The sequence below is a fragment of the Embiotoca jacksoni genome, unplaced genomic scaffold (assembly GCF_022577435.1).
Source record: "Embiotoca jacksoni isolate LCO1_2020_lvr unplaced genomic scaffold, fEmbJac1.0.p SCAF_97, whole genome shotgun sequence".
Lineage (NCBI taxonomy): Eukaryota > Metazoa > Chordata > Actinopteri > Embiotocidae > Embiotoca > Embiotoca jacksoni.
Genome location: NW_027185455.1, coordinates 192464 through 323428, shown reverse-complemented (window position 1 = coordinate 323428; position 130965 = coordinate 192464). Strand labels below are relative to the sequence as shown.

Sequence of the window (130965 nt, the reverse complement as noted above, 5' to 3'; positions counted from 1 at the left end):
TGAGAAACTATTGAATTGAATGAAGCTCATGTGTTATGGCTGGAGTTCAGTGTGACGTAGTTCAGAGGTGTTCTCAGCTCCTCTGCTGCTCTCGCTGCATTTATCAGACTCTGTTTGTTCAGAGTTTACAGGGTTCAGACGGCTGCGCTCTTTTAAGATGTGTCCATCAGGTCCACTCTGATTTCTCTTTGAGCATGGTACAAATATTTGATTGATTCTTCACCTGTGGAAAGACAATAATAAGGCATGTTACCAAAGTCAATCAATCAGCATGTTCATCATTTACATTACATCTGTATTTTCTCTTTGATGAGTGCTGAGACCTTTCATCCAAAGTCTGACAGCTCCCCTGATATCTGAGGATTCTCACAATCAACTTTGTCAGGAGTCTGGTTTTCCTCCGTTTTGCCCCCGATCACCTCTCCTCCTGTGTCCCCTCAGTCCCCTGTCTGCTTGTTCTGTGTCCTCCTCTCCTCACCTCCCGTGGCCACGCCCCTCACCTCCCGTGGCCACACCCCTCACCAGTCCCAGCAGCTGCAGCCACTCACCCCTGATCAACACCTGCAGGTGTGCTGCATCTCCATGATCACCTCCCTGTACTATATGTACCCTGCCCCTGCACTCCTCTGGTTGTCGGATCATTAGTTAGTCACCCGTCCGTCCTCTGTCCGTCCTCCGTCCCGTTCCCGTTGCCCTGGTTCCAGTTCCACCTGCGGAGCTACCTGTCGGAGTCACCAGCCGGTGGAGTTGCCCTCCCGACTCGGAGGATTATAGACTCCGCTTTTTCCAGCGGTCCTGTCCGCTGGTCTGCCGGCTGCCCTGCCAGCTGCATCTCCCTGGATCAGTCGGTTGAGTTGCCCTCCCGACTTGGAAGCAAGTGGACACTATAGGTGCCACCTTTTGGTTTGTTTGTTTGTTTGTTTTTATTTATGGAAATAAAGACTGTATTTTGGAACCAATACCCGAGTCTGTGAGCCTGCATTTGGGTCCTGGTAAAATACCCACCTCATAACAAACTTCAAAATGTCTAGTTCCCCTTTTGTAATTGGACAACGTCCTTTGAAATGAAGGAAGCCCTGTGATCGGGACGATGAGTCAGAATTCCGACTAAGGCTGCAGACTAAGGATTATGATAAAAAGTATACCAAGCTTTTATTAAAATCCCTCTGATCCCTCTTAGCTATGCCAATCCTCAAGGAGTTTCTGTGCTTGCAAAGATGCTGCATCAAATCCAATCAAAGAAGATTTGACAATGCTTTGTAACTTTTTATTTTACTATTGAAGTATGGGAATCATTTTATTGGACTGACTTTTCAATTAAAGCAAGACAAAAGATCAACACAGCACCTTTCCCCAACAAATATCTGTGAAAGAGCACCGATGTTAGTGCTTACACACAAAAAGGACTGCTTTCCATCTGGGTGAGCTGCGTTCAGGGTCCTCGTATGTTTCATGTTTGGCTCACGGAGAACCTTGAAGGAACTTTACTCAAAAGGAAGACTTCCTTAAAAAGTTTAATTGGGATGCGATCTAACAGACAGCTAGAGGATCCAGATGAAGAAATAATTCCAGTTAACTCAGAGAGCTCAACAGGAGAGAAATGTTCCAAGTTTACATCTGGTCCTACAGTTGCTTCCAGGGCTGCTGTGCTTAACATCACATCAGTGATGGTGTCAGGAAGGGTCGGCCCGATTCTCTCCCTGATAGTAAGAATTTTATTAGTAAAGAAGTTAATGAAGTCATTACTGCTGAGAGCTGAAGGAATAGAGGACTCAACAGAACTGGGACTCTTTGTCAGCCTGCTACAGTGCTGAAAAGAAACCTGGGGTTGTTCTTGTTGTCCTCTATTAATGATGAATAATATAAAGTCCTGGCCTTACGAAGAGCTTTCTTACATAATATTAGACTATCCTTCCAGGCAGGTGAAATTCTTCTAAATTAGTGGAACTCCATTTCCTTTCCATCTTTCTAGTCGCTGCCTAGCAGAGCGTAGTTCTGAGTTGTACCATGGAGACAACTTCCTCTGGTTCATGACTCTCTTCTTCAGAGGGGCGACATCATCTAGAGTTGTAGCAGAGATACTGCAGTGTTTTCTACCAGATGTGTGGGACTAAGATCACGGCATCATCTGACAGACATCGACTGTAGTGGGATTTATTCCAGTTTGTCCGTGTCAACAATGAGTCTTCCAGACAAACAAGAGTTAGTTATGGAGTTCCACAAGGCTCAGTGTTAGGCCCAATACTTTTTACTTTGTACATGCTTCCATGAGGAGATGTCATCAGGAAGCACTGCATCAACTTCCATTGTTATTCAGATGACACTCAGCTATATCTTTCTATAAAACCAGATGAAACTAATCAGTTCGTAAAACTTGAAGCCTGTCTAAAAGACATAAAGGCTTGGATGACCAAAAACGTCCTGCTTCTAAATTCAGACAAAACAGAAGTTCTTGTACTTGGTCCTAAACACCTCAGAAACTCTTTCTGTAATCACTTAGTTACTCTAGATGACGTTGTCTTGGCCTCCAGCAAAACTGTGAGGAACCTTGGAGTCATCTTTGATGAGGATTTGTCCTTTAGACACCATATAAAGCAAATATCCAGAACTGCCTTCTTTCATCTCCATAATATTAATAAAATCAGGAAAATCCTTCCTCAGCGTGATGCAGAAAAACTCATTCATGCATTTGTTACTTCTAGACTAGATTATTGTAATTTCTTGTTGTTAGGATGTCCAAATTACTCATTAAAAACCTGCAGCTGATCCAAAATGCTGCAGCAAGAGTACTGATGGGATTTAGCAAGAGAGATCATATTTCTCCAGTTTTAGCTTCTCTTCACTGGCTTCCTGTGAAATCAAGAATAGAATTTAAAATTCTCTTGATGACTTACAAAGCTCTACATGACCAGGCTCCATCATATCTTAGAGATCTTATAGAACCATATAATCCTAGCAGAGCACTTCTCTCTCAGTACGCTGGTCTACTTGTGGTTCCTAGAGTTTCCAGAAGTAGAATGGGAGGCGGAGCTTCAGTTTTCAGGCTCCTCCCCTGTGGAACCAGCTCCCAGTTTGTGTTGGAGGGGCAGAAACCCTCTCTAGCTTTAAGATTAGACTCAAAACGTTCCTTCTTGATAAAGCCTATAGTTAGGGCTGGCTCAGGTAGACCTGAACCAACCCTTAGTTATGCTGTTATAGGCCAAGGCTGCTGGGGGACCTCGTTACATGCTGAGCTTCTTTTCTTTCCTCCTACTCTTTAACTGACTCATACCTCACCATCTTCTTCTCTCCCATAGTTTCTTCTTATTATCTGTTGTCTCCATTCAGTTCCTTCGCTCGTGTAGTTTCTGTTCTTTCTTTTCCAGATGTCCCGTCATGGAGCTGCATGTCTCTGCTCTGCGCTTGTCGTCTCCACCAACAGTTCTTCTCTTCTATCTCTATGCTGTCCTTTTCTCTCTCTGCTCTCCTCTCACCCCAACCGGTCGAGACAGATGGCCGCCCACCTCTGATCCTGGTTCTGTTAACAGATGCTCCGCCCACCTCTGGGTCTGGTTCTGTTAACAGATGCTCCGCCCACCTCTGAGCCTGGTTCTGATAACAGATGCTCCGCTCACCTCTGAGCCTGGTTCTGTTAACAGATGCTCCGCCCACCTCTGAGCCTGGTTCTGTTGGAGATTTCTTCCTGTTAAATGGAGTTTTTCTTCCCTCTGTTGGAGGTTTTTCTCCCTTAAAGAGGAATTTTTTTCCTCCTAGTTTATGTGGGAATTGTTGAATTGTTGAATTATTGAATTGTTGAATTGTTGGTTTCTCTGTATGATATTGTAAAGTCTTACTGTAACGACTTTAATGCGTTAAGTGCCATGAAATAATCTGTGTTGTGATTTGGTGCTATGTAAATAAAATTGAATTGAATTGAATTCTAGTTCATGTTCTAGTTTGTGTTCTAATTCGCGTTCTAGTTCATGTTCTAGTTCATGTTCTCGTTCATGTTCTAGTTCATATTCTAGTTTATGTTCTTGTTTGTGTTCTAGTTCATTGTGGTAGTGGGGCGTGGTTTGGCTCAGCTGCAGGAGGGACTGATTGGGGGAGTGGTTCAGGGAATGGTGCCTTGAAGAGGCTTAATTGGCACAGTTGCAGGGAATCACTGATTGTCTCTCTCCAGATAAAAGCCCTAGCAGGTCACCAGATGGCTAGCACTCCTGACAGACTGAGCAGCAGGCTGGCTGGCTGCACACTGGACGTGGGAGGTGTGCTCAGAGGCTCTGCAGGAGAGCACACGGTCATTGCTATTGTTTGTGTTTGAATAAACATGTCGGAAACTGTATTTTGGCTGAGTGTTGTTCGTTCACGCTGGAAGAACCCACGGTGACAGCAAGATGTTTGTCACATTCATGTTCTAGTTTATGTTGTAGTTGATGTTCTCGTTTGTGTTCTGGTTGATGTTGTAGTTTGTGTTCTAGTTCATGTTGTAGTTTGTGTTCTAGTTCATGTTCATGTTCTAGTTTAAGAGAAAAGGAGAAAGGTTCTAACATTGTTTTGGAAAAGTTAGACATTTTTAAGGAAGACAGAAAATTGGGTTTGCTTTGATAAAATACGTCATTTATAAATACGATAGATTTATGTTAATTGTACTCAGTAATGAGTCTTAGTGGTATTTAAAGTGTTGAGGGGTGTAATGGCTGTTATTTACGAGGGAGTTGTAAAAGGGGCTGAATGTTAGCAGTCTTTAAAGTTAATGAAAGTTGTTACTAAACTCATTCCTGAACTAATGAAAACTGTTTTTTACATTTGGGAGGATTGGAGTTAGTCTGTTCACAGGACAGCTGTAGTAGGCTGTTGTGTGACAACCTGAAAGATAAATTCAAAAACTGCCTTCTTTTCACACCAGGGGCTGTAAACATGGCTTACACCAAGAGTTAGTCTTCGTCACGAAAATCTAATAAAAGTCTGAAATTAAAGTTAACAGTAGATCCTTGTAAAGATAAAAGTTATTCACAAAGCATGTCAGCCCTTAAGGTGAAGAAGTGTACGGAGCAGAGAGGAGAAAGATACTTCCAACGCTGAATGACATTGAGTCCATGAAACGCTGATGATGAACGTCCAGGGAAGATGTTGGTGGTCAGCTCAGCTTTCACAACACAATCACATCATTTCTCCAGAGAGAAAAGTGATCGCTGCCCGGGGAGCTGAGCTGAGTCGGCACAGTGGACATGTTCATTTCAGACGCTGTTTGACAGTCTGACGAGCACTTTGTTTGAACCACACGTCTTCAGCAAAAGATGCACTGATGTTAACTTTCCACCCACATGGACACCAGCCTTTGGTCACGTGAACTAACTACTCGAGGCATTTACATGACATGAAATCAAGTCAAACAGGCCTTCAAAGGTACTTTTGGAAACATGTTCTTGGTCTCCAGCTTGTTCTTCCTCAGCTCGTTCTTACACATCTTATTTGCATTTCCTCCCCATCATTAGTAATTATTATTATTGTTATTATTACGATTATTATTATTATTATTATTACCGCCCCACTTTCTCCTTTTGCATCTTTTTTCATGTGCCAAAGATCAAACAACTCTTTACAGAGACTGACATGATGTTATGCTATTGGATGTCCTTCATGTCACATGATGGATCCTCCCCCACGAACAACAAACGTGTTTAGTATGCGCAGCAGCAGCACTTCAATCATCCAGTTCTCATGAGGTAGGCGTGTGTGTATATACACTGATACCAGGAGGTCGGGTCGTAAACATTGTACAGCTTTCAGATTGATCAGGCTTCATATTAGAGCACTTGATCAAGTGAATAAACATCTGAGCAGAGTTCCCATTGAAGGCTGAATGAGAGGCAGCAGCGTGGTGATGGACGCAGCTTCAGCCCTCTGCTGCCCATCGGTTCTCCACAGCAGCACATCTTCGCTGTTTGTCTGCTTCAGTGTACATTTTTCTCTGTAAGTTGTTTAGTTTGTTCTTCTCTGTAAGGAACACTGATCTAAACACTGTCATGGAGGTCCTAAAAAAACTCCTATATTCTGTATCCATAGAGAAGAGACAAACATTTTATCCTTCATAAGACATTGTAAGTGTGAAAACCTGAATAAAAATGGTTTAAAAGTCTTACTTGTTTCTCAATCTGCTGCCAGCTGCTGAAACAATCTCCTTGTTTCGCCTTTTAGAAAAGGATTTGTCATTTCTTGCCATATTTTTTGAAGAGGATCTCCATAAAAGGCACCGAATGGACGGATGTTCCAGAGGGATTTATGCCGTGGACGTGGTTTCCCAGGAAGGACAGCGAACATTGTTATTGCAGCCTTGAACGGTGCCTCACAAGGCTGCTCTGTATTTTTATTTTTCATCCGTGTGTGTTTGTAATTTCAGGATGGTCAGTACAACGTTAGAGCCTCGGCCCGCCCTTTTAGTTATGAACGGTAATACCATCTGCTAACATTACATATATTTTAGTCCAAATATGGAAGCTAATTGTACGAACTCTGTTTGCCAAAAGACTATTATACAACCAGTAGTTACGACACAGCGATGTGATTGGTCAACAGAACATTTGGATCATCATGACATCACACCCTGCTCATCACCAGAAATATTGCTCCGCCTCCTCAATGGGAATATAGGATATTAAACAGGAAGTTGTTTGAAGTCATGGGATGCTTGAAACCTCACGTAACGTGGCACATGCATCTGGCGTGGTGAGACGGTGTGCCCGTGGCGTGGCGATCTGTCATCAAACACTGATCTCTCCCCCAACCCCCACACCCCTGTAAGTCTCTGATAGATGATTACTGAGTTTCTGATAAAAGCCCTGCTCTGTGATGCTGTGCTGAAAGAATGGCATTTGACAAATTGCATTGAGCAGAGTCCATCCTTATTTGGGAGACTGGATAGAGTGGCTGAAAGACAGGTAGTGAGGAACAAACACAGCATGAAGGTGGAGAAAAACATCAGATATAAAGAGAGTGTCATCATGGAGGCCTGTGAGAGAAGCTAGATGGCAGACAGTGAGACAAAGGATCAGAGAGTGGCTGAGTTGGAGCTCTGGTGAGTCACCAGCAGACCGTCTTCATGTGTTCAGTGGACATCAGTCACCGCACTCCCACGCCTCCCTCCTATTCCTGCAGGGACACAATTCACACAGCTCTAATCATCACTTGTGGAATTCAGCATACATATATTTGTTCTGTTACAGTTAAGTTGGTGCATTGGAAGTCTTGTGGTTGTTTTTCTAAAGGAGTTCTGTAGTTCTGCTCACTTTAGGACTCACAGGAAGTCAGTAATAAGGAAGTAGGGAAGCATGGCACTGACAGCAGTCATAATTGTTTGCGTCCGAGCTAAACCAGTGGCATCTGCATGCATCATACATCTTATGGTGGCATCGTCGCTATGTATTGACTTGTTTGTCCTTATCTACAGCTAAAGAGCATTATTTTGGACTGTATTGGGTTTGTGGTGGAGGTTTGGTGAATTTCTGTTGCTGATGACCACACTGGTTTGAATATATATTAAAAGTTTAACATAATGAATTATGTTTAAAGTAAAACATCACAAGGATAGTTAAAACCTGTAAAACTTTAATTTATGTTAGAGATCGAGTTGATGTGTTGACATTGTGTATCTGTACGTGTGAAAGCAAGCAGAATTTTGATTATGTTTTTTTGTATGTTTTAGTTTCACCCTTCTTTAATTTCATTAAACCAGTGGACAAGAAACTACGGTCTTCTGAGTATGGATTTTTGGAAGGCGTTTATCTGGCTGTCAAGTCATATTCAGGATATATGACGAGGACAGCACAATGTTATATGACAGGTAAATGCTTAAAACCCAGTGCTATATGAATATCTGGGCACACTGCTTGTCTGAGTGGATGCAGTGGGAACTGAATTTGCCCCACGTAGAGTGGCGGTTTGGCTCAGCAGCGGCAGTTGTGTTTTCATGTTTTTTTCTTCTTGACAGGGATGAAAACAAAATTATCCTCAGATATTATCTTTGGATTTATTTCCAGAGCAAAGATGTCTGGTGCACATCAGCCATAAAGTGCTGTGACAGGAAGTAATATACATATTAATACATTAAATAACACTTAAGCTGGAGAATGTTATAAAGGGAAATCAATTTGTTCCTCTATTATTTGGAATCTAGAACAGCATAGTTCATAATCATAAGTTACTTGTAAAAAGACTAAGGATGGCAATACTCTATATTTTCATTACCAAATAAATACACAAAAAGCCGAAAACCAGCGGTGCATTAGTCCGTCTCAGTATTTCTGACATTCACTGCCAAGCCTGTTGATTACTAATGAAAAATAAATATCCCAAAAATGGTTCATAAAATACTTTCAATTTTAATAAAGGCTCTGCATCATAATCATCTGAAAGTGGGACACTGTCGTTTTTATGAACCATCACTCAATCGGGGGTATTTAGTGCGCCTGTTCGGAACTATTGTCTGCTGCAGATAAATATCAGTGACTCCTCATGACGTGGAAACTAATTTAAGTAATCATATTTACAATATTACCAGACTTGTTTTTTAGTAACTGATTTGTAATTACTTTTACTGTTAATTTTAATACACAAAACATTAATCTCTGTTTCCGTACTCTTTAAAGTGGAGTGGTACATAATACTTACATGTAGTATTATTCATAGAAATGTCAACTCAATGTATCTCCAAGTCAATCTCACTTCTGTGAAATCAAGCTGTCCAGTTTGGATCAACACTGATTGTGAATCAGTTTCACCTGCTGTTGTACAAATGGAACAGACAACAGGTGGAAATGAGGCAATTATCAAGACAACCCTATAAAGGAACGGTTCTGCAGGTGGTGACCACAGACCGTTTCTCTGTCCTCGTCCTTTCTGGATGATTGTTGGTCCCTTTTGCATTTTGCCAGTGTCCTCACCACTAGAGGTAGCATGAGGTGTCTCCAACCCACAGAAGTTGTTCAGGTAGTGCAGCTCATCCAGGATGGCACATCAATGCACGTTGTGGCAAGAAGGTTTGCTGCGTCTGTCAGCACAGTGTCAAGAGGACGGAGGACATACCGGGAGACGGGCCGGTCCACCAGGAGACGTGGAGGGGGCCGTAGGAGGACAACAACCCGGCAGCGGGACCGCTATCTGCTCCTTTGTGCAAGGAGGAGCAGGAGGAGCGCTGCCAGAGCCCTACAAAATGACCTCCAGCAGGCCACTAATGTGCATGTTTCTGCTCAAACTGTCAGAAACAGACTCCATGAGGGCGGTACGAGGGCCCGACGTCCACAAGTGGGGTCTGTGCTTACAGCCCAACACCGTGCGGGGCGACCGGACTTTACCGGAGAACACCGAGATCGGCAGCTTCTCCGTCAGCGCCCTGTGGTCTTCACGGACGAGAGCAGGTTCACACTGAGCACATGTGACAGACGTGACGGAGTCTGGAGACGCCGTGGAGAACGTTCTGCTGCCTGCAACATCCTCCAGCGGGACCGGTTCGGCGGCGGGTCAGCGACGGTCTGGGGAGGCGTTTCTTCGGAGGGCAGCGCAGCCCTCCGTGTGCTAGCCAGAGGTACCCTGACTGCCATCAGGTCCCGGGATGAGATCCTCAGACCCATTGAAGACCATCTGCTGGTGCAGTGGGCCCTGGGTTCTTCTGATGCAGGACAATGCTCGGCCTCATGTGGCTGGAGTGTGTCAGCAGTTCCTGCACGATGAAGGCATCGATGCTCCGGACCGGCCCGCCCGTTCCCCAGACCTGAATCCAATCCAGCACATCCGGGACATCGTGTCTCGTTCTGTCCGCCAACGCCACGTCCACCGCAGACTGTCCAGGAGTGGACCGATGCTTTGATCCAGGTCTGGGAGGAGATCCCTCAGGAGAACATCCGTGGTCTCATCAGGAGCATGCCCAGGCATTGTAGGGAGTGATACAGGCAGGTGGAGGACACACACACTACTGAGACTCATTTGGACTTGTCTTCAGGAATCTCCACAGAAGTTGGATCAGCCTGTGATCTGATTTTTCCACTTTTATTTTGAGTATGATTCTTGTTGCTCCCTCGCTGCGAGCTAAACACTCTACAAAATCACGACTGTTTGCTGTCCTGGCTCCTAAATGGTAGAATGAGCTCCCCACCGACATCAGGACAGCAGAAACTCTGAACATCTTCCACCACAAACTAAAAACATACCTCTTCCGACTTTACCTTGAACAGTAGAACTTTAGTATCCTAACATGGAACTTACTGATAGAACTTTGTAGTTTGGCTTTCTTGAAGAAATTGTATTTTCTTGATTCCTGTTGTTCTGGTTTTGTACCCTCATGTTGAAATTAACCTATTGTAAGTCGCTTTGGATAAAAGCATCAGCTACATGAAATGTAATGTATATATCTATCTATGTGTATATATATATATATATATATATATATATATATATATATATATATATATATATATATATATGTTTCTATGTATATATCTATCTATGTATATATGTATATACATGTATCTATGTATAGATAGATAGATAGATAGTTACTTTATTAATCCCACAAGGGGAATTTTTTTCACTACAGCAGCGTTATAGTTCCTGGAAAGCAATAAAACAACAGTAAAAAATATTCAACATAAAAATGCACAGAATATACAATAAAATAGAATAAAATAAAAAAAGAATAATTAAATTAAAACTAACTAAACAATAGTGCAAAGATTTAAACAAACAAGAAAACAGACAACCAACGGTGTTATTGTTGTGTGATGGATTTTGCCAGAGGTGAGTTATTGTACAGTCTTATTGCAGTGGACAGGAATGATCGCCTGTATCAGGAATGATCTCCTGTATCAGGAATGATCTCCTGTATCTGTCCTTGTGACAGCGGAGCTGGATGAGTCTTTTGGAGAACGTCCTCCTCTGTCCCTGCAGCAGGTGGAGAGGGTGGACAGGATTATCCAACATGGATAATAGTTTGTTCAGCGTCCTCCTCTCCACCACCTTTTCCAGGCTGTCCAGTTTGCAGCCGATGATGGAGCCAGCTTTCTTAACCAGTTTGTTAAGTCTGTTGGTGTCTCCGGCTCCAATGCTGTTCCCCCCACCACCTCTCCCCCCCAGCAGACTACTAGAAGTACAATGCACTGGCCACAACAGATGGTAGAACATTTCCAACATCTCGCTGCACACATTGAGGGATCGAAGTTTCCTCAAGAAAAAGAGTCGACTCATCCCCTTCTTGTAGACAGCGTTGATGTTGGTCTTCCAGTTCAGTCTGTTGTCATGGAGACACCAGGTACTTGTACTCCTCCACCATGTCCACCTCCTCTCCCAGAACTCTCAGCGGTTGTGGAACCGTCGTCTTCCTCCTGAAGTCGACCACCATCTCTCTGGTCTTGGCCACGTTCAGGAGCAGGTGATTTCTTCTCGCCCACTCCACAAAGTCCTCCACTACTGCCCTGTACTCCTCCTCCCGTCCATCCCTTATACACCGACCACTGACTCCTCCCGTCCATTCCTTATACACTGTCCACTGACTCGTCCTCGCGTCCAGCCCTTATACACCGACCACTGACTCCTCCTCCCGTCCATCCCTTATACACTGACCACTGACTCCTCCTCCCGTCCATCCCTTATACACCGACCACTGACTCCTCCTCCCGTCCATCCCTTATACACCGTCCACTGACTCCTCCTCCCGTCCATTCCTTATACACCCGACCACTGACTCCTCTTCCCGTCCATCCCTTATACACCAACCACTGACTCCTCCTCCCGTCCATCCCTTATACACCATCCACTGACTCCTCCTCCCGTCCATTCCTTATACACCGTCCACTGCAGAGTCATCAGAGAACTTCTGCAGATGTCTTGACTATGAGTTGTTCTGGAAGTCAGTGGTGTATAAGGTGAACAGGAAGGAGACAGAACAGTTCCCTGAGGAGCTCCAGTACCGCTGACCACCGTATCAGACAGCACACTGCCCAGACGGACAAACTGTGGTCTGCCTGTCAGGTAGTCAGTGATCTAGGAGACGGTGAACGTATCCACCCCCCACCCACTCCCCCCCACCACCCGCAGCTTCTCACTCAGCAGCAGTGGTTGGATGGTGTTGAATGCACTGGAGAAATCAAAGAAAGTGATTCTCACAGAGTCACCGGTTCCATCCAGGTGAGACTGAGCTCGTTGCAGCAGGTAGATGATGGCATCGTCCACTCCCACATGAGGCTGGTACGCAAATTGTAGAAGGTCCAGTGAAGATTTCACCAGCAGCCTGAGGTGGGCCAAGACCAGCCTCTCCAGCACCTTCATCACATGAGATGTGAGGGCAACCAGTCGGTAGTCGTTGAGGCCAGATGGCCTATGTCTTCTTAGGGACTGGAACCAGGCAGGACGTCTTCCACAGCACCGGGACTTCCTCCTGCTTCAGGCTCAGGTTGAAGAGGTGTTGTAGGACCTCAGCCAGCTGGACGGTGCAGGTCTTCAGGACCCCGGGGCTGATGCCATCAGGTCTTCAGGACCCCGGGGCTGATGCCATCAGGTCCTGCAGCCTTGCTGTATGTATCTATGTATATATGTATCTATGTATCTATGTATATAGTTATATTTGTATATATGTGCCTATGTATCTATGTATATATCTATCTATGCATATATGTATCTGTATATATGTATCCATGTATACATGTACCTATGGTGTGAGGACATCCACTGAGAGATGTCAGTCAGACAGGCAGAGATTCATGCTGCTACCTGTGTTTCAGATCGGGAAAAGAGAGGATCAGTTGGGTGTCATCAGCATAGCTGTGGTAGGAAAAGACATGCGAGTGAACGACAGAGCCGAGAGAGTCGGTGTAGAAAGAGAAGAGGAGAGGACCCGGGACGGAGCCTTGAGGGACACCAGTAGTGAGAGGACAAGGTTCAGACACAGATCCTCTCCAAGTTACCCGGTAGGTGAGGTCGTTGAGGTAGGATGAGAACAGGGAGAGAGCAGAGCCTGAGACACCGAGGTCCTGAAGGAGGAAAGAAGGATCTGGTGGTTCACTGTGTCAAATGCAGCAGAAGGTCTAGAAGGATCAGGACAGAGGACAGAGAGGCTGCTCTAGCAGTGTGAAGCTGCTCAGAGACAGAAGGAGGACCGTCTCTGTTGAGTGGTCTGTTGAAACCAGACTGGTGGTCTAGAAGGTTATTATGGTGGAGATAGGAGGAGAGTTGGTTAAAGATAGCTCGCTCCAGAGTTTTAGAAAGAAAGGAAAGAAGAGGGACGGTCTGTAGTTGTTTACTTCAGACGGGTTGAGGGGGGGTTTCTTCAGGAGAGGGTTCACTCTCTCCTTCAGAGAGTTCAGGAAACAGACCGTTGACAGAGAAGTGTTGATGAGATGGAGAGAAAAGGAAGAAGGTCTGGAGCAATAGACTGGATAATGTGAGATGGGATGGGGAGGGGGGCCAGGTGGTTGGGGGGGGGGGGTGGAGGTTACCAAGGTAACAACTTGATTGGAGACGGGGGGTGAAAGAGGAAAGTGAAGGGGATGAAGATGATGGACATGTAGTTATAGAAGATGGATTATAAAATGAGGAGCGTATGTCATCTATCTTTTTAGTAAAGTAGTTGACAAAGTGGCTTGATGGAAGGATGGAGGGAGGAGGGGGAGGAGGGTCAAGGAGGTTGGAGAAGATGGAGAAGAGCTTTTTGGGATTAGAAAATGAGGATGTAGTTCTGGTTTGGTAGAAAGAGCTTTTGGCTGCAGAAATAGAGGCAGAGAAAGAGGAGAGAGGAGGAGGACAGAGAGGAGGAGGCCAGAGAGGAGGAGGACAGAGAGGAGGACAGAGACAATCAAGAGAGGAAGACAGAGTAGAAAGGAGAGTGTCTGTGGCTGAGTTAGGATGCATGAGGGAGAAAGAGTCAGTTGAAGGGAGGGCAGATAAAACAGAGGAGGGAGAGAGGAGGGAGAGAGGAGGGAGAGAGGAGGGAGAGAGGGAGTGAATGTTGTGACGGACAGGTCCAGAGTCTGTTGATGTGGTCAGGTTGTCAGTTTGAGAGAGTCAGAGATAAAGAAGTGGTCGGAGACATGAAGTGGAGTTACAGTGAGGTTAGATGTGGAGCAGTTTTCTGGTGGTCCAGGTGGTTCCAACCTTTGTGAGGAGGAGGGGAAGGACTGAGGGAGACAGCAAAGGAAGACAGGAAGAGCACAAGGTCAGATGACTTCTCAGTCTGGATGTTAAAGTCACCCAGAAGGACAAGTGGAGGACCATTTTCTGGGAAGTTTGACAGGAGGACGTCTAATTCGTCTAAGAAATCTCCCAAAGGACCTGGAGGACGGTAGAGGACAACAATGTTTAATTGGACCGGATGAGTAACTGTCACAGCATGAAACTCAAGAGACAGTGAGGTAGGAAGTGGAAGTGGGTAAAGAGAAAACCTCCATTTAGGGAGATGAGTAGACCTGTACCCCCACCTCCTCCCCCTACCAGTGGGTCTGGGGGTGTGGCTGAAGGAGAAGACAGAGGAGAGAGCAGCAGGGTGGATGTTGTCCGGTGTGATCCAGGTCTCAGTGAGACCAAGGAAGTCCAGAGATGAAGTCTGTCCTGCAGCTGACTGACAGTTCCAGAGTCCTCCTGTGACGAGGTGTTGGGTATGAGTGGAACGGGTGGGACAGATAACAGAGGAAAGGTTACGGTGTTGGTGTGAACGAGTGAGAGGTCTGTAGTATCTACGATGGGAGGCTGTGGCTCAGACGGTAGAGTGGGTTGAACACTAATCAGAAGGTTGGTGGTTTGATCGCCAGCTCCTCCTGTCCACATGCCTAAGTGTCCTTGAGCAAGACACTGAACCCTAAGTTGCTCCCAATGGTGTACCATCGGTGTGTGAATGTTCTCCTGATGGCAGCACCTTGCATGGTGATCTGTCTCATTAGTGTGTGAATGGGAAAACATGTTAAAGCGCTTTGAGACCGAAAGGTGATAAAGCGCTATACAAGTACAGACCATTTACCATTTACGAGTAGATATATGCACAGGGACGGAAAATACACACATGCTCAGATAGTAGTAGTTATACTCAGCGTCCCCCGAAGACTCCAACGAAAGACTCTTCAGTCTTTATCCTCCGAATCTTCGGCGACTCCAACGAAAGACTTGTCTGTCTTGATCCTCCGAGTCTTCATACTACGAATCTTAGACGCTGAAGCTGACGCTTCAAACACTTCCTGGTTATACAGCAGGGTTGACGATGGTTGGCTACAGCTGGTCTGACCATAGCCCCCTGCTCATTAGACCTACAGGCACAAGGTGGTTCAAATGGGGGAGCAATAGAAACTCAGCTGATTTCTAAACAAAAGAAACTTTTCACAAAATCTCCAAATATTGCCACGAACTGGTTCTGGCCACAACCTATTTACCTCAAACGACCCCCCTCCTCATGACACCTCCTCCTCATGACACCCCTCCTCTCCCACTGAGACAGGTTATCGATAAGGTTAAATTCGACACCCTGACCCTTGCCCATCCTCTTCAGCTTAAAAGAGGGAGACTCCAGATTCATTTAGATTCACTCAGAAGATTTGCTTTAGTTTTCTTGTAAATTAATTTTAACTCTCTTTCCTTTGTTTCAAGACTCCTTCAAGTTCATTTCATTCTTCTTAGAGTTTCAGTTAGTTTTGAGTTTCATTAAGTTTTGACTTAGTCATTTTTATATCTGCCTTTTTGTTAAGCTTCTACCGCACAGTAATCAAAGCCCGGGAGTACGTCAGCACCTTTGCTGATTACGTACTCAATTCAACCCATTTTGATGAGCCTGTATCACTATCAGTAATTTTGTTAACGCCGTGAGCAAAGCCAGCTCTAAACATTCATCAGTTATAAGTAGTGACTATTATTAAATCGCCGACCCAAGCCTCCACCTGCCGACGTCCAGCCTGACCGAGACGTCTTCCACCTCCACCTGGCAACGTCCAGCTAACCGAGACGTCTCTGCCTGACGGACACCATGGGACTTCAGGGCCAGCATCGTAGCCAGATGAATGGATTGGAAGCTGAGAATGGGAGGAAACCCCCGTTATTCAACTTCTATCTACCGGACCTCTGAGCGACACCATCTGGACCCGTCTCCGGCCCGTGGTCACATCACAAAGTAGGCTGGCTCATTTCTTCAGGGTGGCAAATTGTCATTCATATAAACATATCAATCATTTAATCATTTACTGTGAGAAGTTATACAATAAATGCTTTTTAATTACACCCAACTGTGTCATGGTGGTATCTTTCTGAGTATATCAAAGAATTTCGACAGTCACCGAATTAGAATCACTGCTGTGGACCATGCTAAACAACCAGGAGGAGCTTCTCAGGGACGGGGTGTACAGCTGCCCAGGGCTGCAGGTTTAGTGAGCCGGTCCCCTGCAGCACCCGAACAGCCAGGTGGCTGGGTGGCAGTACGAAGGAGGCATAGTCCCAAGAAGAAGCCCACGGTTCACCACCGACCCCTTCACGTCTCCAACAGATTTTCCCCACTCAGCGAAACACCCGCTGAGAAACCAACTCTGGTTATTGGAGACTCTATTTAACATGAAGTTAGTGAAACCAGGGGACAGAGTCAGATGTCTTCCCGGGGCCAGAGTCAGATGTCTTCCCGGGGCCAGAGTCAGATGTCTTCCAGGGGCCAGAGTCAGATGTCTTCCCGGGGCCAGAGTCAGATGTCTTCCCGGGAACAGAGCGGGCGACATTGAATCAAACCTGAAACTGCTGACTAAGGCTCATCATAAATCCAGACAGATTGTTATTAACGTCGGCAGTAACGACACCCGGTTACACCAATCGGAGGTCACTAAAGTTAACGTGCAACTTTTCAAAAACAATGTCGGACTCCGTAGTTTTCTCTGGACTCCTTCCTAACCGGACCAGTGATGATATGTTTAGCTGTACGTCTTCACTTCACCGCTGGTTGTCGAGGTGATGTCCCGCTAACAATGTGGGCTTCATTGACAACTGGAATACTTTCTGGGGGAAACCTGGTCTGATCTGGAGAGACGGCATCCATCCTACTTTGGATGGTGCAGCTCTTCTTTCTAGAAACATGGCCATGTCTCTTAACAGCCCTAAAACCTGACATCCAGGGTTGAGGCCAGGACGCAGAGCTGCAGTCTTACAGCTCCTCTGCGGCTTCTTTAGAGCTGTCACTCACCCAAAACCTTTAACATCCTATAGAGCAGGGGTGTCAAACTCACTTTAATTAAGGGGCCACATACTGCCCACTTTCATCTCAAGTGGGCCAGACCAGTAAAATCATAGCATAATAACGCATACATAACGACAATATTTCTCGATGTTTAAATCATTGGTGAAGGTTTTTGGATGATAAACCCTATTTTAAAGGTCTTTCTACAATAAACTAGAAACATAAAGAGCAAAAACTCAGACATCAGCCCACTGTTTATCTGCCTGGGCTCTCCTCTGCAGATTTAACAGGTCACAAAGCGAGCAGCAGCTTCTCCCTCCGGAGCAGACGTCGCATTTACGCTGTTTCTGAAGCAATTACTGGATCGATTAAAAAAAAAACAATTACAAAACGTTTGTACTCATAAACCTCCATATTCTCATAGAAATGCAATGTATGTCTTTCTGTAATTTTCACACTTAGCAAAGTCATCCAGCGGGCCGAGCCGGACCCCCTGGCGAGCCGGATCCGGCCCGCGGGCCGTATGTTTGACACCCCTGCTATAGAGGTTGTGTCTGTACCCAGACCACCTATATTTAAAAAACTCAACAAAAGATGTATCAATAAAAATGGATCCTACCAAATTAATGGATCAAAAAAATCTTGACAATTAAAAGCAGACTATTAAATATGAGATCTCTCTGGTCTAAATCTCTGTTAGTAAATGACTTGATAACTGATCATCAGATTGATTTACTCTGTCTCACAGAGACCTGGCTGCAACAGGAAGAATATGTTAGTATTAATGAAGCAACTCCTCCCAGTCATATTCATTATCATATTCCTAGAGATTCAGGCTGAGGAGGAAGAGGAGGAGGAGGAGGGGCAGAAATCTTCCACTCAAGTTTATCAATTAATCCAAAGCCGAAACTTAGTTATAAATCATTTGAGAGTCTGACTCTTAGTCTCTCACCCAAACTGGAAAGCAGAGAAACGGATTGTATTGTTGTTGTTTATCTCCCACCTGGTCCTTATTCAGAGTTTCTAACTGAATTCTGACTTTTTATCAGATTTAGTGCTGAGTTCAGATAAAGTGATGATAGTGGGAGACTTTAACATTCATGTTGACGTGGACAACGACAGCCTCAGTTCTACTTTCAGCTCATTATTAGATTCTATAGGCTTTTATCAGAATGTAAATAAACCCCGTCACCGTGGTAACCACACACTCCATCTGGTTGTGTCGTATGGGATGGAAACTGAAAATGTAATAGTATTTCCTCCAAACCCTGTTTTGTCAGACCACTTCTTATTAACATCTGAAGTTCCAATAATGGACTACACAGCATGTGGGAATAAATCCTACTACAGTAGATGTCTGTCAGATGATGTCGTGGCCAAGTTTAAGGAAGCAGTTACATGTTTATCCTCTTCGATGCCGTGTGTTAAAGCAGTGGAAGACATCTACGTTGATCTTAGTCCCACACAAGTGGATCATCTGGTAGAAAACACTGCAGTATCTCTGCTACAACTCTAGATGATGTCGCCCCTCTGAAGAAGAGAGTCATGAACCAGAGGAAGTTGTCTCCATGGTACAACTCAGAACTACGCTCTGCTAGGCAGCGACTAGAAAGATGGAAAGGAAATGGAGTTCCACTAATTTAGAAGAATTTCACCTGCCTGGAAGGATAGTCTAATATTATATAAGAAAGCTCTTCGTAAGGCCAGAACTTTATATTATTCATCATTAATAGAGGACAACAAGAACAACCCCAGGTTTCTTTTCATCACTGTAGCAGGCTAACAAAGAGTCCCAGTTCTGTTGAGTCCTCTATTCCTTCAGCTCTCAGCAATAATGACTTCAATAACTTCTTTACTAATAAAATTCTTGCTATCAGGGAGAGAATCGGGCCGACCCTTCCTGACACCATCACTGATGTGATGTTAAGCACAGCAGCCCTGAAAGCAACTGTAGGACCAGATGTAAACTTGGAACATTTCTCTCCTGTTGAGCTCTCTGAGTTAACTAGAATTATTTCTTCATCTGGATCCTCTAGCTGTCTGTTAGATCTCATCCCAACTAAACTTTTTAAGGAAGTCTTCCCTTTAATTAATACTTCCATATTAGATCAGATCAACCTATCTATTGTAACCAGCTATGTACCGCAGGCTTTTAAAGTGGCTGTAATTAAACCTTTACTTAAAAAGCCGACTCTTGATCAGCTGTTTTAGGAAACTACAGACCAATTTACAACCTGACGTGTATTTCTAAAATCCTTGAAAAAGTTGTTGCAAATCAACTTTTTGATCATTTACAAAGGAATGATCTGTTTGAAGATGTTCAGTCTTTAGAGTTCATCATAGCACAGAAACAGCTCTGGTGAAAGTTACTAACGACCTTTTATTAGCCTCAGATAATGGACTCGTCTCTGTACTTGTTCTTCTGGACCTCAGTGCTGCTTTTGATATGATTGATCATACGATCTTATTACAGAGATTAGAAGACGTCACGAGGATTAAAGGAACTGCATTAGACTGGTTCAAATCCTACTTATCAGATAGATTCCAGTTTGTCCATGTCAACAATGAATCTTCCAGACAAACAAGAGTTAGTTATGGAGTTCCACAAGGCTCAGTGTTAGGCCCAATACTTTTTACTTTGTACATGCTTCCATGAGGAGATGTCATCAGGAAGCACTGCATCAACTTCCATTGTTATGCAGATGACACTCAGCTATATCTTTCTATAAAACCAGATGAAACAAATCAGTTAGTAAAACTTGAAGCCTGTCTAAAAGACATAAAGGCCTGGATGACCAAAAACTTCCTGCTTCTAAATTCAGACAAAACAGAAGTTCTTGTACTTGGTCCTAAACACCTCAGAAACTCTTTCTGTAATCACTTAGTTACTCTAGATGACGTTGTCTTGGCCTCCAGCAAAACTGTGAGGAACCTTTGATGAGGATTTGTCTTTTAGACACCATATAAAGCAAATATCCAGAACTGCCTTCTTTCATCCACATAATATTAATAAAATCAGGAAAATCCTTCCTCAGTGTGACGCAGAAAAACTCATTCATGCATTTGTTATTTCTAGACTAGATTATTGTAATTCCTTGTTGTTAGGATGTCCAAATTACTCATTAAAAACCTGCAGCTGATCCAAAATGCTGCAGCAAGAGTACTGACGGGATTTAGCAAGAGAGATCATATTTCTCCAGTTTTAGCTTCTCTTCACTGGCTTCCTGTGAAATCAAGAATATAATTTAAAATTCTCTTGATGACTTACAAAGCTCTACATGACCAGGCTCCATCATATCTTAGAGATCTTATAGAACCATATAATCCTAGCAGAGCACTTCTCTCTCAGTACGCTGGTCTGCTTGTGGTTCCTAGAGTTTCCAGAAGTAGAATGGGAGGCGGAGCTTCAGTGTTCAGGCTCCTCCCCTGTGGAACCAGCTCCCAGTTTGTGTTGGAGGGGCAGAAACCCTCTCTAGCTTTAAGATTAGACTCAAAACGTTCCTTCTTGATAAAGCCTATAGTTAGGGCTGGCTCAGGTAGACCTGAACCAACCCTTAGTTATGCTGTTATAGGCCGAGGCTGCTGGAGGACCTCGTTACATGCTGAGCTTCTTTTCTTTCCTCCTACTCTTTAACTGACTCATACCTCACCATCTTCTTCTCTCCCATAGTTTCTTCTTATTATCTGTTGTCTCCATTCAGTTCCTTCACTCGTGTAGTTTCTGTTCTTTCTTTTCCAGATGTCCCGTCATGGAGCTGCATGTCTCTGCTCTGTGATTGTCGTCTCCACCAACAGTTCTTCTCTTCTATCTCTATGCTGTCCTTTTCTCTCTCTGCTCTCCTCTCACCCCAACCGGTCGAGACAGATGGCCGCCCACCTCTGATCCTGGTTCTGTTAACAGATGCTCCGCCCACCTCTGAGTCTGGTTCTGTTAACAGATACTCTGCCCACCTCTGATCCTGGTTCTGTTAACAGATACTCTGCCCACCTCTGAGTCTGGTTCTGTTGGAGGTTTCTTCCTGTCAAGAGGGAGTTTTTCCTACCCTCTGTTGGAGGTTTTTCTCCCTTAAAGAGGAGTTTAATGTGTTAAGTGCCATAAAATAACCTCTGTTGTGATTTGGCGGTATATAAATAAAATTGAATTGAATTGAATTTAAATACAGATATTTGCACCTGATTTCAATGACGTAATTACTCAGTAAATCACCTGCAAAACGGGTGCAAAAAAAAAAGAGCAAACTTTTGGAAGGAACACGTAATTTAGTACCTTTATTTGAGATCTTAGTAAATCAGACGCTGTGCGTTCAGGAAGAGCTGCAGCTTCCTCACACGCTTTTAATTTGAAAATCGTTTGTGACTAATCCCACAGACAGACAGACACACACACACACACACACACGAGTTTATAATACAATTGTTTTAATGTTTCATATGTCAAATGTCACAGCAGTAATAACTATTCTCTAAAAATGGACACAATAAAACAAATTCACATTTTAAAGTAATAATCGAATTGCATTGATAAGAATGCATCTTTACAACACCAACTGTTACAGCTCCGCTGTCGAAGCTTGAATATATTCATACATTCAGTTCATGAATGTATTGGAAATTCTACAATGAGCACGTTCACACTGCTGGCAGACGCCGTCACAGTCCATCGAAGACACAAACAAACAGGAGTCGAGGATTCAGAGAAGCAACAGAGGATCTTTACAGTGTCACCATGACAACAGGGGCTCAATGACCTAACAGCTGTTACATGGTAAATTACATCTTTGAAAAGTTTGTCAGTATTTGGATTCACGATGCACTTTTTTGTCAAATGTCAAGAATTAAGAAAAAAACCCTCTTTTTTTCATTGAATTTAAAGCAGTTGAACTAATTTCAAACACAACTTAGGCCACACCCACCTCACCAACCCCTTCACTTCCAATAAACAACAGTAATGATTCCCATTTGTCAGCTGCCACATGCATCCAAAGAACAAAAGGACACATAAAACGAATCAAAGCACACGGCTGCATACTCAGATCACATGTTTTACATTCCTGTCGTTTCCCAACATATAACATGAACAACACTTGGACCTGAAAGAAAAGAAACCTCAGATGAGTCCACTGTTGGTACCTCAGTGTTTGAATTGGAAGGATATCTTCTTTATACTCATTGGGATTTGATTTGCAGACTCACAGCTCATCAGTGCACCGCTGCTGAAATAATCGACTTTTAAAATGAAAATCCAGAAACTGTAAATTGGATTAGAATTATGACGACATGATAAACAAAAGCTGCATCAAATGAAAATCAGCTGCAGATAATTGATGCTGAGTCAATGCACAATTTAACTAACCAGGAGATGGTTCTGCTGGTAGCTACAACATGAATCAACAAAAATCACTTCACAGCTGATTTCCCACCAACTATTTAATCCAAAAAACAAGATGGCGATTCACAGCTGATCTTAATGAGCTGCAGATATTAATTTGATCTGCTTGGAAGTTAAACAAGGAAAATCTCCTTTATAGGATATTTTTCCAACAGACATTTTGTCTGGTCGTAGTAGAAGTGCAGGTGAAATGATAACAGTGCATGTGACTCATTTTCATATCCAACGAGCTCAAAACACTTGCTGTGAAAACACAAGTGTTGTCTGGAAGATAAACCGAGTTTTACAGTCATAACAAATTCTGAATGAAATAAAATCAAACACACATCTGGCTTTAACAGCGAGTGAAAACGGGTCTGCTGGAACGGAGGCGGCAGATTTCTCATTTTGTTTGATGTGGTTTGTGGATGTTTCTGAGCAGCAGAATATTGGTGGATGTGTGAGTGTCCTGGAGCTGCAGATCATCTCTGTAGTTCTACCTGATTCTCTGAAGGGAAGTTTTTACACTAAAATGAACAAATGTCTGCGTGATGTCTGTGAACTTTGACCCCATCAGATGATGTAAAAGGATGTTCCCTCTAATATTCAGACGTTTCTTTCCTTTCTGTCTCGGGGGTTCGTGACCAGTCTCACATTTCAACAGGAACATTTAGTCCTCCTCTTCCTCCTCATCACCTCCAAATGACAACAGGCTGTTATTTTTGACTTTCTTTCCAGACTTCGCCTCCTTCCTCTCGTCCTCCTTCTCGCCTTCATCGCTCTTCTTCTTGCCTTCATCGCTCTTCTTCTTGCCTTCATCGCTCTTCTTTTTTTTGCTGGAGCTGGCCGTGATGCCCTGGAACTTCTCAGAGGAGGAGCGCTTGGCTGGCTTCTTGAACAGGATTTTACCGTCAGGAGTTCCTTCATCATCTGTGGACAAGATGGAAGTGTGTGTGTGTGTGTGTGTGTGTGTGTGTGTGTGTGTGTGTGTGTGTGTGTGTGTGTGTGTGTGTGTGTGTGTTAGTTTCGACAAAGGCTTTCATGTTAAATATAACAGAATCCTTCCATTATGTGGCGTCCTTCATGTCAGGTGACCATCTCACCTTTCTCTGCACCTCCTCCACACAACTCCTCCTTGATTTTCTTCACCTCCTCTGCTGTCAGGTCTCCACCTTTCATGACCACAACTTGAGGTAACTCATCCTCTCGATCGCTGTCGCTGTCGTCATCCAGCGTCGGCATCTCCTGCTGAGATGGAGGACAGGATTTTTATTTATCATTTATTTCACTTTGAAAGAAAGAAGTGTTTATTGGTTTCAATGAGACTTTTTCAACTGTCACTAAATTCCATTACAGCGTCACATGCACCTGAGACTTTTCATCACTCATCATTGTTGGAGAATAAACATTATTATGTGCCCAGAGAGCCACTATGAGAGCGGCAGAAAGGAAATGGAGAAAATCTAACCACCCTGACGACCTGCTCACCTATCAATCTCTCCTCTCTCCTCTTTCTCTGCCTCTGCAGCCAAAAGCTCCTTCTACCAAACCAGAATTCAATCCCCATTTTCCAACCCCAAAAAGCTATTCTCCATCTTCTCCAACTTCCTTGACCCCGCCTCCTCCCTCCATCCTTCCACCAAGCCACTTTGTCAATTACTTTACTACTTTACTAAAAAGATAGATGACATACGCTCCTCATTTTATAATCCATCTTCTATAACTACATGTCCATCATCTTCATCCCCTTCACTTTCCTCTTTCACCCCCCCGTCTCCAATCAAGTTGTTACCTTGGTAACCTCCACCCCCCCCCCCAACCACCTGGCCCCCCTCCCCATCCCATCTCACATTATCCAGTCTATTGCTCCAGACCTTCTTCCTTTTCTCTCCATCTCATCACCACTTCTCTGTCAACGGCCTGTTTCCTGAACTCTCTGAAGGAGAGAGTGAACCCTCTCCTGAAGAAACCCCCCCTCAACCCGTCTGAAGTAAACAACTACAGACCCGTCCCTCTTCTTTCCTTTCTTTCTAAAACTCTGGAGCGAGCTATCTTTAACCAACTCTCCTCCTATCTCCACCATAATAACCTTCTTGACCACCAGTCTGGTTTCAACAGACCACTCAACAGAGACAGTCCTCCTTCTGTCTCTGAGCAGCTTCACACTGCTAGAGCAGCCTCTCTCTCCTCTGTCCTGATCCTTCTAGACCTTCTGCTGCATTTGACACAGTGAACCACCAGATCCTTCTTTCCTCCTTCAGGACCTCGGTGTCTCAGGCTCTGCTCTCTCCCTGTTCTCATCCTACCTCAACGACCTCACCTACCGGGTAACTTGGAGAGGATCTGTGTCTGAACCTTGTCCTCTCACTACTGGTGTCCCTCAAGGCTCCGTCCCGGGTCCCCTCCTCTTCTCTTTCTACACCGACTCTCTTGGCTCTGTCCTTCACTCGCATGTCTTTTCCTACCACAGCTATGCTGATGACACCCAACTGATCCTCTCTTTTCCAGATCTGAAACACAGGTAGCAGCATGAATCTCTGCCTGTCTGACTGACATCTCTCAGTGGATGTCCTCACACCACCTGGAAATCAACCTCCACAAGACCGACCTGCTCTTCCTTCCAGAGAAAGACTGTCCCACCCTCGACCTGACTACTACCTTCAACAACTCTGTTATCCCGACCCTGACTGATAAGAACCTCGGAGACACTCGACAGTCAACTCTCTCTTACTGCCAACATCACTGCAACAACACGTTCCTGTAGATACATGCTGACCAACATCAGGAGAATACGTCCTCTTCTCACTCAGAAGGAGGTGCAGGTTCTGGTCCAGGTTCTGGTCCAGGTTCTGGTCCAGGTTCTGGTCATCTCACGTCTGGACTACTGTAATTCCCTCCTGGCAGGTCTACCTGTTAGTACCATCCGACCTCTGTAGCTCATCCAGAATGCAGCAGCTCGACTGATCTTTAACCTCCTAAATTCACTCACACTACTCCGCTCCTCCTCCTCCTCTACATCCAGGACATGGTCCAACCTTACATCCCAGCCCGTTCACTCCGCTCTGCTTCTACCAATCAGGTTGATGCTCCTCACTGAGCTAAACACTCTGCAAAATCACGACTGTTTGCTGTCCTGGCTCCTAAGTGGTAGAATGAGCTCCCCAACGACATCAGGACAGCAGAAACTCTGAACATCTTCCACCACAAACTAAAAACACACCTCTTCAGACTTTACCTTGAACAGTAGAACTTTAGTATCTTAAAATAGAACTTACTGATAGAACTTTGTGGTTTGGCTTTTTTGAAGAAATTGTATTTTCTTGATTCTTGTTGTTCTGGTTTTGTACCCTCATGGTTGAAATTAACTTATTGTAAGTCGCTTTGGTTAAAAGCGTCAGCTAAATGAAATGTAATGTAATTATATTTTATAATATTATAAGCTTCTTTAAGTGATGGTATTCATACTCTTATTGTTCAGTCTATCTTCACTATCTATGTAATAATATATTTGTTTACGTTTCCATTCAAGTGTTTTATTAAAAAAAATATATTCAAAAAAAATTTACGTTACAAATCAAAGGTTCACTAACAGATGAACAAACAGGAAGTATTATGCTGCCATGGAGTTTCTCTACGTCTAACATGTTTATCATAAACCAGGTGTATTACATGTGTTTATCACAAACAATGTGTATTACATATGTTTATCATAAATGAGGTGTATTACATGTTTATCATAAAAAAGGTGTATTACATGTTTATCATAAACAAGGTGTATTACATGTTTATCATAAACAAGGTGTATTACATGTTTATCATAAAAAAGGTGTATTACATGTTTATCATAAACAAGGTGTATTACATATGTTTATCATAAACAAGGTGTATTACATGTTTATCATAAACCAGGTGTACTACATGTTTATCATAAACCAGGTGTATTACATGTTTATCATAAACCAGGTGTATTTCATATGTCTATCATAAACGAGGTGTATTACATATGTTTATCATAAACAAGGTGTATTACATATGTTTATCATAAACGAGGTGTATTACATGTTTATCATAAACCAGGTGTATTTCATATGTCTATCATAAACGAGGTGTATTACATATGTTTATCATAAACGAGGTGTATTACGTGTTTATCATAAACGAGGTTTATTACATATGTTTATCATAAACCAGGTGTACTACATATGTTTATCATAAACAAGGTGTATTGCATATGTTTATCATAAACGAGGTGTATTACATGTTTATCATAAACCAGGTGTACTACATGTTTATCATAAACCAGGTGTATTACATATGTTTATCATAAACAAGGTGTATTACATGTTTATCATAAAAAAGGTGTATTACATGTTTATCACAAACAAGGTGTATTACATATGTTTATCATAAACAAGGTGTATTACATGTTTATCATAAACCAGGTGTACTACATGTTTATCATAAACCAGGTGTATTACATGTTTATCATAAATGAGGTGTATTACATGTTTATCATAAATGAGGTGTATTACATGTTTATCATAAACCAGGTGTATTACATATGTTTATCATAAACCAGGTGTATTACATGTTTATCATAAATGAGGTGTATTACATGTTTATCATAAATGAGGTGTATTACATGTTTATCATAAACCAGGTGTATTACATATGTTTATCATAAACGAGGTGTATTACATATGTTTATCATAAACGAGGTGTATTACATGTTTATCATAAACGAGGTGTATTTCATATGTCTATCATAAACGAGGTGTATTACATATGTTTATCATAAACGAGGTGTATTACGTGTTTATCATAAACGAGGTTTATTACATATGTTTATCATAAACAAGGTGTATAACATATGTTTATCATAAACCAGGTGTATTACATGTTTATCATAAACCAGGTGTACTACATGTTTATCATAAACCAGGTGTACTACATGTTTATCATAAACCAGGTGTATTACATGTTTATCATAAACCAGGTGTACTACATGTTTATCATAAACCAGGTGTATTACATGTTTATCATAAACGAGGTGTATTACATATGTTTATCATAAACCAGGTGTATTACATTTGTTTATCATAAACCAGGTGTATTACATGTTTATCATAAACGAGGTGTATTACATGTTTATCATAAACCAGGTGTATTTCATATGTCTATCATAAACAAGGTGTATTACATGTTTATCATAAACCAGGTGTATTTCATATGTCTATCATAAACGAGGTGTATTACATATGTTTATCATAAACGAGGTGTATTACGTGTTTATCATAAACGAGGTTTATTACATATGTTTATCATAAACCAGGTGTACTACATATGTTTATCATAAACAAGGTGTATTGCATATGTTTATCATAAACGAGGTGTATTACATGTTTATCATAAACCAGGTGTACTACATGTTTATCATAAACCAGGTGTATTACATGTTTATCATAAACCAGGTGTGTTACATGTTTATCATAAACCAGGTGTACTACATGTTTATCATAAACCAGGTGTATTACATGTTGATCATAAACCAGGTGTACTACATGTTTATCATAAACCAGGTGTATTACATATGTTTATCATAAACCAGGTGTATTACATGTTTATCATAAACCAGGTGTACTACATGTTTATCATAAACCAGGTGTATTACATGTTTATCATAAACCAGGTGTATTACATGTTTATCATAAACCAGGTGTACTACATATGTTTATCATAAACCAGGTGTATTACATGTTTATCATAAACTAGGTGTATTACATATGTTTATCATAAACCAGGTGTACTACATGTTTATCATAAACTAGGTGTATTACATATGATTATCATAAACAAGGTGTATTACATGTTTATCATAAAAAAGGTGTATTACATGTTTATCTTAAACAAGGTGTATTACATATGTTTATCATAAATGAGGTGTATTACGTGTTTATCATAAACAAGGTGTATTACATGTTTATCATAAACGAGGTGTATTACGTGTTTATCACAAACAATGTGTATTACATATGTTTATCATAAATGCGGTGTATTACATGTTTATCATAAACCAGGTGTATTACATGTTTATCATAAACCAGGTGTATTACATATGTTTATCATAAACAAGGTGTATTACATGTTTATCATAAACCAGGTGTATTACATGTTTATCATAAACCAGGTGTATTACATGTTTATCATAAACCAGGTGTACTACATGTTTATCATAAACCAGGTGTACTACATGTTTATCATAAACCAGGTGTATTACATATGTTTATCATAAACCAGGTGTATTACATGTTTATCATAAACCAGGTGTATTACATGTTTATCATAAACCAGGTGTACTACATGTTTATCATAAACCAGGTGTATTACATATGTTTATCATAAACCAGGTGTACTACATGTTTATCATAAACCAGGTGTACTACATGTTTATCATAAACCAGGTGTACTACATGTTTATCATAAACCAGGTGTATTACATGTCTATCATAAACCAGGTGTACTACATGTTTATCATAAACCAGGTGTATTACATGTTTATCATAAACCAGGTGTACTACATGTTTATCATAAACCAGGTGTATTACATGTTTATCGTAAACCAGGTGTATTTCATATGTCTATCATAAACGAGGTGTATTACATGTTTATCATAAACCAGGTGTATTTCATATGTCTATCATAAACGAGGTGTATTACATATGTTTATCATAAACCAGGTGTATTACATATGTTTATCATAAACCAGGTGTATTACATGTTTATCATAAACCAGGTGTATTACATGTTTATCATAAACCAGTTGTACTACATAAGTTTATCATAAACCAGGTGTATTACATGTTTATCATAAACTAGGTGTATTACATATGTTTATCATAAACCAGGTGTATTACATGTTTATCATAAACCAGGTGTACTACATATGTTTATCATAAACCAGGTGTATTACATGTTTATCATAAACTAGGTGTATTACATATGTTTATCATAAACAAGGTGTATTACATGTTTATCATAAACTAGGTGTATTACATATGTTTATCATAAACCAGGTGTATTACATATGTTTATCATAAACAAGGTGTATTACGTGTTTATCATAAAAAAGGTGTATTACGTGTTTATCATAAACAAGGTGTATTACATGTTTATCATAAACGAGGTGTATTACGTGTTTATCACAAACAATGTGTATTACATATGTTTATCATAAATGAGGTGTATTACATATGTTTATCACAAACAATGTGTATTACATATGTTTATCATAAATGAGGTGTATTACATGTTTATCATAAACAAGGTGTATTACATATGTTTATCATAAACAAGGTGTATTACATGTTTATCATAAACCAGGTGTACTACATGTTTATCATAAACTAGGTGTATTACATATGTTTATCATAAACCAGGTGTATTACATGTTTATCATAAACTAGGTGTATTACATATGTTTATCATAAACCAGGTGTATTACATATGTTTATCATAAACAAGGTGTATTACATGTTTATCATAAACCAGGTGTACTACATGTTTATCATAAACCAGGTGTATTACATGTTTATCATAAACCAGGTGTATTACATGTTTATCATAAACCAGGTGTACTACATGTTTATCATAAACTAGGTGTATTACATATGTTTATCATAAACCAGGTGTATTACATATGTTTATCATAAACAAGGTGTATTACATGTTTATCATAAACTAGGTGTATTACATATGTTTATCATAAACCAGGTGTATTACATATGTTTATCATAAACCAGGTGTACTACATGTTTATCATAAACCAGGTGTACTACATGTTTATCATAAACCAGGTGTATTACATGTTTATCATAAACCAGGTGTATTACATTTGTTTATCATAAACCAGGTGTATTACATGTTTATCATAAACGAGGTGTATTACATGTTTATCATAAACCAGGTGTATTTCATATGTCTATCATAAACAAGGTGTATTACATGTTTATCATAAACCAGGTGTATTTCATATGTCTATCATAAACGAGGTGTATTACATATGTTTATCATAAACGAGGTGTATTACGTGTTTATCATAAACGAGGTTTATTACATATGTTTATCATAAACCAGGTGTACTACATATGTTTATCATAAACAAGGTGTATTGCATATGTTTATCATAAACGAGGTGTATTACATGTTTATCATAAACCAGGTGTACTACATGTTTATCATAAACCAGGTGTATTACATGTTTATCATAAACCAGGTGTGTTACATGTTTATCATAAACCAGGTGTACTACATGTTTATCATAAACCAGGTGTATTACATGTTGATCATAAACCAGGTGTACTACATGTTTATCATAAACCAGGTGTATTACATATGTTTATCATAAACCAGGTGTATTACATGTTTATCATAAACCAGGTGTACTACATGTTTATCATAAACCAGGTGTATTACATGTTTATCATAAACCAGGTGTATTACATGTTTATCATAAACCAGGTGTACTACATATGTTTATCATAAACCAGGTGTATTACATGTTTATCATAAACTAGGTGTATTACATATGTTTATCATAAACCAGGTGTACTACATGTTTATCATAAACTAGGTGTATTACATATGATTATCATAAACAAGGTGTATTACATGTTTATCATAAAAAAGGTGTATTACATGTTTATCTTAAACAAGGTGTATTACATATGTTTATCATAAATGAGGTGTATTACGTGTTTATCATAAACAAGGTGTATTACATGTTTATCATAAACGAGGTGTATTACGTGTTTATCACAAACAATGTGTATTACATATGTTTATCATAAATGCGGTGTATTACATGTTTATCATAAACCAGGTGTATTACATGTTTATCATAAACCAGGTGTATTACATATGTTTATCATAAACAAGGTGTATTACATGTTTATCATAAACCAGGTGTATTACATGTTTATCATAAACCAGGTGTATTACATGTTTATCATAAACCAGGTGTACTACATGTTTATCATAAACCAGGTGTACTACATGTTTATCATAAACCAGGTGTATTACATATGTTTATCATAAACCAGGTGTATTACATGTTTATCATAAACCAGGTGTATTACATGGTTATCATAAACCAGGTGTACTACATGTTTATCATAAACCAGGTGTATTACATATGTTTATCATAAACCAGGTGTACTACATGTTTATCATAAACCAGGTGTACTACATGTTTATCATAAACCAGGTGTACTACATGTTTATCATAAACCAGGTGTATTACATGTCTATCATAAACCAGGTGTACTACATGTTTATCATAAACCAGGTGTATTACATGTTTATCATAAACCAGGTGTACTACATGTTTATCATAAACCAGGTGTATTACATGTTTATCGTAAACCAGGTGTATTTCATATGTCTATCATAAACGAGGTGTATTACATGTTTATCATAAACCAGGTGTATTTCATATGTCTATCATAAACGAGGTGTATTACATATGTTTATCATAAACCAGGTGTATTACATATGTTTATCATAAACCAGGTGTATTACATGTTTATCATAAACCAGGTGTATTACATGTTTATCATAAACCAGGTGTACTACATAAGTTTATCATAAACCAGGTGTATTACATGTTTATCATAAACTAGGTGTATTACATATGTTTATCATAAACCAGGTGTATTACATGTTTATCATAAACCAGGTGTACTACATATGTTTATCATAAACCAGGTGTATTACATGTTTATCATAAACTAGGTGTATTACATATGTTTATCATAAACAAGGTGTATTACATGTTTATCATAAACTAGGTGTATTACATATGTTTATCATAAACCAGGTGTATTACATATGTTTATCATAAACAAGGTGTATTACGTGTTTATCATAAAAAAGGTGTATTACGTGTTTATCATAAACAAGGTGTATTACATGTTTATCATAAACGAGGTGTATTACGTGTTTATCACAAACAATGTGTATTACATATGTTTATCATAAATGAGGTGTATTACATATGTTTATCACAAACAATGTGTATTACATATGTTTATCATAAATGAGGTGTATTACATGTTTATCATAAACAAGGTGTATTACATATGTTTATCATAAACAAGGTGTATTACATGTTTATCATAAACCAGGTGTACTACATGTTTATCATAAACTAGGTGTATTACATATGTTTATCATAAACCAGGTGTATTACATGTTTATCATAAACTAGGTGTATTACATATGTTTATCATAAACCAGGTGTATTACATATGTTTATCATAAACAAGGTGTATTACATGTTTATCATAAACCAGGTGTACTACATGTTTATCATAAACCAGGTGTATTACATGTTTATCATAAACCAGGTGTATTACATGTTTATCATAAACCAGGTGTACTACATGTTTATCATAAACTAGGTGTATTACATATGTTTATCATAAACCAGGTGTATTACATATGTTTATCATAAACAAGGTGTATTACATGTTTATCATAAACTAGGTGTATTACATATGTTTATCATAAACCAGGTGTATTACATATGTTTATCATAAACCAGGTGTACTACATGTTTATCATAAACCAGGTGTACTACATGTTTATCATAAACCAGGTGTATTACATGTTTATCATAAACCAGGTGTATTACATATGTTTATCATAAACAAGGTGTATTACATGTTTATCATAAACCAGGTGTACTACATGTTTATCATAAACCAGGTGTACTACATGTTTATCATAAACCAGGTGTACTACATGTTTATCATAAACCAGGTGTACTACATGTTTATCATAAACCAGGTGTATTACATGTCTATCATAAACCAGGTGTACTACATGTTTATCATAAACCAGGTGTATTACATGTTTATCATAAACCAGGTGTACTACATGTTTATCATAAACCAGGTGTATTACATGTTTATCATAAACCAGGTGTACTACATGTTTATCATAAACCAGGTGTATTACATGTTTATCATAAACCAGGTGTACTACATGTTTATCATAAACAAGGTGTATTACATGTTTATCATAAACCAGGTGTATTACATATGTTTATCATAAACCAGGTGTATTACATGTTTATCATAAACCAGGTGTACTACATGTTTATCATAACCCAGGTGTACTACATGTTTATCATAAACCAGGTGTATTACATGTTTATCATAAACCAGGTGTACTACATGTTTATCATAAACAAGGTGTATTACATGTTTATCATAAACCAGGTGTACTACATGTTTATCATAAACCAGGTGTACTACATGTTTATCATAAACCAGGTGTACTACATGTTTATCATAAACCAGGTGTACTACATGTTTATCATAAACCAGGTGTATTACATGTCTATCATAAACCAGGTGTACTACATGTTTATCATAAACCAGGTGTATTACATGTTTATCATAAACCAGGTGTACTACATGTTTATCATAAACCAGGTGTATTACATGTTTATCATAAACCAGGTGTTCTACATGTTTATCATAAACCAGGTGTACTACATGTTTATCATAAACCAGGTGTATTACATGTTTATCATAAACCAGGTGTACTACATGTTTATCATAAACAAGGTGTATTACATGTTTATCATAAACCAGGTGTATTACATATGTTTATCATAAACCAGGTGTATTACATGTTTATCATAAACCAGGTGTACTACATGTTTATCATAACCCAGGTGTACTACATGTTTATCATAAACCAGGTGTATTACATGTTTATCATAAACCAGGTGTACTACATGTTTATCATAAACCAGGTGTACTACATGTTTATCATAAACCAGGTGTATTACATGTTTATCATAAACCAGGTGTATTACATGTTTATCATAAACCAGGTGTACTACATGTTTATCATAAACCAGGTGTACTACATGTTTATCATAAACCAGGTGTACTACATGTTTATCATAAACCAGGTGTATTACATGTTTATCATAAACCAGGTGTACTACATGTTTATCATAAACCAGGTGTACTACATGTTTATCATAAACCAGGTGTATTACATGTTTATCATAAACCAGGTGTATTACATATGTTTATCATAAACAAGGTGTATTACATGTTTATCATAAACCAGGTGTATTACATGTTTATCATAAACCAGGTGTACTACATGTTTATCATAAACCAGGTGTACTACATGTTTATCATAAACCAGGTGTATTACATGTTTATCATAAACCAGGTGTACTACATGTTTATCATAAACCAGGTGTACTACATGTTTATCATAAACCAGGTGTATTACATGTTTATCACAAACCAGGTGTACTACATGTTTATCACAAACCAGGTGTATTACATGTTTATCATAAACCAGGTGTACTACATGTTTATCATAAACCAGGTGTACTACATGTTTATCATAAACCAGGTGTATTACATGTTTATCATAAACCAGGTGTATTACATGTTTATCATAAACCAGGTGTATTACATATGTTTATCATAAACCAGGTGTATTACATGTTTATCATAAACCAGGTGTATTACATGTTTATCATAAACCAGGTGTATTACATGTTTATCATAAACCAGGTGTACTACATGTTTATCATAAACCAGGTGTACTACATGTTTATCATAAACCAGGTGTACTACATGTTTATCATAAACCAGGTGTACTACATGTTTATCATAAACCAGGTGTACTACATGTTTATCATAAACCAGGTGTACTACATGTTTATCACAAACCAGGTGTATTACATGTTTATCATAAACCAGGTGTACTACATGTTTATCATAAACCAGGTGTACTACATGTTTATCATAAACCAGGTGTATTACATGTTTATCATAAACCAGGTGTATTACATGTTTATCATAAACCAGGTGTATTACATATGTTTATCATAAACCAGGTGTATTACATGTTTATCATAAACCAGGTGTATTACATGTTTATCATAAACCAGGTGTACTACATGTTTATCATAAACCAGGTGTACTACATGTTTATCATAAACCAGGTGTACTACATGTTTATCATAAACCAGGTGTATTACATGTTTATCATAAACCAGGTGTACTACATGTTTATCATAAACCAGGTGTACTACATGTTTATCATAAACCAGGTGTATTACATGTTTATCATAAACCAGGTGTATTACATATGTTTATCATAAACAAGGTGTATTACATGTTTATCATAAACCAGGTGTATTACATGTTTATCATAAACCAGGTGTACTACATGTTTATCATAAACCAGGTGTACTACATGTTTATCATAAACCAGGTGTATTACATGTTTATCATAAACCAGGTGTACTACATGTTTATCATAAACCAGGTGTACTACATGTTTATCATAAACCAGGTGTATTACATGTTTATCACAAACCAGGTGTACTACATGTTTATCACAAACCAGGTGTATTACATGTTTATCATAAACCAGGTGTACTACATGTTTATCATAAACCAGGTGTACTACATGTTTATCATAAACCAGGTGTATTACATGTTTATCATAAACCAGGTGTATTACATGTTTATCATAAACCAGGTGTATTACATATGTTTATCATAAACCAGGTGTATTACATGTTTATCATAAACCAGGTGTACTACATGTTTATCATAAACCAGGTGTACTACATGTTTATCATAAACCAGGTGTATTACATGTTTATCATAAACCAGGTGTACTACATGTTTATCATAAACCAGGTGTACTACATGTTTATCATAAACCAGGTGTACTACATGTTTATCATAAACCAGGTGTACTACATGTTTATCAGGGGGACGCCACAGATCATTGTTTCCTGTGTACGTCTCTCAGACCCTGTGTTGTGTCTTTGTGTCCAAATGTGACACTAAAACTAAAACTACCTTCTTTTCGTTTCTTTAAACTCATAAAAGTTAAATCTCTAAAACCGTTTATGAACGCGAAAACTGCACGAGTTGTACCAAACATGTAGAAAAGTGGAGCCAGTGAAGTGAAACTGGTCGTTGCCATAGTTACACATCATGTTGTAATCATTTATTTAATTGATTTATTTTATATTAATTTATATTGACGACACATCGTTCCTTTGTTTTTCTTTTTCGACTAAAGACGTGAGGGTGTCATGCAGAGGAACCGTTCTTCCGGGTCGGTTACCTTCTTCGTGTCAACATTTGGTCCTTCTTTGTATCCAACATCCTTTTTGAACTTCTTCAGAAAAGACGGTTCGGCCGGTTTCACCCACGCCACGCCGCTGGCTTTGTTCTTATTCATCTTCTTCTTCTCACAACCGGACGATCAGGCAGCAAAACACAGGCCCAAAATCTGGATCTACGTCATTAAGATGTGCCGCGGCATGTCAGGTGACTTCAGGAGCTGTTGTGATTGGTTGAATTGTGACCCCACAAGCAATTTGCCAAAATGGGATCTGCAAACTGTCGTCTTCAAAATAAAAGCAGGAAATTAGTCGGCATGAGCGTCTGCTGAGCCTCGAGTGGCAATAATTTGTCAACTATTTTGTCAATCACTTAAACACCAACACTATTGTCAAGGTAATAAGTAATTTACAGAAAAGTTATTCGGCTACATGGATCTTCATGGACAATAAAGCAACAACTAGCTACAACAATGGCTTCATATTCAAACACACCGATTGGAACACAATGTATTTTACTTCATAAACATATTCGTTAAAGACTTGGGTTTTGAATTGTACAGCTATTAGAGCTGTCTTAAAATAGATGTAGAGCCTAACGCCTGCTTTTATTCTGAAATTCTACTCCACCGGTCCATATCCGTGAAGTCCAACTCAACAGGTTGTCAGCGAGGACTGCAGGCTCCACCGGACTCTCCCTATCTACCCTAATGTCGTCGGGGTCTTTCTATGCCTTGTTAGCGGGTTTGTTGGCGGCCGCTGGCTCTCTGTCCGCCAAGCTGTCGTTGGGTTCCGACCACCTGAGACAGGTGTGTGAGTCTCTGAGCAGCTGGACCGAAACACACAGTGGAGCTTCAGCCTGCGACCAGGTGACTCTAACCTCGCCATTCACGTCTCTCTCTGGGTTTCCAGGTGAACCAGGTGACTCTGACGTCATCATTCACGTCTCTCTAGGTTTCCAGGTGAACCAGGTGACTCTGACGTCATCGTTCACGTCTCTCTAGGTTTCCAGGTGAACCAGGTGACTCTGACGTCATCATTCACGTCTCTCTAGGTTTCCAGGTGAACCAGGTGTCCCTCGGACTAGTCTGACCTCGTCTGTTAGCATTCATGCGGCTCACACAGCTAACAGCTGCTTCTAACAGGAAGGGATGTTAAAACCCACGATGTTGTTTACAAACATTTATGTTGTTTTGAAAACAAGATTCCTGTAACACGTGGATGAAAAATGTCCAATCCAATGAACAGGTTTAATCGTTTACAAATAAAACCCAGATGACCCTCAACACTGGAAACAGTTCAAAACGTTTAGCATCATAATTCAGCAGATGAAATATTATTGGAAGGAAAGATTTAGAAAATACCTTAACAACAACCTTAAGTATTTCAAACTTAGCTGGGTAATTTACTTTTAGATAAAGAAGGTGAGTTCTGACTGTTTGCAAATATATGAAGAGTACAATCTGGAACATGTGCAATACATGTCACGTCATACCATGTTAGCAGCAAACATTTACATGTGACATCTTTTCTGTTGAGAAACTAATGTAGACATTTAGTTGTGTCATAGTAAAGTAGTTCTGTAATTGTGAAGAAGCGAATGCTCCTGCTGAGATGTGTCCTGACACCTCTGGTTTCAGCTCAGCGTTCCCCTGCGGCTGCTGTGTGGAGGTCTGCTTCTCACCTGTAACGCCGTCATGTGGAACTTCTTCTCCAAGGCTCTCCGACACTCCTCCTCTTCAGCCAAGGCCACCGTCACTACTACTGCATCCAACTTCATCTGCTCTGTAAGCTCTTGGTTTGCTTCTGATGCTCTGATGTTAATCTTTCATTGTTATATTTTGAGCAACACATTGGTTAGGTTAGGTTAGGTAGTTACTTTATTAATCCCAGAGGGGAAATTTTTTCGCTACAGCAACATACAGAAGCAATAAGATAATAATAGAATAATAGAAAAGCAATAAAATAGCAGTAAAAATATATAAAATGCACAGTATATACAGTATATACAGTACAGTATATATCTATATATATTATATACAAACAACCAAGAAACACAGTCAACAGTGTTATTGTTATGTGATGGATTTTGCCAGAGGTGAGTTATTGTACAGTCGTATTGCTGTCAGCAGGAATGATCTCCTGTATCTGGAATGATCTCCTGTATCAGGAATGATCTCCTGTATCTGGAATGATCTCCTGTATGTGGAATGATCTCCTGTATCTGGAATGATCTCCTGTATCTGGAATGATCTCCTGTATCTGGAATGATCTCCTGTATCTGGAATGATCTCCTGTATCAGGAATGATCTCCTGTATCTGGAATGATCTCCTGTATGTGGAATGATCTCCTGTATCAGGAATGATCTCCTGTATCTGGAATGATCTCCTGTATCAGGAATGATCTCCTGTATCAGTAATGATCTCCTGTATCAGGAATGATCTCCTGTATCTGGAATGATCTCCTGTATCAGGAATGATCTCCTGTATCTGGAATGATCTCCTGGATCAGGAATGATCTCCTGGATCAGGAATGATCTCCTGTATCAGGAATGATCTCCTGGATCAGGAATGATCTCCTGTATCTGGAATGATCTCCTGTATCTGGAATGATCTCCTGTATGTGGAATGATCTCCTGTATCTGGAATGATCTCCTGTATCTGTCCTTGTGACAGCAGCTGGAGGAATCTTTTGGAGAACGTCCTCCTCTGTCCCTGCAGCAGGTGGAGAGGGTGGTCAGGATTATCCAATATGGATAATAGTTTGTTCAGCGTCCTCCTCTCCACCACCTTTTCCAGGCTGTCCAGTTTGTAGCCGATGATGGAGCCGGCCTTCTTCACCAGTTTGTTAAGTCTGTTGGTGTCACCGGCTCCAATGCTGCTCCCCCAGCAGACCACAGCGAAGTACAGTTCACTGGCCACAACAGATGGTAGAACATCTCCAACATCTCGCTGCACACATTGAAGGATCGAAGTTTCCTCAAGAAAAAGAGTCGACTCATCACCTTCTTGTAGACAGCGTTGATGTTGGTCTTCCAGTTCAGTCTGTTGTCATGGAGACACCAGGTACTTGTACTCCTCCACCATGTCCACCTCCTCTCCCAGAACTCTCAGCGGTTGAAGTTGCAGTGGAAAGAAGAAGTTTACTTGGCAGCAAAAAGTTTGAAGTAAACATGAGTGTTTTGGAGCATTGTGAATGAGTGTGCCTCTGTCGGTGTGTGCAGGGCGTCCTGGGGAGGCTCTTCTTCGGGGAGAGCCATGCAGCTCTGTGGTGGGCGGGCATCTCCCTCACGCTGTGTGGCCTGGTGCTGCTTCGTGGTTCCACTCCACAGACGCTCCCACAGGACCAGAAGCACAAGTGATGCGTTGTTTGGCTCGTTACAAGTGTGTAACCTCTGCAGCCACAGCAATCAAGGAAAGACTTCCTCAGAGACACATACTGGACTTTCTAAGGCAAGGAAATATGGCATACAAAATGATTGAAGTCAGTCTTTCAATATTGCGTACAATTGAAATAGTGGACCATGTTGCACAGGGCTGATTTTAAGCCTGTACAACTGACTGGATGATTGATATTAGGATGTTTGTGGGCTAATTCAGAATTCACGTTTCCTTTAATGATTTCCCGGCCCAGATTCAGCAAACAGGCCCAAACCATGATACTACCACCACCATGTTTCATAGACAGGTTCATTTGCTGGAAATACATCCTTTCTCCAAACATAACACTTCTTATTGAAACCAAAACGTTCTGCTTTGGTCTGATCTGTCTGGAAAACTGCAGCAAAGGTCACCTTACATTGACCCCTGCTAATGAGCACGATATCTGGGCAACGCCGAAGGGGAGTGTCTTTAAATTTGGTACAAATATTCACCTGTGCTCAAGGTCAAAGGTCAAAATGATATACAAAAAAACATATTTCCTTAGTGGAAACAACATTTGTTCCTCTGTGACGGATGATTGGATGTGTTTTGATGTGATTGGAGTGCCAACGAAAAAACCGTTATTTCACTGTCAGGTTGTGGTCGTTTCTATCTGCTGGGCCCAAACCTCTAAACACCTCTAGGACTGGATGAAGTCATGATGAATGACCATCTCATTTATCTTTGCTGTGTGTCAACATGTTGTTCATGCAGCATCATAATGACATCATCAGACCATTAACCACAGAAAAAGACAACTGAAGAAGAAACCATTATCTTCTAATGTGTTCAACTATCTCATTTTTCTATGGATTAGAAGATGTGTGATAAAAAGACAATCTTTATTTCAATAAACTGCTGTTTTTAATTATTGCTGTTTTTAAACATTGAGAACAGAGATTGATTTTAACATGTTCATGCAGGTTTTGATATACAAAGTTAAAATGAATTATTTTGTACAGTTAAAGTTGAAATGTGGCCAAGTCAGCAGAGATCTGCTGTAGAGCCAGAATGTGACGATCCCATAGAGTCAAAGCTGTACTTGTAGCCTGAATCATTCCAATCAACAGCTGCTTTTACCAGTGATTTGGACTGTACCTGGAGTCAGTGTGTCCTGCATGAGAAGCAAAGAAAGCTCTTTGAAGTAAACATGATAGGCTTCCTGCAAACTACTGTATGAGAAGATAATGAGAAACGGCCAACAAAAGTAATACTATAATATGTTGTCAAAAATAATTTGAAAAAATGTCAGACAATAGTATGTCGTCCAAAATCCATCCATCGTCTTCCACTTATCCGGGGTCAGGTTGCGGTGGCAGTAGGCCAAGCAGTTTAGGGTAGTCCCTGCATTCCCTTCCTGAGCCGTTGGATGGTTTGCCAGAACTTCCCTGAGGCCAACCGAAAGTCCTTCTCCATGGCCTCCCCGAACTCCTCCCATGCCCAAGTTTTAGCATCTGCGACCACCGCAGCTGCAGCCCTTCTGGACTGCCGGTACCTGTCAGCTGCTTCTGGAGACACCTGAGCCAACCAGGCCCAAAAGGCCTCCTTTTTCAGCTTGACAGCTTCCCTCACCCCCGGTGTCCACCACCGGGCTCTCGGGTTGCCGCCGCGACAGGCACCGATGACCTTCTGACCACAACTCTTAGCGTCCGCGTCCACAATAGGGGCTTTGAACATGGTCCACTCGGACTCCATGTCCCCAACCTCCCTCGGGATGTGTGAGAAGCTCTTCCGGAGGTGAGAGTTGAAGACCTCCCGGACAGGTTCCTCAGCCAGATGTTCCCAGTTTATCTTCACTACACGTTTGGGTTTGCCAGGTCTTTCCAGCCAACTCCCCCATCATCTGATCCAACTCACCGCCAGGTGGTGATCAGTTGACAGCTCTGCTCCTCTCTTCACCCGAGTGTCCAAGACATATCCAATGATACGACTACAAAGTCGATCATTGATCTCCGGCCTAAGGTGTTCTGGTACCAGGTACACTGATGAGCCACCTTATGCTCGAACATGGTGTTTGTTATGGTCAAACTGTGGCTGGCACAGAAGTCCAGTAACAAAACACCGCTTGGGTTCAGATCGGGCAGGCCGTTCCTCCCAATCACTCCATGCCAGGTTTCCCCGTCGTTGCCCACGAGTGTTGAAGTCCCCCAGGAGAACTATGGAGTCAGCAGGCGACGCCCTTTCCAGGACTCCCCCCACCACCTCTAAGAAGGCCAGATAGTCTGAGCTGCCGTTTGGTGCATAAGCACAAACAACAGTCAGAGTCTTCCTCCCTGTAACCCGGAGGCGCATGGAGGTGACCCTCTCGTTCCCCGGGGAGAACTCCAACACACCGGTATGCATTGCACCCATCCAAAATATTTAAAAAAATTCATACTATAGTATGTCTTCCAAAATATGAAAAAAGGTCATACATTTCACTTTTAAAACTCCAACAACTGGCCTCAGTTCCCAAACTGATATAGTGTTGTAAAAGGAAGAGGTGATGCAGCACAAATGCAATAAACATGACCCTGTCCTAACTTTTGTAGAGACGTGTTACTGCCATCAATTTCAAAATGAGCAGATATTTTGTATAAAACAATAACATTTCTTAGTTTCAACAGTGTCATTTGCAAATCATTGCATTGTTTTATTCACATTTTACACAATGTCACTACTTTTTGAAAATAGGGTTGTAAAACTGTTGATACATTTGATAAAATATGAAGCAAGTCACGCAACTCCCTGATGATGATTAACATGACCAAAGTCCGAAAGGTAGCGGCTTCCAATGTACAAATTAAGAATGAAATATTTCCATTTATTCATGAATGTCCAAATGAAAGTCATACAATGACATCACACGGTTTGTTAAAGTAATGTAAACAATCAAACATGAGTGTTCCCATGACGTCCAGCACCCATTCAGTTAGAAGCCCTTACCGAGCAGCTAGCCTGATGACGATAATATCAATTAACCCACATATGTGTAGAGGATGATCAAGATGAAAATGGAAACTTGAGAAGCAGATGTTGGAATTTAGATGTGTAGTCAGACAATAATGTGTATCACGCTCAAACATTTGCTCATTAAAGACATAAGGCACAAGGTGAGTTGGAGTCCACAGGGGAAAAGGCAGCAGACAGAGAAGTGGTTGAACTTCGTTTGCTTCAGTGTTCGGTCAGAGTTACTGTTAGTGGTAACCTCTTAAAGCAGCTCATTGAGACGCTTTAACTTCTTTCAATTCCTCCAAAAACTGGTTGCGCTGACTGGAACTCTGAATCCGTGAAGCTCCTTCACTTTAGCAGTCAGTGACGGTTTCAGGAAAATTCTGCAGGTTTGGCAGCACGAGGTAAAAAGTAAAACTTCACTTCCACATGACTTTCACAATCCCTCTCATTGTGTGTGCAATTATAAAAGGGCACAGACAAGAGTTTGGTAAAGGTAACCCTACGCACCTTACAGGTGGCTACACTGACAGAAAAGTGAGACGTCACGTGCATACATATATATCCTGTATGACATATACGTATGTATATACACATACGTGTACATACATATATATATATATGTACGTCCAAAGTTTGCACTTTTTTTGCACCCGTTTTGCAGGTGATTTACTGAGTAATTACGTCATTGAAATCAGGTGCAAATCTCTGTATTTAAATGAGGGTTTGTGTGTTAAAGAGATTCCAGCAATGGAAAACAGAGTGACCGCAAAAGGAAATATGATCCCACTGAAATTAAGAAATATAAATACAACAACAAAACGCTTTATAGGAGATTATCAGCAAGAAAGTCAAGACTGAGGGAAAAACTAAAAGGTGAAAAAAAGGCTTGATAATAAAACGTGGGTAAATAAAAGAGGACGGTGGATGAGATCCTCTAACAGACACTGATCAGCAGGTCCAGATCTTTCTGTGATGAGCAGCTGATGTTTCATGGAGTTCCTGGAGGTCTCGTGAACCAGATGAAGCTACCTGTGAATTCTGCAGGACTCATTCAGGATGTGACAGCTCACCTGAACAACAGGACTGGAGGGAGATCCAAGCAGAGATACGCTGGAACCACCCAGAGGCAGCAAAATGCTGAGTCGGAAGAAGTTCTGACTTTGCTGGTATTTCGTGGCTCCTCCTTGTTGTTGGCTGTCAATCATCTTTCAGTTCATTATGTCAATATGTCTGAATAATTTATGGCTCTGACATGTCAAATGTTTAACGGGTGTAAAACCTCGTTCTCTACATATTCTCTGGTTTCCTGTGTCTCCTTCACAATAAGAGCAGCCGTGTCTCCTTCACAATAAGAGCAGCCGTCTCTCCTGATGTTCATCTGATTAAAACCTTCAGTCGTACTAAAATACACAACAATCACTTCTCCTGTTTCTATTTCCAGGTTTAGTAAATATCATTGCAGGTGATAAATGGCTCTATTTGCATGTTTCCTCCCAGTATTTTACACCTTCAGAAACGTCCAATATTACATATGATGCAGGAAAACACAGAATGGACAACGTGTGTTAAACTGCACATTTGGAAGATAAAATCCTCGCTGCACGTCGTCGGTAGATCTGATGGACATTTGTTTGCAGATGGTTTGAAGTTTGCACCTGATTTTACACACAAACCTTCAGTAAATCAGACCCTTGATGTGCTTGTAAGGAAACACTGCCAGACTGAAATAGAGGTCTTCCTCACCGGGCACCAGCTTTAGCTGAGTGGTATCTCTATAACGTCCTCCTCAATGATCTCCCCCTGTGGGATGGGGAGGTGGTCCGGAGGGCTCCTCTTGCAGCTCAGTCCTGTGAAAGGACTGCACCAGGACAGGGAGAACGAGCCTCCAAACGCCATCTGCATGGCTTCCCAACACGGTACCTTCCCCCACTTCCCTGTCTCCCCCTTGAGGCGTTCAATTCCCTGGAGAGTACAGAAGAGAGAAGCGCTGAGGTGGAGGGAGTGGAGACAGAAAAGCACTGCATATTATCATGTACATGCACTACCAATGACAATTACATCCAAGTTGATGATGGTTCTACATGTGGCGACAACACATCATGGTTTAGCTTTCCGGGCTAGTCTCTCCGATCTAAAACACATCCAGACAGAAGAAAGTCTTCAGATGTAAATTCAAGGATAGGTTTGGATTTTCATGTTTTTTTTCTGTGTTGAGTGAGTTAGTGTAATCTGTAATAAGTCCTCCTGTTCATAATGGCAAGGAAGCGGTACCTCCCTGGTCTGCCTACACTGGAACAAGTAAAGGATCAGCTCTAGCGTGTGCTGATGAGCCCCAAACATAAAGTCTGGAAGTCTCATTAGTTTTACAGGTCTTTGTCCATAAACCAAAGAAGGCCTACTGGACACATCGTGATCTAGAAAATGTTTGGACTGACTGACTGACACACCAACACTGCAATCCCCAGAGCAACACTGCTAGCACGGCTAGTCATAATGTTCTCTGAAGGGGATAGAAGGCTTCAGCACTCCGTAGCCAAAAGAAGTCACTGAAATTATGTGTCCCTTTATTGCAGGTGTTTTCTCTACATCTTGTGTCAAAGTCTCGTTTCCCATTTTAATGCCGCTTGTTAATCCCAACAGAGCAGCAACGACTACAATTTGAAGCTGAAACCGATGCAGGAGTGTGACGGCCACTCTAGATGCTGTCATTGAAAAAGCATCAATTTCTCTCCAGAAATACTTGTCAATAACTTCTTTCCAAAGAATCTTCATGGTCTCAACAGCAACATTCAGGCGCTGGTGGTCCTTTTGGTGCTTATTGGCCTGTTAATATGATCTGAAGCCTTCTAGAAGACATGTCTGCCTTTGATGGACAACTGGAGCTTGGATTAGTTTGGGTTTCGTCAATCAACAGAACTAACCAACTATTTTGAGGGTTACTCATTTGAAATTCAAAAATGAGAAAAAACTTCAAAAGTGGATGTGTGATGACTTGTTTAAATTCAGAACCAGTAGAGCAGCTTAGATCTATGCAATCAATGATCAATGCATGCTCACTGGACACTTCTCTAAAACTAGTGAGCCATACTGAGCACTCTTCAGTTTGATACCAATGCTCACAGTAAACTAGACTTTCTGTTGTTAAACAAATGGTAAACATATAGTTCATATTGCCTTTGGACAGTTAGCCCGGTTCCAGTCTTCAGACGAAGCTAAGCAGTTGTAGCTTCATCTTCAACACAGACATGAGAGCATGAACCTAAAATTAGCCTCAGCTTAACTTGAAAACGCATTTTGGCACAAAGGCCGTGGATTTCACTGGAGTCTGTTACGAGGTGTCGCTTCACCGCCGGTACGACAGAAGAAGCTACAGCAAACATGAACTCTGTCCTGTTGTCCTGAAATAGTTTTATCCTTCCAAGCAGATGTGCAGGACGTTTGCATACAAACAGCCATCAGACTGAAGCCAAACGCTTTCACAGTGCTGATTAAATCCTTCATCACCAGATGAATCTCTTTATTTCACAGTCTGGAGAGTTTTTAAATGTGACGTCTGGTGAGACATTCCCCCACTAGCTGGATGAAGGCTTACTGGGCCGACTCTACAGGCAGCATGTACACCAGACACTGAACTCCCTTTTAGTACCATGCTAACTTAAAGGGGCATCAAATATTTTCAATTGTCTTCTGGACTTTCTGAATAGTTTGAGACCAAATAGTTTAAATTCTGATGGTGAACTGAGTCATTTTGTGGTGGTTGGGACGCTGAAAGGACTGTTTTACAAGTGCAACTGTAATGATGGAGGAGACAATGACATAAGCACATGTCAATAGTGTTTTTGGAATTACTATAATTGGCAGATGGGGTGATGAAAGTTCTGCACTGCAGGTTTAAACACTTTTATATCAATTTCAATTAATTTGTTCTCAAAGAAACTTGCCCAGGATTTAATAACGCTGTCCAAAATGGCTCACATGCACTTGAAAAATAAAAGATTGGCACATGCTTTATGTTACATACAGAACTCACTCATTCATTCAAAATGTTTGGTTGAATTAGAAAGAAAAGAAGTAGAAGCACACTTTGACCGTGTGATTGAAACCTGCATGCTTGTGAAGCTCGATGAGACAGCTAATAGGACCTGGTTCGCAAGCTTACCTCTGTCAAGAATAAAAAGCTGTCTGCTTCAGAACGATTTGGCAAAGTGAATAATCAACCAAAGCAAAATGCATGAGTGTGGAGAGGACACTGCATGGGAGAGAGGCAGGTTACATAGTACAGTGGGAGGAGAATGGAGACAGGACAGAGGTCAGAGGTCAGATGCAGGGTGTGAAGGTCATGAGAGCAGACAGCTGTGTGCAGGGAAAGTAGAAACTCTTTCTGGAACATTATTGAAGAATCAACACATCTGGGCAGAGAAGGTCTTTGACAGTCCACCAAAAAAATTATGCACCCAAAAAAGCAAGCAAACATAGTCTTTGCACTGCAGCTGAGAAGTATTTATTCTCTGTGCATGTGCTGAGATCTTGTCTGAATATTTAGTAAGAATTAGAAATTTCTGTAAAAAACAAATCAGCTCCACCAGCAAGACTTGGCACGATCATACCAGCAGTGTTCCACATACATGACTAAACTAGCCTTCACCTGTACCATGCATTCAGAAATAAAGAATACATACAATATCATATAAAGAAAGAAGAGCAGAATAAAATGCACACTTTGGAACAGAGTAGTTCACAGAAAAAAAAAAAAATCAAAAATAATAAATACAAAGTGCGATTTAGCCTTATTTTAGTACTCATATAGATGTGAATGGTGAAAGTTAATACTTTGTTAAATGCTTTGAAGTAGTCTGGAGTAGTAAAGACACACAGTCCTTTTTAGACAGAGCTTCCCTTTAGCTCCACACAGGATTTAATCAATTTCCTGCAGCAAAGGCAATATTTAAATCTGAGCCAGTGTTTCATATCAAAGCTTTCCTCCAAAAAATGGTGTAATGGAGCCGTTTTATTGGGTTTGGCACACAACACCATGCGAGCATCGACCACCGGAGCTGCATCACTGCACACGCCGACAGGGACTAAAGCTTGTGTTAAGTAAATAAACAAACATATGTTACAATGTGGTTGTTGACAGTCGGTCCACAACATCCGAACATGTTTTGTTGTCGACAGACAGGTTAAGGTTGACATTGGTACTGACTGAAAGCACTTTATTTCCTTGAATGATCAGCTGGCATTTGGACTGTGGATCAGATTCTGTTTGTTGCAACAAACATAAACCTGCTGGCTTGTTTTGGCCAAAAATAAAATGTAACTGTGCCGTCCATGTAAAGCATGTATCAGAGGAATCAGGGACAACATGTAGAATTAAAGTCACTTCCAATACAGGATTAAACTGAGGTGAGACTTTTTTGGTCTTTTGTGTGGTTTCATGAGAGAGATACTCAAATACTGGCTGCTTGTAATTTGCAGAGCTGCTGGATTCTCAGGGGTCACTGAAGAAAAATCTTCAAAGAAATACTGTGGGTTTTTAAGTAAGATACACAGCATCAATATGTTGGCCAGTACTGAGCAGATCAGGTGTTATAATGTCAATATCATTATATCTCATCAGTATTTCTGCTATCAGTTTGTCAGAGTGGGCTGTTAACTACCAGTAATCCCTCCCTCGTGTCCTCTTACACAATGATCCCAAAGAGGTCCAGCAGTCTGGTGTGCAGGGTTGAACTGAACAGAGCCCTGCTATTAAATTGGGAATTGGTATCAGCAGACACCCTGAGTGGAGAATCAAATGTTGGTATCAGGAATGACAAAGTGGTATCGGGGCCTTGCCAATTATGAGGATGAAGCAAACAATCCTGAATCACTTAATAACTGAATCTGGTGTATTTAAAATATTTTCACCACCATAAAAGACCAAAAACCTATGGGATTGAATTTGTGTCATAATATCTGAGCAAAATCTCCCCAGAATCAAACAAAAATAAACAAATTGCAAGTAAATAAAATTAAACTGGAAACAAAATGATGAGCTCAAAGGAAGCACTTATGACAAAAAAAAATATGCGTGAGTGCTACATTTGATCACCACATTCACACCTTCCTCTCCATATCTTGCACTTGAACATTGACCTGAAATGAAGAAATTGAACTAAAATTTTAAAACTCAACAGTGAAACTGGAGAACGTGACAGGAGGTCAACAAAATCTTGATCAATAATATAAAGGTAAGAATATTGTAATCAAATGTTTTGCCTTTGAGCTCAATCAGTGCTTTCAATTTATTTTCATTTCGATTTAATTTGATGTTCACATGCCACAGATGTAATCCCATAAAAAGAACGCCATGATGGTAAAGTATTGATGTGCTGTTCTGGGCATCATTTAAAAGGGTCGGCCTGCAGATGGATCTGTTCAAAGAGTCCATTCTCGTGAGGACCCATTTAAAAGGTTTCCTTTGTCCACGCCTGGAACACATGACTTCTGTCAAAAGGAAGATTTCAAAGGTCAGTTCACCCAAGTTCCAAAAACACATTTTCCACTATTTCCTAGTGGCCTCTCCTCCATTTCTGTTGTCAGTATATCAGCGGTAGGATAGTGTTTAATCGAAATTCTTCACCATTTGGAAAACTCAACAGATACTTGAGTTTGAAAGGTGAAGTGTTTCCCTGGATTTAAGACAGATGTGATCTGTTCCTAGAGAGATGCTGAGCTGATTTTATTAATACCTGCCCTGCTCAGTGATTTTCTTCCACCCAAGACTTGTATTTCTTTCCTCATTATTTCCCCAAGAATTAGGCGATACTTCAACTGTTTGTTTTTTACTTACTTAATAAATATTTTGTTCTTTGAGGATATTAGCTGGCAAAAGAAAACCGCTCAATCAAACTGTGTACATGGCCTGACAGCAACGGGAATACATGATCAAATATGTTTTGTTTTTTTATTTAGCTGAACTGACCCTTCAGGGAAAAGCAAGAGGAAACAGAAGAAGAAAAGAGAAGGCTTCTGATACAATACAAAGAGAAAGTCGATCAGAAAAAACAGATTCATCACTGTTGGAAAACAGGACTCAAACTGAAAATATTTCTTTTTCTCTGCAACTCAACTCACTCAAGGCAACACAAAAGGAAACGTATAGCGCACGTCGTCGGCAACACAAAAAAGCACATGAAAAGCTGTCCACGGCGATTATGGGATATACAGTGTAAAATGCTTTGAGCAGCAGGAGCAAACAGACGGTGCTGGCCTTCCCACTTTGGTTCTGACCCGGCACCTCGCTCCCTGCGCTGAGCCTTCACACCACATACTGGTAGGTCTCAGCCTTCCCGTGGTCGGGGGTGGAGAAGGGGCTAAACCACAAAAAGGAGAAAGGGTGTCCGAATACCGCCCTCATGTTCATCCACTTAGTTTTTTTAGCCCATCTTCTCTCTTCCTTTTTCAACTGCTCTATGCCCTGAAAACGAGAGACAACCAAACTTCAGTTGGTGTGCTTTTGTGATCCCGTGAGTAATCACAGACCAAATGAAATATACCCATTTATTTAACTCCCAAAGTATGAAAACAGATCTTCAGGGCCAGTGTATTAGGTTTGGACAATGCAGCTGTCAGTCCTCAGCATGATAAATACGTCTCTCTATGATCACAGTGACATTTGTTCCATATCTCTGACCGAGAGTTGCAGACAAAAAGAAGTTCAAAGCAGGAAAAGGAGTTTTGTTTGGTGAGCTTTGATTCACCGGCACACCAATACAGGAGGAAGCCTTATTTTAGTACAACACCAAACTTCCTAGGATAGTGATTCCTTCTTCTACTGATACATGGACTCATTTGCCTTTACTATAAAAATACATACATTCCTCTTCTTTAGGCAGCAGCAAAAAGTGAAACTACTGCTGTTTCCCGAGCAGGCTGCTTTAAGCCCAAACGAAGACATTTTTACTGCTGATTTCAGAAGTTTTCGCAGTTTTTCCTGCAACCGATTAGTGGCCTCTTCAGCTGACCTGTCTGAAAATGTATTATATGCATCTGATACCTGACCATATAATGATGGAAAGGAGTACTATTCAACCTGCCTAATAGACACCATCTGTATTACATGGTAACCCAGATATGCTTTAAAAGGTATGTAAACGTCACAGAAACCAAAAATGTATAACTAAGTTTTTCCTTTTTGGCAGTCACTCTGCGTCTTCAGAGAAAGACTTGCAGGGATTTTGCTGCAGATGAAGAGATGTCACTGAGGGTTATCAGTTTGAATCAGCTAGAAGGATAAAGATGTTCATGTTAAAAAACACTATGGGTGGCAGCAGCAGGGAGACAGTTTGAAGAGCAGAGGGAATTAGTGAGAGAAGAGCAGAAAGGATTGCAGGTCACTAAATGGGTCACTTACGGTCTCGTCGGTACAGATGGAGTGGACTTGGGTGCCGAACATCACAGAGGTGAAGATGAGGAAGAGGAGGCCCTCAAAGCACAGGAGTATAAGGAGGATGACTGTTGCTGGAGGAGAGAAAGAACTGCACTCTGGGGGATGGAGGAACACGGAGGCGGAGGAGTGAAAGGGTAAAGAAGAGGTTCCTGTGAGGAACTACTACAGTCTTATCAAAGAAACTACTGCGCTCTACTGTGGCTTGGTTGCGCTCTACAGCCAGGGAGGAAGAAGTCGACAGGGATGTGCAACTATCAATCTGTGGAAACCTAGTGTGTGTTTGGGATCAACAAGTTTAGGCTGGACGAGAGGGAGGAAATCATGTGGCTATGGGTGAATGTCCTGTCCCGATCCATGACATGAGAACACAGTAGCTTGTCATGAAGGATGCTCATGGATGTTAATACAGTTAGCTCATTAATTACACTGGGCAACAAAAAAAATGTTGTGGCACAAACTAAAATTCTTGGACCTTCTTGTTACATGACGCTGTTTCACTTAAAATATGTACAAATGTACTTCTAAAATTTTTGTGTATAATTTTGGCCTCAGGAACATCCATCTCCAGCCACAGTCTGTCAACACTTGTCTTGTACTGATTTTCAACAGGAGTTACTGGAACAAAAAACTATAGCTGATAGAGAAATCCTGAAGACATTTGAATTCAGCGTGCAAAAATATAGAAGAACCAGGTATATATAAATGGGACAAAGTCTTTGTAAACCAAGTGATTTGTGTAAATGTCTGACATCAATTTAAACTTGTTAGCTCAATGTTATTAAGCTCCAGCAGGAAAAGAAAAGCCCTGGTAATGCTGTGGAATCAGCCTCTATATGAGGACTGAGGTTAGGACATGGAAAAAAAAAACCCATCATTTTAATGTCGGGCTCAAAATAAGAACAGTGAGTCAAACAGCTGATTCTACCAGTCTTCAACCACAGTGTGAACCCATTTTCTAAAGACACGTTCTCATTATGAATTGAGAGCAGTATTTAAGACCCTAGTTGTCTTTTTTCAGTAATCTGTCAATCAATGTGAGTTCTGTAGATGGCTCTAATGCTCCCTTTAACTCCCTCTGAAGTCTGATTGATGTTGAAAATATATAATGTGGTACACTGCAGCTCTGATTTAAATTCACACAAAGCAGAAAGGCCTCGACAGGTTTTCTATGCCAATTATAAAACGGTGGCACGTCTCAGTCTGCTGAGAGCCTTTTACTGCGGCTGCTCTTCTCCACTCACTTGCTTGCTTTTGGTACCAGGTACTTTTCTGGATTTTTAAATGGCAACAGCCATGACATTACTTCAAGATGACACACACTCGCTGAGTACATCATTGGCAACCGGACCCCTGCACAGGTGACGTCATTGAGGGTCGCTGTTGATCTAGTAGTCCAGTGACTTCTAACAAATGGTGGATGCTGTAGTAGCTTGGCGAATTAACAATGGCTGGTTTGTGCAGCTGTCCCGTGTCGTGCACACAGTGATGCAGTGATTGTGACCATTTTCTCTGACCAATCAGTGGTCAACAGTTCTTTCACCTGTTATGATCGGATCAGCTCACTTGGAGCCTGGAGTCGACGGTGGTGATACCAAAAACAGTACCAGGTACTAGCCACCTCTTTTATCCAATGGAAAACCAAAACAGTGAGTAGAGTGGAGCGGATCCGGTAGCAGCAGGAGTAAAGGGGCTTATACTAACCAGGTCATATAAAATACAGCATGAAACAAGAGCAACGTTAGAGTCTAGCAGGAATGTGAACCTTTCATTCATACCGGCACAAACTGTATTTTGGACTTACAAGCAAATGCCACAGAATTCCAGTGCATGAGCAGAGTGGTATTCCTACAGTCTTTCTACAATAATTGACACAACAAATTACAGGCCAAATTCAACAATGAATTAATTCCACTATCTAAGTATCGCCTTTGTAGTCAAGGCCTGAAAGCACTTATGCCAACTGTCTAAAAGAGCTCAAACTAATCCAACAGTCCTGCAATAATTCCTTCTTCTACAAAGCGTCTGATGTTCAGTTGTTGAAACAGTTGGCAGAGATGTTGACTCAACTGTACTCACATTATTTTGGGTGGTGGAGTCTGTGCTACTGTTGAATTCTATTGCATTATACTGGTTTCTATTATTTAGTCCACCTTCTTTATTGGGGTTGGCTACATACCAGAACACAATCATAGTGAATTAAGTGAAGGAAATCAAAGGGGATAATATTACACACTGTGTACACACAATATATAAATATATATTTAAAATCAATTCTAAAATATTGTTTTATTTTACAGATATAAAAGTTTCACTAACATTTTAAAACAAGATTTTAGGGCATAATTGCAGGTTAGTTCTTTTTACAAGTGAATGGAGAGTTGGAGAGAAAAAACACTCACTTGTCCAATCATCTTCAAAGCAGTAGAGGAAATGGAAGACCACCATCGCCAGAGCGTGGAGAGAGATGAGTGCAATGTACATCTAAGTTTAAAGAAACAAGACCAGAATCAGGAACAATATGAAACTCGCTGAGAAATGATGCTACATTCCAATAGGAAAAACTCCCGCTTCCCCACAGAGGCTACATGTACTACCCGACCACCAAGTTAAATAAATCTAAATTCCACACAAGCAGGACAATTAAATGTGGACTAATAAATATTAGATAGCTCGTCTAAATGTCTTTCTTACTCTTTGTAGCTCTGTTGAGCCTTGTATTCATTTAACTCCTAGTAGGAATGATTTTATGAGCTTCTTTACAAATAATATTGTAACTATTAGCTTCACAGATGTATCATCAAGCACAGCAGCTTTGAAACACCTGTAAGACTTCTCTGAGAACCAACATCAGCAGCTGCTGTTCATGTACTGTTTTACTGAGGTCATCTGCTATTCCGCTGTCTGAAATTGATACCATAAAAAGTTTGTGGGCGATTAGTTTATTCCATGTACTAATATATCATTTGAGAGTTATTAGTCAGCTCTGTTGCAATTCAGTTTAAATAACAGTCCTGCAATAGTACAGGCTTACTTGTGGTTCCTAGAGTTGAGTTTCCAAAAGTAGAATGGCAGGTGGGGCTTATAGATATGCGAGAATATCACTGCCATAAGTCAAGAGCATGATCTCTCTGTCAGGATTCCTATTTTCCTCTGTTTCCTCTGTTTTACCCCCGATCACCTCTCCTCCTGTGTCCCCTCAGTCCCGTCTGCTTGTTCTTTGTCCTCCTCTCCTCTCCTCCCGTGGCCACACCCCTCACCAGTCCCAGCAGCTGCAGCCACTCACCCCAGATCACCACCTGCAGGTGTGCTGCATCTCCATGATCACCTCCCCGGACTATATGTACCCTGCCCCTGCACTCCTCTGGTTGTTGGTACATTAGTACTACTACTACTAGCAACAGCTAGATGACGGCGAGTTACTGCGAGTGCGAGTTGTGCACCGCAAGGACTTTTTCTTTCCCACTGAGTTGTTGTAAACATTTCTATAATATTAAGGTTAAGAGGACCTTATTGTATAAAGTGCCCTGGCATGATTTATGTCGTGATTTGGTGTAGTATCTAAAATTGAATTGAATTGAATATGTAATTTACTGTCAACTAAGGATGAGTTGCACAGTGTCAAACAAAAGAATCTGTGACCGTAAACTTCTTGGTTAGCCTCCACTCATTACAAGAGACCTACCGTAACGGTGAACTTACTGTGAAAAGCACAAAGTACTTTTGGTTGTTCTCCCCAACACAGTTGTTGACCCAAGGACAGTGGTGGTCCATCTTCCGTATGCAGCGTTTACAGACACTGGAAATGAAGAGTGGAAAACAAATTAATTCACAAGCAGCCTCTAATCAGTAATGGTGTCATTTGGACTTCTTTGTGTTTGTAATGTCACAAACAAACACTCATCATATATTTGCCCCTCCACACAGCTCACTGTCCAACTTTCTATGTAGAACAAACAGAGGAATGACTCCATGGTGGAACTAGCAAGCTAATAGATTGAACCATGTGGTTGGACTATGCATGTGTCAATCAGAAAAGACCCAGTTAGAGAGGGTAATTATATGAACACGTCTTAAAAATTAAGACACAAAGCAGCTTGATAGTGGAGCTCCAGACAAAATCTTAAGAGATTTAAAATGATAGAGATATTTTTGGGACTTAGACAGAAAAAAATATATTCAAATAAAACAATGGAAATGTTTAAATATGTGAAATTAAAACAAAAAAAGAATTCAAATACAGTGGAAATTGTATCAGTCCTTCAAGGAAATGTGTCAACGAAAAAAAGGGATGATATCTATAGTGGTAATGGTGGTGGTAATGATGGTTGTCATGATGATGATGGTGGTGGAAATGATGATGGTGGTAATAATAATGGTGGTAATGATGGTGGTGGTAATGATGGTTGTCATGATGGTGGTGGTAATGATGGTGGTAATTACGGTGTTGGTGATGACGGTTGTAATGATGATGGTGGTGGTGGTAATGATGATGGTGGAAATGATGGTGGTAATTATGGTGTTGGTGATGACGGTTGTAATGATGATGGTGGTAATGATGGTGATGGTGGTAATGATGGTGGTAATTACGGTGTTGGTGATGACGGTTGTAATGATGATGGTGGTAATGATGGTGATGGTAATGATGATGGTGGTAATGATGGTGGTGGAAATGATGGTGGTAATTACGGTGTTGGTGATGACGGTTGTAATGATGATGGTGGTAATGATGCTGGTGGTAATGATGGTGGTGGTAATGATGATGGCAATGATGGTGGTAATGAAGGTGCTGGTAATGATGGTGGTGGTAATGATGATGATGGTAATGATGATGGTGGTAACAATAGTGGTAATGATGGTGGTGGTAATGATGATGGTGGTAATGCTGGTGGTGGAAATGATGATGGTAATGATGATGGTGGTGGTAATGCTGGTGGTGGTAATGATGATGGTGGTAATGATGGTGGAAATGATGATGGTGGTAATTACGGTGTTGATAATGACTGTGGTGGTAATGATGATGGTTGTAATTATGGTGGTCGTAATGATGGTGGTGATAATGATGGTGGTTGTAATTACGGTGGTCGTAATGATGGTGGTAATGCTAATTCTAGGTGAGTAGATAGGACCCCTAAGGAGTCACAGCAAGAATCTTTTTGACGATTACTTTTCTGTGTCTAAATATATCTATATACACTGACTGGACACTTTATTAGGTACACCTGTTCAACTGCTCGTTAACGCAAATATTTAATCAGCCAATCACATGGCAGCAACTCAAATCATTGAGGCATGTAGACACGGTGAAGACGACCTGCTGAAGTTCAAACCGGGCATCAAAACGGGGAGGAAAGGTGATTTCAGTACCTTTGAACGTGTCAGGTTGTTGGAGCCAGATGGGCTGGTCTGCGTATTCACAAACTGATGATCTACAGGGATTTTCACCCACAACATCTCTAGCTTTACAGAGAACGGTCCCAAAAAGAGAAAATATCCAGTGAGCCGCAGTTCTCTGGGCGAAGATGCCTCGTTGATGTCAGAGGATGTCAGCCAGACTGGTTGGAGATGATAGAAAGGAAACAGTAACTCCAATAAGCACTTGTTCCAAGCGAGGTATGCAGAAGATCTGAACAACACGTGGAAGCTTGAAGCAGATGGGCTGCAGCAGCAGAAGACCACCGGGTCCTCCTGTCAGCTAACAACAGCAAACTGAGGCTACGATTCACACCGGCTCATTGGACAATAGAAGATTGGAAAATGTGGCCTGGTATAATGAGTCTGGATTTCTGCTGCGACATTCAGATGGTCGGTCAGAATTTGGCGTCAACAACATGAAAGCTTGGATCCATCCTGCCTTGTATCAGTGGTCCAGGCTGGTGGTGGTTTAAATGCCACAGCCTACCTGAATATGTTTGCTGACTGTGTCCGTCCCTTTATGACCACAGTGGACCATCTTCTGGTGGCTGCTTCCAGCAGGATAACACGCCATGTCACAAATAATAATAAGAAAGCAGCCTTCAGGTCTGGGGACAGGGACGAGCTCAGGAGAGCGCAGCGCCACCTGAAGGAGAAGCTCAGGGAGTGCAATGACTCCTACAGGAGGAAGCTGGAGGCCAAACTCCAACAGAACAACGTGAGGGAGGTGTGGACCGGTATGAAGGAGATTACTGGGTTCAAGGGGAGAGAGAGACAACCAAGGGGAACCTGGAGAGGAACAACCAGGGGGAACCTGGAGAGGTCCAATGAGCTAAACTGTTTCTTCAACAGGTTTAGTTCACCACCCTCATCTGTCTCCTCCACACCTTACACCTCCCAAACACCTCTTCTGCCTCCCCCCTCTGCGCCCTCTGGTGAACTGCATAGAGCCCCCAATCTCAAAGGGCTCTTCCTCCATCGACACCTTGAACCCCCCCCCCCCCCCCCCCCCCGCCCACACACACACACACACACACACCCCTCTCTGTGACGACTGGCCAGGTTAGGAGACAGCTGGAGAGACTCCACCAGCGCAAGGCTGCAGGACCTGACGGCATCGGCCCCGGGGTCCTGAAGACCTGAGGGCATCAGCCCCGGGGTCCTGAAGACCTGCACCGTCCAGCTGGCTGAGGTCCTACAACACCTCTTCAACCTGAGCCTGAAGCAGGAGGAAGTCCCGGTGCTGTGGAAGACGTCCTGCCTGGTTCCAGTCCCCAAGACGACGGCTCCATCTGGCCTCAACGACTACCGACCGGTTGCCCTCACATCTCATGTGATGAAGGTGCTGGAGAGGCTGATCTTGGCCCACCTCAGGCCGCTGGTGAAATCTTCTCTGGACCCTCTGCAATTTGCGTACCAGCCTCATGTGGGAGTGGACGATGCCATCATCTACCTGCTGCAACGAGCTCAGTCTCACCTGGATGGAACCGGTGACTCTGAGAATCACTTTCTTTGATTTCTCCAGTGCATTCAACACCATCCAACCACTGCTACTGAGTGAGAAGCTGCGGGTGGTGGGGGTGGACGCGTCCACCATCTCCTGGATCACTGACTACCTGACAGACAGACCACAGTTTGTCCGTCTGGGCAGTGTGCTGTCTGATACAGTGGTCAGTGGTACTGGAGCTCCTCAGGGAACTGTTCTGTCTCCCTTCCTGTTCACCTTCTACACCACTGACTTCCAGTACAACTCAGAGTTCTGCCATCTGCAGAAGTTCTCTGATGACTCTGCAGTGGTAGGATGTATAAGGGATGGACGGGAGGATGAGTACAGGGCAGTAGTGGAGGACTTTGTGGAGTGGGCGGGAAGAAATCACCTGCTCCTGAACGTGGCCAAGACCAGAGAGATGGTGGTCGACTTCAGGAGGAAGACAACGGCTCCACAACCGCTGAGAGTTCTGGGAGAAGAGGTGGACATGGTTGAGGAGTACAAGTACCTGGGTGTGTCCATCGACAACAGACTGAACTGGAAGACCAACATCAACGCTGTCTACAAGAAGGGGATGAGTCGACTCTTTTTCTTGAGGAAACTTCGATCCTTCAATGTGTGCAGCGAGATGTTGGAGATGTTCTACCATCTGTTGTGGCCAGTGCATTGTACTTTGCTGTGGTCTGCTGGGGGAGCAGCATTGGAGCCGGTGACACCAACAGACTTAACAAACTGGTTAAGAAGGCCGGCTCCATCATTGGCTACAAACTGGACAGTCTGGAAAAGGTGGTGGAGAGGAGGACGCTGAACAAACTATTATCCATATTGGATAATCCTGACCACCCTCTCCACCACCTGCTGCAGGGACAGAGGAGCACTTTCGCTAAAAGATTCCTCCAGCTCCGCTGTCACAAGGACAGATACAGGAGATCATTCCTGCCCACTGCAATAAGACTGTACAATAACTCACCTCTGGCAAAATCCATCACAGAACAATAACACTGTTGACTGTGTTTCTTGGTTTGTTTGTATATAATATATATAGATATATACTGTACTGTATATACTGTGCATTTTATATTTTTTTTACTGCTATTTAATTCTATTTTATTGCTTTTTCTATTATTCTATTCTATTTTATTCTATTATTTCTATTATTATCTTGTTGCTTCTGTATGCTGCTGTAGCGAAACAATTTCCCCTCGGGGATTAATAAAGTAACTACCTAACCCACGGGTGTCAAACTCATTTAGTGAAGGGGCCACATACTGCCCACTTTGATCTCAAGTGGGCCAGACCAGTAAAATCATAGCATAATAACGCATACATAACGACAATATTTCTCTATGTTCAAATCATTGGTGAAGGTTTTTTGGATGATAAACTCCATTTTAAGGTCTTTCTACAATAAACTAGAAACATAAAAACCAAAAACTCAGACATCAGCCCACTGTTTCTCTGCCTGGGCTCTCCTCTGCAGATTCCCCAGCAACGAGTGCTTCTTCCGGAGCAGACGTCGCATTTACGCTGTTTTTGAAGCAATTACTGGATCGATTAAAAACAAATTACAAAACGTTTGTACTCATAAATCTCCATATTCTCATAGAAATGCAATTTATGTCTTTCTGTAATTTTCACACTTAGCAAAGTCATCCGGCGGGCCGAGCTGGACCCCCTGGTGGGCCGGATCCGGCCCGCGGGCCGTATGTTTGACACCCCTGACCTAACCTAACCTAAAGCTCAAATCATCGAAGAATTAAGGCAGTTCTGAAGGCAAAAGGGGGTCCAACCCAGTACTAGCAAGGTGTACCTAATAAAGTGGCCGGTTGAGTGTATGTCTATTTCTGCTCAGCTGCTCCATTATATATGAACAGTTGGTGTGTGCAGTTCAGCTATAATACAACAGTAACTGTGCGCAAGGACATTGTTACTGTAACATCTGTTACAGTTAAGTTGGTGCATTGGAAGTCTTGTGGTTGTTTTTCTAAAGGAGTTCTGTAGTTCTGCTCACTTTAGGACTCACAGGAAGTCAGTAATAAGGAAGTAGGGAAGCATGGCACTGACAGCAGTCATAATTGTTTGCGTCCGAGCTAAACCAGTGGCATCTGCATGCATCATACATCTTATGGTGGCATCGTCGGTATGTATTGACTTGTTTGTCCTTATCTACAGCTAAAGAGCATTATTTTGGACTGTATTGGGTTTGTGGTGGAGGTTTGGTGAATTTCTGTTGCTGATGACCACACTGGTTTGAATACATATTAAAAGTTTAATATAATGAATTGTGTTTAAAGTAAAAAATCACAAGGATAGTTAAAACCTGTAAAACTTTAATTTATGTTAGAGATCGAGTTGATGTGTTGGCATTGTGTATCTGTACGTGTGAAAGCAAGCAGAATTTTGATTGTTTTTTTGTATGTTTTAGTTTCACCCTTTAATTTCATTAAACCTGTGGACGAGAAACTACGGTCTTCTGAGTATGGATTTTTGGAAGGCGTTTATCTGGCTGTCAAGTCATATTCAGGATACAGTGGTGTGAAAAAGTGTTTGCCTCCTTCCTGATTTCCAATTTTTTTGCATGTCTGTCACTTAAATGTTCCAGATCATCAAACAAATTTAAATATTAGTCAAAGATAACACAAGTAAACACAAAATGCAGTTTTTAAATGAAGGTTTTTATTATTAAGGGAGAAAAACAATCCAAACCCACATGGCCCTGTGTGAAAAAGTGTTTGCCCCCTCCTGTTAAAACATAACTTAACTGTGGTTTATCACACCTGAGTTCAATTTCTCGAGCCACACCCAGACCTGATTACTGACACACCTGTTCTCAATCAAGAAATCACTTCAATAGGACCTGCCTGACAAAGTGAAGTAGACCAGAAGATCCTCAGAAGATAGACATCATGCCGAGATCCAAAGAAATTCAGGAACAAATGAGAAAGAAAGTAATTGAGATCTATCAGTCTGGAAAAGGTTCTAAAGCCATTTCTAAAGCTTTGGGACTCCAGAGAACCACAGTGAGAACCATTATCCACAAATGGAGAAAACATGGAACAGTGGTGAACCTTCCCAGGAGCGGCCGGCCGACCAAAATTACCCCGAGAGAGCAGCGACGACTCATCCGAGGTCACAAAAGACCCTACGACAACATCCAAAGAACTGCAGGCCTCACTTGCCTCAGTTCAGGTCAGTGTTCATGACTCCACCAGAAGAAAGAGACTCGGCAGAAATGGCTGCATGGCAGAGCTCCAAGACCAAAACCACCGCTGAGCAAAAAGAACATTAAGACTCGTCTTGTTTTTACCAGAAAACATCTTGATGATCCCCGAGACTTTTGGGAAAATACTCTGTGGACTGACGAGACCAAAGTTGAACTTTTTGGAAGGTGTGTGTCCCGTTACATCTGGAGTAAAAGTAACACCGCGTTTCAGAAGAAGAACCTCATACCAACAGTAAAATATGGTGGTGGTGGTGTGATGGTCTGGGGCTGTTTTACTGCTTCAGGACCTGGAAGACTTGCTGTGATAAATGGAACCATGAATTCTACCGTCTACCAAAACATCCTGAAGGAGAACGTCCGGCCATCTGTTCGTGACCTCAAGCTGAAGCCAACTTGGGTTCTGCAGCAGGACAATGATCCAAAACACACCAGCAAGTCCACCTCTGAATGGATGAAGAAAAACAAAATGAAGACTTTGGAGTGGCCTCGTCAAAGTCCTGACCTGAATCCTATTGAGATGCTGTGGCAGGACCTTAAAAAGGAGGTTGGTGCTGGAAAACCCTCCAATGTGTCTGAATTACAACAACTCTGTAAAGATGAGTCGGCCAACATTCCTCCACAGCTGGAAAAGACTCATTGCAAGTTATCACAAACGCTTGATTGCAGTTGTTGCTGCTGAGGGTGGTCCAACCAGTTATTAGGTTTAGGGGGAAACACTTTTTCACACAGGGCCATGTGGGTTTGGATTGTTTTTCTCCCTTAATGATAAAAACCTTCATTTAAAAACTGCATTTTGTGTTTACTTGTGTTATCTTTGACTAATATTTAAATTTGTTTGATAATCTGAAACATGTAAGTGCGACAAACATGCAAACAAATAAGAAATCAGGAAGGGGGCAAACACTTTTTCACACCACTGTATATGACGAGGACAGCACAGACATCATTAGTGGAAAGGACATCCTTGACTGAGAAACTTGTCTTTCACAAATGATCAAAAGTCAAAAATTCAGATCACAGTCTGACATCACTGCACCAAAACACAGCATGGGAATGAGTTTGTGAATGCAAAATGCTGCATTGACAATTTCATGTCCTTTTTGCCCTACCTGCAGTGGTGTGCTCGGTCAGGCTTGATACTGCAGCACTTGGGACACTTGTAGACCACCTGCCCTGGTTTCAGTTGAAGGCTTTCTATGTATTCCTTAGTGGCGTTCCCTTTTGGCACTGCCCCCTGGCAGAACAAATGCACAAAGTAGACGACTTCAGTGTAAAGCACAATTCAATAAAATTATATTTATATTGCGCCAAATCACAACACAGGTTATTTCATGGCACTTAACACATTAAAGTCCTTACAGCAGAACTTTACAATATTATACAGAGAAACCAACAATTCCCATATAACCTAGGAGGAAAAAACTATTAATCACCATAATGAAGTGGCCACAGGTTAAATGTACCATCATTTTATTAAAGTTCAACTGCATTAATCAGGACTACAAAAAGTTAAAGATCATAAACGTGTCTACATGGCATTGACAATGAAAGTAGTTTGTGAGTACGAATAATCCCACTTACAGGGTCAGTGCACATGGCCCTGAGGTGTGACGCAAGAGCAAGGAAGGCCAGCGTGTTGAACAGAGTCCCGTTCACAATGCTGTACGTCAGGTTCTTGGAGGGCAGCAGCATTACAAACAGCACCACAAACTCAGCATAAAACACGAGCAGCCAGGTGATGATGGCGCACACGATGCCGCAGGCGTCCCTGATGAACCACATGGCCGAGGCGGAAGAGGAAGTGATGACGTCTTTGGAGATAGGGATGCGCTGCTCGGCCTGAAGGCAGTTGGCTCCTGCCACTGCCCCAGTCCCGGCCTGCCCTCGCCCTCGCTCCACATCCCTGCATCTGTGCACTGGACTCTTCATCCTTCATCTAAGCTGAATGTCTGCTGCGGCTGCCACCAGATGACCGGCTGGACCCACGGTGCCTTCAGGCCTCAGTCTCAGTCACCGCATGCTGCGGGGAGAGGAGAGATGAAGGACAGGGAAAAGTCAAAGGTTTTCTAATTGTGAAAGAATCTCTTTCATGGTTGAATATGTTATGCACATGCTTTGGGGCTGCTTCAGTGAAGTCGATTTCATTATGGCAGCATCATATCATAAACCACAAATGGGCCTTCACAAGGTACATTATGAAACATCCTGTCTTTGGGCCCGTCATTCAGAGAAGATTTGTTGTTCAACTTGTGTGACGATAAATTCATCCTGTTTTCCATTCACACTTTTAGTTTCAAGACAGAATACATTTCAAATCAGAAGTGCATAAGTAAATGTCAGTTGAAGAAGCAACTTGATTAAATCACTTAAAATGTAGAACTTTTATCAGGTCATTTATCAAAGCAAAAATGCCAACGTTTAAGTTCAAACTTTGAGAATCTCAAGATTTGTGAATTTCTTGTTTTGTCAAGGTTCATTTTATATCTTTAGATTATTGGTTTAAGAAAACCAACAATTTTAAGACATTTCCGTGGGCTCTGGGAAATGTCTGCTCACAGAATATAAGAAATATTGAAATAAATATAAAGCTAATTTTCATTGATGTGCAAGTAAATTGAATATTTCAGCCATGATCTATTGTTGTCTTGGCCTGGATTGCTCTTTTACATTTCCAAGTATTAACATCAAGTGTAGAATGCACAACTTGGTGCAATAAACCCAACAATAAACAATGAACTGTAAACTTTGTATGTGTAATTGCTTAACCTGAAATGAAGTATACCACACTGACATTTGCAAATGACAACGAACTACCTGATCCAGGAAATGCTGACTGAAAGTGAACTTTCCTGTTCTACACTAAGCTGTCACCTTTTAACAGAAAGTATATAAACAGCCCAGCTAATTACGCAATTATTGTCTCTGTTAAAGATGATAGAGTTGACAACACTTTTCAATATTGTGATGATGTCAAAACACTGAACAGTAAATGGGGCTCAAAGTATGTTGTCTGACATTTGGATGGGAGGAGTCAGGAGTCCTCTGGACACACATCATGTGATGACCAGCAGCTGGTCAGTAGTGTTGGTCTGTCCAAGCTTGGACAGAGGTGGAGAGGACAGCAGAGGTGGAGGACAGAGGTGAGCAGCAGCATGTCTCTGCAGTCTGAATCAGGGATGAGAGGTTCCTGGGACCAGGTCATCATAACGGGGCACTAGCACCTCTTCTAACCCACGTGGCTCCATCCTCGTCTAAGAATTATAAATCACTGGATATCACGTGACACTATAATTAGTGTCAAATCAACATGCCGGTAAGTGGGCGACTGATTCCAGCCTGCCCGTTTCAATGGTTGAAGGAGTGTCAGGTAAACAGCTCTTTGTCCAGGTAAGGCCACAACACAGTGGCTCGTCATGTCAGCTTAAGAGCAAACTGCCTTAATGCCAGCTTTAATGGTTGCTTGTTGGCCGTTATGGTGGATAATCTAATGAAACGTGGCACAATTCATTAATTTGCTGTCTGTCCGTTTTAGCTAACGCTAGCTGCTTCGCTACCGTGTCAGAGTGAGCATTTACACACCTGTTGGCCTCCTTCTGTCCGCGTCCTTCCTTCAGCTGTGAAGCAGTGGACGTCTGGAACGAATGTCTGCCTTCACCTCCGATGAATTACCATTATATCCCGCTGAAGCTCACCTGAAACATGAGCATCCTCTGGCCGCTGTCGCTGCTGCTGCTGGGTAGCCCCCCTCGCTGCCATGACCCCGCCCCGTTACCAACAACAAGACGTCATGACGCACAGGAAAACAACCAATGGGAACACGTGGAAGGTTTCAAATCTTTTTGCGTCAGAGAATATGTCCGACACACCTATTTCTCTATCTGTGTCTATCTATCTATCTATCTATCTATCTATCTATATATGTATATATTTATATATGTATCTGTGTATCTATCTTTCTACGTACATATGTGTATCTATGTATCTGTGTATCTATCTTTCTATGTACATATGCATATCTATGTATCTGTTTATCTATGTATATATCTATGTATATATGTATACATCTATCTATGTATCTATCTATCTGTGTATCTATGTATATACAGTGGGTACGGAAAGTACTCAGACCCCTTTAAATTTTTCACTCTTTGTTTCATTGCAGCCATTTGCTAAAATCAAAAAAGTTCATTTTATTTCTCATTAATGTACACTCAGCACCCCATCTTGACAGAAAAAAAACAGAAATGTAGAAATTTGTGCAAATTTATTAAAAAAGAAAAACTGAAATATCACATGGTCATAAGTATTCAGACCCTTTGCTCAGTATTGAGTAGAAGCACCCTTTTGAGCTCGTACAGCCATGAGTCTTCTTGGGAATGATGCAACAAGCTTTTCACACCTGGATTTGGGGATCCTCTGCCATTCTTCCTTGTAGATCCTCTCCAGTTCCGTCAGGTTGGATGGTGAACGTTGGTGGACAGCCATTTTCAGGCCTCTCCAGAGATGCTCAATTGGGTTTAGGTCAGGGCTCTGGCTGGGCCAGTCAAGAATGGTCACAGAGTTGTTCCAAAGCCACTCCTTTGTTATTTTAGCTGTGTGCTTAGGGTCATTGTCTTGTTGGAAGGTGAACCTTCGGCCCAGTCTGAGGTCCAGAGCACTCTGGAAGAGGTTTTCTTCCAGGATATCTCTGTACTTGGCCGCATTCATCTTTCCTTCAATTGCAACCGGTCGTCCTGTCCCTGCAGCTGAAAAACACCCCCATAGCATGATGCTGCCACCACCATGTTTCACTGTTGGGATTGTATTGGGCAGGTGATGAGCAGTGCCTGGTTTTCTCCACACATACCGCTGAGAATTAACGCCAACAAGTTCAATCTTGGTCTCATCAGACCAGAGAATCTTATTTCTCATAGTCTGGGAGTCCTTCATGTGTTTTTTGGCAAACTCTATGCGGGCTTTCATATGTCTTACACTGAGGAGAGGCTTCCGTCGGGCCACTCTGCCATAAAGCCCCGACTGGTGGAGGGCTGCAGTGATAGTTGACTTTGTGGAACTTTCTCCCATCTCCCTACTGCATCTCTGGAGCTCAGCCACAGTGATCTTTGGGTTCTTCTTTACCTCTCTCACCAAGGCTCTCCTCCCACGATTGCTCAGTTTGGCTGGACGGCCAGGTCTAGGAAGAGTTCTGGTCGTCCCAAACTTCTTCCATTTAAGGATTATGGAGGCCACTGTGCTCTTAGGAACCTTGAGTGCTGCAGAAATTATTTTGTAACCTTGGCCAGATCTGTGCCTTGCCACAATTCTGTCTCTGAGCTCCTTGGACAGTTCCTTCGACCTCATGATTCTCATTTGCTCTGACATGCACTGTGAGCTGTAAGGTCTTATATAGACAGGTGTGTGCCTTTCCTAATCAAGTCCAATCAGTTTAATTAAACACAGTTGGACTCCAATGAAGGAGTAGAACCATCTCAAGGAGGATCAGAAGAAATGGACAGCATGTGAGTTAAATATGAGTGTCACAGCAAAGGGTCTGAATACTTATGACCATGTGATATTTCAGTTTTTATTTTTTAATAAATTTGCACAAATTTCTACATTTCTGTTTTTTTCTGTCAAGATGGGGTGCTGAGTGTACATTAATGAGAAATAAAATGAACTTTTTTGATTTTAGCAAATGGCTGCGATGAAACAAAGAGTGAAAAATTTAAAGGGGTCTGAATACTTTCCGTACCCACTGTATGTATTTATCTATTTATGTATATATCTATCTATGTATATATGTATTTCTGTATATGTGTATCTATCTAGCTATGTATATATCTATCTATGGATATACAGTGATGGAAATAATTATTTAATCCCTTACCAATTTTGTAAGTTTGCCCACTGACAAAGAAATGAACGGTCTATAATTGTAATGGAGGTTTATTTTAACAGTGATAGACAGAATATCCCCCCCAAAATTTTTAAAAAAAATCACATCATATAAAATTTATTTGCATTTGATTGTGTGAAATAAGTATTTGATCCCCTACCAACCAGCAAGAATTCTGTCTCCCACAGACCGGTTAGATTAATCCTCTCGCTTTAAGAGAGTACTCCGAATCTCAACTCATTACCTGTATAAAAGACACCTGTCCACAGAATCAATCAATCGGATTCCAACCTCTGTCTAAGGACATCAGGGACGAGATTGTAGACCTGCATGAGGCTGGAATGGACTACAAGACCATCGGCCAGCAGCTCAGTGAGAAGGAGACAACTGTTGGTGAGATTATTGGGAAATGGAAGAAACCCAAAATGACATGGATGTCCTCGGTCTGGATCTCCTCGGTCTGGATCTCCTTGGTCTGCATCTCCTCGGTCTGGATCTCCTCGGTCTGGGGCTCCACGGAGATCTGGCCTGGCGGGGTATTGATGATCATGAGGAAGGTGAGGGATCAGCCCAGAACTACACGGGAGGAACTTGTTCATGATCTCCAGACTGCTGGGACCACAGTCACCATGGAAACCATCGGTAACACACGACGCAGTCATGGTTAAAAATTCTGCAGCGTTGTGAGGTCCCCCGGCTCAAGAAGACACATGAACAGACACGTCTGAAGTTTACCAACGAACACCTGAAGGATTCAGAGAAGGCATGGGAGAAGGTGATGTGGTCAGAGGAGACCAACATCCAGCTCTTTGACATCAACTGGACTCGCCGTGTTTGGAGTAAGAGAAACGCTGACTAGAACCCGAGAACACCGTCCCACTGTCCAACATGGAGCTGGAGACATTCTGCTTTGGGGGTGTTTCTCTGCTGAGGGGACAGGACGACTTCACCGCATCGAGGGGAGGACGGACGGGATTGCGTACCGGGACATCTTGGGGGACAACCTCCTTCCCTCAGCTGGGACACTGAAGACGGGTCCATGGACGGGTCTTCAGCACCACAATGACCCAAAACATACGACGAGGCAACAAAGGAGCGGCTCAAGAAGAAGCACATGAAGGTCATGGAGAGGTCGAGCCGGTCTTCGGACCTTCATCCTAGAGAACATCTGAGGAGGGAGCTGAAGCTTCCAATTGCTGAGCAACAGCCTGGAAACCTGAAGGATTTGGAGGATCTGCAAAGAGGAGTGAACAACATCCCTCCTGAGATGTTCAAACCTGGAGACCAACTACCAGAAATGCCTGACCTCTGACCTCTGACCTCGCCAACAACGCTTTCTGCACCAAGTACTGAGTCATGTTCTGCTATGGGATCAAATACTTATTTCACACAATCAAAAGCAAATCAATTTATAACTTTTATACGATATGATTTTCTGGATTTTCTTTTTGATATTCTGTCTCACTGTTAAAATAAACCTCCATTACAATTGTAGACCGTTCATTTCTCTGTCAGTGGGCAAACTTACAAAATCGGCAAGAGATCAAATAATTATTTCCTTCACTGTATACATGGATACATATAGATATATACATAGATCGATATATACATAGATAGATAGATATATACATAGATACAAAAATATATAGATAAATATATACCTACACACATATATACATAGATACATATAGATATATACATAGATACAAAAATCCTTGATAGATATATACCTAGACACATATATACATAGATACAAATAGATATATACATAGATACATAGACAGATATATACATAGATACATATATAGATATATACATAGATACAAAAATACAAAAATACATAGATATATACCTACATACATATATACATAGATACATATATACATAGATACTGTAGCGTGATGTCAATTTAATTCGTGGGGATTAAATCGTGCTCTCGTTATTAGAAGGGGTACCAGTCCAATATTGGACAAATTATCAATGTCAAATAAATATCAAATCAGTCAATCATAATCTAAATTGGAATTCTCGTATCAGAACTCAAATTCAATTCAATCCAATTATATTTTATTTCTATAGCGCCAAATCACAACACAGGTTATTTCATGGCACTTAACACATTAAAGTCCTTACAGCCAGACTTTACAATATTATACAGAGAAACCAACAATTCAACAATTCAACAATTCCCACGTAAGCTACGAGGGAAAACCTCCAACAGAGGGAAGAAAAACTCCTTTTAACAGGAAGAAACCTCCGACAGAACCAGGATCAGAGGTGGGTGGAGCATCTGTTAACAGAACCAGACTCAGAGGGGGGAGGAGCATCTGTTAACAGAACCAGGATCAGAGGTGGGCGGAGCATCTGTTAACAGAACCAGACCCAGAGGTGGGCGGAGCATCTGTTAATAGAACCAGGATCAGAGGTGGGCGTAGCCTCTGCGTCGACCGGTTGGGGTGAGAGGAGAGCAGAGAGAGAAAAGGACAGCATAGAGATAGAAGAGAAGAATTGTTGGTGGAGACGACAAGCGCAGAGCAGAGACATGCAGCTCCATGACGGGACATCTGGAAAAGGAAGAAGAGAAACTACGTGAGTGAAGGAACTGAATGGAGACAACAGATAATAAGAAGAAACTATGGGAGAGAAGAAGATGGTGAGGTATGAGTCAGTTAAAGAGGAGGAGGAAAGAAAAGAAGCTCAGCATGTAACGAGGTCTCCCAGCAGCCTCGGCCTATAACAGCATAACTAAAGGTTGGTTCAGGTCTACCTAAGCCAGCCCTAACTATAGGCTTTATCAAAAAGGAACGTTTTGAGTCTAATCTTAAAGCTAGAGAGGGTTTCTGCCCCTCCAACACAAACTGGGAGCTGGTTCCACAGGGGAGGAGCCTGAAAACTGAAGCTCCGCCTCCCATTCTACTTCTGGAAACTCTAGGAACCACAAGTAGACCAGCGTACTGAGAGAGAAGTGCTCTGCTAGGATTATATGGTTCTATAAGATCTCTAAGATATGATGGAGCCTGGTCATGTAGAGCTTTGTAAGTCATCAAGAGAATTTTAAATTCTATTCTTGATTTCACAGGAAGTCAGTGAAGAGAAGCTAAAACTGGAGAAATATGATCTCTCTTGCTAAATCCCATCAGTACTCTTGCTTTCTGTGATGAGCAGCTGATGTTTCATTGAGTTCCTGGAGGTCTCGTGAACCAGATGAAGCTACCTGTGAATTCTGCAGGACTCATTCAGGATGTGACAGCTCACCTGAACAACAGGACTGGAGGGAGATCCAAGCAGAGATACGCTGGAACCACCCAGAGGCAGCAAAATGCTGAGTCGGAAGAAGTTCTGACTTTGCTGGTATCTCGTGGCTCCTCCTTGTTGTTGGCTGTCAATCATCTTTCAGTTCATTCAATAACTCAGAAATATCATCGCTGGACAAACGACATGTCTGATTAATTTTCCCTCTGACATCAGAAATGTTTAATGGGTGTAAAACCTGGTTCTCTACATATTCTCTGGTTTCCTGTGTCTCCTTCACAATAAGAGCAGCTGTGTCTCCTTCACAATGAGAGCAGCCATCTCTCCTGATGTTCATCTGATTAAAACCTTCAGTCGTACTAAAATACACAACAATCACTTCTCCTGTTTCTATTTCCTGGTTTATTTGCATGTTTCCTCCCAGTATTTTACACCTTCAAGCAGAAACACACATTACATATGATGCAGGAAAACACACAGAATGGACAACTGCACATTTGGAAGATGAAATCCTCGCTGCACGTCGTCAGTAGATCTGATGGACATTTGTTTGCGGGTGGTTTGAAGTTTGCACCTGATTTTACACACAAACCTTCAGTAAATCAGACTAAAAGTGTTTATCTTTTCCTGCTCCTGCTGGACAGAAGAATCAGTGTGTTTATTGAGTGTGTTAAACAGAGGACACAAAAACACGTTGATTTCTGGGTAAAATATTTAAATCTGCAGATATTTTGGAGGGTGATGTGTTCACGAGGTCATTTCCTGTCAGTTTGATTTGAAAGAACACGACTACATTAATGTCCGACAGTATCTGTTAGTGAGGGAAGGACGTCATCTGGAACACAGCAACACGTTCAAAGTCCTCCGAGGATGGATCCTAATGGTTTTTGGTTGATTCTTCTTCCTTTAGCGCCATCATCAGGTCACAGATTGAATGTAACCAATACTTTGGTTGATGGTTGAGAGGTTAGGTTAGGTAGGTTAGGTAGTTACTTTATTAATCCCCGAGGGGACTTTAAAAAAAAAAAAAAAAAATTAATAAAAAAAATAATAATAATTTTGCCACAGGCAGAGAGAGCATGCAAACAGCACACACGGTTCATGTTCCATCTACAAAATTACCAACAATAAAAACGTTGTTATTTCAACCTCTTTATTCAAAAAGGCAAGTTTCATTCTCACACTGCATCCAGATCATTACAATTGATGGAAGAACCTTTGACTTGGAAAATCAAAACCAAATAAAATCCTTGCATTACGTGATCGTCCATGTAATAAATACACCGGCTGACTGTGCATCTCTGGGAACGATATGACTGGTTTAGTTTTATTTTAAGGCCTACGCTCTCCTCCGCTGGGATTCTCTGACAAAACCTCACAACAGAATCAGCGGGTTAAACGTGGTAGGGAAGGTTGGGTTTACAGAGAAAGCAAATTCCAGAAGAGTCCAGGGACGGAAAAAGAAGCAAGAGAGTTGCTGGAAGCGTCGAGTGCAGCTCACAGGACATTTTTCTAGATTCAGGAGGGTGTGAGAGCAGAAAGTGTTTGAGACGGTCTGATATCAACAGAGAGCCATGAACATGTGACAGGACGTAAACGGGAATCAGACCTGACCTGCTAACAGCAGCCTGGTTGGACTTCATGCTGCTGCCTTCCTTCACTTGTTTTTAGCAGCACTGGCAGCTGAAGGTACTTTTAAATGAGCGCTAAACTTCAAATAGCTTTTTAATGATTGTTGGCTGACATCCTGTTAGCATAAGCTACTAGCAACACGGGCTCCATTAACCTGAAAGTGGAAGTGACTCGCAAATGATTTTACTCAGTCAGATTTACCTGTTCAGTGAACCTGCATTTTGGTGTCATGGTTGCCACGGTGACACTGTGCTGCTCACGTTAGGACTGACTGTTGGACTGGCAGTGTCAGATTCTTTCTTTGTTCATCATTCACTGGTAAACACACTGCTCATCTCTCATCTCGCCACAAAGTTTGGAGTCTGCAGAGAGACGTAGCTTTAATGATAATGAGCTGATTGGTAGCAAACTGTGAGCTGTGCTGCTGATTTTACCATCAGCTATCCAGTTGCATTCTGGGAAATTAAGGTTCCAATGTATTTGGCGTCTGACCTTTACCAGAGACTAAAAGTTGGGATATCTGATAAAAAACAAACATCCTCCAGATCTGAAGCTGATTGATGTGAATCTGTGTAATAACCAGTAGTCACCACAGGGGGCTCCAACCTGATTGTTGCTACTGACGAAAACTATGGAAACAGGTGACAGTTTGTTACTGTGAAAGAAAGTGTCCCGTCAGATGAGTGAATGTTGATGGAGCTGGTGTCGGGTTTCAAACATGGCAGAGAGGCTGATGTGTCTGTGAAGGATGTAATGCATAGAGCAGCAAACAGTCCCTGGATGAAGGACAGCTGATCTCCATCATGCCTCAATACCTTCAGGTAGAAAAAGAAAAGCCAATCAAAGGTCACAGTTCCTCAGGTCAAAGCCAGCGAGGGGAGGACCCTGCTTCCCAGGTCAAAGGTCAGCCGGTGGGTCAGGGGTCTGGAGAACCTGCAGTGGTCCTTCTTCGTCCTGACCGCTGGATGTTTTTCTGTTGCTGCATGTTTTATTGAGAGTTCTGTGTGTAGACGTCGGTCCTCGTCGGTCCTTCTCCATCCTCCTCCGTCCTTCTCCGTCCTCCTCCGTCCTTCTCCGTCCTCCTCTGTCTTTCTCTGTCCTTCTCCGTACTTCTCTGTCCTCCGTCCTCCTCCATCCTCCTCGACGGCTTACAAAGATTTCTTGGTCAGCTTCTTGCCCTTCTTGACAGACAGCTTGTTCTTGACGTGTCCTCGCTTTCTCTTGGCCGTCTGCAGAGTGAACAAAGTGTTAAACTCCTCATACATTTATGTACAAGTCCAAACATTCAAACTTCTTATGAAGCCTGGTTCACAGGCTATATTATATCATTTATAGTATTATATAACATTAATCTATCACATCGATGACGAAAAGGAAAAATATTCTGACCAACGTTCAGATATACATTGTTAATAAAAGAATGAAATGGTGGACAGATGTAATGTAATGGAGCTGGTTTCTGTTTGATGTCATCATGACGTGTTGGAGGACGCTGCCTCACCTTTTTGGAGGTGTACTTCTGCTTTGTGGTGTCAGTGCCTCGCAGCTTGTGCTCCACGGGGTCCCTGTTCTCCAGCTTTTTGACCTTGTAGATCCGGACCAGCCAGTGCTCCGAGGTGAAGGCTTCCTCCAGGTGCTTCAGCTTGATGTCCTTGTTGCCGATCTCCGCGTTACGTGTCCGGTCAAAGCCTGGTGGTGTCCGGAAGTCCAACTGAACAAAAGAAAAAACAGAGTTATCATTTATTTGTATTTTTCTATTTATCAATTGTATCCTTTCCAATAAAGACTCTGTCATTTAGCTAAGTAACACTAAATATCGGTGGGGGATTCATGTCTACGAACGATCATTGATGATGACGTACCTGCATCTCTCCAAAGCGGTAGTAAGACATTTTGTACATAAGGCAGTTGAGCAGAGTCGGGGAACCAGCTTTGTCCACTCTGAACTCTCCCTGGGGGGTGAAGTAGTCACTTTCCTGGATGGACAGGTGACATCAGGAGACAGGAAGTAAATACACAAGTGAACTGATGGATGTTTTTAATTTGCAGCCAAACACTTTAAAGCAAATTTTACTGTTTGAATCTGTCCTCATACAAGTAACATGTAGAGATATAGTGTGTGTGTATGTGTTTGTATGTTGATGTTGGTTTTTATAACTTTAAAGGGCATTTGAGAGAAATAATTGGTATTAGTGTTAAAGTTACAGATTCGTAGTCACTGTTAAAAATTTAAAAAATAATGCAAATATCTGAATTATTTATTTAAAGTAATGTAACTCCCTTCCAACTTCAATTAAGAGTGACATGGTATGATTTTAAAACATCATTAATATGTAGATCATGACTGACTGCAGTGAAGCTAAAATGTTCCCAGAACCTCAAACCAAGACTCCATCCAGGTCCAATCCATGCTGAGTGATAATAGAACCATTAACATGTTAAATATCTGAGTAATAATATAACCATCAACAAGGTAAATATAAATATACAATATATATAAATTAATAAATATCTGACAACATGACCAACTGCCTTTACATGGTAAAGAGAGAGAGAGAGAGTGTGTGTGTGTGTGTGTGTGTGTGTGTGTGTGTGTGTGTGTGTGTGTGTGTGTGTGAGAGAGGCCTCTCTCACCCTGATGTCCCTGGGGTGCTCCCCCTCTGCAATGCGCACCATCCAGAGAAACTTGTTGATGTCATCACCTGAGTATCCGATGACCCCTCCGAAGATGATGAGGACATAGTCAACATCCAGTGACCTCATGATGTCGTAGGCTGCAGTCTCATTGGACGACATGGCTTTGCCCACCTGTTGGAACAATTGAAAGAATCACGATTTGATGTTGGACTCGGGTATAATACCACAGAATCATTGAAGTGACATTCCAGGTTCACTTTAGTAAAGTAGTCAACATGGGAAAGTGAAAGTTGGCCTGTTGTGAATGGAAATCACGACAAACCAGCTCCAGTAGCTCTGAGGTGAGCGGCTTACAGATTTCATTTTCTAAAGTTTGAGTGCACCAGCCTTGATGTCCAGGTGACTTCAGCTTGTGTTGCAGACTGCATATTTTCAACAGAAAAATTCTTAGCCCGCAGGATGGTGGTGGTCCAGGGGTAGACCACCAGCCCACAGGATGGTGGTCGAGGGGTAGACCACCAGACCACAGGATGGTGGTGGTCCAGGGGTAGACCACCAACACCAACAGTGAAACAATGGCTGTTCAAACCAAGAAGACCCCAAAGCCATTCTTATCGGGCAGTTAATGGGGGAAAAATGACATTTCCTGTCTGAACTTTGTGAATTGTGTATAAGAAGTGTGTATGTATATCTGTAATATGTCCAGGTATGTTTCTAAATGTGTCGCTCACACATCAGAAAGCAAGTTTGTTTTTACAAAGGCAGCTAGATGGGTATCAGAAAGGAATGTGACAAACACTGTTCTTCTTTTGGACTTTGTCTTTAGGTCTAACTATGGACAGTAAGGTGAGTCTGAATCTGTCATGTATGTAGCTGTTGTTTTATCATATGATGAAGAGAGGCATGGAGCTCACAAGATGTGGGCCTTTACAAGGCAGAGAGACACTGAAGTTAAGGGAAGGCTGGAGAAACTAAAAGTCAGGTTGTCTTTGTTGCTTTGATTTGGATTCTTTAAAATATTTTCAGTCTTTATTGAAGTAAAATACTAAATATGTGGGATGCTTCTTTAATACATACAGATGTTTTTCTGCCTTTCACCTGTGTCCAGTGACGTGTAGTGATACAATGCTTTGTCCACTGGGTGGTGGAATACATCAAGACAACAAATCAACAGGTTTCTGTAAAACTACATAAAACTGGAGAACTAAGGCAAAGAGAGCTCGTTAGAAATACATACAAAGAATTAATCAAGGCAGTGAGAGTGTCTGCAGCACATTTTCATGTATTCATATACAAATAAAGACTTTCTTAAAAACGCTCCTCCAGAATGTCAGAAGTATAAAAATTATATATATACAAATAGAACCATTGGTGAGTAAAATTGTCATTCATGGTTGGATTTCGAGAATCTGTTTGCATGAACCAAAGGTGGAAGAAGTGAGAGAAGCTCTCACCAGCGCTATATGACTGTTGTTCCATGTGTTGTTGTCGACCAGCGTAGTTCTGTTGGCCATGCCTGCTATCTGGTAGCCGTAGTCCCACCACGACATCACTCTGGCATGCTCGTCGGTGTTCTGCCTCAGCCAATAGTAGGCCTCCCTGAAGTCGTCCAGGATGTTACGGGAGCTGTTGAGGACAATTATATGTGTGAGATAATGACACAGCATATGTAGAGAATATGTTATTTATTTTAGGCCAGACAATATGACTGAAGTAAATAGTTAAACCCTTTAATAAAAGCGGAGTTTAAAATGCTGCAGTATGTTGTAATATATTTAGAGAAGAGTGTCTCTGGATCTCTGGCTCCAGACTCGAGGAGCTTTGGGAAGGATTTAGACTTTTCATTTACAGCAGGAACAAAATAGTTGAACTCAACACAACTTTAGAAAAGCTGCATGTAAACCATGTGGTAGGGGGAGGGAGACGTCTGCCCAATGGCCCAAAGTCTTCTATTCCACCCAAACTCACAGTATTGAAAGAGACGAGTTCGAAAGTAGAGAGAATTACTTGGAGAAGTGCTGACAATGCAGTCTGTGTATTACTCAGAACATTTTAAATGGCATTTTTCATTGTGGTGTATTAGAGTGAAGGCAGATGTCTCACAATCTGGCCAAAAAAGCTGAAGCTATCTGCATTGCTACATTAAGAACGGGCCCAGTAGAGGTTTAAATTTGGATAAACGGACCTTTAATGGAGGCAACCACCCTACAAGAACCTCCTGTGTACGGCTGTTCAGCTGTTCGCTCAACAAATGTTCAAACTTAAAGGCAGTGGACATGTTTTCTCCAATCTCACTGATCCTGTTCAACCTGCAGACTGCTCGAAGCCCAGCTCTCACCCATCATGGTTGTAGGATGCCAGGACTACACTCGGGCTGGAGTAGGCGTTGCTGGTGACCCAGGTGCAGTGGACGGCGAACATCATGAGCAGCATCAACATCAGCATGGTAACTATGGACTTGATGTTGGGGCCAAGGCCCTCCTCCGCTTTCTCCTGGTCGGAGACGTGTTTCCTCACCTTCCCAGCCTGCAGGGAGAGACGCTCGGAGAGGTTACGAGACTCCAGCAGCACACGAACGCCCCAAACATGAGCTGGTCCTCTACGAGAGGGACCATGAACTGCTCTCTCATAGTGTCACATTCAACACGGACCTCCAGCACACCTGTGATAGGTTGGTAGTGCATTATTCCCACCATAGCAAGACGATGTACTATATATACACATGTTGTATCAACATGTTGTATCAAACTATAACATTCAATAAATAAGTGCTGTTCATATGGGGATCCAAAGTGTTGTTTTGAAATGTTGATATTGAGGATTTATTTGTTAGATGTCTAATTCTCTGCAATGTTGTGTTGGATACAGACGACTTTTAGAGATTTTTCACTGAAACAAGCTGTAAAAAACTGCAGCTGGAGAAGCTTTGAATAATAAGAGTAGAGATGCTCAACAAGACCGTTCAACCAACACAATCAGCTAAAAGACACGAAGACACCATGTAATACTTCATCATTGTAAGAAGTAAAAGAGGGAGGCAGGCACACACACACACACACACACACACACACACACACACCTTGTCATAGAGGTTGCCTGCGTTCTTCCTGTCGTCCTCGTCGCTGCTGTCCTCTACAGGTGGACTCTGTCTCTTCATGTCGTCACCCAGATAGTGTTCGAAGACGCTGGAGAAGGCCACAGCCGACAACATGCACACCACCGGAGTCAGAGTCAGCATTAAACGCACCATCACGCCGGCAAAATACACAGCGCTGATAGCATACAAGGCCACTGGTGACAGGAGAGCAGAGAGAGATGTGGAGGTTAGAGGGAACCATGCTTGAGTTACATATAACTTCATTCATCCTCTTTACTTCCATGTGATGCTGTCGAGTCATATTATCGGTGCTGTTTGACAGGGACTTGAAATCCAATGTTTTAATTACAGGTTGGTTTCAGTGGAAGGTGAAAACAAACACTATAATGGTAGAAAGACAAGTACAGCACATAATCAGACACAAACCCAGATAAAGATCAGAGTCTCCATGAAGTGATGAGGATGTAACCGATGGAGAGCAAGAAGAGAGGAACACAACTGTCAAGAGAAGCAGCGACAGAGGAGAGGGCTGGTTTAACCAGCCAAGGGAGGGCAGCAGACTGGACTTCATATTGGGAAGTAGTTAATGCATCCCTGGACAAACTGGAAACATGCATGAACCCCCAACAGCAGTAAAAGTGCTTCCGCACCCTCCCAGATAATTCAACCCCGTCCAACAGCTAGGACACATATGGGACCAGAGATGATAACGGCCGTATTCAGTAAAGCTTTCTGAGCTGTGAAAACAACTACGTTTATTCTTGAGGCCGTCGTTAGGGGTCGAGTTGTACTGGAGCCAATTCCTTAGAAACACCTCTTGATATAAAATCAGTGCAAACTACTATCCTAATAAGAAACATGCAAATAAATGAATACTATCAATCAAAAATGAACATCATATCTGTAAAAGTTGAAATTCATTGCTGTGTTGCTAAATTGGATTGCATCAGATTTACGGCAGTACCTAATAATGTGGCCACTGTGGCCAAAGGATATGACACAGAAGATATGCATAGGGGTATAAAAGTCTCAGGTACTTTTTGTTTAAATTCATTACAAATGATAATATTAGTTTAACAATTTGAATCAGTGAAAAGTGTCCAGAATATCTTAATATTAATTTGCCCCTTTTGCTTTAATGACAGCAACACTCAACCCGGATCACACATGTCGTTCCTGCAGGGGACATGTTCAAAAGAGCTTCTCGTGATGTCTCAGTCTCAGTGTTCATGTGGGGTTGAGGGAAGGTCACTGTGGAGGAAAGGTCACAGTGGAGGGAAGGTCACAGTGGAGGAAAGGTCACAGTGGAGGGAAGGTCACTGTGGAGGGAAGGTCACAGTGGAGGGAAGGCCTCCTGCTCCTCCTCCTCAGTCAGAGTCGAGTCAGTTGTCACTGCCCCTGAAGAAGTTCCAGTCTAATAATGGAGAGAAAGAACCTCTTTGCTCTCAATAACAATAATTGTGATAGAATCTGACTTTATGTACCAAGAAATGAAGATGGTTGATGATCCTTCCTGCTTCAGTTGGATTGCTGACCTACAAATATTGCAGAACATATAATTTCTTCATTTCATACTTCACTACTTTTTTGTCTTTTTCAATGTTTCTGATTATTTTCAGATTTACCTGACAATATTACTGATTTTAAAGTGGTTTCTATTGTATTTTGAAAAACTAAGATGGATGCTGCTGATGAACACATTATGAACAAATGTGGCCCAAATATGTGAGAGAGCTGCTTCTGCAGTTGGTCACTGTCACCTCTCAGAGATGAAAATATTGAAGGAGAAAAACTTCTGAAAACTGTTAATATCATTCAGATCTACTTGGATTTTGTCTTTATTTTTCAGAAAGTCCAATAACCATTAGCATTTAGTACTTGTTATCAAATCACAGCAGATACTGAACTTTTCAACATTGATATTTAACAAACACGGAACATCATTTATCATTCTTTATAAGAAAGTGATTATTCAAATGTCATTATTAAAGAATTGAGTAGTTTTGAAAAATAATTCACTTAAAACTGAAAAGTTTAAGTCTGAGAAACAACACAACTGTTAAAAACAATATTAGTTGATGTGAAAAAAATTAGATTAATTTACATAAAAATACAGCCTGCTAAACTTTAAAACCCTAAATTAAATAAATTAAGCTCAGCGTCAAAAGAATTCAAATAACATGAACTCAAACATGCTTTTCTCAAGAACTATTGTTGTGAATCTTGTCTGTCACTTTTGTAAAGACTGCAGGAGCCTTTTCTACACTGCTCCAAAAAATAAAGGGAACACTTAAAACAACTCAATGTAACTCCAAGTCAATCCCACTTCTGTGAAATCAACCTGTCCAGTTAGGATCAACACTGATTGTGAATCAGTGCTGTTGTACAAATGGAACAGACAACAGGTGGAAATGAGGCAATTATCAAGACAACCCTATAAAGGAACGGTTCTGCAGGTGGTGACCACAGACCATTTCTCTGTCCTCGTCCTTTCTGGATGATTGTTGGTCCCTTTTGCATTTTGCCAGTGTCCTCACCACTAGAGGTAGCATGAGGTGTCTCCAACCCACAGAAGTTGTTCAGGTAGTGCAGCTCATCCAGGATGGCACATCAATGCACATTGTGGCAAGAAGGTTTGCTGCGTCTGTCAGCACAGTGTCAAGAGGACGGAGGACATACCGGGAGATGGGCCGGTCCACCAGGAGACGTGGAGGGGGCCGTAGGAGGACAACAACCCGGCAGCGGGACCGCTATCTGCTCCTTTGTGCAAGGAGGAGCAGGAGGAGCGCTGCCAGAGCCCTACAAAATGACCTCCAGCAGGCCACTAATGTGCAAGTTTCTGCTCAAACTGTCAGAAACAGACTCCATTAGGGCGGTACGAGGGCCCGACGTCCACAAGTGGGGTCTGTGCTCACAGCCCAACACCGTGCGGGGCGATCGGACTTTGCCAGAGAACACCAAGATTGGCAGCTTCTCCGTCGGCGCCCTGCGGTCTTCACAGACGAGAGCAGGTTCACACTGAGCACATGTGACAGACGTGACGGAGTCTGGAGACGCCGTGGAGAACGTTCTGCTGCCTGCAACATCCTCCAGCGGGACCGGGTCGGCGGCGGGTCGGCGACGGTCTGGGGAGGCGTTTCTTCGGAGGGCAGCGCAGCCCTCCGTGTGCTAGCCAGAGGTACCCTGACTGCCATCAGGTCCCGGGATGAGATCCTCAGACCCATTGAAGACCATCTGCTGGTGCAGTGGGCCCTGGGTTCTTCTGATGCAGGACAATGCTCGGCCTCATGTGGCTGGAGTATGTCAGCAGTTCCTGCACGATGAAGGCATCGATGCTCCGGACCGGCCCGCCCGTTCCCCAGACCTGAATCCAATCCAGCACATCCGGGACATCGTGTCTCGTTCTGTCCGCCGACGCCACGTCCACCACAGACTGTCCAGGAGTGGACCGATGCTTTGATCCAGGTCTGGGAGGAGATCCCTCAGGAGAACATCCGTGGTCTCATCAGGAGCATGCCCAGGTGTTGTAGGGAGTGATACAGGCACGTGGAGGACACACACACTACTGAGACTCATTTGGACTTGTCTTCAGGACTCTCCACAGAAGTTGGATCAGCCTGTGATCTGATTTTTCCACTTTTATTTTGAGTATGATTCTGAATCCAGACCTCCATGGATAATGATTTTGATTTCCATTGATCATTTTTATGTTATTTTGTTCTCAACACATTCCACAATGTAATGAATAAAGATTTTCAACTGGAATATTTCATTCATTGAGATCTAGGATGTGTTGTTTAAGTGTTCCCTTTATTTTTTTGAGCAGTGTATGTGACACCAATCCATTAAAACCCTGGTTGATACCAAGTCATGGAATTGCGAGTGTACGGCGCTGACGTGTTCCATGACGGAGAGCATCAGGAAGAATGCAGGCTTAGTTTGATACGTTGCTGAACACTGGGTGGTATGCCGAGTGAAGAAGAGGGACACCTTGTGCTCCCCAAGCGTCTGCTCGTCGTCATTTTCCTGTCCAGCACACATCGTTGAAATAGCAAAGGAGCTTGAGATCATATGTGCGCCGATGGGTGTGTTAGTCCTAAAATAAGATGCGTTGCTGGCACACTGCTATCCTGAGGCATCGGAAAACAACTGACCAACAACAATCTGGTTTTAAGGCAATGGTGTAGAACTCTGCTGTTATTTTAAAGATGAAGTTAGTCATACACCTTTACATTGCACACACAGACTAGCAGAAGTGCACAAACATGCAGAAAACTAAAATTTTGAATAAGAATACAATGTGAAAGATGAATATTTTTTTAATTACTCTGCTCAGCCCATGCACAAGTCGACCTATTTTCTCTGCAGTGAAAGCATTCTTTCCCACTAATTCGCAAATCTGCCATTATAAAAGCAATCTGCCAGGGTGCAAAGTGAACCAGGCTTTTAAAGGGAAGAGAGACTAATGCTCCAATGGCTTTATTTCATCTAATGTACAAAACACAAGTAGGATTAATTATGGTTGTAAATCCCACACCTTTGAACCATGTGACAAATTTTGTGGTCAGATCATCCATTCTTAACAAGCAAAAGTGAATTTGGGCCTTGATTGCAGTTTAGAATGTGAACCTATTGTTCAAATCGAAGCTCTTGAGAGAGATGACTGACGACTGGAACGAGACAGACAATCGGAGAGGACAAGAGGAGCAGAAGGAGCTGGACTTCCTCCACTGGCTTATCTTTAAGATCACATCATTCACACCCTCGCTGACTAAAAACTCCATTTGAAACAATCTGATATTTTTTCAGTGAAATTCTTAAAGGCGGAAAGTGTTGCAGGGACAGAAAGTGTTGGACTTCAGGGCCATATTACAGGTTACTGATTTCACAGGAAATGAAATAACTCAGGAATATGCTGACAGTAACAGTCAATATGATATCAAATGCACTGCAATGGATTCACAGTTGCAGATGCATCATTATTTAAAGTCCTGTCTAAACAAGTGTCCCTACCACCATTCTGTGTTCAGGGAGTTTTACTCGTGTTCACAAGTAAAACTCCCTGAACACAAAATGGTGGTAGTCATGTTGCAGAAAACAGAAGGAGACTACAGGTAATCACCTAAATGATGTATTCTCTCCATATACAGTATGGGAGTCACAACCACAGAATTTCCATATTTCACATTGTGACAAAAAAGGCATCTTTTTGAAAATGGAGAAAACTCCATCTGGTGAAAAAGGGATGTACAGTTTAACTTGTTAATGTATTGTTAAATGACTTCCTTTGATACTCACCTGGATAATCTACAGCATATGATCAAAGGGAGATTTCCTACATTAAAACAACAGCTCCAAATCACATTGTACGGACTAGAAAAAGAACAATGACCAAACTCAGATATGTATTTGGAGCTCAGGTTCCACCGGACTGACAACTAAAGTAGGGACCGAAAAAACCCTTAAAGAGGAGTTTTTTCCCTCCTAGCTTATGTGGGAATTGTTGAATTGTTGGGTTTCTCTGTATAATATTGTAAAGCTCTGCTGGAAGGACTTTAATGTGTTAAGTGCCATGAAATAACCTATGTTGTGATTTGGTGCTTTATAAATAAAATTGAATTGAATTGAATGAAAGCTATTGTAGTGTACTAGTGAAAGCCTTCTTTGTCATGACTATTACAGAATGGGGCTCGATAGACTGCTCAAACAACAGCATCTGTTCCTCGATGGGTATCTTGGCTCCGCTACACAAATGTTCACAGCTTCAGTCCCGTTTGCTGTGATTACAGTCTGTACACCCAGTTTGCATTAACGTTGGCTCAGCACTCTGGGAGCCGGAACCATCAGCGAGTGGTGGCGCTGGTGACGTGGAACGACATTGAAGCTGAGCGTTTTTTGCTAAAAGTAGTTTCAGCCATGGTGGAGTGTTGCCCGCTGTGATTGGTTCAAGCTGCTGAGGTCTACGCCCAATAGTAGGATTAGGATAGGACTGTAGCTCGATATAGATGAAGGTTACAAGTTTCATGACCACGGCCATGGACAGTGTTCTATGTTTTAGACAAAATAGTATTCATTCCATGCTTACCAAAGACACGTTCATCATTGATGTTCTTAATGCAAAACCAGAGGCCTGCAGGGAAGGTACAGATGAGGATGTGAAGGTCAAAGAAGAAGGACACCCAGGTGGTGGGCTGGTGCTCAGACACCGATGCTATGATGGGAATGTGGATCTTAGCGTAGCTGTGAAAAACATGGACGACAGAGAGAGGTCAGACAGCACAGGAAGAGTATGGGTAGCCATAGTAACAGAAAAACAAGGTCTTTATAAAAACTCTGTTATTAGTAATACCAAACATGAATGTGTTACTAATACTAAACATGAATGTGTTACTAATACTAAACATGTTCTATCAACACATGCTCTGAAATGGACTGGAGCTAAATGAATAAAAAGACAGTAAATCAGCCAGTAGACACAGTGGTATAAATAGGAGGTCAACCAACTCCTTCACAATCTCTCCTTCACTTGAACAGATTTACAGGTAAATATGCTCCTGGATACGTTTAAACTTAATTAGTTATCAGTACAACACGTCCATTGTGATGACTTACCCAGTATCCCAGAGGGAGTAGAACCGGCCACTCCATGGAGCAATGTACCCTGAAGGTGAGAAACACACACAGACACACACACACACACACACACACACACACACACACACACACACACACTTAGTGAGAAGATACTCAACACCACAGGAGACGTGTCAGTGATCTGTGGACTGTCATGCTTTGGTGCAACATTTCTTATGTCTGTAGTCATCATATAATTACTCTGATGTGGGCGTTTCAATGATAACTGAGAACACAAGCGCTAATAATCGCTGTTAGAGAGCCAGCAGGTGGTCCTTTAAAATAGAATAAATGTGAGTTGCCATTAAATTGCTCATTTGAATCATAACCAATGTACATGTAGCATCTCAATGGCCTGTGTTTCAAATGAGAGTGTCCATGTTAATGAATGAGAGCGTCCATGTAAGTGGAAACGTAAGTAGAAACATAACTGGAAACGTAACTGGAAACGTGACCGGAAACGTGACCGGAAACGCGACGGGAAACGCGACCGGAAACGCGACGGGAAACGCGACTGGAAACGCGACCGGAAACGCGACGGGAAACGCGAATGGAAACGCGACCGGAAACGTAACTGGAAACGTAACTGGCTTATTGTACCATAAAAGAAACAAAACTGTAGTCATGAAACTCTCAGGTTTTAGGGAAGCCAGCAGTCAGATGGTTCGGGCTAAAATGTCCTTGGCAGCAGAGTCTGTAGTTCGACTCCCAGCCAGACGGACATTTAGCAAAAGTCATTCCTCTGGTCTCTCTCTTTATCTTCTATCGCTGCTGTCAAATAAAGAATACTTGAAAAAGAAAATTCAGCTTTCGATTAGCCTTCTAAGAGACAACAAACCTGTGTATGTCAGATAGATGACTGAGAGAAAAACTACTCCAGCAGCCAGAGAGACACCCAGAAAGAACAGCGTCTGGAACTCCTGCCGGGTCAGTCGGTCCTTCAGGTACTGCAGGAAGGCGTAGACCTGAAGCAGCACGAACACACCTGCACACATACAGCGCAAACACAACTAGTTCAATCTGCAATACACAAAGGTCGGAAATCCTTGTTGGTCAAGATGAAACAAATGATTTGTTGTGTTAGACCAAAAAATAATGCAGACAATGACATTTGTATTGTTTGATTTGTTTATTAGTGGCTGTTCGTGTTTCTAACATAAAGAAAATCAGTTATTGTGGCATATTTAAAATCTTGTTTCATACCGTCCATGTTAATTAAATACGAAGCCATTGCTTTAATGGAAATACGCATGAAGCAACAATCACATCCATTTTATCTACACTTTAGTGTTTTAGGATTGTTCGGGTCTGAATACTTTAAGGCGTCTCGGAAGAAACTGTTTGTCTTTAAATCCACATACATTGTGATGTGGCCCACATTAGAAATACACCGATACTAGACCTTCATATGTAGTGTGAAAGCAGTGCTGAATTATTGTTTTACCTATTAAAAAAAACCAATGTTTTACATTGAATGTCATGAAATAAGATTTACTGCACAGACCTGCAGTTTACACATATTCCAGGCCTTCAATGCTATTTTCCCATCTTCCCCTTGGTGACTGGTGACTAACCTGCTGCCGCCATGTGTTCACTGGTCCTGATTGGCTGAAAGCCCACAAAGGGGATCTGCATGGACAGAACCAGGCCGATGATGTAGAAGGTGCTGTAGGCTGCAGGAAGACATCAACCCATTACAGACAAACTGCTGGTAAAATTATATGTCAGTACATTTAACTGGCTACACAGATATTCAATCACTAACGATGACTTTACATAAACCGGATGCCTTACCCAGACTAAATCTAAATAGTCACTGGATGGTGAGATTCAACATTTTTCTAATCATCAACAGAGGACAACGACAGATGTATCGAATAAGTGCTGTTTGTGCATCCGAAGTCGGATCTGGTTGACACGTTCCTTTATCGCGATGAACATACACACAATCTGAGTCCATCAGAGAAAACACCACATCCACAGCTGAAAATACCCCTCAATAAATACACTCAATCCTCTTATCCAAAATAATATTTGCTAAGAACGACACTCCGATGGCATCTGGAGAATGTTATCTGGCAGCGTGTCCAGGGAACTTTCAAAAGGAACTGGATCATTTTCTGTATTATTTCCTTGGATTATTCCTGAATCTACATGGATGTATGGTGTGAGATGGGGTTCTGCGTTGAGGACGGACATCAGTTGGGACATCTGCGTGGCTTTTAATTGTGGCATTGAACACACTTCACCAGTCAGCACATGTTCTTCATAAGGACAGTTTGGTTCCATTTCAGTTCACACACTTTGGGAGAAGTCAGACTTTGGGAGTTTGAAGAAAACTCTAATAATTGTGTGATTGGGTTGATGTGTGTGCATCATCTACTTGCAAAGAGGTTTTGGGCCTTAAGAAACAAAGAATGGATTTCAGCAGAAAGCTTAAAGACGATAGAGAAGAGAAAGCAGACAAAAGCAGCAGCACAAACTGAGGCACAGGAAGAGCATTCGGTGGTAAACAGAAGTGTGAAGAGAAGCCTAGAGGAAGACAAACGCTGGCAGCAGAAGCAGAGGACGCAGCCTATCAGAGAAACATAAGGAATCCGTATGCTGTCAGGAAAGTTTGGCAAACCAGAAAGACCTGTGAAGGACAAGGAAGGGAGGACAATACTAGATGAAGCCTGTCTTTTAAAAAGAAGAAACCTCCAACAGAAGGAAAAACTCTTTTAACAGAAGAAACCTCTAACAGAAGGAAAAACTCTCTTTTAACAGAAGAAACATCCAACAGAAGGAAAAACTGTCTTTTAACAGAAGAAACCTCCAACCGAAGGAAAAACTATCTTTTAACAGAAGAAACCTCCAACAAAAGGAAAAACTCTCTTTTAACAGAAGAAACCTCCAACAGAAGGAAAAACTCTCTTTTAAAAGGAAGAAACCTCCAACAGAAGGAAAAACTATCTTTTAACAGAAGAAACCTCCAACAAAAGGAAAAACTCTCTTTTAACAGAAGAAACCTCCAACAGAAGGAAAAACTCTCTTTTAAAAGGAAGAAACCTCCAACAGAAGGAAAAACTCTCTTTTAACAGAAGAAACCTCCAACAAAAGGAAAAACTCTTTTAACAGAAGAAACCTCCAACAGAAGGAAAAACTCTCTTTTAAAAGGAAGAAACCTCCAACAGAAGGAAAAACTATCTTTTAACAGAAGAAACATCCAACAGAAGGAAAAATTGTCTTTTAAAAAGAAGAAACCTCCAACAGAAGGAAGGAAAATCTATCTTTTAACAGAAGAAACCTCCAACAGAAGGAAAAACTCTCTTTTAAAAGGAAGAAACCTCCAACAGAAGGAAAAACTCTCTTTTAAAAGGAAGAAACCTCCAACAGAAGGAAAAACTCTCTTTTAACAGAAGAAACCTCCAACAGAAGGAAAAACTCTCTTTTAACAGAAGAAACCTCCAACAGAAGGAAAAACTCTCTTTTAGCAGAAGAAACCTCCAACAGAAGGAAAAACTCTCTTTTAACAGAAGAAACCTACAACAGAAGGAAAAACTGTCTTTTAACAGAAGAAACCTCCAACAGAAGGAAAAACTGTCTTTTAAAAAGAAGAAACCTCCAACAGAAGGAAAAACTCTCTTTTAAAAGGAAGAAACCTCCAACAGAAGGAAAAACTCTCTTTTAACAGAAGAAACATCCAACAGAAGGAAAAACTGTCTTTTAACAGAAGAAACCTCCAACAGAAGGAAAAACTCTCTTTTAACAGAAGAAACCTCCAACAGAAGGAACAACTGTCTTTTAAAAGGAAGAAACCTCCAACAGAAGGAAAAACTCTCTTTTAAAAGGAAGAAACCTCCAACAGAAGGAAAAACTGTCTTTTAAAAAGAAGAAACCTCCAACAGAAGGGAAAAAACTGTCTTTTAAAAAGAAGAAACCTCCAATAGAAGGAAAAACTGTCTTTTAACAGGAAGAAACCTCCAACAGAAGGACAAATTATCTTTTAACAGAAGAAACCCCCAACAGAAGGAAAAACTCTCTTAATAGGAAGAGAGACTGATGTTGATTAAAAGTGAAAATATTAAATTCTACAAAGAAAGATTTAATGCAGGGCTGTTGAGGTATACCTCAAGACCTTGCAAGTCAAATACTACTGGAACTACAGACCAACCATTGTATACTTATTCAATTAGTGCTCCTTCATGCGAAAGCAGATTAAGGATTCATTCTTTGCATAGCAATATAAATACAAGTAAAAGTACTGCATTTGAAATATTGTTTGAATAAAGTGCAAAGTACATCAACTAAATGTAATTTAAATGCACAATTACTAAAATCTTCAAAAGTACAAACAAATATAAGTTTCTTTAAAAAAAATTATCCAGTAGTTTCCTTAACAGGTGGACACTTAAGTAAATGTTAGTCAAAGACGAGGAAATATTAAACTTGTTGGGCTATAATTCACATCTGGAGCATTTCTCAGCATTTCTGATGGTTTAACTTAACTACAGTGTAACCACAGCAACCGTCTGGCACACTTATTTGGGTTTTAGACAACAAAGGAGTTCCCTGAGAGAGAAATAAGATAAATCAGGCTTTGGATACATACAGCTAGTAGAATAAAGAATATCACTGGTCTTATCCTCAACATTAATGCACACTAAAGCCCCATGAAAAAAAGATTTGGAAATCATAACAGCTGGTTTTTTATTATTATTATTCTTTACAAAATTCAATCTTTATGTGGCCACTTCATGAACTTCTTTAAGATGTCTGCAGTTTTAGTTGAACAGCATTCAAGCTAAAAAAAAAAAAACTGGAACTACTGCTGTGCAGTTTAATTCCTACTGCAGTTTCCATCCATGTCTGTCCAAACTCATAAGACGTAGTTAAGACTTTGAAGGAATCATTGAATGTGTTTTCATGTTTGGCCAATAAAAGTGATTCTGACAGAACACAAAGTTGAAGCCATGAAAGTCGACAATACGTCCAACATGGATGTTGGTACAAATCCTAAAATGTTAATGCTTTACTGACATCTTAAACCCGGGATCACAGATCTATACACTCCCTAGAGCTTCAAGGTCTCCACGGTACCAGCTTTCCACGGTACCGGCTTTCCACGGTGCCGGCTTTCCACGGTGCCGGCTCTCCACGGTACTGGATCTCCAGACGCTGAGCGGCCTGCGCTGGTTCTGGGAACCAGCAGCCGAGCTGATGCCCGCTGGAGGGAAATCTATTCTCAGGCTTTTATTCTACTGGAGAACCTGCTGCTGTTCATCAAATCTCCAATGGATTTCATTACATATTTCTAATTTATCAGACAGGAGAGATAGAGCGAGGAGGAGGAGGGAGGAGGTGAGAGGAGGTGAGAAGAGGAGGGGGGAGGAGAGAGGAGGTGATAGGAGGAGGAGGGAAGAGGTGAGAGGAGGAGGGCGGGAGGAGGAGGGAGGAGGTGAGATGGAGCGAGAGGGGTGTGGGTGAGAAAGGAGAGGGGAGGAAGGGGAGGGGGAGAGGAGGTGAGAGGAGGGAGGAGGTGGGAGGGGGAGGAGAGATGAGGTGAGAGGAGGAAGAGGAGGGGGGAGAGAGGAGGTGAGAGCAGAAGGGAGGAGGTGGTGAGAGGAGGAGGGAGGAGGTGGGAGGAGGGAAGAGGTGAGAGGAGGGAGGAGGTGGTGAGGGGAGGAAGTGGTGAGAAGACGAGGGAGGGGGTGAGGAGGAGGGAGGAGGTGGGAGGAGTATCTCCAGGGCATCGTGAACTAGTAGTGTGGGTAGATGATTGACATGTGAAACAGCAGCCTGGTGATGCAGCCTCAGTAAGAAGCACCCTCTGCTGGTCGGATTCTCAGTGTGACAGTCTGTGTAAATAAGTGACTTCTATAGCTCTGAGTGTCATTGTGTTGGGTCTCGGCTCCACGTTCAGCGATGGTACTAAACACACAGGACCGAGTTCAAACAGGCTGAATAATTTCAAGATTGAAAATGTGTCATTAATTGAAGAGTATGAATTATCTTACTATATAATCCAGTTATTAATTTTTTGTACCCTTCCTTTGCTCTGTGACATACCGACGGCCGAAGGTCCAAGTAAATCAATCATATATTACATGCGTAAATAAAACCCCTCCCACAATCTGCTGTTACAAACGATGTCGCCCATCAGCTGCATACGAGACAAGAGTGATGTTGAAGGTGAGTGTGATGTGACGTGATGGCTGCCGACACAAAGAGACTTACAGAACACGAGGATCAACAACAACCGAGTAGAAGTCAACTGCAACCGAACAGCTGATCGATTCAGGGTTCTTCACCGAAGACAAATCAGCCTGCAACTTAATCAGCGTCACAGTTACAGCAGTGACACTCATTCATTAGGAGAACAAGTCAAAACCAGGTTTCGTTCCTGATGCAGACGACGAGCTGCAAGCTCACTTCATTCAGAAGGATAACGGAGGAGCAGCACACACACATCAATAACTTCAGAGCAGCACACACACACACATCCACTGGTTCTCATCAAAACTGTACACAAGAGAAGATGTGTATGTGCCATCGAATTATAAATATAATGTGTGTCTGTGTGTGTGTGTGTGTGTGTGTGTGCGTGCGTGCGTGCATGCGTGTGTGTGTGTTGTTCCTCACCGATGTAGACTCTTCGACTGAAGCGTTGCATCAGCAGCAGGACAAACACATGCAGAGGAATCAGGTTGATGATGAACACGTAACCTCCCCAAGCTGAAACCTGTCAATCACAACATATTTAATGAGACCAGTTTTAATATTTGCCTGTAAAAGTCAGTGGTGGAGGTTTGTGTGTGTTTGGATTATAAATACACACAAACAGACTCAGACCTGATCACCGACGAGCTTCCACAACTGAATCTGAGCAACGCTTTCAACCACAGAAGATGATCAGTCCAATAACCATCCCATAATTCCCTGTAAACTGGTGGCTGTATTTTCTCGTATTCATGACACATTCATAACATGGTGTTTGGTTTTAGGTCGAGCTGCAGCTCACGGAAATCCTCATCGTGGGGATAAAAAGGTTGAGCTAATTTTTTCAAGGAGACAAAATCTTGTTTCAGTTCGATTAACAATTTACAATTAAGAAATATTCAGTTTAATATAAAGGAGGAGAGAAACCAAAGGATATCTATATTTAGGTCAGTGGAATTAAATAATTTTAGCATTTCTTTCACTGAGAAACACTTAAAACGATCAACTAAAATAAGTGAAAATAGTTAGTGATTTATTTTCTGTCAATCAACTAATTCATTCAGGAGTTCTTTTGTGATTGTTGCGATCAAAAATGTTTGATTTGGCGGCGTATTTTCAAAATTTTATGTTGACATTTTTGTGGAGTTTTAAGTGAGTTTTTGTGCGTAAAATTGCGGGAATTAGAAAAAATAGGAAGTTGTGAATTTTTTTTTTAAATGATTTTAACCTCAACCTGATAAAGGAATACATATCTAATCACTTCCTGTGATAATAATCACAGAAATATTTTAGTGTTAATGTTTAATATTTATTGAACGTAGAGAACCGTAGAGATAAAAGTTCCTAAAAGCTCCTAAAAGCTCCTAAAAGCTGCATATATTTCCAGAACAGACCGTCTGTGACTGGAATATAGAAACAAGGACTACATCAGCTGTCAAAATAAGAGCTTTAGATGCTGTTTAATTCATGTTCATTCAACACATAGACCTGCTGGATGAAACAAACAAAGAGACGTCTCTGACAAATGGACGTGTGGAGAAAACTCATTTAACATCCAGTAATATGGAATCACTTCCTTTGATCACAAACATTTAATCACATCATTTTAATGTGAACACCACATTTCATTTCCTGTTTCTCCTCTTGTTCCGGTTTCTCCGGTGAACAGTTTTATTTGGTGAAAACAGGATCAGAGACTTTCTGATTAAATGAGGAGTTATTGTTGTTTATAAAGTGAGTTTAGTTTGAAAAGATTTACTTTATGTCGTTAATACTTTCAGCTCAGATTCTGATGATGACGTTTTTTACGGAAAAATCACGGGAATTTAAAAGAATTGCAAACTCGCAAATATTGTGGAGTTACAGTGCATCCGGAAAGTATTCACAGCGCTTCACTTTTTTCACATTTTGTTATGTTACAGCCTTAATCTAAAATGGATTAAATTCATGTTTTTCCTCAAAATTCTGTACACAATACCCAATAATGATAACGTGAAAAAGGTTTGTGTAAAACTTTTGCAAATCTATTAAAAATAAAGAACAAAAATATAACACGTACATAAGTATTCACAGTCTTTGCTCAATACTTTGTTGAAGCACCTTTGGCAGCAGTTCCAGCCTCAAGTCTTTTTGAGTATGATGCTACAAGCTTAACTCCTATTTCTGGGCAGTTTCTCCGATTCTTCTTTGCAGGACCTCTCAAGCTCCATCAGGTTGGATGGGGAGCGTCGGTGCTCAGACATCTTCAGATCTCTCCAGAGATGTTCAATCGGGTTCAAGTCTGGACTCTGGCTGGGACACTCGAGGACATTCACAGAGTTGTCCCGAAGCCATTCCTTTGTTATTTTGGCTGTGTGCTTCGGGTCGTTGTCCTGTTGGAAGATGAACCTTCACCCCAGTCTGAGGTCCAGAGCGCTCTGGAGAAGGTTTTCATCAAGGATGTCTCTGTACATCGCTGCATTCATCTTTCCCTCCATCCTGACTAGTCTCCCAGTTCCTGCTGCTGAAAAACATCCCCACAGCATGATGCTGCCACCACCATGCTTCACCGTAGAGATGGTATTGGCCAGGTGATGAGCGGTGCCTGGTTTCCTCCAGACATGACGCTTGGCATTCAGGCCAAAGAGTTCAATCTTTGTTTCATCAGACCAGAGAATTTAGTTTCTCATGGTCTGACAGTCCTTCAGGTGCCTTTTGGTAAACTCCAGGTGGGCTGTCATGTGCCTTTTACTGAGGAGTGGCTTCTGTCTGGCGACTCTACCATACAGGCCTGCTTGGTGGAGTGCTGCAGAGATGGTTGTCCTTCTGGAAGCGTCTCCTCTCTTCACAGAGCAACGTTGGAGCTCTGTCAGAGTGACCATCGGGTTCTTGGTCACCTCCCTGACTAAGGCCCTTCTCCTCCGATCGCTCAGTTTGGCCGGGCGGCCGACTCTAGGAAGAGTCCTGGTGGTTCCAAACTTCTTCCATTTACAGGTGATGGAGGCCACTGTGCTCATTGGGACCTTCAATGCTGCACATTTTTCTGTACCCTTCCCCAGATCTGAGCCTCGATACAATCCTGTCTCGGCGGTCTACAGACAATTCCTTGGACTTCATGTCTTGGTTTGTGCTCTGACATGTCAACTGTGGGACCTTATATAGACGGTGTGTGTCTTTCCAAATCATGTCCAATCAACTGAATTTACCAGGTGGACTCCAATCAAGTTGTAGAACCATCTCAAGGATGATCAGTGGAAACAGGATGCACCTGTGCTCAGTTTTGAGTGTCATGGCAAAGGCTGTGAATACTTATGTACGTGATTTTTTAATTATTTTTTTTTTAAATTTTTAATATATTGGCAAAAATTTCAAAAAAACATTTTTTCATATTATCATTATGGGGTATTGTGTGTAGAATTTTGAGGGGAAAACAATCAATTTAATCCATTTTTGAATAAAGCTGTAACATAAAGTGTGGAAAAAGTAAAGCACTGTGAATACTTTCCAGATGCACTGTAATTATTGTGATGGATTAATCAACTAATACTGCAGCTGTAGTTTTGGGGAAATGACTGATTCTGGAACACATTTCCGAGCAACTGGTATCAGGTGAGGACACTTGTTGAGCAACTGGCTAAGCAGGGGCCATTTCCTCATTTAACCAAGTTATAAAGCCATAAAGTGCTTTTACTCCTCCTCCTAAAATTAAGACTACGTTTCATTGTACTCCATTTTTTGACCAGTGCTCTTGATAGATGGAGGTTCAGATGTTGTCTGTAGGTCCAAGTTTTACCAACTAAGGTTTTTGAGTGTGTTCTCACCATGTAGAAGTAGGAGAGGCAGCATCCGACGGCCCAGAACACCGACCCCGTCTTCACGGACTTCACCTGCAGAGAGCATCACACACGCACGCACGCACGCACACGCACGCACGCACGCACGCACGCACGCACGCGCGCACACACACACACACACACACACACACACACACACACACACACACACACACACACACACAGACAGACAGACAGACAGACAGAGTGGAATCAGCTTCACTGGTTTCTCCTGGACGACTTTGTTCCGTTATCTTAGGTTAGGTTAGGTTAGGTTAGGTAGTTACTTTATTAATCCCCGAGGGGAAATTTTTTTCGCTACAGCAGCATACAGGAAGCAATAAGATAATAATAGAACAATAGAAAAGCAATAAAATAGCAGTAAAATAGCAGTAAAAAATATAAAATATAAAATGCACAGTATATACAGTACAGTATATATCTATATATATTATATACAATGGCTGACACAAAGCAGAGCAGCCTGTCCGACACTCTTTACCTTCCCAAGCGGACGGCACGGCAGCTGCTAACTAGGGCTTAACAAGAAGGACAGGTGGGGGCTGCTGCCATTGGCTGGCCTTTTCACGGCACATGTCAACTATCACAGGCTGAGCCAATCAGATGTGGAGGATCGAAGAAAATGAGAAATAATGAAATTGTAGGAAGAGTGAATGATTTGTATAAGGAAAAGATCCAGAGCATTCACTGAGGACTCATTAATTTATTCTGTATTTCACATCTTGTGCATGTATCTTGATTTATTCATGGTGTAATTATTTGGGACCTGCTTAAAGGCAGGGGGCAGAAATCAGACTATTGATACTATTGCACTTCTATCCCTACCACCAATAAGATTTGGAAAATATATTTATATTTTTTTTAATATATATAAATATACTTTGACCAAACTGAACCCCATTGAATGCATGTGAAATCTACTATTATTCAATGAATGTCTGTGTTCATTTTGGCAGCATTTGAATTCAAATTTATGGAGATATTGATGTTAATTGATTTAGCATATTTCCAAAAATATAAAAATAAAAATGTGACAATCCAGGGGATGTCCTGACAAAAATGTCAGCTCTGTAGAAAGCAGGTGATTTAGTGTAATTTTTTAAAGTTTGGAATATTTAGAATTGTTATAATAAGCGATGCCCATTTTAATCAATCGACAAGCATCAACTGAAACGGGACTCTAGATCGTGCAACCCAAATTTCCTACAAATACGTGTAACCAATAAGAAGATAAACGTTTCGTATTTGTAGCGCCCCCTATCAGTAGAACATTATAAAGCTGCTCAGCAAAACATGGACATAGCATGTGCACATGTGCACCAAATTTGGTTCCAATTGGTTAAGCCAATTTCGATTTACAAGCATTTATGTAAAATTTAAATTTAAATTTAAAAAATAATCAACAGATGGGCATATCGAAATTCGTTTGATGACATTAGATCAGAAAGGTTCAAAGATGATCCTGCCAAAGTTTCTCAGACGACTGCATAAGTAGGTTTTGAGGAAAGTTAAAAAGTTGACATTTTTAAATCAGAAGAACATTGGAGCATATAAGAATTGTGAATGTAGCCACAGCGGAGATAATTGCATAAACATAAAGTTGATTGTTACAGTGCCACCTTGAGGTTAATTAGTGTCATTTTTTTGTGCCTGAGTATTGGGGGGGAATTGCAACCAAGCTGCTACTTTGGGTAATATTTGGATTTACAGTTGTTTCTGCATGATCACTTTTAGCAGAGAAGAAGAATACAGACACGAGGGTCTGGGTTATATATATATATATTCTTCTGCCAGTGTCAGAGAAAATAATGCAAACACAGCAACTACTGTCGATCAACGCAGCGACAACATAAAAGTTGTCGATCAACTGACAACAATACAACGTTAAAATTGACCCATTTCTTCAGTACCTTGCAACCAGTGCTGCAGCTGTGAGTCTTTGAAGGGAGAGCTGGGCAACAATAAGGTCTTCCCAGCTCAAACCCTCCTATGTTAGGCTCAGTAAAGACAGGAAACAAAGGGCGAGTCAGTCGATCATGAGCCGAGGACAATTATATCCATCCATCCATTATCTAAACCCGCTTTATCCTGAACAGGGTCACGGGGGGCGGGGGGAGCCTATCCCAGCTCGCTTTGGGTGAAGGCAGGGTTCAGGCAGCTCGCCAGTCCATCACAGGGCCAACACACGGAAACAAAGACCATTCACACCTAAGGCCAATTTGTAGAATCCTCAATTAACCTGAGATGCATGTTTTTGGATGGTTGGAGGAAGCTGGAGTACCGAGAGAACCCACGCAGGCACACTGACAAAAAGTAGACTCCACACAGAAAAACCCAGGCCCGGAATCGAACCCAGAACCTTTTCACTGTGAGGTGACAATGCTAACCACTGCACCAATGTGCCACCCGACATTTATATGATTAATTATAATTCTCATGTCCTTTTATTTCTTGTAAATATAGAAATATTGATTATTGCAACTTTAAGTCATTGGAGGAAAAGACATGAGTTTTGTATCAGCAAATGTTATTCCCAACTCATGATGACGAGTCAGTGGAGAGAGAAATGAGAACCGTTATAAATAGCTGCATAATGGAGGTCAGTAAAGTCTGCGTGAGCGTACCCAGAGGTAGTAGGTGAACTGCAGGGCGAAGATAGCAATGCCTTCGTTGTCAAAGGAGCCAGCCACGGAGCGGGAGATGTAGCCAGGGACGATGGCGATGAAGCAGGCCGCCAGCAGCCCGGCGCCCTGGTTCCACAGCTCCCTCGTCAGCAGGAAGGTGGAGATGGAGGTCAGGCCGCTGAACACCGGGGCCAGGAACACACACACATCCCGGATGTGAACGGTCACATGCAGCAGGTTGAGCACATAGTGGATGAGGCCTGCTGTGACCATCAGACCTGGATATACCTTGAAGAAGAGGGGAAACGCACTGTTCAGACCAGCAACGTTCATTTCCTCCTCCTCACGTCACACGTAATAACACTGTTTGTGAAGACAACAGCTCCATTATTGGAAAACACAACAAGAACTGTGAGCAACTGGAAATGCTGCTTTAAAAGCAAGGTTTGCTTCTGCCATTGGAAATGAGCCATTTAACAACCCCACCCCCCCACCCCCCTGAGCTAAGCAGCCCCAGCCCCCCCTACACACGCCATTAGGAAATACTTACTGTGCCCCCCACAATTCTCCCCAGAGGGTACCAGGCTCTTTCATCAAACCAGTTGAGAAATTCATAGAAGCCATTGGTGGTGAGGTGGTGAGTGGACCTGTAGTTGAACCTGCAACATTAAACCACAGACAGATGGACAAGGTTAGTTACTTAGTTAGTTAGTTAGTGTCTCACTGAAGTCTGGGCATCAGGTTTCACCAGAACAACCAATCTGCTCCAATCAAACCAAGCAACCCTCAAAACAAATTTGATTACATGTATAATTGATCATTTTCACTTGCTAGGGCCAACCGAAGATTCCCCCACTCGACTAGCAGTAGTTCGCTCAAGACAATAGCTGCCTCAACTTTATAGTCATCTGATCATTGTGTGTGTGTGTGTGTGTGTGTGTGTGTGTGTGTGTGTGTGTGTGTGTGTGTGTGTAACCTATTGCACTGTTACTGTTCCAGATGTGCAGCTTCAGACCAAGGGAGAAGGAGCTCTGGTTTCAGGTGTTTCTGACCACCTGTACAGTGACGAGGTGGCAGAACTACAGGTGTACCACTGCATCAACTGGCCTTTATTCCCTTTTGTGGGGCAGCGAACACAATAAACAACATTTGGGTGGCTGCTGCAGTGAAACTGGGCTTATCAAGACACATGATGGCTGATTACAGTAACATCCCTACTGCTGCCAGCAGCCACTATGTGCTGCTAATCTTACTTCTCCAAACTCACAACAGAGACAGGGCAAGTCGCTGAATTCCCACAAGTGTCCACGTCACCCCGTGTTACCCAACAGCCCATCTCCCCCAGAACCAAATGCTACTTTACGTTTCCATTTAAGAAAGGAGGTCAATCGTCCTACTAGCAGGTTCCAATCTTCTTGCTATGAGCAACTACGCTAACCTCTGCACCACTCGGCCGTCTGCTATGCAAGATAAGAACCCTATATAAATATAAAGATCATTTATTAATCACCGTCATATGCGCTGGGGTTTACCAGACATATCAGACAGTGAAATGGGTCCAAATAGGGAGGTGTTGTTCTTGTGTCCTACATGACTTTGGGTCCCACCCATTTTATGACCCATGTCCGATTTTATTGGACAGAACACCTCTATTATTCTTTCCTCCTATTCCTCATTATTCATGACGTAGGAGGATGCGTTCCCGTCTGTGACTAACAATGCACAATATTATTATTACTTTGTGAGATATTTGTGACAGCTGAGAAAATAAACAAGCAATTCATGGCTTCCTGTTGGTTACCAAATATTAAAAACAACGCCAGCAGGTCTGACTCCTGACAGATGAAACTAAAACTACAACTGTGCAATTCAGAAGGAATTCATGTAACTTCCAATTTGCTTCAATTCGTTCCTCTGTAATAGTGTGAATTAAAAATGGTCCAGAGTTCATAGGCAACAATGCCTGCATTTTCTCCTCTGTCCAGACCACTGAAAGGACCTACAGTCATGGATGAATTTATTGGTGACCAACAGATCAAAGACTAAATGCTTTATTCCGCCTGAAAAGTGATGAAATTAAATGTAATTTATCCTGTCCAACTGCACGTCTTTGGTATCTTATTCGAAAGCAAAAAAAGTGTGAAAAAAGATAAATTATTATTCTCAAAGATCGTTCTAAAACACTCTTGATAGCTTTGTTGGAACCCCAAGAAAAGTAAAAAAATAATTGGATTATAGTGTTATTTTTCGACTCACTCTTTTATGTAATAATAACACCGTTTCCAAAAAAGTTGTGATGCTGTGTAAAATATAAATAAAAACAGAATGCAATGATTCGCAAATCACTTAAACTCACATTTAAATGAAAATAGACCAAAGACAACATCAAATGTTGAAATGGAGAAATTCTCATGTTTTATGAAAAATATCTGCTTATTTTTAATTTGATGGCAGCAACACGTCTCGACAGGGTCAACAAAAGACTGGAAAAGTTGTGTAAAGCTAAAAAAAAAAAAACACCTGGTGGAACATCTGACAAATAATCATGTTACCATGTCAACAGATCAGTAACATGATTGGTTATAAAAGATGATTTCAGAGAGGCAGAGTCTCTCATCAGTGAAGATGGGGAGAGGTTCAACACTCTGAAAGACTGTGTTGGAAAATAGTTCAACAATCTAAGAATAATGTTCCTCAACGTAAAACTACAAAGAATTAGTGGATTTCATCGTCTACGGTTCATAATATCATTAAAAGATTCAGAGAATCTGGAGAAATCTCTGAACACAAGGGACAAGGCTGGAAACCAATATTGGATGGTGGTGATCTTCGGGCCCTCAGGCAGCACTGCATTAAAAATACACTATTCTGGAGTGGAAATCACTGCATGGGCTCAGGAACACTTGTGAAAACCATCGTCTGTGAACACAGTTCATCGCTGCATCCACAAATGCAGGTTAAAACTCTCCAAAGAAGAAACCAGATAGAAACATGAGTGTAAACTGCTTAATGCATATCAGTTAAAAGGTTTTAGAAAAAAAACAAAAAACAGACACACACTCACCAAACACTGATCACAGGTAGAATCTTTCCTGTATGTAGCAATACTTCATTCACATTCATTCATTTTGTTGATAAATAACAAATATTTGGTGTTTCTGAAAACACCCCCACGTTACTGTTATAGCCGCCAACCTTGGAACAGACGAGTTTCTGCATAGTTAACTGGAGCAAAGCAGGTCTGCTGAGTTACTACAGATGAGCCACGCAAACAACAGTGAAATGTATGAAGAAGACAAAAAGTGCCGGGAAAAACTTGACATCAAACATGCTTAAACTTGGAGCGTTTAACAATTTTCAAAAGTTGCAGCACTGAAAAGACAGAAGAAGAAACTTCAATGTGCTGTGAAGAAGGTTGGAAGTTACGTCTTTGTCACTACAAAGTCACAGCATGGAAAAGATCTGAAAGTTGCAATACAACTGAGGAAAACTGACGAAATAATGTCAACATCAACAACTTCTAGCGACAGAGTGAAAGACAGAGTTAAGTTAAAGCAGCATGAAAAGAGAAGAAATACAAAGGTGCCCTTTAAATCACTGACAACATCCGTGGCACAGAGAGCAAGATGCTGCTGGCTGGAGGTACGTGGACGTGATCACGAGGAGGGTTTAGGCTGCCAACTAGAATCCTGTCGGGGAATCCAGCTCCAAGTAGCAAATACTTTTCTTCAAGATTTAAACGGAGAAAAGAAGAAAGGTAAACTAGGATTGAAGCATCTGAAGCGATTGGGAACCAGAAGTTTAATGACTGAGGTCACACACTTTATTTCAGGATCTAAAATGAGTAAAGAGAACCAAAAATAAACAAATAGATGAAACAAGCTGCATCTCAAAATTCAGTTTGATACTTGAGGTACAATCAGTTCAGGACCTCATTACACTGCTGTGGTGTGGTGACATCAAGAATACACTGGTCAGATCCGGTCTCTCCAGTTTACTGTAAGTGAGGAGGAAACAGTAAGTTCTCCTGCCATCTCACTGCAGGAGACACCAGTGCCTCTATCCACCCTCATTTCATCACATTCTCCCTTTTACCTTTGTATTGTTCACCAGCCCTCTGCCTGTTGTTTACAGCTGCCGAGACCTGAATGGGAACAACTGCAGTACAGCCTCATCTACGATTAGACAGACTGGTAGAGAGAGTGCTGCTATCCTACAAAAGCTGCATGCAGCCCCGAGCTTTCAAAAAGAGACTGTGTGATGCACAACAGTTCGTCTGCTGGTCCCGGAGCTTTTCCACAAGTATTAAAGTGCTCAATACAAACTGTCCCTCCATGACAAACAAGAATATGATGGAGGGAACGTTCGCAGGTTTTCATGCTCATTCTTGAGGATCAATCATTTGATTGAAAAAAAGAAGGCAGAGAAAAGGCGCCTGCACACACAACACAAACACACAATCCATTGATCTGTGGTGCTCTGATTGTTGCCTCTGGTTTTCCTCTTACAATTACAGTCCCAGGAAGCCAGCAGTATCCTGCAGCATTCGGCCAGCCAGCGGAGACAAAACACTCCCCGGCCACACCGGACTGGATGATGTGGTCTTAAAACCTGTTGCAGCTTGTGGGAGCTGTGCTCATTAAAACAGAGGAAAGCTTTTCTAATGCGAAGACTCTCCAGAAAGATGCCATCTACATGTTCTAGTGTAAACAAGACTGCAACTGCATTACTGCAACGATCGAACAAGTGCTGGTGCCTTCGATGTGTTTAAACCTTTGTCTCCTCTGAAACTCGACTACGTGGAAACCCGATGCCCAGTTGCTGTTTCAGAGGACATGGATACGTAGCCGCGCAGAAGATGGAACAAAATCGCAGCCACGTGCGACGTGACAGATGCTGTTTAGTGGAATATGCAGGTGAGCTTCCAGGGGAAATCTCAGGAGCAGTGCAGTGGTGAGGTCGGAGGTCATACCTGCACTAGTTTAACGTTTTATCACCTCAAGGTCTCAAAGCACTTTTACATGGATTTCTATTCAGACACTAATGAGATGCAGAAAAACTCATTCATGCATTTGTTACTTCTAGACTAGATTATTGTAATTCCTTGTTGTTAGGATGTCCAAATTACTCATTAAAACCCTGCAGCTGATCCAAAATGCTGCAGCAAGAGTACTGACGGGATTTAGCAAGAGAGATCATATTTCTCCAGTTTTATCTTCTCTTCACTGGCTTCCTGTGAAATCAAGAATAGAATTTAAAATTCTCTTGATGACTTACAAAGCTCTACATGACCAGGCTCCATCATATCTTAGAGATCTTATAGAACCATATAATCCTAGCAGAGCACTTCTCTCTCAGTACGCTGGTCTACTTGTGGTTCCTAGAGTTTCTAGAAGTAGAACGGGGGGCGGAGCTTCAGTTTTCAGGCTCCTCCCCTGTGGAACCAGCTCCCAGTTTGTGTTGGAGGGGCAGAAACCCTCTCTAGCTTTAAGATTAGACTCAAAACCTTCCTTCTTGATGAAGCCTATAGTTAGGGCTGGCTCAGGTAGACCTGAACCAACCCTTAGTTATGCTGTTATAGGCCGAGGCTGCTGGAGGACCTCGTTACATGCTGAGCTTCTTTTCTTTCCTCCTCCTCTTTAACTGACTCATACCTCACCATCTTTTTCTCTCCCATAGTTTCTTCTTATTATCTGTTGTCTCCATTCAGTTCCTTCACTCGTGTAGTTTCTGTTCTTTCTTTTCCAGATGTCCCGTCATGGAGCTGCATGTCTCTGCTCTGTGATTGTCGTCTCCACCAACAGTTCTTCTCTTCTATCTCTATGCTGTCCTTTTCTCTCTCTGCTCTCCTCTCACCCCAACCGGTCGACGCAGAGGCTCCGCCCACCTCTGAGCCTGGTTCTGTTAACAGATGCTCCGCCCACCTCTGATCCTGGTTCTGTTAACAGATGCTCCGCCCACCTCTGAGCCTGGTTCTGTCGGAGGTTTCTTCCTGTTAAAGGGAGTTTTTCTTCCCTCTGTTGGAGGTTTTTCTCCCTTAAAGAGGAGTTTTTTTCCCTCCTAGCTTATGTGGGAATTGTTGAATTGTTGGTTTCTCTGTATAATATTGTAAAGTCTTGCTGTAAGGACTTTAATGTTTTAAGTGCCATGAAATAACCTGTGTTGTGATTTGGCGCTATATAAATAAAATTGAATTGAATTGAATTGATTGTGAATTAGCTGTAGTTTATTCCGAGGTGCACTAAGATGTCTGAAAGCTTTTCAAGCTGCTGTGGAGGATGAACCAGAACACTAAGAAATGATTAACGTATGGGACCTGACAAAGAAGCCACCACCTCAAATGTTTTTTAGAAAGTGAATGCAAATGTTAACATAAAGTGGCATCGTGACTATAAAAGCCATTGAGAGTATGTATTTACTACAATGCTGCACTAAGTGGAAGTGTGATAAAAAAAAAAAAAAAAAAAGTTCCTTTTCTAAAACACACATGAATCGCTTCGATGCAGGCAATAATTTAATTAATTAATTACAGCCCTGTTTAATTGTCAAGCATACACAATAAATGTTAGGTGTGAACTGTGTAAAATCAAGTAAATCAAGGAAAATGAAATCATTGTTACTTTGGAATCTGGTCTTGGTTTGGAAAGATACACTCATGGTCACCCAAAAAAACATTTCACCTTCAATTTTCCCTCACATGAGCAACACACAGCAGGGTACAGTGAAGAAAGTATCAAATGTGTCCGTGATTCCTTTAGCAGATACCGAGCTTAGAAATGATGCCCGGATTGTCCCTTCTGTGATCTTAGGATGGACTCGGGCCAATTAAATCCTGATATGATAATCAACAAACCTGAACTGATCTGTCATATCTGTGGAACAACTGGAAACACAGGGAATTAATTTAGAAGCAGAGAGAAGGAAACAGTGAGAATGAGAAGGGGCTGCATCTGGTTACTCATCACATCAACTGTGGTAAATCCTCAATACTTGTCCATACAAGGACCAACAACACTCTGGATCCCCAGCAGAGAGATGAAATAGTTTACGATGACATTCTTCAATGGAACGGGACAATCTGCAAGCTCAGCACATTCCTTCTGAACGGATGCTGTACCAGATACTTGGAGCTAAATCAGTCAGACATACGGTCGGATTGAAGGCCTGCCTGTGTGGAGCTTCTCTTCTCTGATTGAACAAGAGGCGGAACAGAGATGATATACTGTACAAGCATAGTTAAAGGAATAGAAACAGGTGACGGTGACTTCAGCACAAAGGTTGATGGGAGACAGATGAATGCTGGAAACAGTAATGCCTCCAAATCCACCCAAATTATTACAGTTTACAAACAGAAAAGAAGTCTGCAACAAGTTAAAGTCAAGTAGCAGCACAGGTTTAGAGGAAGCAACCGCTGAGCTAGCAGGAGGACAACCCATCCTCGGGTTCTTTTAACGGGCCGACGGGGTGCTGATAGTCTGGACCTCAGCATCTACTCACTGGATCCACATTTTTCATACTTTCACGTGCTTCTTCCAGCTGGTTGATCACATCCACATCATATCGGGTCAGAACGGTGTTAAGACATTGATGATAAACTTGCACGTGCATCAGGCGTGGTGAACTCCTCGTCCCCCCCCCCGACCCGCTGGACCCAACGCACACATTCAGCCAACCGGCGGTATAACTTTCATCTCTCATTCTGCTGCTGCGGTCCAGGCACAAATATTGTTTTTGTTATTTACCTCATTTATGAGCACCGGTTTCTTCTCAGCTCAGTGTGAAAGACTCTCTGATCTGTATTCCTGAAGGGTGGAGCTCAACCTGCATGTCACACCATCACACCTCCACACAGGCAACCATGTAATGAGAAGCCAACGAGCTGCTGACAGATGAAAACAGCTGAGCAGCAGGAGAGCAGGGAGCCAGAGGAGAGGCTGGTGGGGTGAACTGATATTCAGAGGTGTGTGTGTGTAGTTTTGCATCATCTCCTCCTGGTTGACCTTCAGCTGTGACTACCAACGAGCCGGAGAGGATCTAACTCTTTAAGCCAGAAGAAGTATCTTAAGAGAGGATGTCAGATGAAAAAAAGCAGAAATGAGTCACACAGGTCTCAGCTACCTGATAAAAAGCACACGTCTACAGTTTCTTACCTTTCTGTCGTTATACAAGCTGCTTTGTTTTTCGAAAGCTTTTGCTTATTCATTGTCATATTCATCATCTCTGACAACTTGTCTTACAATGAAAAACCTGTCACAGCAAACCCAGATGAACAAATAGGTGTAAATAACAATAAGTAAGTTATTTTCATCACGAATTAATCTCTGCATTTTTACCTTTTCCCTGCATAGATGGTCCGTGAACAGCACAAGGTGGATAGAGAAGAGTATGATATTAAAGAACAGGTGTATATGGTGTGTGTCATAATCAGAAGGCAACTGATAGAAATGATGAGGCCACGTGTTAACCATAGAGAACAATAGCAGCTCCGAATCTCATGACAAGAACACGCTCATGATGGCTTATAGCTGAAATACTGTCACAATAAATTCAAGAGTGGCGTAATCTGTCTGTTTTGACACTCATTGACAGATGATTGACAGAATTAAAAGGCAACAATTCAGGTAATCATTCAATGCTTTTTAGTCATTTATCCAAAAATAACACAACCAAACATTTGCTTGTACCAGCGTGTTCATTCCAAGAATTTACTATATAACATTAAGAATTTCATATCATTGTGTTGGTTGGACAAAACAAATAATGATGATCTGACGCTGACGGTTTGAAGTGAAACTAACCTCATGGATGCGTTAGTGCACTTCAATCACTCATCAGCTCCACAATCAGACTACAGCAGAGACCCCATCAAATAAAACCAGGGCGACGTCACATAACCCCGACCGGACCGGACCCTACCCGACCGGACCCTACCCAACAGAAAATACACAGTAAAAATGATCAGACATGATCAGGATCTGACTGACGAGAGCATGACGGTTTGTTTCGAAGCTGTTTCATCATCATTATCTGTGGAGTTAATGTCCTCCAGAGAGGAGCTGCAGCTCATCACAGTCCTGTTACACATGTTCATACCCCCCCTCCCCCCCCAGAATAAAGGCGATTTTGCACATCTACATGGTGGTGAGGATTTCATGGTGTCACAGAATGAGGCTTCAAAGGTGGGAAATATTATCAGTGACTCTGTAATGTTCATGCCCTCCTGGCACTCTTTGCTGGTTCATCCAGACACACCGACGGGCTGACAGGGCAGTTGAATGAGGACACAACAGCACTAGAGGAAGGTGCTGATGTTGAAACGAACGGCTCATCTAACAACGTCTTGAAGAGACTAGCATCTGTTTTAGTTATTTTCTAACTGCAATCACTGACTAAGATTGTGCTATTACATCACATGTTCATTGATATTCGACACGGTTTGCACACTGCATTTCCTGAAATCTTATGAAACCAAACAATGAGCCAATACCAGGCCACACCTTGCACTGCTGCACCAGAAATATGTAGGACAGGAATATCCCGTTTTAAACAGGGTATAGACACACATCACTATGGAGTATTGATCAAACATAGAAAGACTGTGATAAATTAACCAGTAGCACTTTACAAGGACATTTTATTGCAAGTGGAAAACATTAGAAACCCTTTTGATATAATGTGATTTAATTATGTAATCTAAGTCAACACCATCAAAAATTGCAGCTGTAAAGTTTAACAAAAAGTTGAATTCACTTTAAACTGACATTATACTGTCTGTCTGCCTGAACTGTGGTTCAATTTATATTTATCTTTACAGTGTGTGTTTGTTTTTAACAGCCCCACAAACTGCAGTGATTTACATTATAATAGGATGATTTTAATATTCTATTTCCAACTCCACGGTTTATGTGAAATGGTAAATGGTCTTTACTTGTATTTACTTGTAAATGCTAAAAACTTCTTGGAAGTAGTGGCTGTGATGACTGTAATGAGCTCAGCTGTGACAGGCATCATATTACTGCAGTAATTACATTACATTACATTTCATTTAACTGACGCTTTTATCTAAAGCGACTTACCGTAATTTCCGGACTATTGAGCTCACCTGAATATAAGCCGCACCCACTGAATTTTTTAAAAATAATTATTTTGAACATAAATAAGCCGCACATGTCTATAAGCCGCAGGTGCCTACCAGTACATTGAAACAAATGAACTTTACACAGGCTTTAACGAAACACGGCTTGTAACAAAAATTAAAAATTAGTGGTAAACAGTAGCCTACCAAGAAAGTCATTGGTCACTATCTTCCTCCTCCTGTGCACTGAAACCACTGAAGTCATCTCTTTCAGTGTCGGAGTTGAATAGCCTCAGAATTGCTTCATCCGATGTTGGATCGTTTTCATTGTCGCTCTCGTTACTTTCATCCGGAGGCAAATTCCCCGCTGAGCTCATGCTGCCCTCTTCAACACGCAGCAGTCCAGCCTTTCGAAACCCGTTGAATCCATAAATTAGCCGCGTCATTGTTTAAGCCGCGAGGTTCAAAGTGTGGGAAAAAAGTAGCGGCTTATAGTCCGGAAAGTACGGTACAATAAGTGCATTTCAACCATGAGGGTACAAAACCAGAACAACAAGAATCAAGAAAATACAATTTCTTCAAGAAAGCCAAACTACAAAGTTCTAAAAGTAAGTGCCATTTTAAGCGCTACTAAAGTTCTCCTATTCAAGGTAAAGTCTGAAGAGGTGTGTTTTTAGTTTGTGGTGGAAGATGTTCAGACTTTCTGGCCGGTGGAGGTTACCAAGGTGAGAACTTGATTGGGAGACAGGGGGGTGAAAGAGGAAAGCGAAGGGGATGAAGATGAAGATGAAGATGATGGAAATGTAGTTACAGAAGCTGGGTTTGAAAATGAGGAGCGTATGTGTAGCACGTCTGAGCTACCGTGGGGGTTCCTTGGGGACATATGACGCGCTCAGTCAGACGTTCGGGTGTAAAATGCCTTTATTTGCCCGGCCCCCACAACAATGTCTCTGTGCAAGCGCTTCTCTCCGCCTCCTTCTCCCTGCTCCCCTCTATAGGGGAGAGCTCCTCAGTTCCCATCCAGCTCAGCTGTGCTCATCCTTCATATTCAGCTCAGCTGCGCTCATTACACCTTCCCAGCACCGTTCCCTGAACCACTCCTCCCACTCTCTACCCCCTGCAGCCGAGCTAAACACACCCCGCCACCACATACCCCCACCGCCCGACTTAGGCCGGGGAGCCATCCAGCCTAACCTACTCCCCCTCCCCCCCTGAGAGCGGGAGAGGAAGTCGGCCGCAGTCATCTGCACCCCCGGCCTATGGACCACCGTGAAGTTAAAAGGCTGTAACGCCAGATACCACCGAGTGATCCGAGCGTTGGTATCCTTCATGCGGTGGAGCCACTGGAGCGGAGCGTGGTCCGAGCAGAGGGTGAATGAGCGTCCCAGCAGGTAGTACCGCAGGGAGTCGACCGCCCACCGGATGGCCAGGCACTCTTTATCCACCGTGCTGTACCTGGCCTCCCTCTCCGATAACTTCCAGCTGATGTACACAACAGGGCGGTCCACCCCCCGCACCTGCTGGGACAAAACGGCCCCCAGCCCTCTGTTTGACGCATCAGTCTGCAGAGTAAAGGGGAGAGAGAAGTTAGGAGTGTGGAGAAGTGGTTCCCCACAGAGAGCCTGTTTTACTTTCTCAACCGCCCGCTGGCACTGCCCCGTCCACTGGACCGGATCTGAGGCACCTTTCCGGGTCAGTCGGTCAAGGGACTGGTCAGATCTGCAAAGTTCGGGATGTACCGTCTATAATAACCCACCAGCCCCAAAAAACCGCCTCACCTCTTTTTTAGTCTTGGCAGCTGTCTTGTCCACCTGAGGGCGTACCTGCCCTCCGCCCAAGCGGTACCCCAGATACCGTACCTCCCTCCGTCCAACTGCACACTTCCCTGGGTTGGCGGTGAGCCCAGCCTGCCTCAGGGACTCCAGCACCGCGCTCACCCCGCTGCACATGCTCTGCCCAGGTGGTGCTGTGGATGATTACATCATCCAGGTTGGCGGCAGCATATGCAGCGTGCGGACGTAGCACCCGGTCCATGAGGCGTTGGAACGTGGCCGGAGCACTGAACAACCCAAAGGGAAGTGTAGTGAATTGGTATAACCCAAACAGAGTGGAGAAGGCTGTTTTTTCCTTGGACTCTGGCAAGAGAGGAATCTGCCAGTAGCCCTTGGTTAAATCCAGTGTCGTGAAGAAACGCGCAGTGCCCAGCCAGTCCAGGAGTTCGTCGACCCGGGGCATTGGGTACACATCAAATCGTGATACATCATTCACCCTGCGATAGTCCACACAGAACCGTATAGATCCATCCTTCTTGACAACCAGAACAATGGGGCTACACCAGGCACTGTTGGACTTTTATATTACCCCCATCTCCAGCATAGCCGCCAATTCTCTCTGAACAATTTTTCTCTTGTGTTCAGGTAGCCTGTAGGGTCGCGACCGCACCGTCACGCCCGGAGACGTCTCAATGTTGTGCACTATGAGGTTCGTGCGTCCTGGCAGCAGGGAGAACACATCAGCAAACTGCTTCTGCAACTGGGCAACGTCTGTTCTCTGGGTCCCGAAGAGATGGGCGTCGAAAGGGAGCAAGGCAGGATTGGTGGACTTTGGAACCTCTGGCCCCAGCTCCTCTCTCAGATAACACGGACACCAGAGAAACAGACTCCGCCTCTCTCCATGCTTTTAAGAGGTTGAGGTGGTAGAGCTGTGTAGCTCTGCCCCTGTCAGATCGCACTACTTCATAGTCAACGTCCCCCACTCGCCGTGTGACCACAAAGGGCCCTTGCCACTTGGCGAGGAGTTTTGAGCTGGAAGACGGAAGCAATACAAGTACCTTTTCTCCCGGTGTGAATTGCCTCAGCTTGGCCCCTCTGTTGTACAGCCATTGTTAACGTTCCTGGGCCTGGAGCAAATTCTCCCGTGACATCTGACCCAGTGTGTGGACTTTTGCTCGCAGGTCCATAACGTACTGAATTTCACTTTTGCTGGAGCTCGGACCTTCCTCCCAATTTTCCTTAAGCAGGTCGAGCACCCCTCGTGGTTTCCTGCCAAACAGCAGTTCAAAGGGAGAAAATCCCGTCGAGGCCTGGGGGACCTCCCACACTGCAAACAACAGAGGATCAAGCCATTTATCCCAATTACGTTCATCGTGGAGTATAAATTTACGAATCATGGACTTTAAAGTCTTATTCAGACGCTCCACAAGACCGTCAGTCTGTGGGTGATAAACACTGGTCCGAATAGACTTAATGCCCAGTAATCCATAAAGTTCTCTCAGTGTTCGTGACATGAACTGGGTGCCCTGCTCAGTCAGAATCTCTTTCGGGATTCCGACTCGGGAGATGACCTGAAACAGAGCCTGCGCAACACTCTTTGCTGAAATGCTGCGCAACGGCACTCCCTCGGGATATCGTGTTGAGTTATCTACCAGGACTAACACAAAGTGATATCCGCGTGCGCTCTGGTGGAATGGCCCGATGAGGTCCATGCCAATACGGTGAAATGGGACCTCCACCAAGGGTAGCGGATGTAAAGGCGCCCTCGGAATGGCCAGCTGGTTTACCAGCTGACAGTCCAGGCAAGATACACACCAACGGCGCACATCCCCCCGGATGCCCGGCCAGTAAAACCGGGCCATTATCCGGTCCAGAGTTTTATCATATCCCATGTGGCCCGCCATCGGGTTATAGTGAGCCGCCTGGAAAGTCATTTCCCGGCGGCTTTTTGGCACCAACAACTGGGTGTTTTCTTGACCTGTTTGAGTGTCACGACTCACTCTATATAGTCTGTCCCTAATCAATGCGCTGCATCAGGGCGCACCAGCTGACCATCAATTTTTATCACTTGGTCAAAGGCAAAGCGTAGAGTATCATCCCGAGACTGCTCAAGTGGAAAATCCTCCATGGAGCGTAATTCGGGAACCGGTGGAGTCTCCACAGGAGTCTCCGCCGGTTCCCCCTCCCTCTCTGCAGTGTCGGCCAACCTCGTGCCGGGAAGGTGTAATGAGCACAGCTGAGCTGAATATGAACGGATGAGCACAGCTGAGCTGGATGGGAACTGAGGAGCTCTCCCCTATAAAGGGGAGCAGGGAGAAGGAGGTGGAGAGAAGCACTTGCTCAGCACAGCACACATCCCTCATGTCCCTGCCAGTCGTGAACGCACCCCCGCACTCTGCCCCATTAACTTATGAAACCCAGGCCAATCTGTTCCCAAGATTAGGGGGTGCGTAAGGCGGGAGCTAACCCCTACCTTCACTTTATGTTTCCCCCCCCCCCGTATTTAATTTCTACAGCCACCACCAGATAATCATGAATATCCCCATGTACACACTTAATCCTCACCCACGATGCCTTCACCAATGCCCCGGGCCGAACCAGGCTCTGGTGGATCAGCGACTGCATGCAGCCCGAATCCACCATCGCCTAGTGTGTACCCCCTGGATCCTTACCGGAACGCGATACGTCGCTCCTGGACCGGGGGAGGATGTTGGAGGCCCGGCAACCCAAACCATCTGTCCCACCTCCATCAATGGACACTCCCTCCGGTAGTGTCCGGGCTGCCCACACCTCCAACATTCCTGCCCTGGCGGTTGAGGACCCCCCTGTAGGTTGGGAAGTGTGCCGGGGCTGGCTGCTCCCGAGGAATCGGGGAACGGGGTGGGGGGGGAGGGGTGTTAGTGCCCGTGGCGCCGGCAGGGCCCGGGCCGCCCCAGGCTGTGAGATTCTCCTCCGCGGAGCGGGAATCGGTCAGGCTGCCGCCGGCGGCCGACCCCCATCCCCCTACCCACCGGGATGGACCGCGAGGTGGTCTTCGGCCAGGGTGATGGCGACCTCCAGCGTCGCCGGGCGGTGGCAGCGGACCCATGCCGCGGTCCTGGCCGGCAGCCCTTCCGTGAACTGCTCCCCCACAATTTTGTCCACCACCGCCGGTGCTCCTCCGGCGTTCTCCAGCTGCAGCCATCTGGTCGCCGAGTCCCTCAGCCGCTGAGCGGAGGCGAATGGCCGGTCCCTGGCCCCCAGCTTAGCCTCCCGGAAGTTCTCCTGCCAGGAGAGGAAGGAGCTGCACCGCCCACTCCGCCACCGGCCAGCCACACGCCTCCGCCATTACCTCGAACATCTCGAGGAATGACTGTACCTCGTCTGCCGGCGTCATTTTATGCAGTGCCAGCTCAGCTGTGCTCATCCGTTCATATTCGGCTCAGCTGTGCTCATTACACCTTCCCGGCATCGTTCCCTGAACCACTCCTCCCACTCTACCCCCTGCAGCTGAGCTAACCACACCCCGCCACCACAGTATGTCATCAATCTTTTTAGTGAAGTAGTTGACAAAGTGGCTTGGTAGAAGGGTGGAGGGAGAAGGGGATGGGGGGGGATCAAGGAGGTTGGAAAAAATGGAGAATAGCGTATCCCCGCTTAAAGTTTCTAATTTTGTCTCGTTTCCTGTCTCCAGCAGGGGGCGCTGGTGAGCCGTTTGACCACGCCCACTCGCGAAACACATTTCAGATGTATCGTCTGACCATGCCGGATGTATGTGACACGTTTCGTGAGGTTTCAAGCATCTTGACCTTAAACATCAACTTCCTGTGTCACGGCGAGCGAGCCGTTTGGCCACGCCCACTCGCAAAACACATCAGATGTATCGTCTCACCACGCCGGATGTATGTCACACGTTTCGTGAGGTTTCAAGCATCTTGACCTTAAACATCAACTTCCTGTGTCACGGCGAGCGAGCCGTTTGGCCACGCCCACTCGCAAAACACATCAGATGTATCGTCTCACCACGCCGGATGTATGTCACACGTTTCGTGAGGTTTCAAGCATCTTGACCTTAAACATCAACTTCCTGTGTCACGGCGAGCGAGCCGTTTGGCCACGCCCACTCGCAAAACACATCAGATGTATCGTCTCACCACGCCGGATGTATGTCACACGTTTCGTGAGGTTTCAAGCATCCCTTGACCTTAAACATCAACTTCCTGTGTCATGGCGAGACAACCAACTTTGCCGCATCGTCACGGCGACGCCCAGTGACAAAGTCGAACAAATGTCTCAATATATCATCAACTACATGTTTAGGTTATTGTGACCCGACTTTAGGTTCATGTGATCAACCAGCTCGACATAGAATGTGAAAGTATGAAAAGTGTCATTTCCAGTGGCCAACAGGGGGCGCTATGACTATGAGCGAATATTACCCCACAGGGGTCTTCAGGGCGGGGCTGTTATCATACCTGTGATGTTTGGAGAAGGTCGGTCCATGTACATAAGATTTGAAGCAACTCCTAGTTTCATGGCGAGACACTCAAAATGGCCACCACGCTACGGGCACACACATCGATGAAAACTAATTATTTATACAATTTTTAATCCCAAACATGTTTTCTATCCATAGAACCTAAATTCAAGTCGGTCGGACAAAATCCCTCGGACTAGTTCGACAAAGTACAACGTGTCAGAATCGCCCAAAATGGTGACTAAATTAAAAATGGTGGACTTCCTGTCGAGTTGACATAACGGTGCAATGTAACTTTTTGTGCGTCCAGGTGTGATACACGTGTCTACCGGATTTGGTGAATTTAGGTAAATGTGGCCGCCGGGGCATCTCTTTAGGGGGCGCTCTCGAGCCATTTGGTCACGCCCACTCCCAACTCCACTAGAATACGTAATTTTTCACCGGGAGACAAATGTGTATCCACTTTCATGAGTTTTTGAATATGATAAAGCTTCCAAAAAGGCAAATCACTTTACGTAAGGAGAAGAACGTAGAAGAACATTTTTACGAAATACAATAGGGCTTTCGCACCGATGCTCAGGCCCTAATCAATACTCTTCATCTGGCAGCTACCGCTTCCTGCAAACTGTGAACCAGCCACTAGAAGCAGCTAACAGTTGGTTGAGCCACTTCAAACTCACCGAGCCTCGATCACGACACGTACCAGCATCACGACACGTACCATCACTACACGTGTGTGTGTGTGTATATATACATATATACATATATACATATACATATATATATATACACACACATATACATATACATATATATATATATATATATATATACACACACATATATATATATATACAGTGAACCCTCGTTTTTCGCGGGGGTTACGTTCCAAATAGAAACCGTGATAGGCGAAATCCGTGAAGTAGTAAACTTATTGCTGCTGTCTTCCTTATGTTATTTTCCTCCTTTATGGAACGAACGGAAGATTCATTAATTCCGTAATGGCGACCTACAGCCGCATAGCTTCTACCTTCATTTAACATGTCCAGAAGTTTAACTTTTTCTGCGATAGTTAGCATCTTCCTCTGCCTTTTGGGCCCGACCGCAAGTGCCTTTGTCGGTGCAGAACGTTTTGTCGACATTATGGGTTTTAGAGAAACTTGAAATTGCAAGAGAATTTGCAAACTTAAATTTGGCAAGCTGTTTTATGTACGTGTACATATTAAACCGCAACGTTATTGACAAACAGGTAGAGAAGAAGCGGAGAGACTGTTTAGCCAATCAGAATGCAGAACACAATGCACGATGCAAATCCGTGAAGCAGCGAGACCGTGAAAGGTGAACCGCGTTATAGTGAGGGTTCACTGTACATACATACATATATATATATACATATACATATATACATACATATATATATATACATACATATATATATACATACATACATATATATACATACATATATATATACATACATACATATATATATATACATATATATATATATATATATACAGTGGGTACGGAAAGTATGCAGACCCCTTTAAATTTTTCACTCTTTGTTTCATTGCAGCCATTTGCTAAAATCAAAAAAGTTCATTTTATTTCTCATTAATGTACACTCAGCACCCCATCTTGACAGAAAAAAAACAGAAATGTAGAAATTTGTGCAAATTTATTAAAAAAGAAAAACTGAAATATCACATGGTCATAAGTATTCAGACCCTTTGCTCAGTATTGAGTAGAAGCACCCTTTTGAGCTCGTACAGCCATGAGTCTTCTTGGGAATGATGCAACAAGCTTTTCACACCTGGATTTGGGGATCCTCTGCCATTCTTCCTTGCAGATCCTCTCCAGTTCCGTCAGGTTGGATGGTGAACGTTGGTGGACAGCCATTTTCAGGTCTCTCCAGAGATGCTCAATTGGGTTTAGGTCAGGGCTCTGGCTGGGCCAGTCAAGAATGGTCACAGAGTTGTTCCGAAGCCACTCCTTTGTTATTTTAGCTGTGTGCTTAGGGTCATTGTCTTGTCGGAAGGTGAACCTTCGGCCCAGTCTGAGGTCCAGAGCACTCTGGAAGAGGTTTTCTTCCAGGATATCTCTGTACTTGGCTGCATTCATCTTTCCTTCAATTGCAACCGGTCGTCCTGTCCCTGCAGCTGAAAAACACCCCCATAGCATGATGCTGCCACCACCATGTTTCACTGTTGGGATTGTATTGGGCAGGTGATGAGCAGTGCCTGGTTTTCTCCACATATACCGCTTAGAATTAACGCCAAAAAGTTCAATCTTGGTCTCATCAGACCAGTGAATCTTATTTCTCATAGTCTGGGAGTCCTTCATGTGTTTTTTGGCAAACTCTATGCGGGCTTTCATATGTCTTGCACTGAGGAGAGGCTTCCGTCGGGCCACTCTGCCATAAAGCCCCGACTGGTGGAGGGCTGCAGTGATAGTTGACTTTGTGGAACTTTCTCCCATCTCCCTACTGCATCTCTGGAGCTCAGCCACAGTGATCTTTGGGTTCTTCTTTACCTCTCTCACCAAGGCTCTCCTCCCACGATTGCTCAGTTTGGCTGGACGGCCAGGTCTAGGAAGAGTTCTGGTCGTCCCAAACTTCTTCCATTTAAGGATTATGGAGGCCACTGTGCTCTTAGGAACCTTGAGTGCTGCAGAAATTATTTTGTAACCTTGGCCAGATCTGTGCCTTGCCACAATTCTGTCTCTGAGCTCCTTGGACAGTTCCTTCGACCTCATGATTCTCATTTGCTCTGACATGCACTGTGAGCTGTAAGGTCTTATATAGACAGGTGTGTGCCTTTCCTAATCAAGTCCAATCAGTTTAATTAAACACAGTTGGACTCCAATGAAGGAGTAGAACCATCTCAAGGAGGATCAGAAGAAATGGACAGCATGTGAGTTAAATATGAGTGTCACAGCAAAGGGTCTGAATACTTATGACCATGTGATATTTCAGTTTTTCTTTTTTAATAAATTTGCACAAATTTCTACATTTCTGTTTTTTTCTGTCAAGATGGGGTGCTGAGTGTACATTAATGAGAAATAAAATGAACTTTTTTGATTTTAGCAAATGGCTGCAATGAAACAAAGAGTGAAAAATTTAAAGGGGTCTGAATACTTTCCATACCCACTGTACATATATATATACACATACATACATATATATATACACACATATATACACATACATATATATACATATATACACTGCTCAAATAAATAAAGGGAACGCTTAAACAACACCTCCTAGATCTCAATGAATGAAATATTCCAGTTAAAATCTGTATTCATTACATAGTGGAATGTGTTGAGAACAAAATAACATAAAAATGATCAATGGAAATCAAAATCATTATCCATGGAGGTCTGGATTCAGAATCATACTCAAAATAAAAGTGGAAAAATCAGATCACAGGCTGATCCAACTTCTGTGGAGAGTCCTGAAGACAAGTCCAAATGAGTCTCAGTAGTGTGTGTGTCCTCCACGTGCCTGTATCACTCCCTACAACACCTGGGCATGCTCCTGATGAGACCACAGATGTTGAGGAACAGTGAGGAAAATAGAACAGTGAGGAACAGTGAAGAACAGTGAGGAAAATAGAACTGAGGAACAGTGAGGAACAGTGAACAGTGAGGAACATTGAGGAAAATAGAACTGAGGAACAGTGAGGAACAGTGAACAGTGAGAAACAGTGAAGTGAGGAACAGTGAGGAACAGTGTGAATATATTTCCCTCCATGTAATGTGAAGCTTTCAGACAGCGAAACACCCAAACTGAAAACTGAAGGATTCTCAGAACAAAAGCTTTCACGCCTCCTCTTTTATTTAGCAGGCAGACATGAAGCTGGCACTTTAATCCAGTCTCAGAATAATCAGGAAATGCTCTCAGTGATGCAATGCAAGCTCTGACCAGGCAACCGCCGCTGGGAGGACCAACACAGAGCTGCCACGCTAGTGGAGGGTTGGAAATGAAACCAAAACAGAAGTCCTCAATGTGGTTGGCTTCAGCTTCCAGGTCCGTTACTACGGTGAACTTCTGTGTATGCAGGCCTGCACCTCATAAAAGGTAAATGCACTGCCCTCTGTCTACAGTCTTTTCTACCAGCACCATTACCAGTACCATGACCAGCACCGTGACCAGCACCATGATCAGTACCAGCACCATGACCAGTACCAGCACAAGCACCGTGACCAGCACCATAACCAGTACCATGACAGCACCAGCACTATGACTAGTACCAGCACCATAACCAGCACCATGACCAGTAGGAGCACCAGCACCATGACTAGTACCAGCACCATGACCAGTACCAGTACCATGACCAGTAGAAGCACCAGCACCATGACTAGTCCCAGCACCATAACCAGCACCATGACCAGTACCATGACCAGCAGGAGCACCATGACCAGTACCATGACCAGTACGAGCACCATGACCAGTACCATGACCAGTAATAAGCACCATGATCAGCACCATGACCTATGACCAGTACCATGAACTGCTAAAACATTGAAGACTAGTTGAACCGAAACACTGCTGCCTGGTTACATGAAACACTCGTAACCACAAAAATCTGAAACTTTATAACTTTATAAAATGCAGAAGATGTTGTGGGAACGAACACAGTATTTATCCATCATATTAAATCCATCCTGGTAAACACAGTATTTTTTCATCATATAAAATATATATATATATATATATATATACACACATACTGTACTGTATATACTGTGCATTTTATATTTTATATTTTTTTTACTGCTATTTTATTGCTTTTCTATTATTATCTTATTGCTTCTGTATGCTGCTGTAGCGAAAAAATTTCCCCTCGGGGATTAACAAAGTAACTACCTAACCTAACCTAAATCCATTCATTAAAATGCACATCCAGACTCTGCAGTCACTGCAACATGCAGGTAAACAAAGCAGGAATCTGTGTCACTGGGACTTCAGTTACCTCCTGCTTCCTTCCGGGTTCAACCTGCGTCAGATGGACCTGTCACTATTGTCCTCATTTACCACCCCACCCCCCCCCCCCGAACAAATAACTTCCGAGTTCACCTTGAATTTTTAATCAACATGATAATCATATTAGATAAAAAGATGAAGACGTGTATGATAGCTGGTTGTCCGGTTTGATGATCAACAACATGAAGTGAATACCGGTTCGGCTCAGTCTCGGTCTATAATAACTACTAAACAAGATGTAACCGAAAACAGTCATTGACGTCAATTCAGTATAATATATATATATATATATATATATATATATATATATATATATATATATATATATGTATGAAACATCTAGGAGCAGCTGAGTGGGTGGAAACAGGCTCACCAGGGGTCGAACTCGTGGATGATGCTCTCAAAGCGAATGACAGCGAAGAGTCTGGAGCTGAAGCCGGCCAGCCAGGCCAGAAACAGGACGGTGAACGACAGCAGGGACTGCCAGCCGGCCGGCTGCGACAGGCCGCCGGACAGACCTCCTCCCCCCGTGCCGTCGCTGCCTCTCGCCGCCACCGCCGTGCTGCTGCGTCCGTTCCCGGAGTAGGACGCTCCGGAGTTCAGGGACGATTTGTGTTTGTTGTCGGGAACCGGGTGATGCTCCGCCATATTCTACGTCAGTCCCGTCGTGGCGAGCAAGCGAGCTATCTGGTATCACAGGAAAGAAAAGCCCCCCTTTCTTCCTTTTCTCTGCCACGCTCCACTTCCGAAACCTCGTGCACCACCGTCCCTGCTCGCCCCTCACCCCCCCCCACAACACCGGCTGTGACTCCAAACTTTCGAACCTTACTTCCCACCGAGCGCAAAACAAGCTAAATCATTGCAGGGGATCACATAGCAGCGCGGTTTGCAGCCCTGGAAGTGACACACGCGTCTCGAGGAGTTCCTCCTTCCTTCCTTGGAGATGGATGGAGGGGGCGGAGCAGCGCGTGGAGCCGGAAGAGCTGTCAGCCTCTCACAGCGAGACAGGTACAGCCAAGAAGAGGGACACGACTCCGGGAGACGCCCAATCCCAGCGCAGAGCGCACTGACTGACAGGCAGAGTGACCAATGACAGAAGAACAACCTGACCGGGAGGACGCTCTGGCGCGAGAGAAAAAGAAGAGGGGGGGGGGGGGGTGACAGACAGAGAGAAGAGCGTATGGCACGCGCACAGCGTCGATTCGCATGAGCCAATGAAATAAATGAATAAAGTGACAGAAGTGTGTGTGTGTGTGTGGGGGGGGGGGGGGCTTTGTGATTGAAGCCAGTAGATGGACACAAGTGACGTAATGAGCTTCTAAGAGATGGATACTGTAACAGACTGTCTCAGACTGTTCACATTAGAGATCATATGTACCCTCAGGGTTGCCGTAGAGGCAGAGAAACTCCAGCCTCTGGTCCAGAGAGCAAAGAAGAAAAATAAAGAGAAGCCGTGGGCTGAACGTGATGTCTCATCTCCCGACTCCACTTATATTGTTATAAGTGCCCCGTTACACGAACCCAGGACGCTCGGTTACAATACCGACATAGTACAGTACGCTGGAACAACCCACGTTTCCTCCACTGAGCAGAAGGCATCTTGTACACAAATATTCCTCAATTATTCCCTTTTTAGTGTCTGAAAAACCGACATAACAGTTCTCATACAGATGAACAGTTCCACACTGCAGAGATGAGGCTGACCTGAACCTTCTTATCATTTCATACCCAACATCAGCTCAACACTACACAGTTTACAAGGTCGTGACATCAAAGCTATGTATGTACTTCTTCAGAAGTCAACACAACTTATTACATTGATAGATGATGTAAACGTTACAGCAGAGACTGTATCGCTGGTCCAGAGTCAAAGTGCGCTCCATAGGGTCTTCAACACTTATTTTGCATAATGAGTTTCATTTTTCACATCAGATGGTCAAAGAAACTGTTTAAGAAACTTCAAAACTAATATGCAAGCCTGAACTTTCCTGCTAATAATTGTTCATGAACATTTTTATATCTACAATTCCTTCTTTTCTCTCCTGCTGACATCACATCACAGCGAGCAGACCCTCTTCTGGTGCTGTATGAAAGAATGACAACACGGAGAATGCCATTGAGCACCACTGTATGAGTCCTCTATTATACAAGTCTTAACAATGCTTGTTATTACAGTAATTCATGAAGTAGACTGTGACCTTTACTACTAATGATGTACGTTCATTCATAGACCGCTGACTCACATTCTGCAGAATCAGTGACGATCTCATTTCGAAACACAGGAAGTAGCTTGAGGTCAGCCATCTTCCTGCAACTTGATGGGTGTCAAACCATAAACACCTTCTGAAGTGAAGGTGTGATTTAGCTTTTATTGTTTCAGTTGTTTGAGATTACTGGATGCAGGGATGCAGCAGTTTAGGGCACATTTAATGGTTCTTCACGTGTTCGCTTATTCTATACAGCCCACATTCATGCACAAACAAATCTAGAGGATAACATACACAACATATTTAGCTTCATACAAACTTCTGTTCATCCCATTTCACACTAAATGTAGAAATTGTCTGTTTGGATCCTCAGGAATGTCAGATAATAATTCTTGGTTTAGGAATTGTTATTTTTAAGGACGAATGAAGAAAAACACCTTAAAGATGCTTCCTTGATCAACACTGGCTTCCTTTCATTGCCTCAAACCAAACAACTTACAATATAAGAATAAAATGTTCATTTGCTTGTATTTTTTTAAACACATGACCTTAATGTGCAATATTTAATGTTCCATTTCTGACACTGAGCTCTATGTGGCTCAACTTCCTCAGATGATGGTCAAACACACAATTACACCCTCTTCAGCTCCTCATTTGATCCATCAGAAACAAATATTCTGATAGTACAACATGTTAAAACTAAAATGAAAGGGTTGGAGGGCAATGATATGCAACAGGGTTTATTAGGGCCCAAATCGAACATACTGTAATACCACTTTCAGCCACCTGGTGACAGCCTTCATCTGCTGTGTGAGTTCAGTAAACAGGAATTTTGCTGGAAACCATCATGTCCACAATATACCCCATTTTGAAGACAATTATTTTTCAGATAGTCACTGTTTTTGCGTCTGTCTGGTACTGCAAGTGAATGGCTAATAAGCTGATTTTTTTTTTAAATAGTTTTGGGCTCTTTGGGCATGCAGTGCTCTGCCAGACAACAGTCTTTGCAAAGTGACACATCAAGGCTGTCCGTGTTTGCTAGTGAAATCATTGTTTTTTTGTCTCATTTGTATGGAGACCATCGTTCAGATAAACCAGCCTCTGCAAAAAGCTGTGGTGTGACACGATGCTCCGTCTGTTTGAACTCTTTTAGGCCTTCCACAAAGAAATTCAGGCCAACCGATCTGTTAACCAGCTGGATTGATACACAACAGCAGGGGTGGCCAACCAGTCAGAGACTAAGAGCCACATTTTTTACTGTGTTACCGCAAAGAGCCACATCATACACATGGGCACACATGAACATCACCCCATCCCTTCCTCTTACACACACACCTCTGCTCAGCCAAATTTATTGTGTGACATGATAATGTCACACACCAACATGATAATGACAGAAATTGACTCCTACAGTACTCAGACCACAGGCCAGTCATTTTCAACAATGAACATTGTGTGAACTGTCTCACACACACAAACTCTCAGTTCAACAAAGTCCACAAACAAAAACATAATAATTTACAATAGCGTTTTTCTTTTACTATGCATGTTGCTTCGTGGGACTTCTGGCATTCCTTGCCTTGAACAATCCTCTTCAAATCTGGCTTGTATTCTGTTGTTGCCACTCGAAGCAATTCTTTCACATGGGTGTCAGTCAGAACAGATCGATGCTTTGATTTCACGTGTTTCAGGGTAGAAAACACAGACTCGCAGACGTATGTTGACCCAAACATTGACAGTATCTTAAGCGCAGCCCGTTTGACATTGGGGTATTTTTCCATTGGCACACTTTTCCAGAACTCAATGGTCCCTTCCCTTAAAGCAGGTTTCAGTTGGTCCTCCTCACAAAGATCGATCATCTCCAACTCAGCCGCGGCCTCATCTGTGACTAGCGGGGCTTTCAAACAGTCCGTCTCCACATTAAATGGGTCGACGAGGAACGTAATCTGTGGCCTTTTCAGTTGTAGATCACGGAACCGGATGACAAAGCTTTCGTGCAGGTTTTCAACCAGTGTTGCATATCTGGCTCTTTGCTTATTCAGGGAGGCGCTGGTGACTTGCCCGCTGGCTTTTAGCAGAGTGGGAAAATGCGTTAAATCTCCCTTTTGAATATGCGCCTTGAACAGCTTCAGTTTGTTGACAAACGCAAACACACTTTGCACCAGGTCAGGCAGCATTTTTAACTTACCCTGCAGGGTCAGGTTCAGTCTGTCCAAGTGACACAGCATGTCGACCAAAAAGGCCAGATCCATAATCCACTCGACGTCCGAGAGCTCGGGATAGTCCTTGTCCTTCTCTTCCATGAACAGTTTCACGGCATCCAAAAGCTCAAAGAAGCGAGCGAGCACCTTGCCTTTGGACAGCCACCTCACAGTGCAGCGGCAGGTCACCTGGAAGTCCTTGGTCCAGCTCAGTGATGAGATTCTTGAATTGCCTGTGGTTAAGCGCATGTGTGCGGATGTAGTTGACGATTTCCATCACAGGCTTCATGACGTTGTCTAAATTCAATGATTTAGACACGAGTTGCTCCCTGTGGATGATGCAGTGGAAATTCCAAAACTCGGGAAATGTTTGGTCAGCTTTGCACAGCCCCACAAGTCCGTTCACAGATCCGATCATGGCCGGCGCTCCATCCGTGGCTATTGCAGTTAGCTTCGGTATGGGCAGATTTGCTTTCGCAAATGCAGCCATCATTGTTTCTTTCACATCTATGCCACGGGTTCTGTCTTTTAATGGCACAGCATCAAGGAGTTCTTCTTTGATCACACAATCTTTTGACACAGACCGTGCAAATATTGCCAGCTGAGGCTTGTCTTGTATGTCACAACTCTCATCCAATGCGACACTAAAATACTCACATGCTTGAAGATCAGAGTGCAACTGTGATTCAATAGCCGTGTTAATGTCCGATATTCTGTGTTCAACAGTGTGGCGGGACAGTTGGACGTCTGATACCATTCGTTTTAGTTTGTCGTTTTCAGGAGACAAGATTTCAACAACGTCACTGAGGCATTTTTTAACGAACTCCCCTTCATTGTATGGCTTTTTAGCCCGTGCAATGTCCCAAGCCAGTTGATACGATGCAAGCGTGACAGTCTCTGGAAATTCCTTATCGATGTTAGCATGGAGTGAGCTGAAGTGGCGCTGAAGATTTGAAGCTTTGAAATGCGCTAATGACGTCTGACATATCAGGCAGAATGGCTTGCCATTACGTTCAACAAAAAAATATAAACTTTCCCACTCTGTTAAAAACGTACTGTGTTCATCTTCATATTTTCGTTTAGCTGTGCATTTTTTCCCTGCCATTTTGAGAGCGAAATTGACACTAATTGTTTACTCGAATGGGTTTGCCCCTCCTGCTTTGCGGAATTTCACCTCATGTGCATGTGCGTTTGACGAAAATACCATATTGAACTCAAGCGAAGCGAACACGCACAAAAAAAAAAACACAAACACAAATGTTGATATGAACGTAAAAGAGCCGCATGAAACCAGGCAAAGAGCCGCATGCGGCTCGGGAGCCGCGGGTTGGCCAGGCCTGCACAACAGGATGCCTGTACTTTATTGATCTTGTTCCACACACACACAACAACTGGACAAAATGCAAATTCAGGCTTCGAGATAAATAGTCACTAAAATGATAGAATTCATGGACAGGCAGCTTCACTCAAATCCTTTTTGTCAGGATCCCTGTCTGACCCTGTGTGTTAACCTTTTGTCCCCCCAACCTCCTCTCCTGATGTGTTCTATCATTCCCCTGTTTGTTGTTGTTTGCCATGTGCTTGGTGTTTTGGTGTCCTCCTCTGCCCGCCTCCAGACTCCTCCCATGGCCACACCCCCGATCAGCCTGCACAGCTGCTGACAATCCAGGTGATCACCACCTGCCAGTATATCAGCCCTGGTCCTGCAGTCCTGGGTTGGAAGGGTTAGGGGTAAGGGTAGGTGAACTGATCCTCCCGCCCGAATAAACGGACGAGAGGGGGTGCACGGTCCATCCCCCGGCAGGTCTCCCACCCCAACCCCTCTCTCTCATATCCCGTGCTTCCAATTAGGATATTCCCGTCTATGTCACCGGGGGACGGCGACGGACGGGGATTCCTTTTGGGCTCATTTGTCCCTGTTTAAGGTGAGTATCTACATATTTTTTGGGTTTTTTTAGGGGGAGACAGATCCCTGCATGAAAAAAATGACAGAAATGAAATAAAAAGAGACTAGATTGTCTTGCAGAAAAGTGTGACCAGTTTGTCCTCAATTTGTGCCCGTCGTGACGTTTCGACCTCCCTTGGTCTTCATCAGGCGTAGGCACGGAAGAAAAATAAAAGAAAAGTGGACCCCTCGTGATCTCCGAGTCTTTTTTGCTTGCTGGGCAGGTCCTCTTGCCTTTTTTCAGCAGATCAAATTTGAGGACAGGGGTTGCTTCTGCATCTGCTCCTTTTGTAGAGTCTCCCTGTCCTGCGGGGGCTTGCCTTGTGGAGCATTTTGTCCGTTGGCCGTTTTCCCTGCCTGTCTTTGAGACTCCGTAACTTTATGCAATTGCGGGGTGGCCAGCTTTTGGAGGAGTCCTTGCTCTACTCCGTGCTTTTTGCCTTTTCCGGAATGCTTTACGGTATAAAATGATGTTCTCTAATTAAATGGACCACTGTTTTTTTTTTTAAATATAGGGATCTGATATATATTCCTAAATTTAGGATTAGGGCCAGGGGTTCCCAGGTTAGGGTTAAGGCCAAATTATCTCAGATTAGGGTTAGGGCTGGTTAGGGTTAGGTGAAGTAGGGTTAGGGTTAGGGTTTAGGGTTAGGTGAAGTATTCTGATCCTCCCGTCCGAATAAACGGGCGAGAGGGGATGCACGGTCCATCCTCCGGCAGGTCTCCCACCCCAACCCCTCTCCCCCATATTCCGTGCTTCCGATTTGGGCTCATCTGTCCCTGTTCAATGTGGTAACCTCTCTGATTTTTTTTGTTTTTTGTATAGGAGGAGACAGATCCCTGCATGAAAGAAAATAATAAGAAGAAATAAAATAAAAAGTGACTAGATTGTTATAAGAAAAAGTGTGACCGGTTTGTCCTTAATTTGTGCCTGTCGCAACGTTTCGACCTGTCTTGGTCTTCATCAGGCGTAGGCACGAAAGAAAAATAAAATATAAGAAAAGTGGTCCCCTCGCGGTCTCCGAGTGTTTTTTTGCTTGCTGGGCAGGTCCTTCCTGCCTTTTGTCAGCAGACCGAATGAGGACAGGGGTGGCGTCCGCCTCTGCCCCTTTTATGGAGTCTCCCTGTCCTGCGGGGGCTTGCCTTCTGGAGCTTCCTTCCCATTGGCCGTCCCTCCCCGTGCAGCGGTTTGCCCCATGGAATTTCCCAGTCCATGGCTTTGCTTGTCTTGTGGGGTTTTTTTTGTCCGTTGGCTCTGTTTTGCCTTGCTTGCCCTGTGGGTCCCCCGGCTTTGCTTGCCCTGTGGATTCTCTTGTCCCGTTGACTCCGCTTTGCCTTATGGCACTGTTTGTCCGTCGACAGTACCTTTCCGCGCGGGGGCTTGCCTTGTGGAGCTTCTTGTCCGTTGGCTTTTTTTCGTACCTCCCCGTTTTAGTCCTCGTAACTTATCCAATGTGTTATGGTATCGAAATATGTTTTTTAATTAAATGGACCACTGTTTCTGTTGTTTTTTAAATATAGGGAGCTGATTTTTTTTTAATTTCTAAATTTAGGTTTAGGGCCAAGGTTTCCCTGGTTAGGGTTAGGGCCAAATTATCCTGGGTTAGGGTTAGGGCCAGAGTTTCCCGGGTTAGGGTTAGGGCTAGGGCCAAAAGATCCTCCAGAATCACCACCAGGGGAGCCTGGATAGTATGCTGGAGGACATAAAGACCGATTTGACTCCGGATTGGACGGAGGCCTTCGATTTCGCAAAGAAACGGGCCAAAAAAAATCTCCCACGACTCCGAAAGGATGTCACAGACCAGGTCGAGGCCCTCCTTGCCTCATGTCTCGAGGTACAAAATGACCCCCAGAGCAGTGAGGATGAGAACGAGACCATCCCACCAATACCAGCACCCAGGAGAAAAAAGCCCAAAACAAAAATCACGGACCCAAAACCCACTTCAAGAATCAGACTTGACCTGACGGATGACTTTGCGGATCTTACAGTCCACGAAGATTCTGACAAATCAAGGGGAACACCAGAACCGACCATACTGACAGATGACTTTGCGGATCTTACAGTCCACGAAGATTCTGACGAATCTAGGGTAACACCAGAACCGGCCATATCACCACCACCCCCACCATCCCCCATCAACAACAATAAAACATCAGTGGCCACCATGACAGACCAGACCCGGGACTGGTCACCCGAACCTCTGGGAGGGGAAAACAGGGACCAAAACCAGACTCCCCCGCCCCCACAAACTCTGTCACCCAAGCCCCAAAGAATCCAGAACAGGGGGACGAGCAGTAACAACTGCGTAATCGAGGAGGAGGCCGACTGGCTCAATATAGAGGACCATACAATCAGGTCAGAACCAACCAAAACAACCATGAAACTGGTCACATCGGTGAGAATGACACCCTGGAGACTCTCCCGCAACACCAAACAGGGGTCCCAGAGGTCAGAGCACACAGTGGCCCAGATTCACCACCCACCCAGCCACAGACAGGAGAACCTAGAGTGGCAAGAAAGCCCCCTACAAATAGACACACACACAACACCAGGGAAAACATCATCCCCCCAAAAAACTACAACAAAACCACCATTTAAAGTCAATAAACATATCAACACCATGCGCAAAATGGTGGAATGGAGCTTGGGTGTTCGGAAGAAGTGGCTTCTCATCGGTGACTCCAATCTCTCCAGGCTCCCGGGCCATAGTGTCCCGGACCTGCAGATTGAGAGCTACCCGGGAGCCACCTTCCGTCACGCAAGGGCCATTATAGGCAAAGCCGACATACTCGTGGAAAAAGTCATCCTTTCTTTTGGAATCAACTGCAGACAACAGGACGCAAAAAAGACGGCAACCAAACAGGTGCAGGCAGCATTCAAGACAACCAAAGCAAAGTTCCCACATTCGGAAATATGGATCCCTCTCCTCAACTACTCCACTGAACTGACGAAGAGTGAACAAGCCAACTTGCGGGAGCTAAATGATCACATACAGAAATATACACCATACATCCCCAAGTTGAAAAAGAAAGACTTTGACACAGAAGGAGATCTGATCCACTGGACCATACCAACGGCCAAGGCCATGCTGGACCACTGGATTACCTTTTTAAACTTATAAGCCCCATAAGCCTCAAGGAGGAGGGGCACAACAGACCACCCCTGCAATTGGGACAGAACATCATAAATTTGTCACAAAATTTCACCCCTTCTGCGGCTCAACGACAGCTCCTCAACAAGGGCCTGACCTTTGTCCCTACGATTTATCTGGATAAAAACCAAAGGAAACAACTCCAATTGGACATACAAAATTACCACCGCAAAGTATCGCTAACAGCACACTTCATCCAAAACAAAAAAAGAGTCCCACTCCCTTTCATGCCACAAAACACATGGACACCAACACACAACACTTACCATTTCCTAGATTTGATCAAGAGCATGACAGTTCCTCCCGATTCTCTGCTCTTTACCATGGATGTAGATAGCCTATAAACCAACATTGATACACAGGCAGGGTTAGGGTTAGGTGAAGTATTCTGATCCTCCCGTCCGAATAAACGGGCGAGAGGGGATGCACGGTCCATCCTCCGGCAGGTGTCCCACCCCAACCCCTCTCCCCCATATTCCGTGCTTCCGATTTGGGCTCATCTGTCCCTGTTCAATGTGGTAACCTCTCTGATTTTTTTTGTTTTTTGTATAGGAGGAGACAGATCCCTGCATGAAAAAAAATAATAAGAAGAAATAAAATAAAAAGTGACTAGATTGTCAGAAGAAAAAGTGTGACCGGTTTGTCCTTAATTTGTGCCTGTCGCAACGTTTCGACCTGTCTTGGTCTTCATCAGGTGTAGGAACGACAGAAAAATAAAATATAAGAAAAGTGGTCCCCTCGCAGTCTCCGAGTGTTTTTTTGCTTTGCTGAGCAGGTCCTTCTTGCTCTGTGTCAGCAGACCGAATGAGGACAGGAGGGGCTCTGCCTCTGCTCCTATTTATGGAGTCTCCCTGTCGTGTGGGGGCGTGGCTTCTGGAGCTTCCTTCCCATTGGCTGTTATCCCCGCGCAGCGGTTTGCCCCATGGAATTTCACAGTCCACGGCTTTGCTCTGTCTTATGGGTTTTTTTATCCTTCGGCTCGGTTTTGCCTTCCCTTTTTGGGTCCCCCGGCTTAGTCCTGTGGATTTCTTTTTCCCTTTGACTCTGCTTTGCCTGATGGACTGTTTGTCCGTCGACCGTACCTTTCCACGCGGGGGCTTGGCTTTTTGGAGCTTCTATTCCGTTGGCCATTCTTCGTACCTCCCCATTTTAGTCCTCGTAACTTCTCCAATGTGTTACGGTATCCAAATATATTTTCAAATTCAATGGACCACTGTTTCTGTTGTTTTTTTAAATATAGGGATCTGATTTTTTTTAATAATTATATCCCGTGTTAGGGTTGGAGCCAAAATATCCCGTATTAGGGTTAGGGCCAAATTATCCCAAGTTAGGGTTAGGAGAAATAAATAAAAGGCAGTTTTGCCTTAAGGTAAGTATCCATTTTAGGTTTGTTATATATAATAAATTTGGGTTCGAATTCTAGTAATCAGGTAAGTATCAAATTTGGTATCAAGGTAAATATTAATTTTACGTGGTCCTGATTACGTGGATGGAAATGAGGGAGTAGGGGCGGGATGGGAGCCTGTGATCCGGAGGAGGCACTGGCGGGTTAGGTGAAGTATTCTGATCCTCCCGTCCGAATAAACGGGCGAGAGTAGATGCACGGTCCATCCTCCGGCAGGACTCCCACCCCAACCCCTCTCTCCCATATTCCGTGTTTCTAATTTGGGCTCATTTGTCCATGTTCAATGTTAGTTCCTCTCTGATTTTTTTTGTCTTTTTTGTTTTTTTGTTACAGGAGGAGACAGATCCCTGCATGAAAAAAAAGAAGAAGAAATAAAATAAAAAGTGACTAGATTGTCATTAGGAAAAAAAAAAAAAAAATAAATGTGACCGGTTTGTTCTGTGCCTGTCGCAACGTTTCGACCTGTTTGGTCTTCATCAGGCGTAGGCACGAAAGAAAAATAAAATAAAATAAAAGAAAAGTGGTCCCCTCGCGGTCTACGAGTGTTTTTTTGCTTTGCTGAGCAGCTCCTTCTTGCTCTGTGTCAGCAGACCGAATGAAGACAGGGGGGCCTCTGCCTCTGCTCCTATTTATGGAGTCTCCCTGTCGTGTGGGGGCGTGGCTTCTGGAGCTTCCCTCCCATTGGCTGTTATCCCCGCGCAGCGGTTTGCCCCATGAAATTTCACAGTCCACGGCTTTGCTCTGTCTTATGGGTTTTTCTCTATCCTTCGGCTCGGTTTTGCCTTCCCTTTTTGGGTCCCCTGGCTTAGTCCTGTGGATTTCTTTTTCCCTCTGACTCTGCTTTGCCTGATGGACTGTTTGTCTGTCGACCGTACCTTTCTGCGCGGGGGCCTGGCTTTTTGGAGCTTCTATTCCGTTGGCCATTTTTCGTACCTCCCCATTTTAGTCCTCGTAACTTCTCCAATGTGTTACGGTATCCAAATATATTTTCAAATTCAATGGACCACTGTTTCTGTTATTTTTTTTAAATTTATTTAAAAAAATATAGGGATCTGATTTTTATTTAAAAAAAATTATATCCCGTATTAGGGTTAGGGGCCAAATTATTCCGTATTATGGTTAGGGGCCAAATTATTCCGTATTATGGTTAGGGTCAAATTAAATTATCCCGTGCTAGGGTTAGGGGCCAAATTATCCCGTATTAGGGTTAGGGGCCAAATTATCCCGTGTTAGGGTTAGGGCCAAAGTCCCCTAGGTTAGGGTTAGGGCCAAAGTCCCCTAGGTTAGGGTTAGGGGCCAAATTATCCCGTGTTAGGGTTAGGGGCCAAATTATCCCGTGTTAGGGTTAGGGGCCAAATTAT

The 130965-nt window shown here is 42.6% G+C and overlaps 4 protein-coding genes across 6 annotated transcripts; 1 reads left to right on the top strand and 3 right to left on the bottom strand.

The window, feature by feature from the left end:
* Positions 1 to 21560: 21560 nt before the first annotated feature.
* kiaa1143 (KIAA1143 ortholog) lies at positions 21561 to 36902 on the bottom strand. Of its 2 annotated transcripts, none has more exons than XM_069142109.1 (3): positions 36711 to 36902; positions 23630 to 23771; positions 21561 to 23456 (listed from the first exon to the last, which is right to left on the bottom strand). In XM_069142109.1, exons 1-3 carry the CDS (start codon positions 36825 to 36827, stop codon positions 23197 to 23199), a joined length of 519 nt encoding a protein of 172 aa, XP_068998210.1. In that variant the 5' UTR covers positions 36828 to 36902; the 3' UTR covers positions 21561 to 23196. The 2 variants fall into 2 exon arrangements, with proteins under 2 accessions (XP_068998210.1, XP_068998209.1); XM_069142108.1 differs by having other exon boundaries at positions 23630 to 23774; positions 36711 to 36901.
* Positions 36903 to 37361: 459 nt separating this feature from the next.
* On the top strand, positions 37362 to 40999 carry LOC138193846 (transmembrane protein 42-like). The gene is made up of 3 exons (XM_069142107.1): positions 37362 to 37577; positions 38349 to 38495; positions 39933 to 40999. The coding sequence occupies exons 1-3, from the start codon at positions 37419 to 37421 to the stop codon at positions 40068 to 40070; spliced, it is 444 nt and encodes a 147-aa protein (XP_068998208.1). The 5' UTR covers positions 37362 to 37418; the 3' UTR covers positions 40071 to 40999.
* A 1738-nt stretch (positions 41000 to 42737) lies between these two features.
* zdhhc3a (zinc finger DHHC-type palmitoyltransferase 3a) lies at positions 42738 to 65375 on the bottom strand. Of its 2 annotated transcripts, none has more exons than XM_069142104.1 (7): positions 65200 to 65375; positions 63202 to 63640; positions 62730 to 62854; positions 55196 to 55292; positions 53896 to 53977; positions 51461 to 51591; positions 42738 to 45027 (listed from the first exon to the last, which is right to left on the bottom strand). In XM_069142104.1, exons 2-7 carry the CDS (start codon positions 63547 to 63549, stop codon positions 44821 to 44823), a joined length of 990 nt encoding a protein of 329 aa, XP_068998205.1. In that variant the 5' UTR covers positions 63550 to 63640; positions 65200 to 65375; the 3' UTR covers positions 42738 to 44820. The 2 variants fall into 2 exon arrangements, with proteins under 2 accessions (XP_068998205.1, XP_068998206.1); XM_069142105.1 differs by lacking the exon at positions 42738 to 45027 and adding an exon at positions 47539 to 50524.
* Positions 65376 to 71883: 6508 nt separating this feature from the next.
* LOC138193837 (dolichyl-diphosphooligosaccharide--protein glycosyltransferase subunit STT3B-like) lies at positions 71884 to 119646 on the bottom strand. Its single transcript, XM_069142086.1, has 16 exons — positions 119068 to 119646; positions 97952 to 98060; positions 97402 to 97689; positions 94745 to 94810; positions 91368 to 91467; positions 86321 to 86419; positions 85585 to 85731; positions 84726 to 84774; positions 84199 to 84353; positions 78096 to 78307; positions 77355 to 77542; positions 76471 to 76642; positions 75014 to 75187; positions 74242 to 74355; positions 73881 to 74090; positions 71884 to 73608 (listed from the first exon to the last, which is right to left on the bottom strand). The coding sequence occupies exons 1-16, from the start codon at positions 119340 to 119342 to the stop codon at positions 73528 to 73530; spliced, it is 2439 nt and encodes an 812-aa protein (XP_068998187.1). The 5' UTR covers positions 119343 to 119646; the 3' UTR covers positions 71884 to 73527.
* Positions 119647 to 130965: the final 11319 nt, after the last annotated feature.

What these genes read in the sequence shown, in the direction of transcription:
- kiaa1143 (XM_069142108.1), bottom strand. Translation starts at nt 36,827, where the DNA reads ATGAATAAGAACAAAGCCAGCGGCGTGGCGTGGGTGAAACCGGCCGAA. An exon ending in CAAATGTTGACACGAAGAAG is followed by an intron (nt 23,775 to 36,710) that starts GTAACCGACCCG and finishes CCTCCATCTCAG; the next exon opens with CAGGAGATGCCGACGCTGGA. An exon ending in TGGAGGAGGTGCAGAGAAAG is followed by an intron (nt 23,457 to 23,629) that starts GTGAGATGGTCA and finishes TCTTGTCCACAG; the next exon opens with ATGATGAAGGAACTCCTGAC.
- LOC138193846 (XM_069142107.1), top strand. Translation starts at nt 37,419, where the DNA reads ATGTCGTCGGGGTCTTTCTATGCCTTGTTAGCGGGTTTGTTGGCGGCC. An exon ending in GAGCTTCAGCCTGCGACCAG is followed by an intron (nt 37,578 to 38,348) that starts GTGACTCTAACC and finishes CTCTGGTTTCAG; the next exon opens with CTCAGCGTTCCCCTGCGGCT. An exon ending in CATCCAACTTCATCTGCTCT is followed by an intron (nt 38,496 to 39,932) that starts GTAAGCTCTTGG and finishes CGGTGTGTGCAG; the next exon opens with GGCGTCCTGGGGAGGCTCTT.
- zdhhc3a (XM_069142104.1), bottom strand. Translation starts at nt 63,549, where the DNA reads ATGAAGAGTCCAGTGCACAGATGCAGGGATGTGGAGCGAGGGCGAGGG. An exon ending in GACCGAGCACACCACTGCAG is followed by an intron (nt 55,293 to 62,729) that starts GTAGGGCAAAAA and finishes CTTCATTTCCAG; the next exon opens with TGTCTGTAAACGCTGCATAC. An exon ending in CTTTGAAGATGATTGGACAA is followed by an intron (nt 51,592 to 53,895) that starts GTGAGTGTTTTT and finishes TCCATCCCCCAG; the next exon opens with AGTGCAGTTCTTTCTCTCCT.
- LOC138193837 (XM_069142086.1), bottom strand. Translation starts at nt 119,342, where the DNA reads ATGGCGGAGCATCACCCGGTTCCCGACAACAAACACAAATCGTCCCTG. An exon ending in CAGTCGAAGAGTCTACATCG is followed by an intron (nt 86,420 to 91,367) that starts GTGAGGAACAAC and finishes GTCTTCCTGCAG; the next exon opens with CCTACAGCACCTTCTACATC. An exon ending in TACTCCCTCTGGGATACTGG is followed by an intron (nt 84,354 to 84,725) that starts GTAAGTCATCAC and finishes TGTTTTTCACAG; the next exon opens with CTACGCTAAGATCCACATTC.